The following is a 144179-nucleotide window of genomic DNA, read 5'->3' as shown; positions in this document are numbered from 1 at the left end:
CTAGGATGACTGCATCTTACTGGAGAGGGATTTGAGAAGAAAAACTGTGTGTTATAGCCTCTGATTTTGTGCGCTCCTTCTCTCTGCTTCTCTCTCTCTCTCTCTCTCTCTCTCTCTCTCCAAATGGACCCCCATGTGTGTGATCCTGGGTGTTATTTTATGTTTTAAGATTTTAAAGTTATGACCCCACTCTGAACCTCAATTTGTTTATCTCGGTCCACAGCCAATGCTAGTTTGCTGGTCTGGCATGAGTGAGAGCTCTTGGCTCTAGTAAACCAGGGCTTGGCTTAGTTTTTAAGAGACTCCCTCCTTCTTTTCTCATTGTTTGAGGCTTTGAGGAATAAGGATTTGCAGCAAACCTCCCTACTCTAGTGCAATCCTGAAACACTCCCCAGCACTTTCCCACAGTCCACCTGCCAAGTCAAGGCGTGGACGCCCACTCAGGGTGAGGCAGGGTCAGCACCTGTCCTGAACACGCTTCTGCTCAAGCTCAGCTCTTAGCTCCTCTCCTGTTGGAGTCCCCACTCCTCTGCCCTGAGGTGAACAGGTGGAGACACTCACCGTCTGGTCTGGGATCCAGAGGTCTGTGCAATGAAATGTCACCCAGGAATAGCCTGGAGCACCCACGTCTGTAGTTATAGGGACAGGGCTCCTGTACCTGACCCCTACAGGGATCTCATTATCATGTCATCTGTAGCATCAGTGACATTATCATTTGGGACACTGGGGCATCTCCATGAGGAGCTGATCTTATCCCTCAGCCACCTCTGCTGACAGTGGTAACTGTTGGCCATTAGGGAGAAGGTCCTATTGAGCCACTGAACAGAAGGCAGAGAAAGTTTTCTATGTTCCCTGTGGAGAAACTAAAAGTTTATAACCAATGTTGTTATCAGGGTGGAGCAGACACTCCTAGGTGGTCAAGGGCTCCTTTCCTGTATCCCCAGCTGGGCTGTTTCCAACCCAGTGCTGTTTCACTCCCCCAAATCCTGCACCCCCAAGGTCCTTCCACACTGAGCATCAGCCTTCCCAGGACACCCAGGGAGCCCTGCCTCTCGTGGCTCTCAGCGATGTCCAGCTGTCCCTGTTTTCTGGAGGATTGGCCCCGGCAATCCTGGACAAATGTGACTAGGAAAAAGCAGTGATTGAGGCATGTAGAGATATAACACTGCACTTCTCTCACGTTGCTAGGCAGGAGTGACGTCCTCCCCAGAGGGAACTCCAAGGCTCCACCCCTCCAGCGAAGCACTGACTACAGCACTGCACTAGGGACAAGTGTGTGCCAACAGACTAGACAGCCCCGGGGAGATGGACAAGTTCCCAGCACACAGAACTTACCAAAACTGACTCAGGAAAGGTAAAAATTTACTAGATGTGTAACAACGGGGAGATTGAAAAATGAAAACCTCCCAAGTATAAAGGCCCAGGACCAGATGGCTTCACTGGTAAATTTTACGAAACATTTAATAATTAACGTCAACCCTTTTCAAACTCTTCTCATTTATAGAAGAGCAGAAACAACTTTCTCACTCATTCTATGAGGCATCACTACCCTTTATTAAAGCAAACACATCACGATAAAGGAAACTATATACCAATATTCCACATGAATACAGATACAAAAATCAGCAAAATAGCAGCAAATTTCATTCAGCTGCATATTAAGAGGTTACATTAATACCCCATGATAAGTGGGATTTATGCCATGAAAACAGAAGTGTTTGGACACTCGGAAATGTGCCAGAACTGCCAGAACCGTTCTTTGGGCGTCTCTAACCAGTGAGGCAACACCTGTGTCTGGGCGGATCCTCATGACCCTCCACAGGTGTGTGTTTGGGGAAAGTGGGCGGCAGAATCGGTGCCTTCTTGGGTCAGTCTCTTGCTTATGCTGCGGTAAGGGTCCCCGGCCCCTGTGCAACAGAAAAGAAAGAAAACAGAAATAAATTCTATGGGAACTGTACACCAGGAACTAAGGTTATAAAACTGCTAACTTGCTTTATGGCGTCTGTAACTTACTTTCTTAGAAAGCACAGGGCTGCACGGGAAAGGTAATGCAAGGCCCACACGCATGCCTGCCCACTGCCTGTTCAGCACCTGTCCCGCTAGGAGTAGAGACAACAACATTGCAACTGTGCCCCTCACCCTTCCTAAAAATGTATAAGGGACTGTTTCACTCTTTGTTCGGGGCTCAGAATTTGGACCCTGTCCTCTGAGCCTCACTGGTGAATAAAGGCTCGTCTTGTCCCCGCCGGGTCTCTGGGTCAGTGCTTAGGAGAAGGGGACCCTGCGCCTCCTGCCACATCCTGGCCCCCTTGCCAGGAGGGCGTTTGGTTGTCGGGACCCAAGGCGCCTTACGCTGCACCGCGGGGTCCTCAGTTTCCCTGCTGACAAGTGCCACTGAGAGCGCTCCCGAGGCCACTGTCGCCCCGAGTGGGAGTCTCACCTGGACGACAGGAGCCCCCGCCCAGAGCCCAGCCTGGGCGCAGACCAGGGGAGGAGCGAGGCTCTGGCAGACGTCTGAACCGCGGTAGGAGCCCGGGCCTCACCCCGTCCCGCTGACGGAAGCCCCGACAGCCCGGGGACTCCAGTGTCCCCTACAGCAGACACCGGCCGCGCTGGCCGGGCGGGACGTGCGGGTGCGGGGCGTGGACGGAGGGCGACGAGACGGGTGCGGGCGGTCCCCAAGCTCCACAGGCCGGAGCGGGAGTTGACTCTGACCAGCGGGTCCAGGGCCACCGCACAGGGCTCAGGGCCCAGGACGTGACAGCCGGGTCGCCGCCTGCAGGTGCTGACAGGGCCTGGGACATCCCTTAGGGAGGACAGGACCAAGGCACAGGGTGTCTGTCTCTCCGCGTTGAGAGGCCTCGGTGGACCCGGACCTCAGGAACGGATGGCGGGGGTCAGGGGAAACCCACAGCCTTAGAGATCGCGGTTAAGAACGTTAGGAAAGCGTTTATGGGGATTATGGGGTCAAGAGGAGGGCCCCAAGCTGAGGGCACCGCGTGAATCCCATGGCCTGCTGGTGGGCGCAGTGGGCACTAGAGGGCGCGCTAGACAAGGCTCTCACTCGGGCAGTGAGGACGGTAGAGACAGGGGCCCAGGTCACCCGACCTTCCCCTCTATGGATACTTGGCTGCAACTAGAACTGAACCCCACCCCCCTTGGCTTAGGGGTCCCGTTTCCCGTGTACTAGAAGCAAAGAAGGGAGACAGAGGGAGGATAACTAGGGTCTCTCGAGGGCCAATGAAAGGGGCCTCAGGTGCACCCGTGCTGGCAGGAGACCCGGAGCGCCTCGGCCCGGATTCGCCTCCACCGTTTGCTCCGGGGCACCAACCTCAGCCCCCCAAGCAGCCGACGTCTCCCGCCTCTCCTCGGGTCACCTCACTGGAGACAGGTTTGGACCCTGATCCTCTCACTCAAGATCCCTGAGGGGTCTGGGGAACAGTCTTGTTTAAGTCCAGAGCTCTGCCCTTCTGTCTGGGCAATGCCGGAGACCCCTGATGCTGACCCCTCCTCCAGGGGGAACCCCTCGTCCACCAGTACTCTCGGCCTACACCCCAGGATTCTATCCACGAGATCAATAGCAATTGAGGGAGGTCAGAGGTCCTGGCCTTGGGGGAGATGACAGTCAGATTCAACTGGGCCACCCCACCTTGTTCTGTCAACCCTTCACAACTGCTGACCTGTTGAATCGGAAACATCACGCCCGTCCCATGCTGAGAGCCCCCAGGGGATGATAGATTTGGTGCAGTCAACCTTCCAGACCCCTAACGGGAGGAGGGCAGTCAGCTCCTTTATAACACAGGAGAACCGCAGCGTGTCTTACAGGCTGCCGCTGAGCGGGTAGAAGAAAATGCCCCTGCGGAGACCATAAACCCTGAGCCTTATGCTCAGAGACGACTCGAACCAGAAAAGCCGAGTTGGGACCCATGGAATCCCGATGACATGAGCCAGCTCACCGCCTATAGGGAGGCCCTCTTACGAGGCATCCACAAAGTGGTCCCCAAGTGTAGCCAAGGTCACTGAGATACCGCAGAGGCCAGATGAGAGTCTGGGAGCCTCCCACGAGAGACCGTGTGGGGCCTCTCAAGCATATACTCCCTTTGACCCTGAAGCCCTTGAAAATCAGCGAATTATCCACACTGCTTTCGTGACTCACAGTGTGAGGGACACAGGCCACAAGCTCCAGAAGCCTGAATGGTTTGCTGGATTCAAGGCCACTCAGCTCTTGGAGGTTGTGAACTATATCTTTGTGAGCAGGATGTTGAGGCTGAGAGAAAAATGAAAAACAAAGGCTGACCTGATTGTGGGTGCCTTACAGGGAACCTTGAGCCCGCCAAAGGCAAATGAGAAAAGGAACCTTTCATTTAGAAAAAAAACCCCACCAGAATGCTTTCCCTAGTCTCAAAAGGAACTTCCAAGAAGCACCCGCTAGGGCTACCTCATTTAGAAAAATGATCTACCTTTACATATCAGAGACACAGGAGACAGCGGTGGGAGTATTAGCACAGAGACTTGTGTCCTGGGAGAGACCGGCAGCATACCTGTCAAAACAACTCGACGGAGTAGCTGGCGGGCAGCTTCCATGTTTGCCGGCAGGAGCTGCCACCACCCTGCTTGCCCAAGAGGCTGACAAGCTTTCTCTCGGTCAACAACTGATTACTCGATTACTCGAGTGTCCTGACCCTGATGAATTCCAAAGGCCATCATTCATTCACCAACTCCTGCCTCGCTAATATCAAGGACTACTATGTGGAATCCCAGAATTATAATTGACACTGTATAATGCTTGAACCTGGCTACTCTCCTCCCAGCAGTGATATGGTAAATGTCCAGCACCCGGGTGTGGCTGCTTCTGGCCTCCCCGTTGCTCTGCGTCTCCGGGAGCCAGCACTGTGTGTGGCCAGTTGGAGGGCATGCTGGGGCTGGGCCTGTGACAGAGAGCTGCCTGGGGCCCTGCATGCCGGCATGCGTTTCCAGCCACGCTGCTTGCGTGATCCTGATTGGGTTAAGTTTTGAATCCCACTGTTTTTGATCGGATGCTAAAGCTTGATGTTGATTGGATGTTAAAGCTTGTAGTTGATTGGACACTTTTTGAGCCCTACCAAGGGTATAAAAGCAGGAGGAGAACAAGGAAGAAGGGGCAGAAGGTCGGAAGATGGGAACAGAGCTGTAACACTAGGTGTGCTGAGCCTGCTGTGGAAGAATAAAGGCTCTTCTCCAGCTCTTCGTGTGCCACTCGGTTCTTTCCCCGGTCAAGAGCTGTAACACCAGCTGTACACATTGTCGCAACAGTAGGACTGGGACCACCCCTCCGCTACTGTGAAGAAACCATTGCTCAGGTGTACTCATGGCGACCCAACCAAAGGACAGACCCTGCTCAGACCCAGACCTATCATGTTTATAGATGGGGGCAGTTCTGTGAGTTCCGAGGGAACCCGGTGGGCTGGGTACACAGTGGTAACTCGGGATGAGGTGCTAGAAGCCCAAGCCCTGCCAGTCGGCACCTCTGTGCAGACAGCCAAACTCATTGTCCTCACAAGGGCTCTTGAAATTTCAAAAGAGAAGGTGGTAAACATCCATACAGACTCTAAATATGCCTTTTGACATTACCTATACACGGGCATTACATCGAGAGAGGGAACTCTGAAATGCAGGAGGAAAGGAGTTAAAACATGCAAAAGAAAAAATAGGGCTGTTAGAGGCCATCTGGGAACGTAAGTGACAGTTGTACATTGCAGGGGACATCAGAAAGGATCTAGCTGGAGGCTTTGGGAAATGCACATATAATAGTAACATTCATCGGGTTTCAGGCAGGTGGGACGGGTAGGAGGGGTAGGAGGGGATGGGTATGTGCATACCTAATGGGTGTGCACAGTCTGGGGGATGGACACGCTTGATGCTCTTGACTTGGGTGGGGCAAGGGAAGTATACGTAACCTAAACATTTGTAGCCCTATAATGTGCTGAAATAAAAAAAGAATACAAAAATAAAACAAGAAACAATACCATCACCATATGTGACTACAGGCTTAACACCTTCATTTTTGGCTGACTATTGCTGTACGTGGCTGATCTTGCCACCCAGCAGCTCCGCCTGCTCTCTCCCTGCTCATCAAAGCTCCTGCCACACATTGATGATGCTATTTAAAAATAGAACTTTGAATTGTGTTCATTTTTACCCAAAATTTGATAGCGAGTCAAAATAATTGAGTTTCCTAAATTTCTTTTTTGAACGTCTGCAAAGTTCCAGAGCAATGCTTGTGGTCCATGCTTACTCATGCTGTGGTGATCTGTGAGAAGAAATTTATTTTCTATACAAGCTAAATCTAGACATTCTGTATCATTAATATTAACTTGTGCATATATTTGTGAAGTATTCTGATTAACCTTAAATCAACTCAACGGGCACATAAGAAATTTCCAATTTTATGTAACTGTGATTGATTCATTAGTATTTAAATTTTACAGTACTATTAATATTCATTCTTTCTTAATTCATGATATAAAATCTTATTTGCTTTGGTTACAGTATTTAGAATATATTGCTCTCTAGTGATGAATAAACAATATATTTGCTAAGTAATCATGTTCCATGGTCTGAAGATTGGGCAGATAGAATTTGGCCTTATTGTCCCACCTTTGAGACAGATTCCAACCCCTGGTTCTATCCATCAATGAATCTAAAAACAATCTCTTATTGTCATCATGTTGTAACCGGCTCCATAAGCAAAATAATATTTTCTTAATAGTATTTTCAGTTCCCTTATTATGTTTCAAATGAGTTTTCAGTGTTCACACTGTGGCGAGAGCTGGCTGTTCTAAGTGGCCTTGAACTGGTGCTACCATAATAGTGAGTTTTTTCTCAGCACTGGCAGCTTAGCAACTGCACTTTCAAAGTATGCAGAAAATAGATAGAGAGCCCTCAGTAAGATTTGATGACCAAAACTTTGTAACCTTGTGACATTGATGCATTCTTTGAGTTTCTTTCCCCCGTATGGGGAAACCTCCTTGCAGCCAGGCCATAACAAGAGTCTTACCACACTTGTTAGTCCAAAGAAGATAAGATAAGTAATACCCAACAAAAGATTGTGCCCAAGGACCCACTGAGCCTGCACTCAAGGCTGAAAATATGACTAATACTAACCTCTAGAACATTATAATACTAAAATTGTAACTGGTCCTATAAGCAAGAAAATGTTTTCTCAATAATGTTAACTTATCTGTATCTTTAATGTGAATTCTCATAGACAGCAGAGAATTTAATCCTGCATTTTAAACCATGTCACAATCTCTGTTTTTCAATTATTATGTTTGCACCTTTCACATTTAAATTTATTACAGATGTAGTTGAATTACAATATATCATTTGCTGTTTTTCATTTGCTCCCTTTTATCCTTTTTTGCCCTGATTAAGGTGGATCTTCCATTTTTTCTTTATTTCTCTTTTTTTGTCCTCTTTAATACTAAATGAGCATTTTAACTAACTGTATTATACCTCATCTAGTAACTTATTATTTATACCTCTTTAAAAATATTTAGTGGTCACTTTTAATTAATTAACGACTATACTCCCAAATAATATTATGCTGTTTTTCATGTACATGAGTCATTTAAATAACACATCCCCAATCCCTTTTTCTCTCTCATTCTTTGTACTACTGTTGTCATAATCTTGACTTTTATATATGTTATAAGCTTAAAATCTTTTGCTTTTTTGCTTTAGGCAGTTAATGATCTTTTAGAGTGATCTAAAGTGAGTAAAAACAATGAATTTATTCCATTTCCAATGTTCTTTGTTTCTTTATAAAATCCAGGTTTCATCCTATCATATTCTTCCTGCTTGAAAAACTTGCTATAGAACATCTTGTGGTATATCTGACAGCCATAAATTTCTTAAGTTTTTGTTTGAGTGATGAATGTTCACAAATGCCTGAGTCCAGTAGTATTGCCCTTCCTCACACAGATTACAGTGTTTTATCTTTTGGGGTGGAGGTAGAGGAGAAGAATTTGATTCTTCTGTGGAAAAACAGAGTTTCTGGTCTGAGTAGCAAATCCAAAAAAATAAAAAAAAGAAAGAAAATAAATGTCCCACCAGTCCAGTCCTGTGTTTCTCTCCTGAGCACAGGTACAGTTGCTAGTTCCTGCACAGGTGCAAAGCTGGGACAACTGTCCCTGGGAAGATAATGTTCCCTTAAAAGATGCTGCGAGCAGCCACTGTCCCCTGGTCCAACCCCTTTAGCTTGGCCAAGCCCATTGTGGAGAAACCTGAGGCTGATGTGGTACACTCTGAATGAGGAGCAGTGCTGAGTCCTCCACCTGTGACTGTACACCTAGATCTTCCAAGATTAGATTCCCATCCAACCATGTCTGCACACCTGAGTCTTCCAAGAGTAGCTCCCCACCCAACTTTTCCTGAATATCTGGATCTCCCAGATCAGATCTCCATCCAAATGGGTCTATACACCTAGGCCTTCCAAGAGTACATCTTCATCCAGGGTCTCCTACATGGCAGTTATTTCTGTTCCCTCGGATGCACCACAAGGAACACTTTTTAGGGCTCTTTTAAACATTTTATATGGATGTCTGATGGGATTCGTGAAGGAGGAGCCTGAAATAGGGTGAACACTTCACCAATGTCTGTAGTCCGCAGATTTTACACTGTCCTAGCAGCCTGTGATATGTCTTCACTGGTTTTGAAGCTATTGTAAATGAAGTCTTCTAACAATTATCTTATTGTGTTGACCCAGGTGAGTGGATATTCACATCCCCTTTCCTTGTAGACAATGTCTGTCCTTGGATTTAGGTTAATTGTTTTCACTGCAACTCCAGTTCTCTGACAGTTCCAAGAAAGATCAGAAATCGAAGTTGTTTCACCTATTTTCTTGTAAATATAGCAGCAAAGCTCGTTCTGGTTCTGTACATTCCCAGAGAAAAGCCAGAAGTCCCAGGACACCTTTTAGGTGAGAAAAGCATTAGCCACTTCAAAGTGACTCTCCTCCTATTGTACCAGAGTGTCCTCCCATGGGGGATTTGCTAAAGCAAGACTGTAAGGATACTGAAGCCTGAGAGACAGGAAATCAGTGAGGCTCCTACAGAACCACTGGCCTGAAGAAGGACCCTAGGAAGCCCCTCTGCCCGTGAACACTCATTTTCTTTCAATGAAAAACACCTACTAACTTTCTTCCACAAGCTGCTGTTTCCTGTTCTTGGTCTCATTCTCTACCCTCCTGTTTACTAGTCTGGATGTCACATTCTATTTTTGATTTTTCAAGGTTTATCCAGGTCTAAGTCCAAGTTTTCTTTTTAATTTCAGAATATAATGGCAGTACCCATGTTCTGGTTACATGGACTGATTTGGAATGCTTGAATTAAAGTTATAAGCATGCCCATCACCCAGATCATGGACATTGTACCCATCAGGTGTGATTTTACCCATCTCTTCCTCCCTGTCCCACCTGCATGATTTCTTTTCTGTTTTACTTCCATCTGTGCTGGTGAGTGCTGATCGGTTAGTTCCAATGTGACAGTGAAAAAATGTGGTATTTGATTTTCTGATCTTTTGATGTTTCACTTATCTAACAAGTCCAAATTTTGTCTCTCTGTCAAGGTCCACTGTCTTTTATCCCAACTATTGAGTAAGATCTGCTGTCCTAGACCTTCAGAGAACTGTGGTCTGTTCCACATGAGTAACTGCATTAGTAAGGCAGTTTGGCATTATCTGCCTGATTTAAGGGGCTGTTACATCCAGTATCAGACCGTGGATCTGTCAGCCCTGGCTGCTTCACTGCAAAACTGTTTCAAGATGACCAGTAAATTCCTGTTTGAGGGGATACGGATGGATTCACATTTTACACCTCTAGAGAATGTGTGCTTTGCCCGGAATGAATTTTTGGTGAAAGACGATGATGTCATCCTAGTGAGTTATCCTAGATCAGGTAAGAAAACTGTATGTGTCTGTGAAGGGTGTGTGCCTGTATGTGCATGCCTTTGTGTGTCTGTATGTGTATGAAGTATGTAATTTGTTTTTTATTTTACAGGCTCATATCTGTAAGGAGCTTGCCTTATATCTCAGATGAGACTTTGGAATTTGAACTTTTGAAGATTCTGGAGGGAGTTAGGACTCCTGGGAACTATTGGGAAGGGATAGTTGTATTTTTCATGAGAAGGAAATGAGATTTGGGGGGCCACGAGTGGAATGCTACCATTGGTTTGGGTGTCTGTCCCCTCCAAGTCTCATGTTCAAATTTGATCTCCAATGTTGGAGGTAGGGCCTGGTGGGAGGTGGGTGGGTCATGGGGGCAGATCCCTGGTGAATGCTTTAGTGCCATCCTCAGTGTAACAAGCGTGTTCTTGCTCTTTTATTTCTGGTGAGATCTGATTGTTTAAAAGAGACCAACACAGGAATGGTGGGTACCCTGCACCATTCTTGCCACACAAGAAAATGCAGTCATGCCTTCCCAACTGTCCCCTTTCTTTATGAAAAGGATTTGTTCTGTAACATTTGGATTCAGTCAAAAGGCCACACTCCAGGATCCCAGGCCCCAAGGCCGCAGGGTCCCCACCCAAAAGACCTCACTCCACCATTGGGTGGAGAATGGACCCGGGCTGTGGGAATGCCTTCTGGAAGTGCCTGGGGCTGATGCCTCTCCTCGGTGCTGGTCTGCAGTCGAAGGGGGACTGATACAGAAGACCCAGCCTCTCCCCTCAAGTTGGAGCAGCTCTGTAGTGCCACCAATGCGCCAGAGGACCCAGGACACCAGACTGAGATGACTTTCTTCCAATGCCCTTTCCTGATTTCTTCAGTCTTCATGTTAATAGGTTCTTCCTGAGAGCATTCTCTCAATGAATCACTTCTAGGAGATTTCCTGTCTCACACTCTGCTTTTAGGAAACCTGATTAACACAGCCACTCTTTGCCCATCTCCTAATTCCTCATGCCATGTCTCATCCAGAATTTCACAAGAAATGGCCTGTGTGTGGCAAATTGGCTAACATTGGGGCCTGAGGGATTTGTCTTTTAACCGTGTGTGTACGTAGCCAGAAACCTGATTTTACATACAATGTAACTTTATTTATGGTGAAATTGGGAGAGATGGTTGTTGAGCCTAGAGCCAAATCAAGAAAACAATCACATTTATAATGACTACACAAAAATCTATAGGAATATATTTTACCAAGCAGGTGAAGGATCTCTGCATGATGAACTATTAATACAAAAATACTGAGGAAAGAGATTGTAGATGATAAGAACCAATGGACAGACATCCATGCTCATTGATTGGAAGAATATTATTAAAATGACCATACTGCCCAAATCGCTGTACAGATTCAATGCGACTGCTATCAAATTACTAACATCATGTTATTGGGACTCCCAGTGAAAACATTCTGAGAGGCTAAGGAGCCAGCTGGGCTCATAAAACTGAAGCACATGGTGCATCTGGCCTGGGGATATAAATTGGTGATTATTCTGGTTTCAGGCATCATTTTCATGTGACTATCTCCTTGGGAAGAGTGTACAAAGTGACAAGGGAGTGGGAACAGAGACTGTAGAATTGATAGTCAAGATTATAGGGCCCACAAATGATTGAAGAACTCTGGGCACTCAATGTGTGAAACATCTTCATAATGTTAATGCATCATATTAATATTATGATTCTCTCTTTTATTTTACTACCAGGAACACACTGGATGATTGAGATTCTCAGTCTGATCTACTACAATGGGGACCCTAGCTGGATCCAAACTGTCCCCAATTATGTCAGGTCCCCATGGATAGAGAGTAAAGATTTTCAGGAAAACAAAAAGAAACAGGATGGATCACGCCTCTTGACGTCACATCTCCCTGTACAATTATTCCCCAAGTCCTACTTTACCTCCAATGCCAAGGTGAGTGGATGTGGGTCCTTTTGAAGCGATCTCAGGGGAATGTTCTCTCCTTTGATGAGATGGTGCATCTAAGGAAGTAATCCAAGTCCATGGCTCATACGCCAGTGTCCCTTGCCCCCACATCCATGGCAGTCATAATTAACTGATCATAGTGCTTCGCTCTGTGAACTCAGAGTTCAGTTCTAGATTTTTCTTAATGTAGTGGGACAGGACAGCTATTAACAATTACTTAAACTTTGACAAGGTTAAGATCAATTTAACATTCTTTATCTAAGGGTAAAGGGGATAATGGAAAGGGAAAGCAGCTTATATTAAAAGAGTAATGGTTTGAGAGTGAAGATTTCTGTTGAATAATACCAGCTGTGTTTGAACAGATGAGCAGTTTGGGTTGGGGGTATGAGGAAATGTGGATCACTCAGAAGACAGACAGAGATAAACATCCATACTGCATTTTCATAAACTTCTTTTAACTTTTAGATCATTTATATCATAAGGAATCCAAGAGATGTTGTTACCTCCTTGTATCATTTATTTAAAGGCGGATTCAGACAGAAGCAACCTGAAGAATTTGATCAATTCTTGAACGACTTTATGCAAGGCGATTGTAAGTAAAACCTAGAGATCTCATTATAAATGTGTGTAATCATAATAATCTGGGTAGTTTCAGAGATATGATCTATTTTGCATTTATTGTTTCAAAGAGTAAATCTGTGGTCCATAAATGTTTAAAATTTATCCGATGTCATGACAAATACTTAGTGGGAGATCAAAGTTAGTATGATTTTATTTAATTCCTTTTTGATTCAGACAATCAGTCCAAATATGGAAATACTTTGTATAGGTGCCTGAATGAGTATATATTCTTTATTTCTATATATTCGATCCCTTCTGCTATCTCATCATCTTATATTCCTCTCGTGGATTCTTTCTTATTGATGATGTATAGATGCTCCTTGACTTATGATGGGGATATGTCCTAAGAAACTCATTGTAACCAATATCATAAGTCAACGATGCGTGTAGTACACCTAACCTTCCTACCAAACACCATAGCTTAGCCTACCCTGCCTTAGAGATGTTCAGAACACTAACATGGATATCATTAGCCTGGGAAATGATCAAAATTGAAAATTCAAAGTATGGTTTTTACTAAGTGTGTATCGATTTTATATCATTCTAAAGGTGAAACATGGTAAGTTGAACCATTTCCAGTTGGGGATCATCTGTAACAGATTCATTACATAGTTTTTAAATTCAGAATTAACTGAATTTCCCCTTTCTTCTTGGCAACATATGTTTCTGCTGAGAAGTTGTTAGAGGCCATTTAGTATGTTGTAGCACTCTGGTTTTCTTTTTATGTTAGATAATTGTACAGTTTCTGTGATGATCTGTTCTTTACTAATTTGGATGATGAGAGGCTTTTCACATTGAGCTATCATCAGATTTTCATAAGTGACTGGAAGATGTGTTTTGCAAGATGAATTCTCGTGTCCTGGGATTTCTGTGAAAGTTGCCACACTTTAATTATCAATAGCCAAAAGAAATTATTAGTTGAAAATTCAAAATGACTCTTTTCTTCCCCATACTACTCCATACACTGAGTGCTTATTACAAATATGGTTAGTTTGTATGTTTATTTGTACAACTGTGATTCTTATTTTTTGAATCAAATACTTTTATGGGGGCTTTCACCACCATGTAATATGTTTTTTATATTCCTGCCAAGTTGTTTGGCTTTGCTTTTCTTGGTGTGGATTTTACCTTGGATAGATGTCATTGGCAAGTGTTTAAAAAATGTATCTTTTACTTTTTGAAATATTTTCAGATCTTTAAAATATGTAATTGTACAAGGAACTCCCATGTACATAGATTTGGTAAATGATAACGTATTTCATAAGAGTGATACAATGATCAAAGTCAGGAAATCACCATTTAAACATTTGATACCTAATGGAAAGGCTATTCACAATTCACCAATTACCATTAACATTAAATTTCCAATCCTGGATCCAATCTTAGATCATATGTTGCCTTTTTTAATTTTTAAAAATTTGTATAAATTTATGAGGTGCAAGCATAACTGTGTTACACAGATAGATTGTTGCCTAGTGGTGCAGTCAGGGCTTTTAGTGCATCTGCCACTGGAATAATGACATTGTACCCCTGAAGTAGTTTCTCACCATCGATGCTTTCTCTGCACTCCACCCTCTGAGTCTCTATTGTTTCTCATTCGAAACTCTATGTTCATGTTCACACAATTTAACTTATAAGTGAGGACATGAAGTATTTGTCTTTCTGTTTCTGGGTTGTTTCACTGATGATAAATATCCATGTTGCTGCAAAATACATAATTTATTCTTTTTTATGGCTTTTCTATTGTGTTTATATACCACATTTTCTTTATCCAATCATGCTTTGATAATTAGATTGATTCCATATGTTTGCAGTTGTGAATAGTGCTGTAATAAACGTACGTGTGTAGATATCTTTTTGATATGATTGCCTTTCCTTTGGGTAAATACCCAGTGGTGGGATTACTGTATTAAATGGTAGCTCTATTTTTAGTTATTTGAGAAATCTCCGTTGTGTTTTCCATAAAGGTGGTGCTAATTTACATTCCCACCAACAATGTATAAGCATTATTTGTTTCTCCTTATCCTCCTGACCTGTTATTCTTTTTTTTTTTTTTTTTTGTCTTTTTGATAATAGCCATTCTGACTGGTATAAGATGCTATCTCATTGTGTTTTACTTTTATTTCAGCATATAATGGGGTTACAAATTTTAATTTGCTTTTTTCTGATGATTAGTGATGTTGAGCATTTTTTCATATGCTTGTTGGCTATTTGTATGTCTTCTTTTGAAAAATGTCTATTTATGGTCTTTGCCCACTTTTTAATGGGATTGTCTTTGTTGTTGTTGAGTTGTTTGAGTTCCCTGTAAATTGTGCATATTAGTCCCCCATTGGACGTATACTTTGCAAATATTTTCTCCCATGCTTTGGGTTGCCTGTTCACTCTGTTGATTAGTTCTTTTGCTGTGCAGAAGCTTTTTTGTTTACTTAATTCTCATTTGTCTATTTTTGTGTCTGTTGCTTGTGCTTTTCAAGTCTTTGTCATACATTCTTTGCTTAGACCAATGCCTGGAAGAGTTCCCCTAGGTTTTCTTCTAGGATCTTTATAATTATGGATGTTACATTTAAGTTAATAATCCATCTTGAATTATTACTAATTTTTATATATGGTGAGAGATAGGGGTCCAGTTTTATTCTTCTTTACATAGCAAGCCAATTTTCCCAGCATCATTTATTAAAATGTTCTCCTTTCTTCATTGTAAGATCTTGTTGATTTTGTCAAATATCAGTTGGCTATAGATATGACACTAATTTCTGGGTTTTCTATTCTATTTTATTTATCTATTTGTCTATTTTTATACCATTATTCTTTTGTGGTTACTGTAGCCTTGTAGTGTAATTAGTGTAATGTGAATTCAGGCAATATGATGCCTCCACTATTTTCTTTTTGCTTAGGATTGCTTTGGTTATTTGGTCTCTTTTCTGGTTGCATAAGAATTTTAGCATTGCCTTCTCTAATTCTGTGAAAAATGATATTGGTATTTTGACAGATTGCATTGAATCTGTAGATTCATTGCTTTGGGCAGTATTGTCATTTAAAAAAAATAATTCTTTTGATCCACGAGTATGGGATGATTTCCCATTTGGCCATCTATAATCTCTTTCAACAATGTTTTGTAATTTTTCTTATTGAGATCCTTCAAATTCTTTGTTAAATATATTCCTAGGTATTTTGTGTAGCTATTATAAATGTGATTGTCTTCTTGATTTGGTTTTCAGCTAGATTGGGTTTTGGTATATAGAAATGCTACTAATTTTTGTACATCGATTTTGTATTTTGGACCTTTACTGAATTTATTCACCAGTGATTCAAGGATGGTTCAATACATACAAATCAATAGATGTAATAATACATCACATAAGCAGAATTAAGGAACAAAGCCATATGATCATCTCAACAGATGCAGAAAGCATTTGATAAAATTCCACATCCCTTCACGATAAAAGCCCTCAATAAACCAGGCATAGAAGGAACACACCTCAAAATAATAAAAGCCATATATGACAAACCCACAGCAAACTTCATTATGAGAGGGAAAAGTTGAAAATACTCCTTCTAAGAACTGAAACAAGACAAGGATGCCCACTCTCAACATTCTTGTTCAACACAGTAGTGGAAGTCCTAGCTAGGGAAATCAGGCAAGAGAAAGGAATAAAAGGCATTCAAATTTGAATAGAGGAATCTCTGTTATCTGATGATATAAACTTATAACTAGAAAACCCTAAAGACATCACTTAAAAACCTCTAAGATTTCAGACATTGCATTTAGTTATCTAGTCTCCTCTAATCTGAAATACTTTCTTTTTATCACCTTGACACTTTTGAAAACTGTCTAGTAAGTTTGTAAAATGTTCTTCAATTTGGCTTTCCCTGATATTTCATTTCACCTCATAATGAAATGCCAGATATATTCATTTGGCAAGTGTACTTCAGATATGATGTTGAGTGTTTGGAGAATCAATTCAGGAGGCACATGGTATCTACTTTACTCATTAGAAGTCATCTTAACTCTGTTCATTTGGTTAATGTGGTGTCTGTGAGGTTTCCCCCTTGTTAATATTAATATTTTCCTTTTATAATTAATATATGTCTTGTGGGGCAGTATTTCAGAATATACCATTTTTAGAATTCATTGATGACTATTTTCTCTGCCAATTATGACCATGGTGTTTGCCTAATGCTTCTAGTTCCATCTTTCTACCACATTTCTTAATTGGAATTCTATTGTATGAATACTTATAATTCTATTGTAAGATTTTGCATTTTTTCTTACTTATCTATTCATATCAGCATGTATTCATGGATTCCTATTTTATGTTATGGATTTATAGTCTATTCTTACCATTATTTATTTTGTTTATAAATTAGTCTCAGATTTGTTGTTTCCACCAGCTATGTGTAAGAGTTGCTATCTTGTCTACCATTCTGCTAACAGAATGTGTTGTTTAGTTATTAATTTTTTTCAATCAAATATGTCAGTAATGGTATCTCAGGTTAGTTTTTATTTGCATTTCTTTAATTATGAGTAAGGCTGAACATCTTTTGATATCTTTAAGAGCCATTTCATAGATTTCTTTGGTGATGTCTGTTTATGTCATTTCCCCATTTTTCTATTTAGATTTAATCTTTTTTCCCATTAATGTTTAAGAGCTTAATAAATTAGCACTATTAGTTCACTGTCTGTAATATCTTTTCCAAATATTTCTTCCAGCTTGTCAGTTGTCTTTTTAACTCTTTTTTTTTTTTTTTTGGTCATGCAATGTTTAAAAATGTATGTTAATGTTTTAATCTCTTATCATATTAGGAATTTTTTTTTAAAGAGACAGGGTCTCACCATCGCCAGGCTGGAGCCCAGAGGTGTGATCCTAGCTCACTGCAGCCTCAAACTCCTGGGCTTAAGAAATCCTCTCACCTCAGCCTCTTAAGTATCTAGGACTAGAGGCATTCACCACCATACTCAGCTAATTTTTTTTAAAAAAATTGTATAGACACAGGACCTTGCTATGTTGTCCATGATGGTCTCAATCTCCTGGCCTCAATCGATCCTCCCTCCTTTTTCTCCCAAAGTGTTGGGATTACAGGTGTGAGCCACTGTGATTAGCCACATCAGGATTTTGAATCATAGTTAGGAACCTTTTTATCTACAGGGAAGCTAAATATGTATTTATTAATATTATCTTTTGATGCATGTTACATTTTTTACATTTAAATTGCTGATTCATTATTCTTAGGTATGATGTGGGGAATAGATCTAATTTAATCTTCTTTCCCAAAGTGATACTGAGATGTCCTATTATCATTTATTAATAAGTCTATCATTGTTCTTTGAAAAGCTCCATGATACACCAGTTGCTGGTACAGAAACCAATATCATCTGGAAAGATGGATGTCAAAGTCCCTATTTAGAAATTCCTTCAAAACTGATTGAATGTGTAGCATTTAAGAACACCTAAACACATATAGTTCACTTCTATTACACTTAAAAAATCTAGGCTAGGTACTGTGGATCACGCCATAATCCCAGCACTTTGGGAGGCCAAGGAAAAAGTATCTCTTGAGGTTAGGAGTTCAAGACAAGCCTGGGTGATATAGCAAGGCCCTGTCTCTACAAACAAATTATAATTTAGCTGGGTGTAGAAGCCCATGGCTGTAGTCCCATCTATCTGGGAGGCTGAGGTGAGAGGTTACCTTGAGTCCAGGAGTTCAAACTTGCAGTCAGTTATGATTACCACTGCACTCCAGCCTGGGCGACAGAGTGAGACCCTATATCTTAAAAAAAAATCTAGTGGTAAGAATGAGTATAGTTGTTTCTCAGTACATAGAAAAATGCATCTCAGATTTGCTGATTTATTTGATTATTTTACTGTAAGCTTCTAGAGGGAGAGGTTTGGCCTTATTCCTTTTACATATTCCACAAAATAAACATGAACTTTCACTTAGGAATGGCAATAAATATTCAAGGAATATGAGTTTGAGAGGAATAATTAGCTTTTGTGTTTTGTGCCTATTGCTGCAGTTGCTTACGGATCTTGGTTCGATCATGTTCTTGGATGGATAAAGAGGAGAGAAATGGGGTCCTTCCTACTGATTTTCTATGAGGAGCTGCAAAAGGTAATTCTCCTTTCCTTTCCCTCCTAGAGTTAGCCATACTGTCCTCTCTTTCCTAGATCCCTTTCTATTCCTCTGGGTAGAGACATTCCTGAGAGGCAGTGCAGTGCGGTGGGCAAGACCTTGACCCTCTGAGCCAGGCTTCCTGCCACTGACTGGGCAACCTCAGCAAGTTCTTACCCACTCCGCGCCTCAGCATCCCCAGCCCTAAACCTGGATAACAGCGGTACCTTTCTGAACCGTGAGAATACAATGGACAGTATCTAGAATAGTGTCTGCCATCATGTGTGTGTGTTAGCTATGACATCATTACAGACCTATGTTCCTTTCAAACATGTCTCTGTTTTCAGGATAAGACACTCTAAAGGCGTTTGGTCAGAATGGCAGCCTGGCACATCTTATCCTTGTCTCTTTGGTTTATGCACATTCTCCAAGAAGCACACATGTGCTATTACATGGAAATTGTGATTTACATACAAAGATATTCCCACCTGATAACTCCTACATCTCACCAACATGCCCCAACCACCTATGTTTGTCTCCAACCTGGGAGCCATATGGCAGTTGGATGGGCTGTGGGACTAGCAGCCTAGGCACGAGTCATGTCACTTCGACTCTCAGACATTGTTCCGTGTTAAAGCCCTCTAGTCAGAGTTCCCATGAGAGGAGGCCTTGAAGAGGGAAATCGCGAACAGGAATCTAACCACTGTAGACTTTGTGTTACAGGCAACAATTCTGGTGCCAATAACAATAGCCAATTTTCATCAAAGCCTTTCTCTATTCCAAATGTACTTCTGTTAACTCATTTAATCCAGGGACTGCTGAGGTTTCAAGTTCCCTTTTATAATGAAAAGCTGTTTCTGGAAAGTGACTATCCATGTAGGAACCACATGTTTCAGGCCCCTTTGCTTCCAGATGGGGAACGTGGCTTGGTTTTGCCAAGGAAAAGCCGGTGTTGGTCCAGGGTGGAATTGATGCAATTGATCCCTCCCTCCCTTCCTTCCTTCCTTCCTTCCTTCCTTCCTTCCTTCCTTCCTTCCTTCCTTCCTTCCTTCCTTCCTTCCTTCCCTCCCTCCCTCCCTCCCTCCCTCCCTCCCTCCCTCCCTCCCTCCCTCCCTCCCTCCCTTCCTTCCTTCCTTCCTTCCTTCCTTCCTTCCTTCCTTCCCTCCTTCCTTCCTTCCTTCCTTCTTTCCTTCCTTTTTAGATTCAAGATATTTTATTGATTTTACTCTAATTCGTATTTATTTATTTCATTTCAGTATATTACAGGGGTACAAATGTTTAGGTTCCATATATTGCCTTTGTCCCACCGGAGTCAGAGCTTCAAGGGTGTCCACCCCCTAGACGGTGCACACTGCACCCATTAGGTGTGAATATACCCATCCCCTCCTCCCCTTTCCCATCTTCCCGACGCCCGATGAATGTTGCCACTATATGTTCACTTAAGTGTTGGTCAGTTAAGAAGGGGTGCTTCTTTTCTGTGATATTTTTCTTCATCCACCTATGGAAGAAAGAGGTGTGTGAACACATGAGGAATGATAGAGCCACAAAGCGGGTGGAAGTTAGGACCATGAAGAGTCATTTTAAAATTCATGCAACTAGCAGAATCCATCTAGACTTTTTTTGAGCAGGGAACAAACTTAGTGCTGAATGTTAGAATTTCCAGGAAATTTATTATGTAGGCTTAACCAACTTGTGTGGTAGGTACCTTTACAACCTACAATTTATAGATCTGAAAACTGAGGCATATAAGACATCAGAAATTGCAGAGGAGCCCACAGATATTAACAATTCAAGCACCTGTTTCATAGCCTGTGCTGACAATCTTTCCTTTCTATAGGACTTCAGGGGCAGTGTGGAGAAGATTTGTCAATTTCTTGGTAAAAAATTGAAGCCACATGAAATCGATTCAGTCTTGCAAAACAGTTCCTTATCGGCCATGAAGGAGAACAAGATGTCCAACTATTCCACACCAGACAACCATATAACACGTGTCTTCACTGAACCGATGTTGAGAAAGGGTGAGAGCCAGTGTTTTGGGGGAGCAAAGGTGTATCCCACAGATGGGCTGTTTCTCAGCAGTCACATGAAGTGGACGACATGGAAACAGATGTGTTTGAAACCCAACTACCCCATATTCCCTTATGAGGGGACTGGTCATTTTCAGAATAAAGAGTAAAATGGGCCTGGCAGGACTGTAGTAAGAAAGGGTCATAAGATACATCGCTCATCTTCTCCTCCTGCTTCTATAGAGATAAGAGAAAGCCCAGAGCACCAGGACCCTCAGCAGATGTTTGCGTGTCAGATTCTCTAGGCGGCCTTTACTGATTTAACTTTTCACTTAGAAGTAATCATAGATTCCGAGGAAGCTTCCAAAGTAGTGCCGAGAGTTCCTATGTGCCTTTCCCCTTCTCTGCATCCTCACAAACGTAGGACAGTATCAAATCCAGGATATTGGCATCACAGAAATCCATATGCCTTATTAAGATCTAACCAGTTTTACATGCACTTGTTTTTGTGTCTGTTTGTATATTTCTACAAAATTTTATCACATACATGGGGTCATACATGATCACCACCATAAAAATGCAGATCTGGTCCATCACACCATCCACAATCCCTGGCAATCACCGATCTGTTCTCTGGCTCTATACATGTGTCACTATGAGAGTGTTACCTAAGTGGAGTTATATAGTATGTGATCTCTTGGCATTGAGTTTTTTCACAGCACAATACCCTTGAGCTCCATTCGATCTGTTCCCTGTGTATCCTTTTTATTCCTGAGTGGTCCATATGGCCATAAGTTCTGCCACGTGGAGAACACAGTGGATATTAGCTATCATAATTTCCATGAGTTATCTCTTTTCATTAATCCCACAAAACCTTCTGAGGTGGGAACTCTTATTACTGTGACCATTTTACCCACAGTTTCTTATGAACTTGGACAAGGTTACACAGATGGGAAAAGGCAGAGCCAGGGTAAGAACACAGATGTCCCTCATTCCTTCTCTGCTGAGCTTAATACATGCTGTGGCTTCTCCACAACACGGGAACTTGTGTGGGGCCATAGGAAAGGACAGGGTCTTTAAGGCACAAGCCCAGTAGACACCACCTTCAGTATCCAGGACAAACTATTTCTGCTTTAAAATATCTACTGCAGTAGACTTCACCATCCACAAAGGCAGGAGGTCCACTCTGAAATTAGATAGGTTTTGTTATAAAAAATTTTCTTCTGTTTATGAAAAATATCTTGTTCTTACTATATATTCAACTTCCTAGTCTTGATTTTTATATCCAGGCAATTGTTTTATGAGATACATCCCCTTCGCCATTTGTGCTCAGTGGGCTTTGATAGAGCACAAAAAACACAAAATCTGTAGGATGCCCTGCTTTACTCTTCCCAGAAAAGATTGACTAGACTGATATGACTATTGAGATACATGGGGTGACAGTCTGGGTTGCATGTCTGGGGCTTTACCTCAATGTCCTAATGCTTTTCCTTTGATCTCTGCTTGGTAGGAATTTCTGGGGACTGGAAAAACCACTTCACTGTGGCCCAGAGTGAAGCCTTTGACAAGTTATTTCAGGAGAAGATGTCAGGCTTGGATGCAGCACTCTTCCCCTGGTCCTGAGACTAAAACGTCTGATGGTTTTCAAGTGTTATCTATGTCTGTTATTTTTTCTCTCTGCACTTCTGCCTGATGGTTCATTCACATCGAGATCAAAATGTCACCTGCTTTCAGTGGTCACATCTCACCTAAAGTAGAGTCCAAGATAGCCCTGTCTGTACCTATTCACTAAACCTAAATGGCAAGCAATGTATATCTGATCAATAAATGAAAATATTACTTGGAGTTCCTGTTTCCTTTAAGCAACTACAACAGTAATAATATAATCTCTTAGGATTTAAGGCAATCAATACAAGAGAGCCCTTTGCTGAATTGTGCTGCTATAAACATTCGAGTGCAGGTGTCTTTTTCATAAAGTGACTTTTGATTTTTTGGGTAGATGCCCAGTAGTGGAATTGCTGGATCAAATGGTAGTTCTACTTGTATTGCTTTAAAGTATCTCCATATTGCTTTCCACAGAGATCAGGTTATTTGGTTTTGTTTGGGATCCTTACATATTACGAATATTAATCCCTCATCAGATATATGCTTTGCAAACATTTTCTCCCATTGTGTAGGTGGCCTTTTGGTTTGGTTGTTTGCCTCCTTGGCGGTGCAGAGGAAAGAAGCAAACAACAAAATCAAAAGGCCACCTACACAATGGGAGAAAATGTTTGCAAACCATATATCTGATGAGGGATTAATATCCGTAATATGTAAGGAATCCAAACAAAACCATATAACCTGATTTAAAATGGGCAAAGAACTTGAAGAAAAACTTTCCCAAAAAAGATATACGATTAGCCAATGGGTATATAAAAATGCTTAAAATCACTAATCATCCAGAAAAGGTAAATCAAAACTACAATGAGATTTCACCTCACACCTGTTAGGATGACTATGATCAAAAAGACAAGAGAAAACAGGTTGTGCTGTCAGGACTTGGAGAAAAGATAACCTTTGTACACTCTTGGTGGGAATGCAAACTGGTACAGTCATTATGAAAAACAGTACGGAGGTTTCTCAAAAAATTTAAAAATACAGCCACCATAAGACCCAGCAATCTCACTTCTAGGTATAAATCCACAGGAAATAAAATCATTATCTTAAAGAGATATCTGCACTCCCATGTTTATTGCAGCACTATTCACAGTAGCCAAGTTATGGAATCAACCTAAGTGTCCATGAACAGGTGTGGATAAGGAAAACAACACACATACACACACACACACACACCACACACACACACACACTGGTAACTATGAGTGGTGATGGATGGGTGCATTAATTTGTGATAATCACTACACAATATATACATATATCAAATATTCATGTTGTACATTGTAGTATATACAATTTTTATTTGTCAATTAAATATTTTAAAACAAAAAAGAGAAGAGCCAAGTGTAAGACATCTGGTGCAGCTTTATTAATATCAGATCATGATGACTGATGATAAAACAAAAAGACCCATGCCTGTGTCATTCTCCGGACCTAAACGAGCCACCTGGCAGAGCCGGTCACCAGTACAGATGTGGTTTCCACCAAGCACTGTTATTTGGAGGAGTTGCCATTCCACCAGTGTCTCTCTCCAGCCTTCCTCACCTCCGCTGGACTCTAAATTGCTACCATGGCCTGATGTTCTCCCTCCAGTGTCCACGCTGGAAGGACATCCTTTTAGACAGAGAAAGGAGTCTCTTTGTCTGTTGTCCATTTACTGACAATATACCTGACATGATCTTGTCATTTTCCTTAGACTGGTGGGGGGAGATAATCGGTAATACGTGGTGGCTGATTGGCTGATTTGGGCAGTGCAGTGTTCTGTGTGGGCTCAGCAAGCAGGTGCAGAGAAAGCGCTGAGAGATCCGGCTTTGATGTCCGTGTCCTGCGCCCCTCAGTCTACCTCTGGACATCACTGCTGAGACATGGACTTGGGAGCCAGCAAAGAGTCACATCTTGGAGGCTGCAAAGAATTCCACTGATGAGGAAAGGTCAAACTGTTTTTAGAACCTGTATTCTGGCCTACACTGGGCATGTCCTCTGCATGGACTCAAACTTCACTTAGTGAGGCATTTCCGGGATATGGACATTGGAAATCATTCCTGTTTTCTACATTAGCAATGGATCTCATAACTTCACATTCACCAAAATTTCTGCTCTGAGGCACTGTGTCGATAACCATGTAATGGTGAGGAACCCTCCTTCAGTATAAATATGCTGATGAATGCACACACTGCTTTGCCTTCAGAAAATCCTGGGCAGAAAGGGTAAATCTTTGTCCTCAGAAAATGAACATATGAGAAAAATAACATGTCCTTGTAGTTCATCAGATTTCTCTTGTGTTCACAAATTATAAAATGTTAGAAAAAGGAAAAACATATTCTCCTACAGACCATAAATCACAATTCTAGTAATCTAAAACTAAAAGACATGAACAGAAACTTTTCAAAAGAAGATAGACTAATGGCAAGAAACATAAGAAAAAATCCTCAATATCTCTACTTATCAGGGAAATGCAAATCAAAACCGCAATGAGATATCACTTATCTCCAGTGAGAATGGCCTTTATCAAAAAGTCTCAAGACAATATATGTCAGTATTGATGCGGGGAGATAGGAACACTCAAACCCTGCTGGTGGGACCTCCGTGGAAAGCAATATGGAGATACCTCAAAGAACTACAAGTAGATCTATTATTTGATCCAGCAATCCCATTACTAGGCATCTACCCAGAGGAACAAAAGACATCTATAAAAATACATCTGCACTCAAATGTTTATAGCAGCACAATTCACAATTTCAAAGATGTGGAAACAACCCAAGTGCCCATCAATAGAGGAGTGGATTAATAAAATGTGGTATATGTATACCATGGAGTTCAACTCAGCCACAAAAAACAATGGTGATCTACCACCTCTTTTCTTAACTTTTTTTTTTATTTCGGGAAATTATGGAGGTAGAACATTTTGGTTCTTTAGGATATGCAGATCAAAACCACAATTAGATATCACCTAACTCCAGTAAGATTGGCCTTTATCAAAAAATCCAAAAGCAACAAATGCTGGTGAGGATCTAGCACCTCCTGCATTATCCTAGATAGAGCTGGAGCACATTCTACTAAGTGAAGTATCCCAAGAATGGAAAAACAAGCACCACATGTACTCACCATTGAACTGGTGTTAACTAATCAACACTAAAGTGTACATATAGTAATAACATTCATTGGGTGTTGGGCTGGTGGGAGGGGGGAGAGAAGGGGATGGTTGGATTCACACCTAATGAGTGCAGTGTGCATCCTCTGGGGGATAGATAGGCTTGAAATTCTGACTCACGTAGGGCAAAGGCAATATATGTAACCTAAACATTTGTACCTCCAAAATATGCTAAAATAAAAATATTAAGAAAAAAGAAAAAAATTTAAATATTGGAATGGACATCTTCCTTGAGACATTGATTAATCTTGGTTTCCTAGATCTTCCTGAATCCTTGCCTTATCTTCCAGTATGTCTTTGTGTCTTTATTTTGCTCCTAAAATTTATCTCATACATTCTAGATTTTGTAAATGAAATAAATATTTTGTTTGGATCCCACCGATGGGGTGTCTGAATAAGTTTGAGGAGCATAGGGCTCAGGTAAAACAGAAAATAAATTTGTAACCATTAAAAATGCATAAACACATGGATAATTTCCAGAAATGCAAAGACAATGTGCTGTGATCACTACTATGAGGTGATTTCCCTACTGTTTCGCTGGACCTGTGACTATCTAGGTCAGCACCTTTGCTTTAGGTTCTGTAGATATTGCAATTTTGCCTACAATAAAACTTGACATGGTCAGGCCTTTTTTGCTCCTTAATTTTTTCCTCTAGCCTTCCACAGTTCTGTGCTCATCTCATATTCCTACCACACATCAGCTTTTAGCAGCACTACTTTGTGACAGTCACAGATTCTCTTTCCCCAGGACCTTTCCTGTTGGGACAGATAGAATGAACTTGATGTAAGCTTTCCTGTAGAGTTTTCATTACAGTTTAAAGCCAGGAGAAACTCTCAGGGCAACAGTGGTAAAAATCAGATGTTAACTAAGAAGACTTTGAAGACTTTTGGCTCCAGAAAAATTATGGATGAACCTAGAAAGAACCTGGATGGTACAGTCACATGAAAGTGTTCAGCCCTAAGACTCACCACTGGATGTTTCCAAATGGCATGTTGGCTAGAGGAGAAGATGTTGCAGGGAGCGAGTGAGCATCAGAGCTGATGCTGGCATGGCCTTGGGTGGCTGGAAGTCAGGACAGAAATGCGCTCCAATGACCAGAGCTCAGGGAATACCACAAGTAGGTCAGGGCGAGAAGTGCAGAATCTGGCACTGGTCAAGAGGGAGGTTCGACCAGGGCATGCACCACTGGCAAGATATTCTGGTTAGTTATAATAGTTGTTATTGGTACACAATAGCTGTACATGTTCTCATGGTACAGTCATAAAATCAAATCAGGGTAATTGGGATATCCATCACTTTAAATATTTAAGTTTTTCTTTAAGAAAATTCTAATTATTCTCTTATAGCTATTTTGAATGTACAATTGATTAATGTTAAATGTAGTCACCCTACTGAGGTACTGGACACCAGGTCTTATCACTCTGATATATTAATAAGTGTCTATTTGTGTCCATTACTCAACCTCTCTTATCCCCTCTTAACCCTGTCCTGGCCTTTGATAACCAGCAATCTACTCTCTGTCTTCATGAGGTCCACTCTTTTAGCTACCACATATGAGTGAGAACATATTCACCTTTATGTGCCTGGCTTATTTCACTTAACATAATAACCTCCAGTTCTATTCATGTGGCTATAAATGACATGGTTTCATTTTTTATGGCTGAATAATATTCCATTGTGTATATACACCATATTTTCTTTATCCAGTAATCCACTGATGGACACTTAGGTTGATTCCATGTTTTAGCTATCATGCCTCATGCTGCAATAAACTTGGGGGTTCAAATATCTTTTTGATATGTTGATTTCTTCTCCTTTGGTTATATACCCAGTAGTGGAATTCCTAGATCATACGGTAGTTCTATTTTTAGCTTCTCTAGTAACTTCCATACTGTTTTCCATTGTGGCTGTCCTAATTTACATTCCCACCAACAGTGTATCAGTGTTCCCCTTTCTCCCACATCCTTGCCAGCACCTGTTATTTCCTGTCTTTTGGATACAAGGCAGTCCAACTGGGGTAATATGATATCCCATTGTGGTTTATTTATTTATTTGCTTTAAAATCAATTTTATTTTTATGTTTAACTTTCCAACCCAAAAGGGAGGTTCTGCTTCCACTTTGTGTGGCTCTTGGAGGACTCCAAGCGCAGGGGTGGACAGCTTCCCCTGTCCATGGTATCTTTCCCTCTCCCTTCCTGTCTTCAGCCCAGGAAAGCCACTGGGCTCCCACCAGCACCTGCTCTACACTGGCCTCTAGCGTTACATAAATCAATGAATAAATAAAAAATGGTCCTCACCTCCATCTGCCTCTCATTGTGGTTTTGATTTGCATTTCTCTGATGATTAGTGGTGCTGAGCATTGTTTCAAATACCTGTTGGCCATAGGTGTGGCATCTTTTGCAAAATGTCCATTCAGTTCTTTTAACCATTTTAAAATCAGATTATTATTAATTTTATTATTATTATTTTCTTGCTGTTGAATTGGTTGAATTCCTTATATGTTCTGGTTATTAATTTCTTTGTCAGATGGATAGTTTGCAAATGTTTTCTCCCATTCTGTGGGTGTTTCCTTTGGAGTGCAGAAAATGTTTAGTTTGATGTAATCTCATTTGTCTGTTTTTCCTTTTGTTGCCTGAGCTTTTGAGGTCTTACACAAAACATCTTTGCCCAGACCTATGTCCTGGAGTTTCCCATGAGTATTCTTCTAGTAGTTTCATAAATTTAGGACTTCGATTTAAGTCTTTAACCCATAGGGGTCTAATTTCATTCTTCTGCACTTATTAATAGTTATTCAGTTTTCCCAGCACCATTTAATAAGGATCCTGTCCTTTCTCCATTATATGTTCTTGGCGTCTTTGTCAAAAATGATTTGGATTAAATGGGTGGATTTATTTATGGATTCTCTATTCTGTTCTACTGGTATATATATATATATTTTTATGCCAGTGGGATGCTGTTTGGGTAACTATAGCTTAATATTATATTTTGAAATCAAGTAGTGTGATATCTCCAGATTTGTTCTTTTCACTTGAGATTGGTTTGGCTATTCTGGGTCTTTTGTGATTCTACATAAATTTTATAATTGTTTTTTTCATTTTTGTAATTAATGTCATTGATATTTTGATAGATATTGCATTGAATCTGCAAATTGTTTTGAGTAGCAATGTTATTTTAATAGTAAAACTAAAAGTAAAAGAGTAATAAAAGTAATAAATACTTCTTTCAAGTATTAAGCATGGGATATCTTTTTTTTTTTTTGAGACAGAATATCAATTCATCATCACAGGTAGAGTGCAGTGGTACCACCATAGCTCACTGCAACCTCAAACTTCTGGGCTCAGGAATCCTTCTGTCTCAGCCTCCCAAGTAACTGGGACTACAGGTGTGCACCACCAGACCCTTCTAATTTTTTCTGTTTTTAATAGGGACTCTTGTTCAGGCTGGTCTTGAACTTTTGACCTCTAGTGATCTTCTAGCCTTGGCCTCCCAGAGTGGTAGGATTACAGGTGTGAGCCACCATGCTTTTTTTTTTTTTTTTGTATCCTCTTCAATTTGTTTCATTAGTATTTTATAGTGTTCCTCATATACATCTTTTACATCTTTGGTTAAATTGATTCTTAGGTGTTTTATATTCTTTGCACCTGTTATAAAGGGAATTGATTTCTTGATTGTTTTATATTGTTTGCTGTTGACATATATAAATGCTACTGATTTTTGTATGTTGATTTTGTATCCTGCAACTTTACTAAATTCGTTTATTAGTTCTAACAGCTTTTTGGTGGAGTCCTTACGTTTTTCTAAATATAAGATCATGTTGTCTGCATTCAAGGTTAATTTGGCTTCTTCCTTCCCAGTTAGGATTCCTTTATTCCTTTTTCTTACCTAATTGCTTGGTCAAGGACTTCCAGTATTATGCTGAAACACTGGGGACCCTGGCAAGACCTTCTTCATTTCTATTCCAGTGGAAGGCGTGAAGCTTATCGGACCCCCAAGTTCCATTTGGGAAATATTTCAGAAATTGAAAACCAATGTCTTCCTCCTGTGTTGGTTGTGAAACCTCTCTCCTTTTTAACTTCATGGGGGAATTCTTAAGCCATGACATTGACATTAACTCTAATCTTGGGTAAGGGAGATTTTAGAGGTCTTCCTTGAGGCAAAATTGAACCTTTAGACTTTTTCACATCTCACTGCATTGGGTGGTCCCCCAAACCATGTAACCCTGACATGATCAGCTCACAGTAAACAAATACTAGAAACCATAAGGAAACACAAACACATTAAGAAACATAAACCAGAGATTTCTATGAACAAGTATAAATGGAATTAAAACAAGAATTAGTATTATGCCTAATAGAATATTCTACAAGGAGACATGTGATGATTTTCTTATTATTACAGTAGTAAGGAAATAATATACATATATATGTAAGTATACGAGCATATGCCTTATATATTTATGTATGTAAGTATTTGAAAGACATTATGTGGATACAAATCAAGAACAAATTTGATTCCAGTACCGGAAACAAAGAATACATTTGGTAAACTCCAACTGACAAAGTGTTTTATATTTTTGACACTGACACAAATGAAACTTAATACTACTTCTAGGTGTTATGTTAAAGCAATACCTTTCACTTTATGCACTAGAAATTTATCATGAAAAGTGGATAACCTGTGGTAATAGTTTTAATAACCTGTTATGGCAAATCACTTGGAAAATTTGCCTATGATTGCCTATGATGTTCCATTGGTATGTATGTCTATTTTTATGCCAGTGCCATGCTGTTTTGTCCAGGTGCCATCAAAGCCTGGAGAGGGTGTCTGGCACTGTTATCCCCATGACTGAGAAGTGGGCTCTGTGATGGCTGCGCAGGTGACCCTGGCTGACCACTCTGAGCTTCTGGCCCTGGGGGACTCCCTGCCTCACGACTGGCTCCTACAACAACATGACTTGACCTCCCTCAGAGGCAGTGTTTGTGTTAAATTTTTAGCCAAACATATTCCTCAATTTATGAAAAAAGAAAATTAAGGCTCCCAGACAGCTTGAGGTGCTGGCTGAAGCTTTTGGTTTCCAAGAGGTGTTTTTCCTATGTCAACTTCGGTCAGAATTCTGACTGTGGAATTGCTGGCTGTATTTCTGGAACAGAAATAATCATTTTCCTGCAGATAACTAGAGCAAATATCAACTCCCAAATGTTTATTTCTTAGGAATGACTTCTGATGCAACACTGCTCTACAGGTGCCAAATTCTTCATTTCCAGTGCCTGCGTCACAGCGAGGCTACCCAGGGAAGAGACGACTTTCAGAATTAGTGCCTTGGCACCCGGTTCACTCCTCATATCTGTGTCCTGGGTTTTCCCTCTCTCTAGAGAAGATGCACCTTACATTATTTTCTATTTCACAATTGTGTTTATGTGCCTGTCAGGCCGGATCTTTCTTAACTCAGATAGAATGGTGAACTAGACTCTTCGAACTCTTCTTCAATGATGCTCAGGCGTTTTATATATAAATATGCTTACAGTTTTAAATGGCAAAGAAGCTCTTAAAAAGCCAGCATGTGGACCACTCTGTGGCATGAAGAAACAATTTGTGATAAGATCATCACTAGCTGACACGTAGCATTTGGTGACCACGTCTGTTTCAGGAGGAGGTGAGCCCAGCACCAGGGATTCCACAGGGGAGAAGTTACAGAATAAGGGGCGACCAACATGTCACATGTTATGAGGACAGAACAGTCGGATTTCTGCAGTAAGAGGGTGGTTGTCCTATATGAGTGTAGGTCCAACCAAATATCAGATCATCTATGGAGTGATGGTGAAAAGTTGTCTTTTCAATTCTGGGTAACACACTGGCATTGATTCACTTTTCCAAGTTCAGAAATACATATTGTTTACTGTGAATAAGAAATATCAATTCTCTATCATTTAGAACATCACACAATCCAACTGGTCAATCTTAATGTTTATGGGATTCATAAGCCACATCACAGAAAGAAAAGACATTTTTGAAACTGATATGAGAATTTTATATGCATAGGAACACAAATATAAACATAAAACACAAGTAGTTTGGTAGTCACAGTATTTAATATTCAAAATGCCCATTACATTTTAATTAATGTAAATCTAATTCTAATTAATGTTTTTGTACATGATGCATAAAATGTTCCCTGCTTCTCGATTACTTGGTGCAATGTGCATACCAAGTATAAAGCCATAGGTACGAGCACAAAGGAACTTCCAGCAGCTGTTGGTCTTTGGCTTCCTGGCCTAGGGGTCTTCACCTACACTGGCATTGGGACAGCAGGGCAGATGCTCAGGGCGCCCTGGTCACCAGAGCTTGTGCTTGGGGAGAAGAACGGACGCAGCGGCTCAGAAGCAGAGATTCTGGTGAATGTGAAGATATGGGATCCATCTCTAATGTCCCAAAAAGTGATGTTTCCCAAATCCACATCCAGGAAAATCCCCACCCGGTGTAACCTGGGGCTCACCCAGAGGGCGGTCCGAGGCACAGTGTTGGCTGAGAAGTATGTTCTTGCCCTCAGGCTCAGTGTCCAGAATCCATGTGCTGAAGACATTAAGATCTTCCCACTGCGGGGCACAGATTCTCTGCAAACACCCACGTCCCACTCCTCGCTCGCCCCCACCTCCACCTCCCAGTAGTGGCGGCCAGAGGTGAACCGGGGGGAACCCAGGACACAAAGGGCGTGGCTGAAACTCTCCGCACACTCCCTCCGGTCCTGTCTGATAGGCCCGTAACGGACACTCCTCAGGTCTTCGGAAATAAGGAGGTGGTTGTTGGCTGTGTCAACATCCAAGGTGATATCCACTGTGGAGAGAAAAATGCACAGGTCAGCACATCAGCAGCCTGCAGAACCGCGCTCTACCTTGAATGCAAAGACCCAAATATCTTACTCACATTTGTTTCTTAAAGCTGTTGTCCCTTACATCAAAAATTTCAAATTATCCTATATATGTTTTACAGCAACAGAGGACTTTTAGTAGGAATTGCATTTATAGTAATGCCATTGTTTAATTCAAGATTTTTTCTTCTCTTAAACGTGTGAGATCCACATAGCAGTCTGGGCATGGTGGCTCATGCCTGTAATCCTAGCACTCTAGGAGACCCAGGCGGGAGGATAGCTCAATGTCAGGAGTTTGAGACCAGCCTGAACAAGGGCAAGACTCCATCTCTACTAAAAATAGAAAGAAATTAGCTGGACAACTAAAAATATATAGAAAAACTTAGCAGGGCATGGTGGCGTATGCCTGTAGTCCCAGCTACTCAGAAGGCTGAGGCAGGAGGATTGCTTGAGCTCAGGAGTTTGAGGTTGCTGTGAGCTGGGCTGATGCCACTGCACTCTAGCCAGGGCAACAGAGTGAGACTCTGTCTCAAAAAAAAAAAAAAAAAAGAAAAAGAAAAGAAAAAAAAGAAAAAGAAAGAAACCAGATTCTCATGAAAGCCCAGTGCCTTAGCATCAGGATACGCATTTTAACAAGACCCTCAGATAATCTGAGGGACATTCCAGCTCTAGACCAGCACTGCCCAAAGAAATATCACATGAATGAGCCACAGATGTCATTGTAAATTTTCTAGTAGCTTCATTCAAAAACATAAAAAGAAACGTGTGACATTAACTATAGTGATATGTGTTTTTTATAAAACATCATATGTAGTCGGAACTAGTGACATTTCCAGTGCTCAAGAGCCATCCGTGGCCACACAGTGCCCAGCGCGGGGCTAGGGCGTGGTCTAAACACTACAAGTCCCAAAACATCTCCAGGTGCTTCTAATGTATATGCAGTGGCAAGAACCACTGCAGCTCAATGGTACACTGAGCATACAATGTACCTGTAGCATACAAATTGTAGGTGCCAGAACTGTTCTAAAATTTAGTGGAGGGGCTTTTGCCCAGTTGTTTTTTCCTAGGCCCTTGTGGGAGGGTTTGGGTGGGGCAGACACTGTACCTTGGAACTTCAGCACCCTCGGGTTCATCTGCAGGGTGGATCTCAGGTGGGGCTCCAGTTCCTTGATGCTGGAAACCAGTCTGCCCAGCTGCCACTTGCTCTTGATCTCATTCTTCTGGGTGACTCCAGTGCAGAAGCGGCACTTTAAGCCCTCCCCTTGGGGCTCCGTCTCCAGTGAATTGATGCAGTTGGTGCAACAGACGAATCCACATTGCAAGACCACAGGTTTTTCGAGGTAGTCCAGACATACGGGGCATCTGCATGCTTCGCGGAAGTGCTCAGCCATGGCTGCTGCCTGGGGAAGAAATGTGCATCTTCGTGAAGATTCCATGAGACGAATGAACTGGGGCTCTTTCCTCTGTATACATGTGGAAATACTGTCTTCCTACTATGTGATCTCCGTGGTACTAGGCAACAAGGGTACATTGGAGTGGAGATGGTAAAAGGGTCTGTAGCTGAGCTGTCCAGGATGACAGCCGCCAACTGCTCGTGGCTGTCACTCCCCTGCAATGGGACATATCTGAATTGCAGTGTGCCATGAGTATTAAAAACACACTGGATTGTCAAGATGTAATAAGAAAACAGTCTCATTGATATTTAATATCGTTTACATGTTAAAATAATACTCTTTTGGTTATTCAGATCAATTCAGCGTGTTTCTTTTCACCTTCTTTGCTGTGGCTACTAGGAAAACTATCATTACATATGTGGGTCACGTTCCGTTTCTGATGGACAGTTCTGGTCTGGACTCAGAGGCCCTCCAACTCCCCCAGATGCTCTAACATGACTGTGGGGAAAACCAGTAGGACCTGAGAGTTTGAGAAAGTCAGAGGAGACAACGTCAGTGCAGCACCGTATTGGAAGCTCTGATTTGATTAAGAAAAATGAAGACCTGTCAACAACCTGGGTGCTGACATTCAAGCCCTGCCTATTGCACCAGGGCAGGAGGCCCAGTGTCCCCAAGTGCACACGCCGTGTCTCCCGTGGCGCTGGCCTCAGGTGACCCTCGCTGAATTAATCAATTACCTCATACCCCCAAACATGAGCTCTCAGTTGCCCTTTGTAGGAATCCGACAAGTAAAAAACAAATTACATGAGATTGGACTCACCTTTCCTCTACCGGCCTCTGCTTTGACTTCCAGCTGCTTCTACGGCCACTCGGATCTGCAGTGAGACCCGCCGACAAGAGGCTTTTATTGGAAGCGAGCCCTCCCACCTTAATCCCGCACGGTCACACCCCCAATCCAATCACAATTTGATTTAATTATGGCAGAAATAAGAACTTAGCTAGTGATCCAGAGAGGTTATCACTACATTTTTTCAAATATAGAAACCCAAATTTATCATGAATTACATTTCTAGAAATGTCTGTTTTGAGTGTTTATAAATCTCAACATCTTGGCTCGTCAACATGATTTTCTTTCCTTCACTTCTAGACAAAATTTCAACTATATTTTTAACTTCAAAAATAGTTTCATATATATTATATATCATGTTTAATCTGCAAACAACACAATGGTAGGTAGGTAAAACTTCCATTTTGATTTGGAAACCTCCTTTTTCTTTTCTTTTCTTTCTTTTATTTTTTTTTTGAAACAGAGTCTCACTCTGTTGCCTGGGCGTCAGCCTAGCTCACAGCAACCTCAAACTCCTGGGCTCAAGCCATCCTCCTGCCTCAGCCTCCCGAGTAGCTGGGACTACAGGCATGCGCCACCATGCCCGGCTAATTTTTTCTATATATATTTTTAGCTGGCCGATTAATTTCTTTCTATTTATAGTAGAGACGGGGGTCTCGCTCTTGCTCAGGGTGGTCTTGAACTCCTGACCTTGAGCGATCCTCCTTCCTTGGCCTCCCAGAGTGCTAGGATTACAGGCGTGAGCCACCGCGCCCGGCCCGGAAACCTTCTTAAAATGAAAAACTTCCACATTTACTGATAGTCATCCTTCTCCAAGACCTGCTATAAACGCGCACTCGCTGGAGCTGAGGCGTTTAGGTGATGGAGGAAGAACGTGCGCGCTGGCCGTTCTGTCCTGTGTCCACGGAGAGCTGAGACGGGATGTGGCTGCAGTTTGTGTCCTTCTACCAGGCAGGGTCCTCCGGGGGTTACCGCCAGTCAGTGGCCAGAAAGGAGAAGTCCCCTGTTGTCAGCCTGCTCGACTGCATTTAAATTGTGTAATGCGTGTCTAAAAGGAATTTAAAATATTTCTGGGATTCATAAAGTTGAAAGTGTTGAAAGAATAGTTCGTGAAATGTTGTTTCCAGGTCGTTTGGTTCTAACGTCGATGAGATGAAAATCGACGGCCCGCAGGCCCCTGCCTGAGCGGGGCTGCAGGTTCTCCTGTCCGCCTGGGTTTCTCAGGTCTCCAGTTTCCTCCCTCATCCTGGAGCCTCGCCTTCCCGGAGCCCCGCCTCGGGTGCGCGCGCATGTACAGGGCGGGTCTGAGCCGGTGCGCGCGCGTCTACAGGGCGGGTCTGAGCCGGTGCGCGCGCGTCTACAGGGCGGGTCTGAGCCTGTGCGCCCTTGTCTACAGGGCGGGTTTGAGCCGGTGCGCGCGCGTCTACAGGGCGGGTCTGAGCCTGTGCGCCCTTGTCTACAGGGCGGGTCTGAGCCAGTGCGCGCGCGTCTACAGGGCGGGTCTGAGCCGGTGCGCGCGCGTCTACAGGGCGGGTCTGAGCCGGTGCGCGCGCGTCTACAGGGCGGGTCTGAGCCTGTGCGCCCTTGTCTACAGGGCGGGTTTGAGCCGGTGCGCGCGCGTCTACAGGGCGGGTCTGAGCCTGTGCGCCCTTGTCTACAGGGCGGGTCTGAGCCAGTGCGCGCGCGTCTACAGGGCGGGTCTGAGCCGGTGCGCGCGCGTCTACAGGGCGGGTCCGAGCCGGTGCGCGCGCGTCTACAGGGTGGGTCCGAGCCGGTGCGCGCGCGTCCACAGGGCGGGTCCGAGCCGGTGCGCGCGTCCACAGGGCGGGTGTGAGCTGGTGCGCGCGCGTCTACAGGGCGGGTCTGAGCCGGTGCGCGCGCGTCTACAGGGCAGGTCTGAGCCTGTGCGCCCTTGTCTACAGGGCGGGTCTGAGCCGGTGCGCGCGCGTCTACAGGGCGGGTCTGAGCCGGTGCGGGCGGGTCTACAGGGCGGGTCCGAGCCGGTGCGCGCGCGTCTACAGGGCGGGTCTGAGCCGGTGCGCGCGCGTCTACAGGGCGGGTCTGAGCCGGTGCGGGCAGGTCTACAGGGCGGGTCTGAGCCGGTGCGCGCGCGTCTACAGGGCGGGTCCGAGCCGGTGCGCGCGCGTCCACAGGGCGGGTCCGAGCCGGTGCGCGCCGGCCTGGGACTGTCCGGAGCCGCCGCGCCCCGACCTGCAGGGGCGCTCCTGCCCCGTCCTGACGGCGCCGGGCGGGTCGGAGAATGGATGAAGGACACAGATGACTGTCGGATGGAAATCCACAGCGCGTGCGACAACCTTGCCAACGCGGACGGCGACCGCGCGGCGCCACGGCCTCCCGGAGCTGCGCGACCGCGGCGGCTCTGAACCGGAGTCAGGGCTCCCCACAGGGTCATCCAAAGACGACCTAAATAAGCAGAGGGGCGTTCTGTGTAGAAAAACCCAAACCACAACGTGGGCACATAACCGTCCTTCTTGTTTTTATTCTCTTAAATCTTTGTGTAGCTCACATTTATTTCAATGTTTAATATTAGAAGTGGTTTGGGTCTTTATTTAGACCCTTGGTGATGTTTTGGTGACCAGAAATGTGCTGTAGGAACTTAAAAGCCGTTTGTATCAGCCAGCCTATGGCGAATTTGGTTTCCTGATAGGTCGTTTTGCCCAAAGTCTTAGTTTATGAGAACCTATTAACGATGCTAAGTGAGGACTACCGTACTATTAATGTGTAAATACTACTACATAAAATTAAGGGATTTTGTTTTTGCTTTGTTTTTATTATATATGTCCACTTATGTTGGCCTTTATTCTCGAAATATAAAAAGCTCAGACAGGATTCACATTGGGACTTACAACTGTAGACACTTCTAACGACATTTAATAGATGACATAATAAATAAGCCTGACTCAGGTCAGCTCACAGCAGCTCCCCCAGTGGAAACCTCACTTCCCGGTTCTGATCCGGCTTTCTGCTTCCATTCTGCTTCCGGAGACACTGGCCAGAGGCCCAGCATTCATCTGATTCCGTCACTGCTCACTTCTCTAAACGTTTATGTCTCGTGACACCCAAGGACATCTTGACTACTTGCTGTTCACAAGATTATTTAAATACTCGGCAGTTTAAATTCATAGATAAATGAATAATAAATGAACACTTCCCTTTGCCTGGAAGTGTTTACCTTGGCGAAACTCCACTAAGCTTACCACCACTCGGTTGTTTCTTCCTACAGGAAACTTGGTTCAGTACCAAGACAAATCACTCCTCTGTCTTGTGCTCCCAGGACAATTTGTGAACACTGTTATTAGAACCAGTCACTATGTAAAGAGTTGTGTGTTCTTCAATTTTTCTTACTGAGATGACTACACCTAAAAGTTTTTCATGGTCTTGATTTTTGACGTTAAATAATAAAGGATATCTGGCACATCACTGCATTGGAATGAAGTGCAACTGAATTTAATGATTTGAACAATAATTTAATCAACCACCCTTAATCACGTGAACTTCAAATAACTAGGTTTAAATTTTAATGTCAATCTGGTCTGTTTTGTGTTTTCTCTTGGCTTTTCATCCACTCAACAAAAATCTGTGATCAGTCAAAGGTCATCTAAAACCAAAGCGATGTCATCATAGACTGTAGAAAACATCGTTTTTAAAACAATTTGCTCTGGTCCCAGCAAATACGGAATTGCTCAGTGATGGGGACAGGTCACAGAAGCAGCTTGAAGTGGGTCCCCTGGCCAAACAGGGAATAATTTGAAAATCAAACTAAACCATGGTAGTAACCGATTGTAACCTCGAGAATTAAATAAGACTCAATGAGCTGAATGCTGGCCAAATAAGAGTATAAAGTTCTTCCTTCTATTATAATATCCACTAATAAATGTAGAAAAAGCAATTAAATTACAAAATCATCATTATTTTGATTTACTGATATTACTCAACCACGAAAAGAAGAAAGTTCTGGCATTTGTGACCACATGGATGAATCTGGAGTACGTTATGCTACATGAAATAGGCCAGACCCCAAAAGGGAAATACTGTATGTTTTCACTTATATGTAGAACCTAGAAAAGCAGGTGAACTCGCAGGAGCAGAGGGCAGCATGGTGGGCGCCAGGGTCTGGAGATGGCAGGAGTGGGGGGCGCCAGTCAGTGGGTACAAACTCTCAGTAGTGAGATGAGCAAATTCCAGGGATCTCATGTACAGGGCGGTGACTACAGTTACCATTGCTGTATTGTTTCCTAGAAATATTTTATGAAAGTAGATTTTAAGAGTCCTCATCTGCCTCCCCACACACTCAAAGGTAACTGTGGTTGTGTTCAATTTGATGGTGGCAATCATTTCACAATGTGTATGCATATCAAATTATCATGCTGTACACCTTGAATATATAATATTTTTATTTTTCAATTATATCTAAATAAAGCCAGGGAAAATTTTTTTAATTAGAAAAAGTAACTGAAATATCTTTTATTTTGATTACTACTTGCAGCAAATAAAAAATACCAAATACCAAAGTGAAAATACTCTTCACTCGCTGTTGCCTCAAAATGACTACACGACATGCTTGGAAATGATCTCTCATGAGCAAGAGTCAGTGACACAACATGAGAATGCCCAGCCCCAAGAAATGAGATAGCCAAACACTCCAAAAGGAGCTAAGCAACAACTTTATTTAGAATCATTAAAATATAGTATGCATGAGAACAAACACTATGAAAATAATATGGATATCTATTAATATTGACCCACATCAATGGAGAAATAGCCAATATTTTAAAAGTAATATGATGGTGTAGCAGTAGCAAAAAATAGACTAATATAGGACAATGAAAGATGCAGAGAGAGAGCAAGGCACCATGTGCTGTTTCACAGAAGTGGAGGGGACTAAGAAATTAACATGGGAAGTCTGGCTGTGCAACGTATATGTGGAAGTAACTGGTATTAAGAGATACATGAAATAAAATTGAACCACTGCATCACATCACGCAGGTTTCTCATGTATAAGTGAATTGAAAATCTAAATGTGGAGAAAGAAAATATTAATTTGTGCAAGAAAATATAACTTCAGGGTAGGAAGTATTTACATCTCCCATAAATGATAAGAATAATGAAATTGGCTATATTAAATTTTACAACAATTCCACCCCCGAAATACCAAAAACAATGTATAGAGAAGCCCACATCTTGGAAAGATTTGTGATTCCGAGTACCTGGCATGTAATTTGTGTAAATACACACACACAAAATACATATGAAGTAAAATCTTTAAGGAAAAGATTAGGGAATTCACAGAGGAGAAAACAAATGACAACATGTCCCCATTATTATCATCATCGTCTTGTCTTCATCATCACCACTGTCATCATCATTATTGCCATTGTCATCATCACCAACTTTTCCATCACCATCAGCACTATCATCATCACCATCATCAATATCACCATAATCATTATCATCCTCTTCATTTCGTGGAGGAGGAAAGTAAAATGAGGGAAGAGACTTGCCCATCACCATACACTATGGTCTAGATTAGAGCCTGGAGTTCCAGCTCAAGTGCTGAACCTCTTTTAACCTTCTATGCCAAGTCTTTAGCTTTTCAGAAAAGGTAAAAAAAAAAAAGAAGAAGAAGAAGAAGAAAATAAAAGGAAATGAGGCGCAGCCCTCTAAAGTGTGAGCCGTGTCCTGCCTAAGGGTGGGGTAGACAGTCAGGAAGAGAAGATGAGGTCAGAATTGGGATGGTCTGAGTTAGACAAAGATCAAGATCTTGGAGAGAAAAGATTCCTTGAGTCTCTTAGCTTAGTCCCACTAGGAAAAACTAACTGACCTATGACCCTTGACCCAACACTAACTCCTTTGGGGACCCAAGCTGCCTGGGAGGCAGGACAGTGGACGTGCTAACACTTTGAGCTCATAGGATATTCTCAACTCCACCCTCCACCCTGATGGCCTCAAGTATCTTTGAAATGGGAACAGTAACACCACCTACTTCAGAGGGCTGTTAAGAAGAGGGGGGCAAGGGCCATATACAAACCCTAAACATTTGCACTTCCATAATATGCTGAAATAAAAAGAAAAAAGTAAAACAAATCAGATCTTGCATGAAATGCCCTTAGCAATAAGGCTCTTGCTTCATAAGCACTCAATTAGCGTGAAGGATGGTGGAGATCATGACCACACTTGATGGTGGGTGATGGTGATTAGATGGAGGAGGGGCAGAGTTCACACAGGATTCAATGATGAGAGTAATATGCGGTGTGAATAGATAGACACCTGCAGATTCTAAAGTCTGCTCTTTATATGCAAAGCTAGTTGTCCAAGAATATTCAACGCTCCTTTTTAAGTGCTGCTATGAAAGCTGAGAAGATGCACAAAATAGCCTGCCTCCGGAAGCTCAGAGCGAAAGTCAGATATTCCGATTATGGGCAGAGGGGTTCCCCTTAGCAGTCTCCCTGGGGGAGAAGATTGTTCACAGAAGCCCTGAGGTGATCTTGTATCCTGTAGGGAGACGGTATTAGTACCATCCTGGGGACGTCCAGCAGTTGGCAGTTCCCAGCACTACCGGGATGAAGATCATTGGCACCTGAGGAGCCAGGAATGAGCCTAACAGTTTCACTTCACCCTCCGTGTCTAGCCTTGAAGAGCTGTGCAGCCAATGGGGAGGGAGAGATTCTCTGGCCAATCAATGGCATGCACAGCCTTTTTACTCCCAGTTTCCACAGCCGTTCTTTGATGAGTCTCAGGCGGGAGGATGGTCCAGATGGGGTGAGAGTCTTTTCCTTTCTTTCTCCTTCCTTTCCAAACTCTCCGAGTTTACTAAAGCCCTGGAGTGCATAAAGGACAAGGAAGAGGGCACCAGAGGTGGTCCAGCCCTGCCCCTTTGCTTTGGCAAGGTTGTGCTGCAGGGAAAACCATTTAAGTTTGCAGAGAGATTGTGCACCCAGCACTTCCACTCCTAAAACCTCTGTGTTTCCCAACTCTAAGTTGGGTGACAGAAGGAGACCCTTTCAGGAGGAAAGGGGGCTCCTTATTTTTCTCTAAAACCGAATTGGAGACATAGAGAATGGGAAGCTTTGGTGTTGGAGAACGAAGGAGAATGATGAAAATACTGAAAGCCAAAGGTCCTTTTTTCAGAGTTGGTGGGTCTGTTGGTTCTGCTAATGAGATTCATGTAACCTGGAGATACAATAAAAATAAATCTCTGGTGTAGAGGAATTACAAAGGAAGAGGAAGGCAAGTGGAGAGAATTAAGTTTAAGATCTGTTGCTGTGGTGATTAGGCTGCCTGGCTTTGGAGTAATCTGCTACCACCCAGACGTGCTGGGATGTCCGGGTTTATGCTAAATTCTGTGTGAATTACTTCATCACTGACTCTGTTTTGTCCACAAGTGTTGTGGGTGTGGGCCAGGTGGTACAATCGTGAGGAAGGAGGCAGGTGTGCGGGCGACCTTGAATGGCTGCAACACAAATGGCAGTGGTGGTGGAGCCTCACGTCTGCCTGGTGCCAACGTGGGAGGTGTTAGGGATCCCCGGTGAGGACACGCACTCCACATCTGGACCCCACAGCGTGAGGGGTGGGGTTGATGAAACAGTCCGAAGAGAGCACAGCAGACTCAGTACCTTCAGAGAAGGCTTAGCCAAAGAAGGAAGGAGATGTGAACATGAGTTTTTTTGTGTTTTTTTTTTAATTGTGGTAAAAATTTCTACCTATATATTTTTTTTGAGACAGAGCCTCACTCTGTTGCCTGGGCTAGAGTGCCGTGGCGTCAGCCTAGCTCACAGCAACCTCAGTCTTCTGGGCTCAAGAGATCCTCCTGCCTCAGCCTTCCGAGTAGCTGGGACTACAGGCATGCGCCACCATTCCCGGCTAATTTTTTCTATATATTTTTAGTTGTCTGGCTAATTTCTTTCTAGTTTTAGTAGAGACAGACTCTCGCTCTTGCTCAGGCTGGTCTTGAACTCCTGACCTTGAGCGACCCTCCCTCCCTCAGCCCCAGAGTGTTAGGATTACAGGCATGAGTCACTGTGCCTGGCTGTTCTACCTATTTTTAGAACTACAATTCAGTGGCATTAAGCCCATCCACAGTGCTGGGAAATCATCACCACTATACATCTCCAGAACTTGTTCATCATACTAAACTCTGCACCCATTAAACACTCCGCTCAACCCCCTCACTTCTCTGCTCTACCTTTTAGGTAACTGATATACATGGAATCAAACAGTATTTGTCCTTTTGTGTCTAGCTTGCTTCACTTAGCATACTGTTTTCAGGTTCATCTGTATGTAGCCTGTGTCAAAATTTCCTTTCTTGCTATGGCTGAGTAATATTCTGTTGTTTGGATATACCACCTTTTATATACCCATTCATACATTAATAGACATTTGGGTTGCCTCCACATTTTGGCTATTGCCAGTAATGCTTCTATGAATATTGGGATACAATAAAAGCAGGTTTTTGACACATGGTTTTAATGACGATAGTGAATGTTGTTTTCAAGAGGGTGTAATGGAAAGGCCTTCGCTGTTGGGGGAAAGGGAGAAATGGAAACTCAATGGGAATGTGAAATGCAGGTGTGGGCTGGAGTGTGCACGCGGAAGAGAGGCTCAGGTCTAGACTGTGATATCTGAGTCACAGACACGGATGAAGTGCTCACAGGCCCAAAGCGCTGTGAGATTGACCCCAGTTAATCAAATGTGCACAGTGAGGCCTGCATGTAAGTGGGGAGGGCCATCTCCATTCCCCTCATGGAGGCTTTGAGGCCCTGTGTATCCAGGGCTTCCTCTTGGTCTGTACCTGAGGAGGGGTGGTCTGTCTCCCAACAGGGAGGCTTCCCTGGACCACATTCAATACTATTCTGTCATCCACATGGTGCTCTGAATAAGTCCATATAATGGTTTGTACCGTATAATTGTACCATTACTTACCTGTTCTTCTATTTATAAATATTTAGTTTTTAAAAAATATATCTAAAACATTGCAATGCATCTTTGTGTGCACAAAACTCTGTGCACATCTGAAAATGCTACTTTGGAATGGACACCAGGAAGTGAAATTGCAGGGTTGAACAAACTATTCATCTTCAATTTAATAGAGGTTGCCAGATTTCTATACAAAACTGCATGCAGTTACATTTCTACCACCTGGATTTAATACGTTTTACCTTATACATCATAATGGAAATTATATATCTTCTCTATATTCAAGTCAAGATGGAAAAATGAGCTTCTAAGAAAATTTTCCTATATTTAACCACCATTTAAACTTATTTTGTGGAGTCTGCCCATTCATTTCTAGATCGTTAAATTAGTTCATTTGTTTGAATTATGTTAAAATGTATATTTAAAAATTAACTATGGATTCCTATGCTCTTGCCTTTGTTTTCTAATTTTATTTTGTTGCGATTGTTGAATGAAACAATGATTTCTGATTTAGAATGCCTGCTTCACTTTTAGTTTTTCTTTGTGCCCAAATAAGGTCGAGTTTAGTAGATGTCCTCTGTGTGTTTCAGTGGAAAGCACATACTTGGAATTGCAGCCCCTTCTCTTTACAAAGTACATGCATTTCATATACACATACCATCAACTCTTGCCTGTGAGTCATCCAAATTGCATGTCTTTTGTTTTCAATTTCTTGTGGTAAAGCACACATAAATATAAACTTTACCATCTTAACCATTTTTAAGTGTGAACGTCAGTGGTATTAAATGCATTCATAATGTTGTGCAACCATCACCACCCTCCATCTCCAGATCTCTTGCATCTTGTGAAACTAAAACTCTGCACCCGTTATACCACTCCCCATTTCTTCCTTTCTCAGACCCTGGCGACCACCATCCTACCTTGTGTCTTTATGATTTGGACTACTTTAAGTACCGCATATAGGTGGAATCACATAGTATTTGTCATTTCCGACTGGTTTATTTCCCTTAGCATGATGTCCTCAAGGTTCATCCATGTTGTAACATATGTCAGAACTCCCTTCCTAATTTTCTTTCTTTTTAGAGACAGGGTCTTGCTGTGTTGCACAGGCTGGCCTGCAACTCCGGGGCTCAGGCAATCCTCCTGCCTCAGCCTCCTGAGTAGTTGGGAATAAAGGCTAATGCCACCACACCCAAATCTCCCTTCCTTTTTAAGGCTGAAAAATGTTTCATTGTATTTATGGACCACATTTTGCTTATCCATTCATCTCTTGATGGGCACTTAAGTTGCCTCTATGTTTTAGCTATTGTGAGTAATGCTCCTGCTAACATGAGTGTCCAAAGGCCTCTGTGAGACCCAGCCTTTGCTTCTTTTGGCTAAACACCAAAATGTGAAAGTGCTGGATCTTATGGCAATTCTGTCTTTATACAGAGGAATTGCCATATTCTCTTCCGCAGTAACTTTACTATTTTACATTCACAAAGAACAGTGTTCAAGAGTTCCAATTTCTCCACATCCTCACAAACACTAGTTATTTTCTTATTTTTTGATGGTTACTATCTATATGGATGTGAGTGGTATCTGACTGTAGTTTTGACTTATATTTCCTTAGTGATTAGTGATTTGGGGCATCTTCTGTGTGATTATTGGCCATTTGTATATTTTTGGAGAAGTGTCTATTCAAGTTCTTTGTCTGTTTTGAATCAGAATGTTTTTTGTTGAATTTTAGGAGTTCACTCTATGCTAAATATCAGTCCCTTATAAGATATAGAATTTGCAAACATTTTCTCCCATTCTATGGGTTATTGTTTTACTCTTTTGATGTTGTCTTTCTATGCACAAAATTAAAAAATTTTCATAAAGTCCAATTTGTGTATTTTGTCTTTTGTTGCTTATGCCTTTGGGCATAGACAAGAGTTCACTGCCAGATCCAATGTCCTGAAGATTTTCCCTCTGTTTTCTTCTAAGAGTTTTATAATTTTAGGTTTTGCATTTAGGTCTTTGATCTATTTTGAGTTAATTTTTGTATAGGTTGTTAAGTGAGGATCCTGCTTCATTCTTTGCATGTGGCTATAGATGAGGATAATCTTCTGCTAATGGTTTGCAAATGTCTGAGAGGTGTGTTAGTCTATGATTGTGAGTTTGTCATTACCTGCTGTGTATGAAGCAATCCTTCCAGGCACATATATGTTCTTAAATTCTACAATTTGGAGGACTAAACGTTGGTTTGCAAAATAGTCCATTTAGTGATTTCTAGTTTGAGTGCTTTTCAATGTTGACATTGTATACTTTTTTAGGGAGTTATAATTCACCAGACTTATTATTCCTCCATTGTACTTTCCTGTGTAGTATCAACAAATTCTCTTACAAACAATATATGGCAGGATTTTGGTTTACCCAACATGAGTCTGTATTTTAATTAGTAATTTTATTTCCTTCATAGGTGTTGAGACTATATTTGGCATTATTTTTGCAGCCTGTGTTGTCTAGCTTATATTTCTGCTTCATTTCCTCCCTTTTGTTGAATTGAAATGATTATCTGATGGTGATAAAGTCAAATACTCTATTTCTCTTCTTCTAATTGCTATTCTGAAGATATTACCCTATCGTAAATATAACCTTTTTCTTATATGCTATTTCGGGAAGGCATATCCCTCCTAAACAAGACAAAGAATCTAAACATGCTTTGATGACCTCTGTTGTCTTTATTTCCATCTCTCAGAATGACATCACCTACAACTTCAGTGTCAGTTCATGCTCTTCATTGTCAAAGTTGGATTAGAGCATGCTCAATATGGGCAAGTTTATAGGGCAAGGAAACTTTCATAGGATGCGGGGGGGAATGTAAATTTGTATAGCCACTGGGGAAACTGTTGAGCCTTATGCAGTGAACACAGTGACCTACAATTATAAACCTAGAGGAATATGTGCTGATAGGCACCAAGCTTGTTCTTCAGAGCATCATTTATCTAGTTGAAAATGAGAAAAATACACAAATGCCAGTCAACTGTAGCATTAATAAATGGTCAAATATTAACAGTGGGATACTATATACCAATACAATGGAACCACTTATAGCCACATGCAACAACGTGAACTAATCTTGCAAATAAAATGCCAACCAAAGGAAGCCAGACAGAAATGACTTTCTCATTTTATTTTCAAAAAGTTGTTGTATGACATCAATTTGTATTATTTAGAATAAATATCTAAGTCATAGGATTATATAGCAAAACTCACCCAGTGTTGGGGCAGTGGTAATCTCTTGAGAGCAGGGTGTAGCTATGAAGCATGGAGTACGTGGATTGCGATTTCCCTCTTGGTCTGGCTGCAGTTGCATGGGTTTGCTTTAATTCCATAAGCTATGCATTCATTTGATGTGCTTTTTATTCTTACATTGTTTTATACCTCCATGTTCAACAGAAGCTACTTTGTTTCTTTTCCTTTGTTCCCCATGATTTGTCGTCTTCCACAAAAAAACTTTGTGATTAATTATTTTCTTTGTTTGGTTGTATCCTCCAGTGATTCTGAGACTTGAAGAAGATAAACAGTGAGTATTTTCATGTCCGAAATGGCTTATTTTTCCCTTGTGCTTGAATGAAAGACACCACTTGGTAGAAGCCTGGATCAGTGATTATTTACTCTAAATACTTTGCAGAGTGCTTCTTTGCACTGTCAACTTACGTTAAGTGTCACCAGTAAGGATTCTCACAAATTGACTCTAATCCTCTCATAGACAAAAATGGTACTCAGTCCACTACGATGGCCTGAGTGCTGTGGCCCTTACGAAATATCACGGTGCTTGTCAGTAACTGCTTAGACCTGCTCTAACGTAATGGCTGCTGGCCACACGTGATCATCGGGAGCTTAGAGTGTGGCCAGTGAGACTGAGGAACTGCATTTTTAATTTTAGTTAATGCAAATTTTTAATTTTAAAAACCAATGCTTGATTTAGTTATTAGGAAGCTTATGTATGTATGAAATGACAAGGGTATGAGAATTTATTTTTCCCAACTGCTTATTTAATGCTATACAAAATTATCAAGTATTTCCAATGAAAAGATTTGTCATCTAAATTCAATAGTCTGTAATTATAAAATACACAGTGGATTTTGAAGACATAATGTATAAAACCATGTAAATATATTTCATTGATTTTTTTTAAATTGCTTACATGTTGAATTAATATTTTAGATATCAGGTTAAATAATATACTATTAAAATATATTTCTCCTATTCATTTAAACTCTTTTTAATGTGACTACTCAAACATTTAAATTTGCAAATAGGGCTCCCATTATGTTGCAGCAACTAGACGAAACTCACATAGACTCTAGATTTTTCTCATTTTTGAAATTATGAAAGTTAAATATGATGTAATTGTTTACCTTTCTTATTCCCTAACACTTGACAAACACTTTTATCCTGAAAATGCAAATCATTTTTCCAGATCTGGAAAACTTTTTCCATGGTTTATGTCATTCTTTCTTTCTGGAACTTTGGTTGGACGTCCCTCCTGTCCTTGCTCTTTATTCCGGGTGCCGCCCTGCAGAGCTGTCTGAAATGCACCTCCTTGACCATGTCATGCAGAGCTCCCTTCTCTGCCCGCGGCTGCCGGCTGCCGTGTCAAAGCCAGAGCAGCGCCCTTGGATTAAGCCTTTCCTGCTTTCCTTTAGAAATTAGGAATTTTTTTCCCAGCCACAGCTCTCTGCCTTTTTTTTAATTATTATTTTAGGAAATTATGGAGTTACAAACATTTTGGTTGCATGTTATGACTTTGCCACATCCCAACCATGATTTGAGATGTGCCCTTTACCCCCCTTAAACACTCACCTCATTCATCAATTGTCAGTTTACTCACCTCCAAACCCCCTACTCCCAAAGAATATTACTACTGTGTGAGTACCTTAGTGTTGATCAGTCAGTGCCCATTTGATGGCGAGTACTTGTGGTGCCTATTCTTCCATTCTTGTGATACCTCACTTTGGAGGATGGGCTCAAGCTCTATCCAGGAAAATATAAGAGGTGCTAGATCACTGTTGTTTTTTATAATTGAGTAGTATTCCATTGTACACATATACCATATTTTATTAATCTACTCATGGATTGATAGGAACTTGGGTTGTTTCCACATCCTTGCTATAGTGAATTGTGCTACCATAAACATTCGAGTGCAGATGTCTTTATTATAGAAGGACTTTTGTTCCTTTGGGTAGATGCCTAATAGTGCTATTGCTGCATCAAATGGTAGTTTTACTTGTAGCTCTTTGAGGTATCTCCAAATTCTTTTCCACAGAGGTTGCACTAACTGGCAGTCCCACCAGCAGTGTAAGAGTGTTCCTGTCTCTCCACATCCTTGCCAGCATTTGTTGCTTTGGGATTTTTTGATAAACTCCAATTTTACTGGAGTTAGGTGATATCTCATTGTGGTTTTGATTTGCATTTCCCTAATGATTAGAGATTTTGAGGAGGATTTTTTTTATATGTTTGCTGGCCATTATTCTGTCTTCTTTTGAAAAGTTTGTGTTCATGTCCTTTACCCATTTATTGATGGGGTTGTTTGATTTTTTGTTGATTTTTGTGAGTTCTAGATAGATTCTTATTATCATCCCTTTATTGATGTGTAGAGAACAAATATATTCTCCCATTCTGTAGGTTGTCTATTTGCTCTAATCATAGTTTCCTTGGCTGTACAAAAGCTTTTTAATTTGATCAAGTCCCATTTATTTATTTTTGTAGCTGCTGTGATTGTTTTAGGGGTCTTCTTCATAAATTCTTTACCTAGGCTGATGTCTGAGTCTCCCCTACATTTTCTTCTAGGACTCTTAAAGTTTCATGCCTTAGGTTTAAGTCTGTTATCTATCTTGAATTGATTTTTGTAAGAGGTGAGAGGTGGGGATCCAGTTTCAATCCTCTGCATGTAGCCATCTTCCGGGGAATCATCACATTTTCATGCACTGAAGACACACCTTTAGGTTTCTGATTTTTAAAAAGTACTCATTACTTGTTAAGTTAGAACTGAAATGGTTCTACTCCAAGGAATAGTCAGTATCACAGGGCCTTTTGGACTTTAGATGGAAATTCCTGCAGTCACACAGTCAGCATCCAGCTCTTCTCAGAAGTGTCCCTGCAGACACACGGCGGAGGGCACAGGGACAGAAACATCCTGACTTCCCCTTCCTTGACTCCACTGAGGAACCTCAGAGCTTTATTATGGCTTTAGCTAGTTACGATCACTCCTGACATCTGACTAAGCATAAACTACGTTTTAAGTTGCTAGCACTGAATTCACATGCGTTCGTGCAGAAAGTTGAAGGAGGATGACGCTTCTTCCCCAGAAGGCTGAGCGTGCTCGATATGAGCAATGCCCGGCATCGGTGCTGCCCAGGCACTCAGGCTGCTGAGACATAGCTCTGTAATCATGTCATCCTTTTCTAGGTATTTCTTCTTTCTCTTTTGAAGATTCATTTTCCTCTGGGAAAGTCTGAGCTCATAGTCCCCGGACATGATGGCTGAATCTTTCTTTTCTGACTTTGGCCTGCTGTGGTACCTGGCAGAGCTCAGAAAGGAAGAATTTTGGAAATTCAAGGAGCTCCTCAAGCAAGAACCTCTGAAATTTGAACTCAAGCCAATCCCCTGGCCTGACATAAAGAAGGCTTCCAAAGAAGATCTAGCAAAGCTGTTGGAAAAGCATTACCCAGGAAAGCAGGCATGGGAGTTGACACTGAGCCTGTTTCTACAGATCAACCGGAAAGACCTCTGGACAAAGGCTCAGGAAGAGATGAGAAGTAAGTGCAGGGTGGAGGGGCAGGGGCCCCGGGGGCATGGCTAGTTCACTGAAGCTTCTCAACAGGAAGGTGATATCACTGCTGAAGGGCTGGCCACCCCCATCAGGTGAGAATGTTCTGTGGGTCAATGTGAGCCTCAGAGGCAGTAGAAGAGTCACGAGCCAATGCTGGTCATTCATGTGCCCTCAATGAGCTGGGCATGGACAGGGTCCTGACTTGTACTGTTCATCTAAGTATCTCCCCGTGTTTATGCCCCAGGCTGTGTCACTTCTATTGCAGGAGATGACCTAGGAGCTAGTGCCTTCATTGCCAGGTCTGCTGAGATGGAGTTCTAGGATGGGAGTGGCCTGTCCCTTTGACTAGACAAGTGCTAGGGACTAGGCAGTATCCTGATATTAGGAAATAATGGTAGAGAGCTTATGTCCTGGGTACTATAGGAAGCATCCTTTGTGCATAATGTCCTTTCATTCACATCACTGCTCAACAGAGGTTTACACATGAGAAAATGGCAGCCTGATCAGTGCTCCCTATGTTAGAGGACCTTTCCAAAAGTGACATATGACTCCAAACCAGTTCTGATTGACTCATGGATGGGATTTATAGCCTTCCCTTCTCCTCCCACATTTCTAGTGCTTTCTTCCTGCTTTGTCAGAACATATAAGGTGGATACAGCATTCTTCACCCCAAGACCCCACCCATGGTTTGGTCTTAGGTCTGCCACTGATGAAATGCTCACCCAAATGTCCTTCGGTTGGAGGAGTTTTTGTGACATTCACCCAAATGTCTTTTTGTTGGAGGAGCTTCATCCTCATAGATCCTCTAAGAAGGGCATGTGCACAGTATTTCCTGAGTTCTGGAACATTGAAATGTGTTTTCTATGGACTTGGAACTTGATGGATGGCTTGGCTGAATACAGTATTCTTGGTTAACATTTCCCCTTTTTGGGTTTTCTGAAAATTCTTCTCTAGTGCTGCTTGCTCCTAACTACTTATCTGTTGTTGAAATGTGTGATGCCCATCCACTTATTTGCTGATATGTCCTCCCTCTTTTTCTCCCTCCCTTCCTTCATTTTCTCTTCAAACTCCTGATTTTTTTTTTTTAAATTTTAAATCTAATAGTTTTACTAGATATCTAAAAGTTGATGGTTATGGGCCAGTTTTCCCTGGTACATAGTGGGCCATTTTAATAAGTAGATTTGAGTCTGTCTTTATTTCTGGAGAATGTCTTAAATAAAGGTTTGACCTACTAGCTGTGTTCTATTGTTTTGATTTTCTCTTTAGGGATGTCAGTAATATGGATGTTGGCTCTCTTCTATCTGAATTCCATGTAATCTACTTTGTTTCTGATCCTTTTTACATATTTTTAAATATCATTTGCATTTTCTTGCTTGATTTCCTACTTTCCTTCAGTGTCTCTCATTAATTTTTCCTTCGAGCCTTGTAATTCCACATGGCATCTTGTAATTTAGTCTCCATTACTGATGTGATTGTTGTCTTTTCCCACTATCTCTCTGATTCTATCAATTCCCACCTTACCTTTTGTGTGTGTGTGTTTTTTTTTTTTTATCCATTTCTCATCTTGGCGTTAGTATTTCTAGTTCAAGATATTGTTCCTATACCCAAATGCATGTTTGAGGATATTTTATTCAGTTTAGAGTGTTGTGGTGTGGTTTTCTTTAGCATCGTGGTTCCTGTTTTGGGAGACTTTTCATCCACAGAAAAGCCATTATTAGCAGATGATAAAAAAATGACCAAGTCATTGTCTGAACTGAGAGTTTTGCACTTGAGACCCCAAATCTTAGTTGCTGCACTTTAAAATATTATGTGAATATTTTTATTGTAATATGACCTCAGTCATTCCTTGTGAAAGAATGAAAGGAAAAATACATTGTCCTAAGTCACTAAGCAGTGCAAACTGAGTTGCATTCTAACAATAGGAATCCAAGGCTTCATTTTTCTTGTCTTTAATACAAAAACTTTAATGCATGGATTTTTCTTTGATTGATTATTATATCTCAGGTGCCTGTATTTTGGTACATAGTAAGTGTACCATGAATAATTAATTATAAATTATTAATTTTAAATAACCTCATTTATCAATTTTGTCTCAAAAAATCTTGACTGTCATCAAAGGTTCATTATGGACAAATATAGAAAATAGATAAGATAATGATAAATCCATTCAATTAAATAACAGAGGGTTTTACGAAGAAAACGTGCATGAATTTAGAAAGATGCCCATACTATGTTGTTCAGTCAAAAGCCAAATTCCAAAATAGTACATTCAGTGTGATTCGGCTGTAGGGAGAAACAGCAGGCAGAAGGATACAGACACAAACCGAACTTTGAACCAGGATCCTGGATGTGCAATAAAATTTTAGAATGCCTTTATTTCCTTTCTCTTTATGTTTTAAATTCAAAACACTTTTGTAATATTAACTTTGTAAAAAGTCAAAATCACTGTTCAGAGGCAAGAGTGACTCCTGTGTGGTAGGTTTTAGGGATACAGTTGGGGACAGAAGTGGGCGCCGCCCCCTCTGTGGTGCTCAGACACAGGTGGTCAGTGAGATGGGACTTGCCTCCCTGTGTGTGAGTCTAGGGCCCCTTCGTGGTCTGCTTCTGGATTTGCGTATTGTCTGAAATTTGAAAATGAAAAGGATTTTAACTTTTCTCCCTTTTCCATTTCTCATCACTAATTAGATAAACTTTGCATGCAATTGTATTTTGCTAATGGGTGACTTGCTTGCATCAGTTTAATTAAAGAGAATGCATAAAGAAGGGGGAGGTTATAGAAACAAGGCCAGTTTTTAGAAGCAATCAATACAGTTAAACTCTTCCAAGTTTCTAACTTTGGGCCTGATATAACATCACCGCAAATATCGGATTAAAAATGCAATCCTGGTTCTTAAAAATCACCATCCTAAGAGACAGACTGTTATCAAGAGGCACCAAAGCCATTGCTATGTAAGCAGTATACGTGAACTGTCATGAGAGGATAAGTAAAGGAGTGAGGTCTTCATTTCTGTTACTGTTGCAGGAGGATGGCAAAGTTGGCTGAGAATTAAAGGTAGAGTTGGATTTGTTTCTAGTAGTCAGAATAACACTGGGTATTTTAACAGAAACACTCAAATCTCAGTTATTATAATATTACTGGTTGCAATGAAGTATGTGAACAAGAAAGAAATGTATTTTAGGGGACAGGAAATCTACAACAGTTGTTCTTCCTTGGTGTGGGTCACTCACCCCCAAGAGGTGACCCAAAGACTCTTGCCCCATCCATACTTTTTGCTCTTCCATTTTGAGTACACGGCCTAGTTGTTGGGCTGCCTGCGTTATGCTAGTGTCAGGGAAAACAGCACGGGGATGGTGCTCAGGAAATTTTTCTGGGCAAGGCCTGAAAATTCACATTTTGTTTCTGCTCACAATCCATAGGCTGGAATACAGTCATGTGGTCACACCTGACAGCCAGGGGGTTGGGTTTGAAAATGTAATTTCCCATCTTAAGGCTAAAACATGCTTGGGTAGAAGGAAAGGGCATGAGAATACTCAAGGAGGCTTGAAGCAGTGTGGCATGTCACAGGTGACAGGTGTCCCTGCAGAGAGGGAGCGGGAGTATTCTGAGGACCTATCAATTCTGTGTGAGAAGGAAAGGAAGTCCTTCATGGCAGCTAAGCTGGTCTTGGCATCACCAAATCTACCTTTCAGAAAGAACTCCAATAATCTCCATGTGGGTAAACTGGAAATGGGCTCTTAAAGGAATGAAGAAATTGAGTCTCAGCTCCTTTAGTTTCCACTTTGTGACCTGAAGCTTCCCAAATCTCAACTTGTGTAAAGGCCACATAAAATTTCCTTTTACACAGGGAGTCCTTGCTAAATAATTACTGGAGTAACAGGCCATTTGCTCTGGGAGATGTCTTTGGGTTCCTGTTACAGTATTCCCTGCATTATCTTTACCTGCAAATGTGCCTTAGGTCACCTGTTGCAGTGCATATTCTTTAATGCAAGGTATGGTCTTTGACTACATTTGTATTATTATTTTACCTCCCACAATTTGTTGCTTTGAGCATGAAAGGTATGCAGTAAGGGCAGGTTGAAAGGATGATGGTTCAGGGGTGCTTTTCTGAAATTAAGTACAGTCAGCATGGTGTCATACAAATAACTCAGAGCATATGGTTTCAAGTCAGACAGAGATGGGGTAGACAGACACTGTCCCCTAATATTCATTCTTCTGTCTAAGTTAGTCAACTCACATGAACTCTCCCAACACTTTCCTGAAAGTGGGAATAGAATGGATCGTGATGGATTGTTGGGGAGATGAAATATACAGAATGCGTAGTGGCATTCTCAGCCCTGACGCCTGGCAGACTCCCAGGCAATGGTGGTGCTGATGGGTTCTGTACTGGGGAGATACGGTCCCTTCTCCCAGTTTGAAATATAATTTCCACACATTCACACTTTGCCACAGCCTGGAACTCTAAGGTGGGTTTTCAGTTTTGGTCACATGCTTCTGCGGACATGATTTCAGATAGATCATGGTCCTAACAAAACTAAGTTAACCAGCCTGGGTATCCAGACGTGTATACCAGTCTGTACATGTGTGTCCCAGTAAGTCTGTAGGATTAGTTCTGAAGAGTAGAGAAGAAGGAGTGTGTTTTTAACTGTTTCATATTCTGTTCTCATTAACTCAGATAAACTAAGCCCATACAGAAAGCATATGAAGGAAAAATTCCATCTCATATGGGAAAAGGAAACCTGTCTTCAAGTCCCTGAGGATTTCTATAAACAAACCAGGAGGAACGAATATGTGGATATGTATTCTGCCCAGAAGACTGGACCATCCACTATAGTTTTGCGAGGTCCTCAAGGAATAGGAAAAACGACCCTTTTAAGAAAAGTGATGTTGGAATGGGCAGAAGGAAAATTCTGGAAGGACAGATTCACATTTGTTTTCTTTCTCAATGTCCACGAAATGAACTGTATTGCAGAGACAAGCTTAGTGGAGCTCCTCTCCAGGGACTGGCCTGAGTCTTCAGAGACAATCGAAGATGTTTTTTCCCAGCCAGAGAGAGTCCTGTTCATCATGGATGGCTTTGAGGAACTGAAGTTTGACCTGGAACTGAAGACTGACTTGTGCGATGACTGGAGGCAGCGGCAGCCAACGCAGATTATCCTGAGCAGTTTGTTGCAGAAAAAATTGCTTCCGGCCTCCTCTCTGCTTCTTGCATTTGGAACAGTGGCTATGCAGAGAAACTATTTCTTGTTGCATCATCCAACACTCATAACTGTCTCAGAATTCTCTGAGCATGAAAGGAAACTGTATTTCCACCACTTCTTCTGCGACAAGAATAGAGCCTCCAAAGCCTTAAGGTTTTTGAGAGGTATTAAACGACCGTTTACCTCGTACCAAAATCCCCTCCTGTGCTGGTTGGTCTGTACTTGTATGAAAAGGCAGCTAGAGAGGGGAGAAGACCTTGCAATTGACTCTCAAACCACTACCTCTTTGTATGTGTCCTTCATAACAAGTATATTCAAAGCAGGAAGTGGGGACAGCCCCCGTAAGCTGAGCAGAGTCGGGCTAAAAAGCCTGTGTGCTTTGGCTGCAGAGGGGATATGGACTCACACGTTTGTGTTTTGCCCTGAGGACCTCAGGAGGAATGGGGTGTCTGAATCTGATGTCCCAATGTGGGTGGACATGACACTTCTCAGAAGGAACGGTGACTGCTTCACCTTCAAGCACGTGTCCATCCAAGAGTTTTGTGCTGCTATGTTTTATTTGTTCCAACTTCCCAGAGACAATCCTAACCCGGCCATTGGAAGCGTAACCCAGCTTATAACAGCAAGTGTCGCTCGAGGTCAAGTCCACTTGACCCAGCTGGGGGTATTCGTGTTTGGAATTTCAACAGAAAAAATTATCCGCATGCTGGAGACATCCTTTGGTTTTCCACTGTCAAAAGACATAAAGCAGGAAATAACCCAGTGCCTTAAATATTTAAGTCAGTGTGATCCCGATCAGGAACTGGGTTTTCAGGAATTGTTCAATGGTTTATTTGAAACCCATGAAAAAGATTTTGTAACAGAAGTGATGAATTTCTTTGAAGACGTCATAGTTTATATCGGTAATATGAAACACTTGGTAGTAGCTTCATTCTGCATAAAGCGTTGTCAAAATTTGAAGAAATTCCGCCTGTGTATGGAGAATATCTTTCCAGACGAATCCAGATTCATCTCAAAGTGAGTCTATTAATCTCCCCACCTCCACACACACACTCCATACTTGTGGTTTGCTGCAGCGTGCAATGGGTGTTTCTCGAATCCTTGCACTTCTGGGCTTAACAACATGGACGCTGTAGTCGGAAAGACTTCCTCTGGGGCCCTAGCACTGCCGTTCCTCAGCTGCCCGACTATGAGCACAACTTCTTGAAATTGTTCCTTCTGTAAAAGGAAGAATAAAAGTTGTGTCTACTTTCTAGGGCCAATGTGGGGTTAAAAGGCAGGCAGGTTTTATTGTTTTCAAGACTGTACTTTTCCCCTCCATAGCATGTGTATTGTGTCCTGGTGGCCCCACTGGGAGGGGACTCTTGGAAGCTTGTGCCCGGTGTCCTCTGAATTTTTTTCCATGTGACTTTCCCTCTTGTTATTTCACTTTGGTTCTTTCATTAGGTTCAAATCACCAGCTCATACCTTAGCTGTCAAATGCATACCATCTATCACAACGTTTTTGGATATAGGTCCCTGCTCAGTGAAAAGATCACCAAATATCAATACTTGTTCCCATAACAATCAAATATTCTTGCCTAAAAGGGGAAGAAATAGAGGAAGAATGAGGTTGAGTCACTTGCCCAGGGTCATGTAGCTAATAAGTGGTTCAACCAAGGTTCAACCCCAATTCCTCTTGCCTCAGAGTCTACTTTCTTAACCACAAAGCTATGTTGACTCTGTTTACTTGACTGACCTTCCTGTTCAGCTTTGAAGGGCTTTGGTAATGGTGTTCTGCCAGTTTAGAGAATGTTTTTAATTGAATTTAGCCACTGGAGAATCACAGTCTTTGTTCTCTCATAGTGACGTTAAGAAGCTCACCTATTGGCATAATCTTTGCTCAGTGATGAGAACCAGCAAGGACTTGCGGATATTAGACATAGAAAACTCTAGCCTCGACAGTAGCTCCCAGGCGATTCTTTGTGAAGCACTGGCTCAGCCCACTTGCAAACTCCAGAAATTGGGGTAAGTTGGATATAAGCATGTGCTTTAAGAAAACAGCAAAGGTTTGTTCTCTCTACTCTGGGCTTTTTGGAAAAGATACTAACACATAAACACAGAGCTGTAATCCAGTGTGTTAAGTGTAGTGATGTGTAAAATAAAGTCCTGTTGGAGATCTGAAAAGAGAGCAGTCCTGGTAGGATGTGTGGATGTTGATGGATCAAGAATACATGTTTCCCAGGTAAAGGAGGAGGAAGGGTGCTGAGAACAGATCAGAAAATAGCCTCAAATTTGTAAAAGAGCAACATAATAAAAATAAGCATACAGAATATGTAGCAGTTACAAAACATTTCTTTTGCAGACAGCTGGTTGCTTTTTGTGCAATATTTCCTTTAGCTTCTTTTAATACTGGTAACAATCCTATTATTGTAACCTTTATACAAATAACGTACCAGAAGGATAGAGGAGCACAGTAATTCCCTGATGTTTTGATTATCTTGATTTGCCTGGGCCATGGTATTCTCTTCATCCCCACAAGCTGACTGCTTTCAGGTTAAATTTAAGTGCTCCTTCAGCTTAAAGGTCACCTCTTCATGGAACACTTTCTATGCTTTGGTAACAGTTATTTCATGTCTAATTATGGACTGATATATTTGTACAGAAAAGAGTTAACACCACAGGCTTAACACTCCTGACCCTGCAGAGGCCTGAGTGCTAGGTTGATCAAAGGAGGCTGGTGTCTTGAAACTTGGATTTGGGGGAGAATTCACAGCCCCTTAACTGATAGGAGTGGTTCACTCTTCCTAAACTGCATCAACAACATGGTTTATGATGAATGCTTCACTTCCTTCTGTGAGTTTTGAATTTTGGCGCATGCTGGGCGTAAGATGCCTACGTGACAAGCCCCCAGTAAAAACTCTGCACACTGAGTCTTTAACCACTTCGGTACGGCACTCACCGGCTGCGAAACCTTGCCCATAGCCGGCACTCATAGTCCGCATGATAGTTTGTGCTGTGCATTGACGATGAATCCGTTTTGCTCTTGTGTGATGAGGAAAGCTTTAAAGCACCGAAAGCTTGTTTTACTTTACAGGCAGCTTTACTTGTAATGTAAATCAGAATAGGTAACATATACATATATGTTTTCATTACGTTATTTTTAAATGTTCACAATTTTATTTTGATAAATGAAAAATTAGAAAAGTCATATCATGGCTGTCGGCTAAAGTTGCTGTGCGTGTTCATCTGTGGCTGTCGACTATCGTTGACGTTGGTACTGAAGTGGTTAATAAACTCCCCTGGTAGACAATGCCTCATGTGTGTTGTTAAAATTTGTTGCTGGAGGAATTTATTGTATCCTGGTGACTCTACTGGGAGAGAACTCTTGGAAGCGTATGCCTGATTTCCTCTTCATTTTTCCCAGGTTCTTTTACTCTTTGCTGATTTTGGTTCATGTCTTTTCACTTTAATAAATCACAGCCACAGTATGACTATATTCCAAGTCACATGAGACCTCCCAGCAGGTCACCAAAGCTAGGGGTGATCCTGCAGAGCACAAAGCATGCTTGTTGACTAAACCTCCACAATGGGAGAAATGACATCTCTGCTGTTTAGCCTGGTGTCTCCAGCATCTAGCAAAATCCAGAGCTTTGTAGGGGCTCAGTAAATGTGTGCTGAATGAATGCACCCTGAAAATGGTTTCTTAATTTTGTGTAAGGAGACTAACTCAGAAATGAATTTATAAAGATCCCACATGGATAGTAAACAGTAGACCTCATTGAACTCTTTTTTTTTTTTTTTTCTAAGCAGCTTGAACCCCTGTACTTTTCTGGTGCCTGAAGATCCCAGCAAGAAATCATTTATAGGCAGGAATAACCAGAATTCCAAAAGCAGTGGAATGAGACTAAGCATTTAAAGCAGAAAGAATCATATGACAGGTGTCTTGTGGGCGCTTGGATCTCATTGCATGACTCTGTTTCCTTATCCTTTGCAGGTTTTCTTATATATCTAACTTTGGAAATACTTCAGACTTCTTTAATGCAATTCATACCCCTCATCTGAAATACCTGAACCTGTATGGCACCAGGCTGTCCTACACTGATGTCGGGCACCTGTGTGAGATGTTGAGGGACCCAATGTGCAATGTGGAAGAGTTGATGTAAGTCTCTGAATCGTCCATGCCTAATGGTATGTTTTCCTCATGTCAACTTTGCGGTTTGAATACACCCATTTTCTTTGCTGGAGATCATTGCATCAGCCTTCATCTTTCGTGTTTTTGTCTTTTCAACCTCCATCTCCCAGATGTTCTAGCAAGGTGAGAATGGATTTTAGTGGGCAAGGCTTCCTCTCAGAAGATTTGCTCCACCTTTCCCATCTCAGGGACGCCTTACCTGAGGCTTATTGTTTCTGCCCTTAACCAACCATGCTAAAACTGGAACTTTGTTTACCCTCTTAAAGATATTCATAGGAACTCTAAAAAGCATGTAAATGATCACAAGTGTGATCATTTGTGGCAGATGACAACATTGAGCTGGAGGGAAAGGGACTTGCCCAAAGTAATTTCTTCCTTTTTAAAATTATTTGGGCTTCCCCTATCCCAATTGGGTGATTTATAGGCAGGGCCAATCCATTCCTCCACAGAGAGAACAAAGAGAAGTCACTGAGGCAGCAATAAACAAAATCAAGTCATTAACCCACCAGGAGAAATGCTCGTCTCTCTCAGTTCATTGTCTCTTTCCCGTAACCACAGCAAACACAATTGACGGGTTCACGTACACTCGGTTAATTTCATGTGTCACAACTGATCAGGAGAAAGAGGCAGGTTCTACGTATGAGTTGTTTGAGCATATAGAATTGCTGTCAATCTCAGTCATCATTCAAGCTGTCTCCATATCATGGCAATTTTTTTTTCCGTTCTACTCTTTCTCAGGGTAACTTACAAAACCCCTTAGTATTTTGCCCCATTTCATAGTTATGCCATTTGCACAGGGTTTTATATATTAATATAAGAACTGAATAATCTATGGAAAGCAGGAGTGAATCACAGACATTTTACAGCTGGAAATGTTGCCTTTTGGAGCAAACCAGCTGTTTTCTTGATTTACTTCAGTTTGGTACTGGAGGTGGGTGGTCTTCAAACCCAAGTTCTTTCTCACTCAGTTGTTCTCAACAAGGGCAATGTTGTCCCTTAGGGGATGTCCATGTCTGGAGACAGTTTTGGTTGTCACAAGTGAACGGGGAGGGTGCTACTGACATCTGGTGGGTGGAGGTGAGCAATACTTCTCAATACCCTGCAATGCACAGGACAGCTTCCCCACCAACACTACGAAGAATTACCTAGTTCAAAACATTGGTAGTGCAAGCCCAGGAAGTGCTCTAGGATGCATTAAAGTGACGCATCTCTTCTGGTGGTGGGAGGGGTCAGCTTGGCTAACAGAGTGGGCTGGTTATTTGCTTAAATCAACCCAGGGGCCCTTGTACTGGGCAAAAGCCATCCAGTAGTATACAGTGGCCCTGGACAACTGTTTTTGTGGATACCACTGCCTTACTTTATGTGTGTCTTGATACCTTTCTGGCGAATACCTGGTTTTCTACACTAGCCATTCTACTTTGCCATTGTTGTTTACATTTTACTAAAAGATTTTTATAGACTCACAAGAAGTTACAAAAATAGTACAGGGAAGTCTCATGTACCAATCACCCAGCTTTCACCAAGGGTAACATCTTACCAAACAATAGTATGTTATTAAACTGGGAAATTTTACTAATCTAATACATATAGCTGTTTTTAAAAAATGTTTTTATGAAAATTCCAGTAAAACTAGACTTAGCATTTTTTAAAACTTTAGTAAAGTACAACTTAATACTAAATATTACATTTCCTTCTTTCTTAAGAATTTTATTGAATAAGGATGTCTAATTTCCTATGATTAGATTCCTGTATTTATTGTGAAATCTCCCCACACCTTCCAACAACTCAGTTTTTTTCACCCTGGTAAAAGAATCTTCTTTCTTTCTTTCTTTCTTCTTTTTCTTTCTTTTTTTTTTTTTCTGAGATAGAGTCTCATTCTGTTTCCTAGGTTAGAGTGCTGTGGCATCAGCCTAGCTTATAGCAATCTCAAACTCCTGGGCTCAAGCAATTCTTCTGCCTCAGCCTCCTGAACAGCTAGGACTACAGGCAAGGGCCACCATGCCCGGCTAATTTTTTCTATATATTTTTAGTTGTCCAGCTAAATTCTTTCTATCTTTAGTAGAGACAGGATCTCATTCTTGCTCAGGTTTGTGTTGAACTCCTGACCTCGAGCTATCCTCCTGCTTCGGCCTCCCAGGGTGCTAGGATTACAGGTGTGAAGCCACTACACCGGCCTTTCTTTCATATTTTCTCCCAGAGACTGGTGTCCAGAGCCCTCCAGGAGAATATGGTGTCTGTACCTGCTCCGTGGCTGTCTTCCTTGTACATTGTCAACAAGGGCCTCTTCCTTGTAGGATCTTGTTTCCTAGGTTTTCACGCTTCCCTTGCTCTAGATTTAATTATGTTTCCTGTTCTTGAGATTTACAGAAATGGAATCATATAGGATTTATGCTTTTTATCAATATCATTTGCTTAACATTTCTGGCATTCATAATGTTTTGTGTAGTAGTAGATTTGGGTATTTTTCTCGTGTCTTTAGTTTCCTTTTTTCATCTTTTGTTTTTGCTGAATGTTATCCCTGTGTATGAATATACCACAATCTGCTTAATTATCCTGCTGTTGAATATTTTGGCTATTGCCAATGGTTGGCCATCATGAATAAAGCCGCTATAAACATTCTGGTACATACTTTTCGGGACATAAACATAAGCACACATTTCTTTTGAGCATGCACCCAGAAGTGGGTCATGGGGAATGTGTATTTTGGCTTTAGTAGATTTCACAAAAGAGTTTACCAACATCTTTACTAGATTATACTGCTATGAAACATACTAGTGTTCTACTAGTACCACCACCTCACCTATACTCAACGGTGTTGATCTTTTAAATTCTAATCATTGTAGTTGTGATGCAATATCTGGGTGGATTTAATTTGAATTTCCCTAACAACCAATAATTTAAACACCTTTTGGTAAGTTTGACTGTTTGGTCTTCCTGTTGTGATGTGCTGGTTTGATGTGCTGGTTAAGCTCATTGTTTTACTGGGTTGTCTTTTTTTTAACTGATTGATGGATGCTTTCTCTATTAAATATATTCTGAAAGGAATTCTATGTCAAATATATACATTGTCAATTTCTTCTCTCTGCGTGGCCTGATTTCTCACATTTTTAACATTGTCTTTGGATGAAGGAGAGGCTCTTTATCAAAATTAATTTATCAATTTTTTATGTTTGAATGCCTTTATGTTTGTTTAAGAAATTTTTTAAGGCCAAAGTAATAAAGATAACTTTTTATGTATTTTCAGAAAGTCTTATTTTACCATGCAGAATTGAGGCTATGATCTACTTTGAATGAATGCTTTTGTGTGATATGAAGTTTTTTCTCCATATGAACACAGAGCACTGTTGAATGCCCACTTTTTCTCACCTGAATGACAGTAGCTGTCTTTGGAAACCAGACGACCACTGGTGCATGTGTGGGACTGAAAATGCTTTTCTTTTGATTTTATTTCTGAAGATTTTTTTCACACATCACAATTGTATGTTAATGCTCTTTTTTTCTCTTACACTTTAAAGATGCAGTTCTAGTATATTTTAGCTTCCAAACTTTTTCTAAATTTAGTCATCAGTATTTTGTCCAATTGAAGGCAATGTTGTTTAATGTGTCTTTTCTCTTGCTAATTTTAAGATTTCCCCCCCCCCAATCATGTGTGGGTTTTTTGTATTTCTTTGTATTTATCCTGCTTTAAAAAATTCACCGAGCTTCCTATATTTGTGGATGAATGTTTGCACAGGTTTCTGAGAACATTTTCCCATTATATCTTTAAATATTGCTTCTGCTCCATTTTTTCTCTAATTTCCTCCTGGTCTGAGAGGACAGATCCCCATTATACTTTTAATCAAAAGAGGCTTGAAGAATCAGGAGCTTTTTAAAAAAATATATCAGAATGGAGAAACAAAGAATCCATGCATCCGACTTCCACGTGCATTGATCTTTAAGTACGATGGAGAAGAGAAATTGGAAGGCAGCCATGTAACTCGGCTACAGTTGACCCTTGAACAATGTGGGGGTCAGGGGTGCTGACCCCATGTGCAGTAGTAAATCTGCACATAACCATTGACTTCCCCAAAACTTAATTACTAATAATAGCCTACTGCTGACTGGAAGCCTTACCAACAACGTGGACACATATTTACACTTATTTTGTATGTTGTATGTATTATACACTGTATTCTTACAACAAAGTGAGCTAGGTAAAAGAAAATGTTATTAAGAAAATCATAAGGAAGAGAAAACATATTATTCATTAAGTGGAAGGGGGACATCATAAGTCTTCATCCTCCTCATCTTCACATTGAGTAGTCTGCTGAGGGGGCAGAAGGGGAGGGGTTGGTCTTGCTGTCTCCAGGGTGGCAGAGGTGGAAGGACATCCATGTATAAGTGGACCCGGGCAGTTCAAACCCATGGTGTTCAAAGGTCAACTGCAGTTGGACGTGGGGTGAGACTGACTTTAAGAAATTGGCAGGGCCCTGATTGCCGGTCAGTTTTAAGCTGCATGAAATCTCAGAACCCTGTTTAACAATCTTGGCACTTGTGATATTATGATGTATAATAAGCAATATGTATATTGGTCTTCATCCCTGGTTCCTGCCACAGAGCTCCTAAGTCCCTTGGAATTTCTCTGGCGAGCAGAATGTCTTTGGTTCTAACGAGGCCACTCTTGGTGGGGTCCTGGGTGGAGCTGTCACCAGAAAGACCAGGCAATGATGAAAAGCTTGGAACTTTCAGCCTCAGGCCCAACCCTAGGGAAGGGAGAGGGGCTAGAAATGGAGTTAATAATTGATGATGCCTATGTGAGGATGCCTCCATAAAAACCCTAAAAGCATGGAGATCAGAGAGATTCTGGGGTGGCAAACACGTCCACTCATCACACCCCAACTCCACTAGGATAGAAGCTCCTGTACTTGGGGGATACCCAGACCTGATCCTATAAATCCCCTCATCTGGCGGTTCATCTGTATCCTTTACTGTTTCTTTATTAAATGTTTACATGTTTTCCTGAGGTCTGCGATCCACTCTAGCAAATTAGCCGAAGCCTAGGAGGAGTTCAGGTCAGTTGGTGGGAAGCATGGGCAACCCAGCCTGGGGCTGATGGCTGCCTCTGGGGTACAGGGCAGTCTTATAGGACTGAGCGCTCGCCCTGGGGGTCTAACTCTGACTTTACGTGGACAGTGTCAGGATTGACTTACATTTTACGACACTCACTTGCTGTCCACTGACGAAATGTTTCTTGTGGTGGAGGGGGAACTTGCCGTACATCCGGTCACAGACATGTGTAATGCTGAGTGTGTGGGTATAGGACAAGCAGTGTGGTCTTTTCTGTCTCTTACAGCACTATCAACAAATAATCAGATAATCAGATTTATCGAGTTCCAGATGACCCTTTGCCATGGGTTTCTGTCCTATGCAGGGATCTTGAGCAGCATCCCTCGTGTCCTCTGTTGTGACAACCAAGAATATCTCTCCCAGAAGCAAAATCATTCCCAGTCAATAACTACTGGCTTAGACTTTTTGCTAACTTCAGAGCAAAGCCATCAGTCATTAATGGGGAAAGCCACGTAATTATGTCTGTGCTTTCAAAAAGCCAGGAATACAGACAAGGGATTTGCAGGGGCAAGATTAGAATTGGAGGCATCATTTGGTTTATGACTAATCTTGCATAAGCCACCAAAAACTTTGGTGGCATCTCACAGCATGTCTCACTTGTAGACTGGGGAAGTGCAACATCACAAGTGACGCTTGTGAAGATATTTCCCGCATCCTCATCTGCAACAGCAAGCTGAAACGCCTCTCCTTGGTAGAAAACCCCGTGAAGAACAAAGGCATCATGGCGCTGTGTAAAGCCCTGAGATACCCAAACTGTGTCCTGGAGACGCTGATGTAAGTGGGTCAGGGGAGGCACGCTGAGGGAGGTTTCAGAAGTGCACATGCTCACGTGGATCCTCCCGGCAATCAAATGCTCACTGGGGGACACAGCAGAACTCGGAACCTGTAGATAGACCTGAGTTCCTCCTTCATGCCTCAGTTGCCTCCTGTGTAAATGGATACAAACATAGAGGCACCATGACACTGAATCTAGGAGGTGCAAGACCAGCCCTTAAATGCCTCACATCTAATTTGGAGCTCAGTCGATCCTGGTTATCATGAAGAGGGATGATGTCCCTGTAGGAATACTGGGTGCTGGGGTAGGAGACCATATAAATAATCAAGAAAAAGGAACTTATTTGACTCCTTTCAGTTCAGGGCTTCATGCATTCTGGGTTATTGCTGAATTATCCTAGTGTCTCCTCTTCTTATTGCTAACATGCAGAGTGAACTGCCTCCTCTGCTGGGGGGTTGGCCGGGGCAGCAGTATGTTCCATTAAAGCCATCAGTATGTTCTATTGCAAAGAATGGGTGATTTTGTCCAAGGTCATTCAGCAGGTGGTGACCTGACTTGGAACTGGAACCCGAAACTGTTTGTTAGGACACTGTGTCCCACATTCATTCTTCTATATTTCTGTAGCTGCTATAAGTTTCAATCTCCTTATTTTCTCAAGTGATGGCAGAGTACAAGGAACAACTTGAAAGTCTTTTCATGTGGAGACATAAGAATATTACCATGTAAAGCCCACGTGGGTTGGCAGATTGTGTGTGTGTTTCTTTGCAGGTTAAAGAAGTGCTGTCTCACCCATGTCTCCTGTGACTACATCTCCCAAGCCCTTTTATGCAACAGATCCCTGTCCTTCCTCGATCTGGCGTCCAATCTTGTGAAAGATGATGGAGTAGCATCTCTGTGTGAAGCACTGAAGCACCCGAACTGCAACATACAGCACTTGTGGTAGGACTGGATATGATGTGCTTCAATGTTGGGGTTTCTCTTTTGGATATTGGTATTATGGGAAGGAAATAGAGAGGTGAAAGTGCCATTGTCTGAATGTTTGTGTCTCCCTAGAGTTCATGCATTGATTCCTCACCCCCAAGGTGACGGTATTAGGAGGTGGGGCCTTTGGGAGGTGAGTAGGTGATGAGGGTGGATGGGGTCTTCCACCTTTATAAAGAGGCCCAAGAGATGCCCTTGCCCCTTCCACTACACATAGACACAGTAAGTAGATGCCGTCTATGAGCCAGGAAGCCGCCCTCACCAGACACTGAATTGTTGGCACCTTGTCTTGGACTTCCAGCCTCCAGAGAGCTGAGGAATAAATTTCTGTTGTTTATAAGCCACATATTTCAGCATGTGGTATTTTGTTATAGCAGCCTGAATGGACTAAGACAGGAGAGAACTGTGTCTGCTAAATATGTAATCATGTGAGATGATGGATGTGATTCCTCCAGGAATGTGCAGTGGCATGCTCACCTGGGTCCTGACCAAAGGTGCTATGAGGATACAGGAAGTACAGCATGTCCCCCTGGAATTGGGTCTCTGGCCCCAGAAAGGCCTAAACTGGACTCCAGGGTGCCCTTGACGGGCTATGTGAACTTGTGCAGGCAATGCACCTCTCCCCGGGTGTAACGTGAAGATAACTGTAGTCCCACCTCAAAGAAATGAGATGGCCAGTTGGAATCATGCATATGAAAAACTATCAATGACTGTTAATATGCACTCAGTAAATGACAACAGGAGCTATAGCATGAGAATCATTCATTCCTTCTGGGAACTGCAGATTCTTCTGGGTGGATAATGTAGATTGGTGAACGAAACACTCCACCACCCCTGTTCTCATGGACTTCTATTTATGGAGTGTCATATACACATGTGCACATGTGTGCATGTGAGGTTGCACACGCGTGCATGTGTGTTTACATTGTTGTTTCTTAATCTTGGCACTCTTGACATTTTGGCCCAGTTCATTGTCTGTTGTGGGGGGCCTCCTCCTCCTTCCCCTACCCCTCTTCCTCCTGCCAGTAGCACTGGTGTGGCAAACCAGAAAGTCTCCAGACACTGCCAAATGTCCCTCAGAGGGCAAAAGTCATGCCTGCCTGAGAGCCACTGACATATACACACACTAACATATGAGACATATGCATATCTGTGTGGATTTGTGTGCATGTATATACATGCACATGTGTCATCTATTTGTCACTCATCTACCATCTGTCCATCTGCCCTCTACCTAGCCTCTGTTCTGCACCTACCATGTTTCTGTCACCTGTGTGCTGGCAGGTGACAGTACAGTGGAGAATCATGAGCATGGTGGGTGGAGAGGGATCGGGGACCCGATCCTCACTGAGAAGGTGGAATTGGTGCTTAGATTTTAAGGCAGTGAGGAGGGACCTTTGCGGACAACTGGGGCCAGGGGCATTTTGGCTGAGAGGGCAGCACAGCAAGGCCCAGGAGGGGAAGAGCCGGGTGGGGTGGAGCAGGGCAAGTAAGGGGGAGAACTGAGAAGTCGCTGCTGCTTCATTGTCATCTGAGAAGCACTTGGGTATTTCTTGCTTCATGTGAATAAATTAGAACAACCTGGGCTGTTAAAGACTGGACTTCCTGAGTGCACACGTGTTTGTGTGTGTGTATTTCTCCTGCAGGTTGATGGCTTGTGACCTGACTTCTGTCTCCTGTAAGGACATCTCCGCTGTTCTCAGTTGCAATGAAAGGCTAAAGACCCTGAAACTTGCAAACAATAACATCCGAGATGCTGGTGTCAAACAGCTATGTGAGGCTCTGAAGCATTCGAGCTGTAAATTACAGTGTCTTGGGTGAGTGTTTGCCTTTATCCTCGTGGGAGAGCTTCCCTATTTCAAGAGTAGCAAGAGCTGGAGGTTTAATAGGATTATAGGGAAGCAGGTTTATAAAAATAGGTCTATCTGGAACAACCAGATATGTGAAATGCTGTCCCAGGGTTTGTTCAATCTTGGTTCTGTTGACATTTGTGACTGGGTGGCTCTTGGCTGTGGGGCTGTCCTGTGTCTCAGAGGATGTTTAGCAGCATCCTGGCCACTGGCCACCAGCTGCCAGTAGCATCCCCCTGTTGGGACAATGTCACCAGACACTGCCATCTGTCCACCAGGGCACAGTCACCCTGGTTGAGGATGGCTGGTCTGAATGGTGAAGTCTCCGCTCAGAGGCATGGAGCTGATGTGGAACAATGTGGTGCTGTCCAGCCTGCCCAAAGCCGTGGCTGTTTCTCTGCTGTGCCTCCTTTCTGCAGGCTGCAGACGTGTCAGCTCACCTCTGCCTGTTGTGAAGCCCTCGCCTCAGCCCTGACCATCTGCAAAACACTGAGGACCCTGAACCTCGACTCCGTTACCTTGGACCATGATGGGGTGGTGATGCTGTGTGAGTCCCTGAGCCACCCACACTGCGCCCTTCAGATGCTTGGGTGAGTGGACGCTGTTTCCCCAGGTGACACGTGACCTCAGAGCGAGGTCAATCCCTTGTGAACCTCAGCAAATGGCTGACATTGGGCTGGAGCATTCTTAGTTGTGGGGGCCTATCCTGTCCATCGTAGGATGTTGAGCAACGTCTTCGTCCTCTATTACCTCTTTAGTTGCCAGCAACACCTCCCTCCCATTGTGAAATCAATCAAAATATCTCCAGACATTGCCAAATGTCCCCTGGGAGACACACGTGCACCAGTAGAACCAAAGCTCTACTGTACACACTGTCTCCTACCTACACTGCCCGTGAGTGTGCAACACCAGCTCGGAGCTGGAAGAGGTCCCATAAAGCTCTGTTCCACAATCCCAGGGCGGTACCAGTCTGTGGCCTGTTAGGAAATGGGCTTCACATCATCACCTGAGCTCCAGGCCCCCCCCCCACACACACACCTCCTCGCCTCCTTAATCCATGGAAAAGTTGTCTTCCATGAAACCGGTCCCTGATGCCCAAATGGTTGGGGACCATTGCTATAAAGGGCTGATCAGAGTCTTGACTCAGAAATACATTCAATAAAGAGCAGCAGTTAATATTCTGAAAATTATATTTGCATTTAGAGTGTACCTATTTGACATCTGTGGATGGGTATTTAAATGTTCGCTGGCATGAGGAGCTGAGGATGTGGCCATGGACAAAATGGCTCACTTGTCTGCCCTCATGCCCTTTATTCTATACTGGGATGGAGGAGTGATGTGTCAGAGTAACAGGTGAGACACTGAGCAGAGCTAGAGTTATGGGCACAGAGTGGGTGGGAGGCTGTGGTCAGAGCAGGACCTGCTGAGGATGAGGCAGGAGGGTCCTGGAGCTGATGTGGACAGAGATCCCACAGAGCCAGGCACAGGTTTAAGCACCAGAGTATATTAACTCACTTTATCCTCATAGCAGCCCACAAGGGGCACTAGTATTGCCCTTCCTCGTGGAATAAGATACCCATGCCCAGAGAGGGGTTTACCCAGACCTTGAAAATAGCCGTGCAGGCTCCAGGCACTCGGTTCCAGACAATATGCTTGACCACAGCTGCTTACAAGGTAGACTTAGGAATATCTGAAGTTAGAACTCTGGGAGGCTGAGGCGGGAGGATAGCTCGAGATCAGGAGTTCAAGACCAGCCTGAACAAGAGTGAGATCCCTGTCTCTACTAAAAATAGAAAGAATTTAGCTGGACAACTAAAAATATATAGAAAAAATTAGCTGGGCATGGTGGCACTACTCTGGAGGCTGAGGCAGAAGGATCGCTTGAGCCCAGGAGTTTGAGGTTGCTGTGAGCTAGGCTGACGCCACGGCACTCTAGCCTGGGCAATAGAGTGAGACTCTGTCTCAAAACAAAAACATCAGTATGATTTTATTCTAACGATAACTCCTATCTATCTGTATTTTTCTGAAACAAAATGTCTTGATTAAAAATGGTATTAGTCTTGCCCTGGAATTTTTTTTTTTTTAACAAAAAGAATGTCTGAAGTATTGAAGGGTGTCGCATGTACTTTAAATTACCTCTCAAAAGTGGGTGGGGTGTAAATAGAAAAGTGTAAATGTTGATAATTATTGAAACTGGTGATGGTACATGAATTCATCATACTAGTCTCTGTATGTTTAAGAAAAGTCCATAATATATTAAGTTAAAAAAAACACATTATGCATAATGTACAACAAAAGTGCCTAGGCATATAAACATCCAATGAATGGAAGTTTTCATTGCCACCTAACCTCAAATTTTTTGTTTGTTTGTTTTACTCAAATCTTAACTTCTTGATACATGCCTTAGATGGACTTTCAGTGCAAATCAGATTCAATAGGAAAGATTCCTGCTCTCTCTTCAAATTCCACACATTCTCCCGGCCTTTCCAGGGAGGAATGACAAGGAGAAGGAGGCATCGGGATGCAGACAGGCAAGTGATCATGTGCAAAGGAAACTTTTATTTCTGTCTTCCCAGGCTGGACAAGTCTGTGTTTGGTGCGGAAACTCAGATGCTGCTGACAGCCCTGGAGGAAAACGTTCCGCACCTGACCATTTCCCATCCACTGTGGGTGGATGAGGAGTACAAGGCCAGGGGTGTGTTATTCTGACGGGGGCAACCTGAAGTGGCCTTCTCACGCGGGCTTTTCCTGCTTCGCGTGTGCGTGTCTCCTGCTGGCACCCCCGGTCCTGTGATTGCATGTCCTGGCACTGGGGACTGTGACCTCAGGGTTACTCCTTGACAGTCCGGGCAATGCAATTATGGAGTGTGGTTCAGTGCGTCTGTGGTTGTCTTTGTCTCAGTCCTACACTCCCTTATCTTTGGAATTTTCATCCTACTCTGCAATATTTAGAAGAACAAACATGTTAAATGAATGCTAAACACTTTGGAAAGCATGGCTTTATTTTCTCAATGGATGTCTTGGTGTGTGGGAGCTTGCATTTGAAGGAACCACAATCCTCTGATACTTCTTACTTGGAAGTGATGCTAGGATGTGATTATATTGGTGTCACTAGAGCCAATATCTACCCAGACTTTCTAGTTTGTCCAGATTTATATTTGATCATTTTTCTGGTCTAATAAAATAAGCATTTCCAAATCTCTGCTTATCCTGTAGTATATGGCACTCTAATAGAATTTTTAAAAATTCAGTATTATCTTTTTCCAATATATCTGCAGAGTTCAGCATTATTTTTTTTTCAAATATAAACACTCCCCTGTCATAACTAAACATTGCCTGGTTCTCCATTGCCTCTACAGTAAATCATTCATGCCTTATTGGCCTGGTATAGAATTTTTATTATATTGTTGCTACAAAACATAAAAGCAAGGTGACACAGAAGCTGCATTATATAAAATCAATTCTAATTAGATGGGAATATAATTTCACATTCCTCTGAAAATGAGGGATTCTTCAGATACTTGGGAAGCTTTGACCAACATTACACGGAATGGTAAAAAGTAAGAAATGAGTACAGTGGCTCAGATGAAGAAGTCTGGGGATTGTAAAGATAGGGGGCATATGAGTCATGTTGAAAAAGAAAATGTTCCCGATGTCCATATCCAGGAAAACCCCCAGTTGGTGTAGCTCAGGTCACACAGGAGGCCATCCCAGGCACAATGCTGGAGGAGGCATCCTTTCCATGTCTCAAACTCAGTGTTCAGAACCCAGATTCTGGAGACAATAGGATCCTCTGTTGCCAATTAACAGATTCTTTGTAAACGCCATACTTTGTATTGTCTCATGTTTGTCTCCCAGTGATGGAAGCCAGAGGTGAACCAAAAAGGCCAGGCCCAATGGTGCATAACTGGATCTCTTGGCATACTCTGGACAGTGTTGTTTGAAATTCCCACATGGGACATTCCACAGGTTGTCAGAAATGACGGAGAATCATCTGGCTGTGCCAACGCTGATGCTCATATCTGCTGAAGAGGCACAATGGCTGAGCCAGTGAGCAGACTACATGGCTCAGTCTTCACTTTGGATATTGTCATAAGTGATGTCTGCACTTACGTGCAAAGCAGACGTTTTGACCACAGGACACATTCTATCTGAACCCTAAGAAAAGAGAATGAGATGAGGATATTGCAATGAGTCTGAGTTCTGCAATCAGATCTTTCAAGGCTCAGGTCTCAGCTGTAGTGGTGTTATGCTCACTCTGGGGTTCAGACAAGGTTGTCTATTACTTTCCAAATTACACTAAAATGACTAAAGAGATTGGTAGTGAAACAGGCATCTGTGATGCATACGACATAGACCAAGGGTGGTCAGACTTAAGTGGCAACCCCTTCCCTGGGGACCCCAGCCTGCTGGGGACACAACAGTGTGAGCACACCACACTGTCACTTTCACCCTCAGCAGCAGGTATGCTGGGGACACAGCCAGGAGACCACATGGGAATAACAATTGTGAGAACTGTGGTTGTCATGCTGGAGGTGGCTTTCTATATTAGCTGTGAGATGTCACAAGAATCGAGCAGATGATGAAATCAAGAAGTATGAGGTGGTCTGGGATGGAAGGGCAGAAGTGGAGACAGAGACGAGTTAACAGGGAGGGAAAGGACTGTGGAGGGGATGGCAATGCAGATTCCTTTCCTGGCACTGCAGCACCCTTGGGTTCACAAGTACATTGGTTCTCAGCCAGGGGGCCAGGTCCTTGACCTTGGAAACCAGTTTCGCCTACAGCCAGACGGGCCTGACCTCCACCGTCAGAAATACTGACACATTTGGGACGTAACAGACTCCCCACTGAATTACTCCTGCAGTGCGTTAGTGCAGAGGAGGCACCAGGTATGTCTGCATTTCAATCACATAGGTTTCTCCAGAGAGGTCAGGCAGTTCAGACACTAGCTGGTTGAAACATCGCAGCCACAGCCACACAGCCGGGGGATAAAGAAAGCCGATGACAAGAGGGTTTCATGAGTTTAGTGCATAGTAGCATCTGAGAGTCCTTCGTGCTTGACGTGACAAGTGTCACTTGCACCCACTTCTCGCTAGCCCCAGCGCTCACTAGTGAGGTTGTAATGTAAAGAAAGGATGTGAGGGACACGGCCCACCATTGTCCTCTGGGTGAAGTTGGGGAAGCATCCAGACTCACAAGGACACTCCCTGATGCCGGCAGGTCCAACCGGCTGTAGCACGAATCCATAGCAGGAGCTGAGACATCCCTAAGAGTAACCCAGGGTATCACGGCTATAATTTGGGTGCAGAATTCAAATTAATCTCCAACGATCCCATAGTGCAGAAATGAAGCAGACTGAAGTGAGCATGTTCTAGCATGGATGTACTTGACACTCAGCCAATGTTGGCAAAAATAACGAATTAGTAACTTACCCTTATTTTCTGTCATTTAACTGCAGTTTAAGAAATCTTAGAATTAAAAAAAAAATAAAAATTGTATGACATTAAACTCACTTCTCTCCCCACCAATTCTTCTCTGCGTGAGGAGGATTCCACAAGCAGGGTAGTTCTTAGGAGAAATTGTTCCCTGGCACCTTCTCTCGGGGCCTCAGGTAACTCCCTGTGCCAAAGCGGACACGTGCCAGCTCGGCAGAGTTCATCCCCCACGGTGGGCAGCCGCGCCTGTCCCCAGTGTCGCCGGCTCCGATCGCAGGAGGACGGTCCCCGTGTTGGCCTCGCCCTGCGGCCCGCCCTCCGCCCGCCCGGAGCTGGGAAGCCGCCCAGAGCCCTGCTCAAACGTCCCGGTGCGGGTTCCGGTCCCGCACAGGCTCCCTCCGCCCTGCCGGACAGCGCAGCCGGTGCGGTCTCGCCCGCCCTCCGCGCCGACGCCTGAGCGCGCCGCCCCGAAAGCCCCGCCGCGCGGCTAAGCCTCCACAGCCGGAGCTGCCGCGCACGGCCGATCTCGCCCCTGCGCATGCGCCCCGCGCTGCCACAGTGAGCGCGGCCGTGGCCTGGAGGCGCGTCCCTAGAGCGGGAGCGCTCTGGGGCCAGGCGCGTCCCTGTCAGACTCTGCCCTCTCCAGGACCCCGGCCAGGGCACCGTCCGTAGTTCCTAGGAGCCGGAGAGGAGCGGGCAGAGAGGCTGAAGAAGCCTCTGTCTCAGCGGCCGGGAAGCACCTCGGGATACAGGAGGGATCCTGGATGGCCGCCTCACGCCCGCCTGCTGGCTGTTTTCGTGTGCCCGGAAGTCCAAAGTCGTCGCGCCTGTGGCCCGGAAGGCGGGACTGCCCGGGTGCCCGTGTGCCCCTCTGTGCCGGGGTCCTTCCTCGCCCGCGGCCGAGCCCCGCGGTGTGAGGACCTGCCTGGGTGCCTGTGCCGTGTGTGTGGGTGCGTGTGTGGGCGCGGCTTTGTCTGTGCGTGTGTGTGCGTGTGTGTGGGCGCGGCTTTGTGTATGTGTGTGTGCGCGTGTGTGGGCGCGGCTTTGTATGTGCGTGTGTGCGCGCGGCTGTGTGCGTGTGCGCGCGCGCGGCTTTGTATGTGTGCGGGTGGGAGCGACTCGCTGTCTCGTGGGCCTCGGCGCTCCTTGCAGTCCCCTTTCCTGGCGGCGTGGCCCTCGGCGCGCGTCCGGCCGGGCAGCGGCGCGGGGTGGCGTTCGTTGGCCGCGGGGTCCCTGCCCGGGGTGGCTTGGCCTCGTTCCGCCCTGCGGGGGCGCCACCTGCGACCGGGAGGAGTAGAACGGCCTCGCCGCCAGGAGGTGAGCCACCGTCCCCATCCGAAGACGCCGAGGACACCCAACCCCAGCACAGCCACCTCGCCAGGAAGTCTGGCTGCGAGGGAGGGGCGAGCGGACGGCCAGGACGGCGACCCTGCCACCTGCGGCCTCCCGCACCGAGGCCACGCCCGCCTGCCCCGACTGAGCCGGCGGCGGAGAAGCAGAGACCAGGGTGGGGAACTTCTTTCCCTCCACAGCGGCCTTTCTGGCTAGCTCGCCCGGCAAGGTGGCATCCCCGTGGCGGCTGGCAGCGATTTCTCCTGCCGGGGTGCCAGCCTGGAGACAGGCACTAGGCAGCCCCATCTTCTCCTGTCCTCCGCGGATTCCCTGCGCCTGGACCTCTCTTCCTCTGGATGGACCCTACGTGCCAGAGACCCTCCCGCTCCATCAAGGGCAGCGCTGCGGGGGGCCACCGCGTGAGGCTTTCCTTCCCCACAGTGCCTTCTAGGCGACCGGGTGGGCGTCATGTCCGTGCCCATCCGCCTGGCCGTGTCTTCTGCCGGCAAGGCAACCAGGCCTTGGTGTCAGTGCCCGATCGCTCGGCCCCATCATTCCCATGGGATGCGCGGGGGCGCACCTTGCCTGGCCTTTGCCTTCTAAGGAAGACGCTGTTTGGCTTGGCGTCCACTTTGCTGTCGTTCCTTTCATCCGGGGGACATGTATAGGCTTGGCGTGCTCCTAGGGAAGTGTGGGACAGGGCCGGGCCCAGCAGGAGCCACTCCCTGCCACTGTTTGCAGTGAGGATGGCGGGGGAGGTGGAGGGCCTGGGGTTTGGGTGGGTGCAGGCGCCCTGGGTGGCAGTGTTCCGTCTGGCTGAGGTTGGGGGTGAGTGCCCTTGCCAGGTAACCATTCTGTCTTCTGGCAGGATTGCCCAATCTTGCCCAGGCCTCCAGCAGGGGGCCCCTGCATGTGGTCCTAGGTAGGCTCTGCTTTCTGCTGGCTCATTGAAACACACTGGGACATAATCCACATACACACACACTCAAACACACCCTTATAAGACATATGATGGTTGGTTCTGTTGGAGTTGATTTGTAATTTAATTCCACTGTGGTCTGAGAAGATGCATGGTATAATTTCTATTTTTAAAAAAATTTTTGAGATTTGCTTTGTTGCCTAGGATATGGTGAATCTTAGAGACTGTCTTATGAGGTGGTTAGAAAAATGTATATTCAGTGGATTTTTTGTGGAATGTTTTTAAATGTCAGTCAGGCCATTTGTTCTAGATTTCTTTTTAAGTCCGTCGTTTCTTTGTTAATTTTCCATGTGGAGGATCTGTCCTGTTCTGTCAGAGGGGTGTTGAATTCTCTGGCTATTATGATGTTGCCGTTTATCATTTTGTTTAGATAAAATAATATTTGCTTTATCAATCTGGGTGCACCTCAGTTGAGTGCATAAATAGCATTGCTATGTAATCTTGTTGAACTGTACCATTCACCATTATATAGCGACCCTCTTTGTCTTTCATTACTTTTGTTGATTTGAAGACTAAGTTATGTGAAATCAGAACTGCCACACCAGCTTTCTTTTGGCTTCTGTTTGCTCGAAATACTGTTTTGCATCCCTTCACCTTGAGTGTCAATCCATTCTTGTGGGTTAGATGTGTTTCCTGAAGACAGCAGATACTTGGCTTGTGTATTTTATCCATTTGGCCAGCCTATGTGTCTTTAGTGGGCAGTTCAAGCCATTCACATTTATTGAGAGCATTGATAAGTGAGGCAGATTTCTGTTCATCCTGTTGAATTGAACCGTGTTGCTTTGTCTTCTCTCTTGAGCCATTGAGGTATCTGACCTTTGACCTTTAGCTTTTGGTTTATTTTACATTTATGAGTGTTTATTGTGCCAATCCCTGTGCAACACTGTTTTGAATATTTCCTGGAGGGCAGGTCTTGTCTTGGTGAATTCCCTAAGTCTTTGCTTATCTGAGAAGGTCTTTATTTCTCCTTCATATACAAAACTTAGTTTTTCAGGGTATAGTATTCTAGGCTGGGCATTATTCTGTTTGAGAAGAGTGAGAATGGGGCCCCAGTTTCTTGCTTGTAAGGTTTCAGTTGAGAATTCTGCTGTTTTTCTGATGGGTTTTCCTAGCCAAAGCAATCTTGAGCATGAAGGACAAAGTGGGAGACATCACACCACCTGATTGTAAAGTATACTACAAATAGCAGTATAAAATAGAAGGCCATTATATAATGATAATGGGGTCAACACAAGAGGATGTAAAATCATAAATACATATACACCCCAAACTAGAGCAACCTACCATGTTATTAAACACTAGAGCTTATTTCTCCTAACTCTATATCTGTGCCCATTAATCAAACTCTTTACCCCCCACGCTCACCGTCCCCAGCCACTGGTAACCAGCACTCCACTCTGTCTCCACAAGATCAACATTTCAGCTCCCACATGTGAGTGAGAACATGCGATATGTGTCTTCCTGTGTCTAGCTTCTGACCTCCAGATCCACCCAGCTTGCTGCAAATAACAGGGTTTCATTCTTTTTTTAGGACTGAGAGTTTTTACCATGGAAGTATTATATGTTATATCAAATGCTCTTTCTGTATCAGTTGAGATGATCATGGATGATCTTGATTTTTCCTTTATTAATGTGGTGAATTACATTGATTTATTATCACATGTTGAACCACTTTTGTTTTCATGGCATAAATCTCACTTATCGTGAAGTATTAATGTAACCTCTTAATATGTAGCTGAATGTGGTTTGCTCCTATTTTGCTGATTTTTGTATCTGTATTCACATGGAATATTGGTGTATAGTTTCCTTTATCGTGATGTGTTTGGTTTAATAACAGGTTTATCGATACCCTCATAGAATGAGTGAGAAAGTGGTTTCTACTCTTCTATTAATGAGAAGTGTTTGAAAAGTGTCGATGTTAATTCTTTAAATGTTTGGTAAAATTTACCAGTGAAGCCATCTGGTCCTGGGCCTTTAAACTTGGTAGGTTTTGATTATTTAATCTTCCCATTGTTACATATCTAGTAAATTTTTACCTTTCTTGAGTCAGTTTTGGTAATTTCTGTGTGCTGGGAACTTGTCCATCTCCCCTGGGCTGTCTAGTCTGTTGGCACACACTTGTCCCTAGTGCAGTGCTGTAGTCATTGCTTCGGTGGAGGGGTGGAGGCTTAGAGTTCACTCTGAGGAGGATGTTGCTCCTGCTTAGCAATGTGAAAGAATTGCAGTGTTATATCTCTAGATTCCTTAATCACTGGTTTTTCCTAGTTACATTTGTCCACGATTTCCAGGGCCAATCCACCAGAAAACAGGGACAGCCTGGACATTGCTGAGAGCCACGAAGAAGCAGGGCTCCTTGGGTATCGTGGGAAGCAAACTGCAACCTCCCTGCAGAGCCACGTGGACACCGGGTGGCCCAAGGGTTATGAGGAGGGAAACACTGGCTCCAGCTCATGCATTTTCCACACTGAAGAGACGTGGGGACATTTGTGACAAGAGTTGTCAGAGGTCAAGTCACGTGAAGATCCAGACTCCGGAGCATAGGCTGATGCTCAGTGTGGAAGGACATTGGGGGTTGCATGAATTTGCAGAGTGAAACAGCACTGGGTAAAATGGGATATTTTCCAGACTAGGCAGATGGTGGGCAGCAAATAGAATTGTAGGGGTAACAGTTGTGGGATATCTGGCTTCAGATATATGTTGAATCTCTGAATGGACAGACTTTGATTGTCAGTATAGTTTTAGAAAAGTGAAACTATGTTAAGGAGTTTGTCCAAATGGAAATACAGAACAAAGAGCCCTAGACCCATGACTGAGTGTCCCTTTGACCTGATTACAACATTGATTCTGAACTTAGTTTCTCCCACAGGGAACACAGAAAACTTTCTGTGCTTCTTGTTCAGCAGCTCATTAGGACATTCTTACTAATTGGCAGAAGTTGTCCTTTGTCACCAGACATGGCTGAGGGTGATCTGCACTGGGAATAAATTTAGTTCTTCAGGAAAGTTTCTCCAAAGTCTCCCAGCAGACACTGTCACTGATGCTACAGATAATATGATAATGAGATCTCTTTGGAGACATCAGATCCAGGATCCCTGTCCCTATAACTATGGACTCAAGGACCCCAGGATAATACTGAATGACACTTCTCTGCACAGATTGCCGGAGTTAAGACCAGCCAGGTGAGTGCTTCTCTGTGTTCCGTAAAGGAAAACAGGACAAAGTGTTATCCGAAAAGAGAGATGCCCAGAGCTGTGTTTGTGTAGCGATGCTGTTCAGAGCAGGTGCTAATCCTTATCTCTCTGAGCATCCCTACCCTTGCTGTGGCTGGTCAGATGGATGGTGGTCATTTGTAGTGGAGTGTCTCAGGGCAACTACATGGTGAGGGTCATTGCAAATCCCTGTGTCCTGCAGAGTCTGACAATAAGAGAAAGAAGAACAGGACCTCTTTGGAGTCTGAACCAAGGTGGATGTCAAGAGCCACTGAGCTCTTCAACCACCTATACACAAGTCTGCTCATTTTCTCAGACCTAATAAATTTAGGCTTTGGTATGAAGACAACTGAAAATTTAAATTGTGGGGTTGTTGTTAAAACATAAGTATCCTAACATATAAAATTAGAGCCATTTACAAACACATACAAACTGAAATAAGCAGAGAGAAATAGTCTACGGTACATTATGGTGTGATGACAATATTTTCCTGTCTCAAATCTCAGTGTAGTAGGATGCAATTGTCTCAGTATTTCTCCAAAGAATTCTGGGATGCTTTTCTCTGTGAGATCTCTTGTGTGTCTGTGTGCATGCTCATTCTTTTATCTAAGTGAACAGAAAAGAGCACATACATGGCTGTATCCTTTCTTAATCTACTGTAGCAAAATAGAGATAAAAAATTAATGAGGAAAACTCTAGTTAATATTCAGATTTCATGAAAATGTGACTTTTGGAAGAATGTTGATATATTCTTCTTACTTTACATTTAATTAGGCTTTCCCTATATCCTTGGCAATGATAGGTAATGAAAACAATTTTAAAATATCTTCCATTATGAAATTTCTGCCACTGCTAAATGAGCAATACCATTGTACCTGCCATTGTGATGAACAATCAACATAAATTCTACATTGTGTGTTCACATCTGCCTTAGGATCTATATTAATTATTGTATAGTATTTTTATTATTACATTAGTACATACGTTACTTTTGCAATGAAACAAGAGAGGCACAGAGTGGTAATAAATATAACCCAGATTAGCCTCAACTAACAAGTGGATGATATTCATACATAGTAAGATTTTTCTTGTTCTGGAGGCTGGGATCTCACTCAATAACTTGTGCAAGGTTTTCCAGCCCAAAGAGCAACAAGATTGTGAGAGCTGCAGGGTGTGTTCTTAAGACTCAGTACCAGGGACTTGGGAGGCAGGAACAAGATGCAGATCCCGAGAAGCCAGTGCTGGTGGTAATAAGCTACCCACTGTGCCTCTTCCTTTGTTGTCTACACGGTAGTTTCATAAGATGTTCCCACTTCTCCTGAAGAGCAAGGAGTTTGGGTAACTTTGGATTTTGTTTCAAATTCATATCTTCCCCCTGTACTGGACAATGGGTCTGAATCCTACAGGAGTAATTAAGATTATTGCCTCAGGAAGACATTACTCCTTGAACCAGAATATGTCAGTCTTTGTGTTAGATCTCACAGAATCTTGTTGAGTCACGAGGGCTATGATAAAGCTTTTATGTGAGACTCCTATGGGCTATGGATTGTTTGATTTTAGGTAAATAGTCTGATTTTCATTTGTAAAATCTAATTAAAGACTAAGACAAAACACAGTGACTCAAAAACTATCTGTTAGCACAATGGGTCTAATGATCAATGTGGATTTGTGGTGAGTTGAAGAAGACACCACTCAGAGACAGCTTCCCAGGACCTCCTGATCTCTCAGCAAGTTAAGATCTCTGGAATTATTATTAATTACAATTATTTGGTCAGTGGAGACATTTTCCATAGTGAATTTAACATCTCAGGACATTTTAGGGTTATCTTGTGTGTCCAGAGAGCTACTGATTTATAAACATATTTAGCATACAGTTGCTCCAATAAATAATGTTGAATTCTCAAAAGTTGACTATTAATTCTCTTGCAATGAGTTAGAAAATGTTATAATTCACGTATTTTTTTTTACTTTTCTATTTCAGTATCTTAATTTAATGTATTAATGTAAAAGGATAATTATGAATTTTAAATTTGGAGCATTGCATGATTATTGCAGTCCTTCTCCCTTATACATTTATATATTACTTCTTTTTTGTAATACTTATTATGTCATCTTGTTGTTAAATATGACACCATTGGCTCCTAAATTCATGGACTATAAGTTTTGGTAGGAAATTAGAATAGAAGTAAATGCACAACTAATGGTAAAATGTGGAATTGGTGCCAGTGATTGTTGTCCAGGTGGAGTCTCTCCTGTGTTATATGACAGTTTCTCCATTTTCAGGGAGAAAAAGGTGAGAACAATGTTCTGAGATGAGAAACTAAGAGTGCTGATGTCACTAGTAGCATAGTTGACTCTTTACACCAAGCCGCTCTGCAGTCCTTGCCATGTATTTTCAGTATAATATGCAAAAAACCATAGGGGAAGTGGCTCTGAAAACCATCTTTTCTTTGCAAGTTGTGATTGGCACTCTGGCCAATGTCATTCTGTTCTTCCAAAATGTCTCTCCAATCTTGACTGGCCTTAGGATGAGGCCCATACACACGATCTTTGCTCACATGGCCGTGGCCAACTCCCTGGTTCTCCTCTTCACTGGGATTCACCACATGGTGACTTTTGTTCTACATAAACCCTTATCCACCCTTTGGTGCAAACTGGTGTATTATATCCGCGTAGTAGCTCGCAGCACCACCCTGTGCTCCACCTGTGTCCTGAGCACCTATCGGTTCCTCACTCTCGTCCTTGGGAGCCCAGGGACAGCGGTGCTCAGAGGAAGAGTCCCCAAGGCCATTGGTCCTGTGTGCGGCACCTGCTGGGTGTTCAGTGCCATGTTGAATATCTATGTTCCTGTGATAGTCACTGGTCCACAGGACACAAATAATGATAGTAACATACAGGCCAATTGGTTCTGCTCATACTTACGTCATGCTACAGGCATAGTCTTCTTGTGGTCAGCCCCCGATGCTGTGTTTATTGGCCTCATGGGCTGGGCCAGTGGCTCCATGATGCTTCTCCTGCAGAGACACCGCCAGAGAGTACGGCATGTTCACACCACCAACCACAACCACAGATGCTCCCCTGAGACCAGAGCCACCCACACGGTCCTGATGCTGGTGATCACCTTTGTCACATTTTACATGCTGAGTTTCCTTCTTACTCTTTATATAGCTCTATTTTTGGATTTTCGTCTATGGTTGATGCATGCCTCGGGTGTTTTGAGTTCATGTTTTCCCACTGTTTGCCCCTTACTGTTGATCTTTAGGGATCCTAAAAAGCTTGGTTCTGCTCATAAACTGTAGAATATCGTGACTAAAATGTTAAATGAAGAAGACAGCATCCAGAATAGCCACAATTAGTCTATTCAGTAACTGTTGTCTTAGTGTCACCTTTTTACATGAAACCCAGAATGATCTTGGAAAGTCAGTGTGGTGTTGCTGCTGTGTTGGGGGATCTGAAGTTATAGATGAATTTATGAGCTCACAACTGTTCATGACATTTTGAGGGAAAAAGTTTCTCCCCTTCTGCCATTGGAATTGTCTATAAGCAATCTCCTTTATTCCATAATATATAAAAAGAATCCACAAATTTTATCTCAATGTGGGTACTGACATAAATGTTGTGCTAATAAAATTTAATAAGTTTATTAAATAGAGTTTAATAGTGTGCCAATTTCTGAAACACTCTAGCACATAATTTAGTATGAGTCCAAGTAAATATTTTTCCATTTTATTTCTAGATAAAGACAAGAAACCTCAGTGATGGAGTATGTGTTTTCCTACATGACTTTGTGTCTTCAACTCATTCATATTCCTTCTAAAATGCTTTATTTAACAGAAGAAACAATGATTTCCAATGAATTTATTACCCCCTAAAACCTCACAGAGTTTTTTTACATACTTGACCCTCAGTAAATTTTACTGAATGCATTGATTATGCATATTAAGACAGCTGTAGAAGCTACTGTCTATAGATATGTTACCTGGATTATTGTTGTCATCATTGAAAATCAAAGCTGGGGACTTGTCTTATATTATTCTATCAGCCTTTTTTCCCCCTTTGTTTTTCCTTTTGCATTCTATAGGGCTAGTCTGGCATATTTACTTGACCATTCTTTTTTTCTTTTTTACTTAGTGGTATTAAGGTATAATTATTCCTAGTGGTAGTTGTAGCCATCAAATTTTGGATTCTTCAAGTATTATATCTAATTAGAATGACTATGTCCCACTTTTCAGAGTATGTAAGAACCTATAGAAATCCATATATGCTACCACATACTTTGACATATTTTTTCTATATTGTAATTCTGTATATGTCATAACCCACAATAAATTCTCTTTTTGCCTTCACAAGCCAGTTGTCTCTTGTGGAAAATGAAAACAAAAGTCTCGATTACACTACCATTTGATCCAGCAATCCCATTGCTGGGCATCTACCCAAATGATCCAGTGACACTCTACAAAAAAGACACCTGCACTCGAATGTTTATAGCAGCACAATTCATAATTGCAAGGCTGTGGAAACAGCCCAAGTGCCCATCAATCAAAGAATGGATTAATAAAATGTGGTATATGTACACCATGGAGTACTATTCAGCTCTAAGAAACAATGGTGATATAGCACACCTTATATTTTCCTGGTTAGAGCTGGAACCCATACTACTAAGTGAAGTATCCCAAGAATGGAAAAACAAGCACCAGATATATTCTCCAGCAAACTGGCATTAACTGAGTAGCACCTAAGTGGACACATAGGTGCTACAGTAATAGGGTATTGGGCAGGTGGGAGGGGGGAGGGGGGCGGGTATATACATACATAGTGAGTGAGATGTGCACCATCTGGGGGATGGTCATGATGGAGACTCAGACTTTTGGGGGGAGGGGGGGAAATGGGCATTTATTGAAACCTTAAAATCTGTACCCCCATAATATGCCAAAATAAAAAAAAATAATTAAAAAAAAAAAAAAAAAAAAAAAAAAAAAAGTCTCGATTACATACAAATGTACATGGTGGCCATTTCTTCTGCTCATAATTCTTTGTTATAAATAAGTTTCTCTGGTGTAATTTGCAATCAGTATAAATAAAGTACTTCCATGAGCTTTTTCAGAGTGCACATTTGCTAGAGGTAAATTGCTCAGTTTTTAATCTTAAAATGTCTTTATTTTCATTTTTCTCCAGTGAATTCGTACAGAATGTATTTATTTTGAAAAAGTTAATAAAGTATGAAAATGATAAATGTATATTAATAATATTCAATCTCATTTGAAACATTAAGATAGTAAATAATTTCTGATATTCAAAATAATTCACTTGGTATAATTTGAAATATATCTAACTTTCCCTCACTAAGATTCCCCACCAGAATATTTTACCATATTTTTCCTGTCAACATTATTCTCTGTGCATTATTCCAAAATCAACATCATTTTACTAAACCAAGCAAGAACTAGATGCTTGACAGAGCAAAAACCACCCCTAATATCCCCAATGTGATTTTTTTCTAAAATGAACAGACCCTTCTACATAAAAAGCTCAGGCACTCCTTGGCTTGTTGCTGCTCTTCCCCCACATGGCTCCCCTTCCTCATCACCTGCACCCTTGGGTGACTCACACACACCTGCTCTTCCCTCTGCTCTCTCCCTGACCTCAGTTCAGGGAGGCTCCAGTCTCACTACCAGTGTGCCACTGCAGAAGCACCAACTCCTCTGTGGCAACAGAAGAGAGAAGGAAATGAGGAGACAGGGAGGAAGAGAGGACAAGGAGGAAGGCAAGGGATCACCCCGATCCCTGAAGTTCTTAGTGGATACAAATTCAGAGGTGGCCTTTTGTTTCTCTACCATGACTTGTTCAAGGTTGCACAGCTAGAGCAAGAGAGTTTTTTGTTTGTTTGTTTGTTTTAAATGGATGGGTCTGGTAGCCAACTAGTAAATGTAGAAGGAATGATGGAATTCGAATGTCATTGTTTGGCAACGACCATAAAAAATAAAATTGTTTTATAGCATTTTAAAAAAAATTTATGGCATTTTCAATGAGTTAGATGCAGAAAGATCCACTTTACTTCAGCTCCCAAATTTGTGTTTGAGGGGAGTTCATGTCAGTCCTGACATCTGGCCGCCCAAAGGACACAGCGCATGGGTTGGTGGAGAAAACACTCTGACCTTCCTTCACTCCCTTCTGTGTCCTCCACTTCCCGTCTCCACTGAACCAGATAAGGGCAGGTCACAGGTCTGCTGCATTTTCACATGATTGTAACAGCAGGATATCCTTTTGTTCAGTTCACAATTTTGCTAGAATCAAGATTCACATCTAATGCCTGATTCTTGCAGTTTCTGCACTTGAGAGTTCCTAGGAATTTAAACTCCTGTGAGAACTTTACAGGACATTTTACATTGTGTGGCACAAGGATGTGACTTGGATACCGAGCATCTGTGACAGACAGTGAATAGTATCTCCAAGAGTAACCAGCCTTGTAGCAGGAAATGCATCCAGTGCACCATGTGGAAGGCAAGAGAAGAGGAGGAGGGGAGCTGAGCTGGAGCTCATGGAGGTGGATACCTACCCTCCAGGCGCTGTAGATGGTGAACATAGTGGTCCTGAGGCAACTTGATCTCCAGTTCGATGTTATCATGATTCTTTCTCCCTCATATGTAAAAAATGGATAATCTAAAACAATGAGTAAAATTTCTAGACACTTATAACCTAAAAAGACTGTCTCATGAAGAAATAGAAGATCTAAACAAACAAAAAGCAAGTAAGGGCATTGATGAATTGGCATTGGTCTCTCATCAAAAAAAAAAAAAAATCTCAGACTGGACAACTTCACTGCTAAAATCTATGAAACATTTAAAGAAGAATCAATACCAATTCTTTTCAAACTCTTCCCAAAAATTTCAAGCGAAGAAAGTACTTCCAAACTCATTTTAGGATGGCAGCGTTACCCTGATACCAAAGTCAGATAAAGACAGTGAGAGAAAAGAAAAATATAAGCCCAATATCTGTGATGAACGTATATGCAAAGTTCCTCAATTCAAATTAGCAAACTGATTTCAGTATCAGATTAAAAGAGTCATTCACTATGGTTAAGTGGGATTTATCCTGGGATGCAAGGATGCTTGAACATACTAAATTCAATAAATGTGACACACCACATTAACAAAATGCAAGATAAAAATCATATAATTATATAAATAGATGAAGAAAAATTTTGAATAAATTCAAAATCCTCGTAATAAAAAAAATCTCAACAGATTGCATAGAAATGGAAAGTACCTCAACAAAGTAAACTCATATATGACAAACCCATAGCTGATATCATATTCAATGGTGAAAATTTGAAAACTTTTCTCTATGGTCAGGGAAAAGACAATATAGCCACTCTCACCATTACATTTCAGCATGAAACTGGAAGTCTTAGCCAGACCAGTTAGGCAAAGGAAAGAGATAAGAGGCATTGTAATAGGAAAGAAAGGAGTGAAATTGTCTTTTTGTTGATGACATGATCTTCTGTATAGAAAACCATAAAGGCTGCACCAAAAAACTGTTAGAATTGATAAAAGAAATTCAGTGAAGTCTCAGAGTACGAAAGCAACACACACAAATATCCTTAGCATTTCTATATACTAGTAATGATCTATCCAAAAACAAATGTGAAAAATAATGCCAAGGACAATAGCAAGAAATAAAATATTTCAGGGTAAATTTAATCAAGCAGGAGACATATATCAAAACTTATACATCAAAGCTTATATATCAAAAACTATATGAATCTTATTATAGATAATGTGAAAAAGTGAAAAATAAAAAAAAAACAAAAAAAACCTATAAAACACTAACAAAAGATTTTGAAGAAACGCAAGTAGATGAAAAGATAGCCCATGTTCCTAGATGGGAAGAGTGATCTGAGAGGCTAAAGTAGATGCCCCATATCAACTTGAGGGACCCCAAGGTTAAGGAAACAAAATGACCTCTGTGTTGAGGGGTCAGGGCCCAGTCAGCAGGGAATGTTTCTAAATTCCTATGGCTGTAAGAAGAACCACACTTGGTAAACTCCCAAAGGATAGGAGCTTTCAACTCTGATGTACAACTCAGACCACTACAACTCCGGTTGGACAAAAGATCAGTCTTTTAAACAAAGAATTACAGACATTAAGACAGTTTCAAACAACTTATAAAAGCTACACACAAGCTTTGTGTCCTATAGTTCATCTTTTAATGTTAAAATCCAAATTCCACCTAATTTTAATGCTAAAACTTCACCCTGAAATAAACAAAATATATATTACATGTTTATTTACCCATTACACATATACTTGGCTCCCCTCATAAATATATTTTATATACCTTGTGACCCAAACCTACCAAATATGTACAACACAGAACCTATGAGACATAAAACTCAAACTGTCCTCCTCTTCAAAAAAACATACCTTCAATCTATGCCAGAGACTCTCTCTCTCTAGTTTACAAACGAATATCACCAATAAAACTCTGCTTTCTACTATTTAGCCATACTAATAAGTATTGTAGATGACAAAAGAATTAATATTGTTAAGGTGTCTATATTACCCAAAGTGATCTACAGATTAAATATAATCCCTATCAAAATTCCAAGACAACTTTTGACAGAAAAGGGAAAACTATGCTAAAATTCAGAGAGAACCATAAAAGTCCCCAAACAGCTAAAAATAATTCTGTGCAAAATGGACACAGTCATAGGTATCATACTTCCAGATCTCAAAATATATTATAGAGTTACTGGAATCAATACCCCATGGTATAGAGACAGCATAGCATAGAAACAGACACATACAAAAATGGAATGAGTTAGAAAGCACAGAAATAAACTCACTCACTCACTTATAGTCAATTGAGTTTGACAAAGGGACAAGAAACAAAAATGGGGAAAAGAAAACCTTATCTGTAAATGCTGCTGGAAAAACTGGATCTCTAAGTATGAAAGAGTGAAATTGGATCCTTACCTCACACCATACAAAAATCTACTCTAAAAGAATTAAAGAATTAAATGAAATACCTGAAGCTATACAACTACTAGAAGAAAACATAAGGGAAAAGTTCCATCACGTTGGTCTGGGTGTGATTTTTTTCAATATGGCCCTAAAAGCACAGGCAAAAAGCAAATACAGACAGATGGATTGTATCAAACTAAAAACCTGCACAGCTAAAGAAACAATCAATAAAGTGGACAGACAACTCACAGAGTAGGACAAAATATTTCCAAACCACACATCTAGTAAGGAGTTATATATTCAGAATATATAAGGAAGTCAACTCAATAGCAAAAAAACCAATAACTGGATTTTAAACATGGACAAAGAGCCTCGATAGACATTTACCAAAATAAGACATACAAATGCCCAAGGGTTACATGAAAAAAATGCTCAATATCACTAATTATAAAAAAATGAAAATTAAAACCACCATGAAATATCACCTCATACCTGTTAGAACAGCTTTATTCAAAAAGATGAAAGACAACAAGTGCTGGTGAAAATGCCATGGCCATTGCAGCATTGTTCACAATAGCCAAGATATGGAATCAACCCTAAGTGTCCACCAATGAATAGTGGATAAAGAAACTGTAGCATATACACACAATTGAATACTATTCAGCTGTTTAGAAAATGGAAATTCTGTCATTTGCAACAGCGTGGATGAATGTGGAGGACATTCTGTTAAATGACACAAGCCAGCAACAGAGAAACAAATTCTGCATGATCTCATTTTTGTTCAAGTATAACGTAAAAAAAACAAAAAACCAAAAAACCAAAAAAACTGCATTAACATAGCTAAATTTCCAATACTTCAGTTTTTAGGAATGGAATAAATATCTTGTATCATTGCTGACAAAGGTATCTTGACCTTGATGGAGGATATGTTGAGATAAAAAGTTTGTATTCTTTATTTTTATCTTTACTTCCAATTCTCCATGAATTTTTCTAATACTTCTTTCTCCTCATGAGTATATGGAATATCTTTTGAATAAACCATATGTTGACCAAAAAAGTAATCTCAAAAATTTTTAACATTAAAATCATATTGAATGTTTTCTGACCACAATGGGGAAAAAATAAAAATCTGTAATAAGAAAAACATTGAAAACTGTAAACATACAGGGAAATTGAATAACATGCTCCAAAAGAAACACTGAGCCAATGAAGAAATTAAGAGACAATTTAAAAATTTAATGAAACAAATGAAAATGAATGCATAGCATACCAAAAACCATGGGATACATGGAAATGGGTGCTAATTTATAGCAATAAACAGCTACATCAAAAAAGTAGAAATATTTCAAATGAAAGAAAATTTTATTTATAATCACATAAAAATATGGGAGATATGGCAGTAAAATCAAACCAATATGTGCAAGCACTCTACAATGAACACTATAGAATATTCCTGAGAAAATGAAAGGTGACAACAATATCCGTAGAGATATACCATAGTCATGGATAGAAGTACTCAATGCTCTTATGATATAAAGTCTTCCTGCTTGATTGATAGAGTTGAGAAAATCTCAAACATTACCCAGCAGTATTGCATTGTTGTTGCTGTTTTTGTTAAAAATAGCAATCATATTCAACAAAGAGTAAAGAAGAGAACATAGGATTCATAAGGCAATTTTAAAAAGAACTCAGCGGATGACAAATGTGAACGCCTTCTTATCAACCGCTGGAGAAGTCAGGACCTCCTACCCTAAAAATTATGAGATGTCCAAATAGGCCACACATAACACCTGACAGATGAGTGAGATTCAGAATAGAGTATTAGTCAAACATACTCACAACCCAGAGAAGGAGGACACACGCATGGCACACCAAGGAAGCCCAGAGGGAGTTGCACTAGGAAACACAGTGAACAAGCAGGGACAGTAGGAGGATGCTCAGTAGTAACAAAAGGATGAGGTGCCCGCTGGTTCCTGGGGGAGAATGTCATTGCCTTCTTTGAATAGAATTTCTTGCTGGCAAAGAAGAGAATCCCATGATGCTGAAAACCAGGTAGAGTACAGCTGACCCAGCTGAGAAGGGCACTGGTTGAGTAGGAGCCTGTACAATGGGAGGGACATATCCCATGAGAGCAGGGAAGATTAGTGGTAGGATTAGGGGGAACTGTAGGGCTCAAACTTATCAAGAAAGTCTTGGAAGATTTTGGAATTTACCATTAGAGGACACAACCTAACTGACATTCATATGTCTCAGGGCCATATTGTGACCCACTATGTAAGTATTTTCTTTATAATTTCCCCATATTTTCTATTTATTATTTGGATTTTCCTGAAATTTTAAAGAATATTGGTATTATCTGTCTTTAGATGTACACAGTGCTTTCACCTAGCACTTGCCCATGTGACCAAGAATGCATTTTGCACTCAGGAATAAAGGGGGACAGCCTGGAGGTCCAAAGAGAGACAGGAGAGTGGGGCTGTGTAGTGGGTAACAAAACAGCAAGTTACGATCTCCCAGTACAGTCATGTACACATTAGAGAGACATGAGGTCTATGGTGACAGAGAGGCATCAAATGTAATATTTTCCGGGCTAATCAGATGGTGGACACTGAATAACAAAATGTATAGAGTTTAAAGTCATGGGAAATATCTGACTCCAGATATATGTTGTGTGTCTTTATGAACAGACTTTGAGCATCAGCATAGTTTTAGAAAGATGAAAGAATATTAAGGAATTTGCCCAACTGGAAATATAGAACAGGGAGCCCTAGACACACTGTTGAGTGTCTATTCCACCATGATTACAACATTGATTCTGAACTTAGTTTCTCCCACAGGGAAGACAAAAAACTTTCTGTGCCTCTTATTCAGCAGCTCATTAGGACATTCTCACTAATTGCCAGAAGTTGTCCTTTGTCACCAGAAGTGGCTGAGGGTGATTTGCAATGGGAATAAATTTAGCTCCTCAAGGAAGTTTCTCTAAAGTCTCCCAGCAGACAATGTCACTGACGCTACAGATGACATGATAATGGGGTCTCTGTGGGGTCATCAGGTCCAGGATCCCTGTCCCTATAACTGTGGACTCAAGGACCCCAGGATACTCCTGAATGACACTTCTCTGCACACAGCGCTGCAGCCAAGACCAGCCAGGTGAGTGCTTCCCTGTATTCAGTCTCAGGGAAACAGACAGGACATGGTGTTCTCCAACAAGAGAGGAGCACAGAGCTCTGCTTGTGTAGTGGTGTTGTTCATAGCAGGTGCTAATCCTTTCTTTTCTGAGCATCCCTGCCCATGCTGTGTCTGGTCAGGTGGAGGGAGGGTGATCATTTGTGAAGTGTCTAAGGAGAAATACATGGTGAGGGTCACTGCAAATCCCTGTGTCCTGCAGACCCTGACAATGAGAGATAGAAGGACAGGACCTCTTTAGAGTATGAAATAAGGTGGATGAGAAGAATCACTGAGCTCCTCAACCACCTACACAACTGTCTGCTCATTTTGTCAGACCTAAAAATTGAGGTTTAGGTGTTAATGCAAGTGAAAAGTTAAAGTGCAGGCTTCTTATTAGAACTTAAGTATCGTAACATATAAAATTAAGTTCCCTGAAAAATACATACATTTACAAAGAGATACACAGAAAGAAATAGTCAATGGTACATTATGGTGTGATGACAATTTTGCTTTCTCAAATCCCACTGGAGTAGGATGCAATTGTCTCAGTATTTCTCAAAAAAATTCTAGATGCTTATCTGTGTGAACTCTCTGTTGTGTGTTTGCGTAGTGTGTGTGTGTGTGCGTGCGCGCATACTTTTATCTAAGTGAATGTGAATGGAAAAGAGCTCATAGCAGTATCCTTCACTACTCTGATGTAGCAGAGGAAGAAATAAAAAAAATTAGTGAGGAGAACTCTAGCTAATAGTCAGGTTTTATGAAAATGTGACTTTTGGAAGACTGTTGATGTATTCTTCTTACTTTACATTTAATTAGGCTTTCCCTATATCCCTGTCAATGGCAGGTAATCAAAACAATTCAAAAATATCTTCCATTACGATATTTCTGGCATGACTAAATGAACAAAACCATTGTTGCTGCCATTGTGATAAGCAATTATTAATAACATGAAATCTACATTGTGTATTCATACCTGTCTTAGGATCTGCATTAATTATTGTATAGCACTTTGTATTATACATTAGTGATTATTTTACTTTTTCAATGACATAAGAGGGCTCAAAGTGGTAAGAAATATGACCCAGGTTGGACTAAACTAATAAGTGGATGATTTCTGCACAGTAAGATTTTTCTGGTTCTGGATGCTGAAATCTCAACAACCTGCCCGAGGGCTTCCAACCAAGAGAGCAACAAGGTCTTGAGAGCTACAGGGTGTGTTCTTAAGACTCAGCACCATGGACTTGGGAGTCAGGAACAAAACCCAGATCTTGGGAACCCAGGCTGGTGGTAGTTAGCTACCCACTGTGCCTCTTCCTTTGTTGTCTACACAGTAGTTTCATAAGAGGTTCCCAATTCTCCTGAAGAGCAAGGAGTTTGGGTAACTTTGGGGTTTTGTTTCAAATTCATGTCTTCCCTCTGTACCTGACACGGGTCTGAATCCTACAGGGATAATTAAGATTATTGTCTCAGGAAGACTTTACTCCTTGAACCAGAATATGTCAGTCTTTGTGTTGAATCTCACAGAACCTTGTTCAGTCACAAGGGCTACAATCAAACATTTATGTGACACTGTTATGAATTTTGAGTTATTCAAGCTCAGTTAAATAGCCTCTCATATGTAAAATGTAATTAACGACTCAGACAAAACACAAAATTCATGAACGTTAATTTTGTGGGGAGTCAGAATAGAAGTAAATACACAAATAATGGTAAAATGTGGAATTGCTGCCAGTGATTGTTGTCCAGGTGGAGCCTCTCCTGTGTTATATGACAGTTTCTCCATTTTCAGGGAGAAAAAGGCCAGAATAATGTTCTGAGATGAGAAACTAAGAGTGCTGATGTCACCACTAGCTTAACTGACTCTTTATACCAAGCCACTCTGCAGTCCTTGCCATGTATGTTCAGTACAGTATCCTAACAACCATATGGGAAGCGGCTCTAAAAGCCATCTTCCCTCTGCAGATTGGGGTCGGGACTCTGGCCAATGTCATTCTGTTCTTCCAAAATGTCTCTCCAATCTTGACTGGCCTTAGGATGAGGCCCACACACACGATCCTTGCCCACATGGCTGTGGCCAACTCTCTGGTTCTCCTCTTCACTGGGATTCTCCACGCGATGGTGGTTTTTGTTCTGAAAAAACCCTTATCCAATCTTGGGTGCAAACTGGTGTATTATATCCGCGTAGTAGCTCGCAGCACCACCCTGTGCTCCACCTGTGTCCTGAGCACCTATCGGTTCCTCACTCTCGTCCTCGGGAGCCCAGGGACAGTGATGCTCAGAGGAAGAGTCCCCAAGGCCATTGGTCCTGTGTGCAGCACCTGCTGGGTGTTCAGTGCCTTGTTGAATATCTATGTTCCTGTGATGGTCACTGGTCCACAGGACACAAACAATGATAGCAACACACAAGGTAATTGGTTCTGCTCATACTCACGTCGTGCTACAGGCATAGTCTTCTTGTGGTCAGCCTCTGATGCCGTGTGTATTTGCCTCATGGGCTGGGCCAGTGGTTCCATGCTGCTTCTCCTGCAGAGACACCGCCAGAGAGTACAGCACGTTCACACCACCGACCACAACCACAGATGCTCCCCTGAGACCAGAGCCACCCACACAGTCCTGATGCTTCTGGTCATCTTTGTCACATTTTACATGCTGAGTTCAATGTTTACTTTTTATTCAATTGTGTTTTCGTATTCTCATCTATGGTTGATGCATGCCTCAGGTGTTTTGAGTTCATGTTTTCCCACTGTTTGCCCCTTACTTTTGATCTTCAGGGATCCTAAAAAGCCTCGCTTCTGCTCTTAAACTGTAGAACATCATGACTAAAATGTTAAATGTAGAAGACAGCATCCAGAACAGCCACAATTATTCTATCCAGCAGCCATTGTTTGTTTGTTTGTTTATGAGACAGAGTCTCACTTTGTTGCCCAGGCTAGAGTGAGTGCCATGGCGTCAGCCTAGCTCACAGCAACCTCAAACTCCTGGGCTCAAGCAATCCTGCTGCCTCAGCCTCCCAAGTAGCTGGGAATATAGGCATGCGCCACCATGCCCGGCTAATTTTTTCTATATATTTTTAGTTGGCCAATTAATTTCTTTCTATTTATAGTAGAGATGGGGTCTTTCCCTTGCTCAGGCTGGTTTTGAACTCTTGAACTGGAGCAATCCACCTGCCTCGGCCTCCCAGAGTGCTGGGATTACAGGCAGCAGCCATTGTTTATCACTTTCCTACATGAAACCCACAATGATCTAGGTAAGCCAATGTGATGTTGCTGCTCCATTGGGGAATCTGTTATAGATGAATTTATAAGCTCAAAAAAGTTCATGTCATTTTGAGGAAATAAGTTTCCCCTTCTGCCAGTGGAATTGTTCAAGATATCTCCTTTCTTCAGGAATATGTAAAAAGAGTCCACACAGTTTATTCCAATATAGACTGTCACATAAACATTGTATTAGGAAAGTTAAATAAGTTTATTAAATAAAGTTTAATAGTTTTGCTGTTGCCTGACACAAACTGGTACATAGTTTAATATGGGTCCAACTAAATATTCCTCCAAGGCGAGTAGATATTTTATTTCTAGATGAAAACAAGAAACTGCAATAATGGAGTATGTGTTTGCCTACATTACTTTGTATATTTAATTCACTCATATTGCTTCCAAAATTCTTTATCATACAAAAGAAACAATGACATCCAGTGACTCACCACCCCTTAAATCCCTGCAGATTTTCTTTACACGGCTGACCTTAGTAAATATTGCCGATTGAATGGATGAAGCATATTACGATGGCTGTAGGCGCTACCATCTATACATTTTTACAAGGATTTTTAGTTGTCAACATTGAAAATCAAGCCTGGGGATGTTTTTTCTATTTTTCTGTCAGCTCTTTCTCCCTCTTCATTGCCTTTTGCATTTTGTGGGGGTAGTCTGGAGCATTTACTAGAGCAATTTTTATTATTATTATTATTATTTCTTTTACTTAGCCGTATTCAGGTGAAATTATTTCTAGTGGTATTATAGTTGTAGACATCAAATTTTGGATTCTTCAAGTATTACGTCTAATTAAAATTACTATCTCCCACTTATCAGAATGTAGAAACCTATAGAATGTAGAAACCTATAGAAATCCACATACGCTACCACATGCTTTAAGCTATTGTTTTCTATACTTTAATTCTGTATATGTTATAACAGACAATAAATTCTGGTTTTGACAGTAAGAGCCAGTTGTCTCCCATGGAAAATGAAAAAAGCAAGTGTAAATTACACACAGGTGCACATTGTGGCCATTTCTGCTGCTCATAATTCTTAACTGTAAATGTGTGTCCCTGGTGTGATTTGCAATCAGTATAAAGTACTTCCATGAGCTTTCTTAGAGTGCATGCTTGCTAGAGGTAAATTGCTCAGTTTTTCTTACCCGAAATGACCTTTATTTTTGTTTTCTCCAATGAATTTGAACAAAAATATGTTTATTTTGAAAAAGTTAATAAAGTATTAAAATAAAAGTATATTAACAATATTCAAACTCATTTTAAAAATTAAGACATCAAATCATTTTCTTCTTTTTTCTTTAAACAGATTTATGAAGACATAATTCAGATACAGTATACTCATTGAAAGTGTACAATACACTGTTCTTTGGTATATTAATTTTTAAAAATTGTGGTAAAAATATATAACATAAAGTTCCCATTTAACCATCTTTAGGTGTACAATTCAGTAGCTTTAATTACGTTCACAATGTGCAAACATCCTCACTATATTATTCCCTAATTTTTATGACCTCAAACAGAAGCTCTATGCTATTAAGCAATAGCAATAACTCCCCATTCTACCTCTTCCTATCCCCAAGTAATCTCCGATCTACTTTCTGCTTCCGTAAATTCACCTATTCTAGGACATCAAATCATTTTCAATATTCAAAATAATTCATTTGGAATAATTTCAAATATATGTAATTTTCCCTTACTAAGATTTCCCAATGCAACATTTTACCACATTTTACCTGTCAACATTATTCTCTGTATATCATCCCCAAATCAATAGCATTTTACTAAACTAACAAAGAACAAGATGTTTGACAGGGCACACACCACTTCTAAATTCTCCAGTATGATTTCTTCTAAAACGAAGAGATTCTTCTGCATGAAAACTATAGAGTCCTTCCATTCAGAAATCCAATGTTGACATGACACTACTACTCAATCCACAGACCCAGGTCGCATGTCCAACTGATCCAAAAATGTCTTTTTTCCTTTCTGTTCCATGATCCCCACACAACAACATGTGCTGCATTTCGTTGTGGTGCCTCTCCCTTCTTTTCCAACCTCAACCTCTTCCTCTGTCATTTCTCACCTCCATGTCCTCAGTATTCTATTGAATGACCCTCCCCTGGTCTGTCATATGATCCTTGAGAGCAGACCCAGTTTGCACTTCCTCAGGAAAAAGACCCTGAAACAGTGCTGTGGTCCTCTCAGTGCCCGACACCAGGGTCCACACTGTGTCTACTGACCCCCACTTTGGGGATGCTCCCCTTGATGAGCCAGTAAGGTTGGCACCTGCCAAGTATCTCTACTATAAATCCTTGGACTTCGTAACTGATGAGTATTTCATGGTTGGATGTATCTTGAGAATTTCCTAACATACACCTCCTCATCACACCTACATTGACCCACCTCAGCCTCTTCTCACAACCCCCATCTCAGTCAAACAATCATATTTTGGTGTCTAATATCAGTGGTCAACACTTAGTAAGAATCTACTATAAGGAAATGGTTTTCCTTCCTCCACATATATTTCCTTTTCTCTTTTTTCCTTCCTTCCTTCCTTCCTTCCTTCCTTCCTTCCTTCCTTCCTTCCTTCCTTCCTTCCTTCCTTCCTTCCTTCCTTCCTTCCTTCCTTCCTTCCTTCCTTCTGCCCTTCTGCCCTTCCTTCCTTCTCTCCCTATCTTTTATTTCTCTCTTCCTGTAAACCTACATAATTCATTAATTCATTGGGTTGCATTCTGCTACAATCATTTTCTATTTTCATGCTCATATTACCCTAGATTTGACCAGTGCCAGATCTATGAAGTTTCCATAATTTTACACAAATTGATCATTCAGCCTATGATATATTGTTCTAATGCATCCCTGGTGTCAACAATTTCACAGAAAGTATACTGTTTACTTGTAATAGAATCTCTTATCAGTTGTGTTCATTACTACCAGTAATTCTTTTTTGGGGCTCACTTGGAAGACAAAGCCTCTAATTACATGTTGCATACATACACTAACACACAAACACATATACATAGGGACACATACACACACTTACATTCCTGTATATTTATCAGTGTGTTTGTGTGTGTGTAGACCATGAAATAGTCACAGTCACTCCAGTTCAAAATCAATTTCTAGGATTCATTCTACCCTTTCCCTGTTCCCTGTTTGTAAATTTTCCTCTGTAGTGTGAAACCTGGGCTACTTTCCCTTCAATATGTTTACTTATTTGTTATAATCATTTGCTTGCATGCTCAAGGATCTCAGTCTCATAATCACATTCCCACACTGCCTGTCCCCTCTGCCCCCAAATCCTCGTGCCCCAGGAATCCCAGGCACTCAGGAACTCATGGGCTTGTTGCTGCTGTTCCTCCACATGGCTCCGCTTCCTCATACCTGCACCCTCAGGTGACTCACACACCTGCTCTGCCTCCTCTTCTCTCACTGCCCTGGGTCCAGGGGATGTCCCAGACCCACTACCCATGTGCCCCTGCAGCTGTGCCTACTCCTCCATGGCAACCGGAGAGAGAAAGAAATGAGGCGACAGGGAGGAAGAGAGGACAGGGAGGAAGGCAAGGAGTCTCCCTGATCCACATGTGCTCACTATTTAATCGGAACTATTCAATCAACACTTATGTGCATATTTGAAAATAAAATTCTTTAGAAATCAAGCACGTGGAAGGGTAGGGGGATGGGTAAATTCACAACTAACAGGTGCAATGCACAGAATCTTGGTGATGGGCATGCTTATAACTTTGACTCAAAATGTACGAAAGCAGTTTATGTAATCAAAAATTTGTACCCCCATACTATTCTGAAATGTAAAAAAAGATTTGTAACTTTCCTAATCACTTCTATAGCTACCACTGCTATTGTAAAACCTAAGACTGTTCTTTGAGATATTTTCCAGACTCTGCATTTGAGGGGAACAATTGATTGCAACTGGACTGGAGGCCATACCTGGGAACTGACTCAACAGGTCCTGCAACCCTGTATCCAGGGATTATCTCAGTGCAAGCAGACAAGTGCTTCCCAGACCTATGAATCACCCCTAGCCAAATGAACAGACTTTCTAGCCTTTTGTCCACCAAACTACTTTCAAATCCCTGGCTCCCAAATTCTCAGAGATAGGGATTTGTGAAATGCCTCCCAAGTCCCCTCTCAGTGCCCTGTGATAGACTCTTAGTCCACTGCACTCCTGTACTGGCATCTTCCTGCGCAGTGGGCAAAGGATGCAGTTCGGCAGTAGGACTGACATTAAAACAGACCATCAACCAATGGAACAGGATAGAAAGCGCCCAAATAAACTCATGCAAGTAATGTCAATTGATTTTAGACAAAAGAGCCAAGGACACACAATGGGGAAAGGACGGCTTCTTCAATAATTTGTTCTGAAAAAAATTAGATATCCACATGCAAAAGAATGGAATTACATCCTTCACTCATATCGTATACCAAAATCGACTCACAATTAATTAAAAACTTCAGTAAGACCTGAAACTGTAAAACTACTAGAAGAAGACAAATAACAAATGCTTTACAACACTGATCTAGGCAATGAATTTTTTTGATATGACCTCTAAAACACAGAGAAGAAAAGCGGAGAAAAGAAAAGAATTTTTATCAGAGGGATTTGAGTCCTTCTAAATTATGGGGCCCAGATACACTTAAAATGAGAAAGAAATCACCTGCTACTTCTCCCTTTTTATTCTCTATTCATCTCTTGAAACTGCCTGCTGTGGCCACAGGTAGCTATAAATCAACATAATAATGCCCCACCAGACATTGTAACCCACACCCTATAGCTCAACAATGTATATCCCATCACTAATCAATCTTGTTTCTATAAACCAGTGACAAGTCCTGACAAGAATCATATCAGCATTCTTCCTGTCCCTTTACTGTCTTTAAAAAAACCTGCTTATAACAAAGGCAAATGGATCTCATATCCAAGGTTACAGGGCAGCTAACCTCACACTGGCTCAAGTAAACTCTTCAGATTATATTCTGTACCTCAGTTTCTTCCTATTTGTGAACATTTCTGGTACAGTGAGAAGGGTTCAGAGTGACTTTCCCTTGCCTAGCCAGTGTTTCTTCCTGAAAGTGATGTTTGGTACCAGGATAAACCCATCATCTTCTCTAAATCTTCAGAAATACCATCACATGTTTCAGGTGAGTTCTCCTGAATACAGATCTCCCACTCTTTGGTTGAAAGTCTACATTTTATTTGAGCTGTGCAAACATTTTCCTTCCTTTAAAAGTGAGGGCTTTCATCCCTGTCCTTTGGTTAAAGATCTCTGAAGAGAACTGCCTTTTCTCTGCATCTATCTCACAGCAGAAGTCTTGGGGTGAGAGTTTTCCACCTCTGCCTGAGGATGGAAGGTTCCGGTCAAGGGACTGGCAGTCTGGCACTGGTGTTCTCTTTTTACTTAGTGTGCTTGCAAGATTGCAGCTGTTTTCTATACTTTGAGATTTTGAACTTAGCTTTTAATTCGTGACTAGTTCCTGTTAGTTACTACCTAAAAAGTGCATGAAGTTGGGTTCTCTCACCCCAAAGCAAAGAGGTCAATTGCTCCCCCTGGACCATTTGGCTCCTCTGGATGCCTGGTGGAGACTTTGCAGAGGCATCAGGGTCATTCACGATGCTGTGAAAGGCCTTGTAGGATGCTCCCTACCAGAAGAACACTTTTGGGGACCCCTTTCTGCTGTTTTGATGGCTTCCATATGAGAGACTGGTCCCCCATGCCTTGAGCACTCAGCTGCCACTGGGCGGTTAGAGACAGCCCCGGAGACACTTGAGGAGCCAGTCCCGCCTCTTGGGTGACACCTAGAAGAGTGAGGCCCACAGGTAGCTCGCTTGCACCCAAAACACATTCCCAGCCTTGGGCACTTTTGCAAAACTCCTAAACTATGAAAAATCAAGCTTCAAAGCTGGGTGCTCTTTTGAGAAAGAAGCACCTTTAGAAACACTAGTTGGATTTACATATAGCACTTCTGGCTTGCCCTGATGTAAATGTGTAGAGGTGGACCCATGTCAGGTGGGATGGCCACAAGCAACAATGACCAAAGTGGAGATCTTTTGAAAATTCCTAAAACAATTAATTTGCATGCACAATTGGAAAACCCTGGTTTTAGTCTCAGACAAATTGGAGACTTATTTTCATTGGTACCTAGAAACTTCTAAAAGCAATCCTGAAGGGCAAAATTTGCCTGTATTCAGGAGATAAACAAAAACATATTTGAAACTATTCAAATTGACGTCAAGGCTTTCTCTCTTTTGCCTCTAAGTGCTCCTTCTCCTTCTACCCCTGTGATCTCAAACTCACATCTTTCTGCTTGTCCCTTTGGCTCTCATAATTTCTTAGACAGAAGTGTTTTTGGATTTCCACAATGCACACATTTTCTTCTCTTGAAAAGGAGCAAAAGTATTTAAATTTGGAACAGAGTGAACAAACAAATGAAACTACTACAGAACAAGAATAAAACTACAGAGATTACAAAAACCAACAATTTTTTAAACCAGTACTAATGAATGACACTGATTATTTATTGACCCTATATCAGATAATATCCGTTAAATGCCCTGCAGTCCCTTGGAGACGTGAATCTTATCACATATTTGAAATGGCCAGTATCCAGGGCACTAGCTAACTAGCATTCCAGATAAGATCAGATCTGAAACAATTTAAATTCTTTACATATTGAAACTACCTGCCTTGGATACCAATTTACCAAAATTTGCCAGATTTACCAAAAATAAGCATTCCTCACTGTGGTCTAGTGGGTAAGATTTGGTACTTTTGCTGCCAAAGTCCAATTTTAATTCCTAGTCAGGGAATCTGTCTCATTTCTTTTAAATATTTGGATGATTCTTGACCTTTTGTTATGGATTCTTTTCCATTCCGTGGACAGCTTCTGATTTCCTGTTCTTTTCTTATCTGGGTCACACAGGGCCTGTGGGCCTTCATGCGTAGGTGCTCAGCTGGCAAGCTGAGATCCTGCAAATCATGGCCACATAGAAATGTGAGCTATACCCCATTTGCAGCTAGCAGAACTTTCTTTTCTTTGGCCTGCCTTTGGAGTGGTTCTAGATCTCGTGAAGATTGCTTCAACCTCTTCGGGATGCCTCAAGCATCCTTGGCTAAGTCATAACCACGATTAAGGTGTATTGCTTCTGGTGAGTAATTTGCAGACTACCTTTAGGAAAAAAAATTCCAAAGCCTGAAAGATCAGCTGTTTGTCCCAGTAAAAATCTGACAATAAGAGGTTTGAAGATTTTTTTTTAAAGAGCTCTATGATCAGAACTCAGTTTAATTAAAATCTGATATTGAAGCTCTTTCCTCTTTGCTGTGTTTGGCACCATGTGAAAGGATCAGACCTCTTAAGGGACACAGGAAAAGGTGCCCCTCACCCCAATTTTGTAATGTTCTGTCTTCCTGTGGAGTCTGAAGAGTCATGGGGAGGCTCCTTTCGGGTCTGAACCTCTGCTCTCTCCTGTGCTGCATCACCTGTCCTCGTGGGCTTTGGGGAGGCAGAGGCCGCTTCGTCCTGGGAGAGCTCTTGGCCTGTGTGTGTGTGGCTGGTGGGGCACTGGAGAGAGCTGTGGGTTTGGAGGTGGCTAACAGCAGGCATCTACACTGATGCTTGTTACTAAGTGGGGGGCCACTCCAGTCTTTGTGCATTTAGGTAAGAAAGGCACAGTTTAAACATTTAGAAAAATGTCTTTGTAGTGAGGTGCACTGTGGAAGCTTGTGCAGCTCTGTCTCACAGTGTTCTCCCCTTTTGGGGGACCCGGGATTCAATATAAAAGTGGAATCCTTGATATTTAAAGATCTAGGCCGGGCGCGGTGGCTCACACCTGTAATCCTAGCACTCTGGGAGGCTGAGGCGGGCGGATTGCTCGAGGTCAGGAGTTCGAAACCAGCCTGAGCAAGAGCGAGACCCCGTCTCTACTATAAATAGAAAGAAATTAATTGGCCAACTAATATATATAGAAAAAATTAGCCGGGCATGGTGGTGCATGCCTGTAGTCCCAGCTACTCGGGAGGCTGAGGCAGAAGGATTACTTGAGCCCAGGAGTTTGAGGTTGCTGTGAGCTAGGCTGACGCCACGGCACTCACTAAGCCTGGGCAACAAGTGAGACTCTGTCTCAAAAAAATAAAAAAATAAAAAATAAAGATCTAGATGTTCTGCCTTCCAGTTGTGCCTGCTTTTCACATGTTAAATACTGGGCCCTGGAAACGGAAAATATTAATATTTCTTTGCCGTGTTCTCTAAAGGGCTCCACGCTGCAGTCGATAATCTAACCAGAAACAAGCTAAGTTGTAAAGACCACCTTGGGAACTAGATTGGTCTCAAACATGACTTTCTGGGATTTATTTGGAAACTCTTTGTGAAAGAAATGTACATCAACAAAGGAAATCTGTACTTGTCAAGGCATCTCCCTTGCTGCACCCAAGCTATTAGAAACTTTTACAGTAGAAAAGATATTGGCTTAGGCCGGGCGCTGTGGCTCACGCCTGTAATCCTAGCTCTTGGGAGGCCGAGGCGGGCGGATTGCTCAAGGTCAGGAGTTCAAAACCAGCCTGAGCAAGAGCGAGACCCCGTCTCTACTATAAACAGAAAGAAATTAATTGGCCAACTGATATATATATATATAAAAAATAAGCCGGGCATAGTGGCACATGCCTGTAGTCCCAGCTACTCGGGAGGCTGAGGCAGAAGGATCACTCGAGCCCAGGAGTTTGAGGTTGCTGTGAGCTAGGCTGACGCCACGGCACTCACTCTAGCCTGGACAACAAAGTGAGACTCTGTCTCAAAAAAAAAAAAAAAAAAAGAAAAAAAAAAGAAAAGATATTGGCTTAAAGTTGATAAAACAGAACTTACATTTGTTTAAGATGTTTTTCCTTGCAATCTGGTGTTGCCTGAGCCTTTACCTATCCCTTCTTTGTCTCAGCAAATAATGATGCTTAGGTGTAAGTTCTGTGCCTTTGAGGTATAAATTTTCACCTAAGAGTTGTCCCACCAGGAGTGCAAATTAAGAATTCCCCAGCTACTCAGTTAATAAGTTCAAACTTGTGGGGTGGAGAGGGGGCAAGGGCATTATTTGAAACCTTAAAATTTGTACCCCCATAATATGCTGAAATAAAAAAAAAGAATTCCCCATCTAAAAATTCAATTGTTTAGGGTTTGATAGTATAAAGGGGGAGAAAAACTATTAGAAAACTGCCAAATAAGGAAAATTGGAAGAATATTAGAAAGCTATTAAATCTGTTTCTGTGTATCTATTTGTATGTAAGACCTGGTTCCTAGCTGGGGGGCTGGTTTCTGAATCAACACACCAGAGCCCCAGCTGACCGGTGTTCTACAGATGAACCCAAGCATGAATAGGTTCCAAGATAAGAAATCTGTACAACTGGTCCCATAATGGGCCCATAATGGGCCAAGGTGAAACAGCTTTAAAATGGTTTTCCGTTAAACATGAGCCTTACCTGATGTCTGGCACCTAAAATCTTACGCACCCCAAACAACAGCTGTTTTTACCTCTGAGTAGAGAATTTCACAGAATGTGTGATAAACTGTATAATAATTTAAAAAGCCAACTACAGTCTTTTCTTCATGTATCTTATGAGAAAGGTTTCATGTATCTTAAAGAAAGGTTTAATCAAATTATCCAATAATTTAATGTAAAAGAAAATCCTAGCATGAATAAGATGGACATGTTATAATTATAACATGAAATTTGACCTAATCAGGGAACCAGAAAAGTTTCCCCAGGAAAATTCTGATTTAGGGAAGAAAAGTAGAATAAAAGGGTGAAGTTTAGAAATGTTTGGGTTTTCTTTTTTTGCAGTAGAGGGTGTGGGTGAGGCTACAGGGTGTGTTTTTGCTGAACTTCTAGTTTTTCTTTCCACAGTGGACATGATGTTGGATGTGGACATAGCCAACAACCGTATCACTTCTGACAACCTGAGGAATCTTCGCTGTGTGGGTTTCAAGCAGAATAGGAAAGGACGTGCTGAGAGATTCAACTGTGCATTGTGTGTCCTGGGCTCCCCTCGGTTCACTTCCAGCCGGCATTTCTGGGAGGTGGGTGTGGGCACAAGCAAAGAATGGGACATGGGAGTTTGCAAAGAATCAGTTACTAGGCAAAGGGAAACCCTACTGTCTTCGGAATGGGGATTCTGTACTGTGGGCGTCCAGATCTACATTGCCAGCACCACAGCTTACACCAGTCTCTGGGTGAATCACTGGTCACACCGAGTGGGTACTTTTCTGGATGTGGATGTGGGCACCGTGTCCTTTTATAACCTCATTGATGGGTCCTATGTATTTACATTCACTAAGATTTCTACTGTGGAGCCACTGAGTCCATTTTTTGCTCCTGCAGATCAAATCAATGTTGATCAAGGCTTCCTAAGTATCTGTCCTGTGACAAATCCAGGCATTGCCCTGGGCAAGACAAATAAAACTGTGAACACAGGAACATGGAAAAATGGCGGATCAGTGGTGACGTCCTGGCTGTCTGCTCCCGGAGTAGGAGGTGAACAACGTGGACAGCATGAGTGGATCGCTCTCCTCCAAGAACAGCATCATGAATCTGCAGAGAAGCAGCACAGGAAAAAAAAAAAAAAAAAGAGGTAAATTGGAAAATCGACCACAAAGTCTGGAGAGTGTGAGATATACAATAGAAAGTAGAGCGCGGGATGCCCAGGTCAGTGTGATCTGACCCACAGGAGGAGGACCGTTCCTCCACCGACCTCCACACCCACTCAGGGATGTACCTGAAGTCAGTGCAAAGTTGTGGCACGTGATGACAGGCTGTGTGGAGAAAAGACATTAGTGGGAAACATTTTGAACTCCCCAGTGCTCTGCTCTGGGTCTGCACTGGGTGGGTGGGGGGGCTGGTCTGAGTGGACACTTCCTGGGTCTGCAAGAAGGAGTTTGGAGACAGGCACCTTGCCTCTGGTGGCCAGTGGGACCAGAACAAAGGGGAGGAAGGCAGAAAGGGAGGCTCTGCCCCTGGAAGCCACTGAAGATTTGGCTGGCTCAGGGTGGGACAGAGAGTGCAGGACCCTCTACTGGACTGACTTGAGACAGCAGGACAGGGAAGCAGTGGGGGCAGCTGGGAGCTCCTTGAGACAGCCTGCCAAACCTGGGACCTGCCACCCCCAGTGCTGGCTCTCTGTGGGTGGACAGCTGCCATTTTGGGGGTCATCATAATTAAAAAAGAAGTAAAATTGTCTCTGTTTACTGATTGTATTTTTTTTTTTTTTATAGACAAGATCTTGTTCTCTCACCCCAGGCTGGAGTACAATGATGTAGTCATAGCTCACTACCACCTTGAACTCCTGGGTTCAAGCTATTTGTTCTCCCACCTCTGCCCCCCAAGTAGCTAGGACTACAGGCACACACCATAAGGCCTAACTAATTTTGTTTTTTTTTTTGTAGAGACAGGGTCTTGGTATGTTGCCCAGGAAGATCTCAAACTCCTGGCCTCAAGCAATCCTCCTATCTCACCTTCCCAGAGTGCTGGGATTATAGGCGTGAGCCACTGTGCCCAAACACAATGTAATCTTATCTGTACAACCCTTAAGGGCTCCACCAAAAACTGTTAGATCTGATAAACAAATTCAGTAAACTTTCAGGATACAAAATAAACATACAAAATTCAGGAGCATTTCTATGCACAGTTCTGTAATAATCAACTGTCTGAAAAGAAAATTAAAAATAATCCCAATTACAATAGCAGAAAAATTATAAAATACTTTGGGGTAAATTTCATCAAAGAGGAGAAAGACCTGTGTATTGAAAAGTATAAAACAACATTGAAAGAAGTTAGAGAAAACACAAAGAAATGAAAAGATATTTCATGTTCATGGATTAGAAGAATTAATGTTAAAAAGTCTGTACTGCATAAAGTGATCTATGGATTCCATATAATCCCTATCAAAATTCCAATTATGGGGCCGGGCGCTGTGGCTCACGCCTGTAATCCTAGCTCTTGGGAGGCCGAGGCGGGCGGATTGCTCAAGGTCAGGAGTTCAAAACCAGCCTGAGCAAGAGCGAGACCCCGTCTCTACTATAAATAGAAAGAAATTAATTGGCCAACTGATATATATATATAAAATTAGCCGGGCATGGTGGCGCATGCCTGTAGTCCCAGCTACTCGGGAGGCTGAGGCAGGAGGATTGCTTGAGCCCAGGAGTTTGAGGTTGCTGTGAGCTAGGCTGACGGCACGGCACTCACTCTAGCCTGGACAACAAAGTGAGACTCTGTCTCAAAAAAAAAAAAAAAACAAAAAAATTCCAATTATGTTTTTCACAGGAAAAGCAGAAACAATCCCAATATCTATATGAAACTACAAAACACCCCAAATAGGTGAAACAATTTTGTGCAAAAAGAACATAGCTGTTGACATTACACTCACTGATTTCAAAATATATTATAAAGCTATTGTGATCTAAATAGCATGATTCTGCATAAAAATATATCCTTGACCAATATACAGTATAAAAGCCCAGAAATAATACCATACATTTATGTGGCTGTGGACAGCTCAAAAAATTGTGCTGGAAAAACTGGATACCCAAATGCAGAAGAATAAAATTGGATCCTTATCTGGTGCCATATGCAAAACTCAACTCAAAGTGGATTAGAGACTTAAATGTAAAACCTGAAACTGCAAAACTACTAGACAAAAACACAGGGAAGGATGGTGGTACTTTAAGACAGGAGTCTGCCAAACTCCTCATTTGCTGGCAAATTAATAAACTTTTTCCTTCTGATAACCAAAACAAACAAACAAAGACACACACACACAAACACAGGAAAAAGGTCCATGACTTTGGTCTTGGCAATGAGTTTTTAAATATCACCTATAAATCATAGTAAAAAAAAACTAATATGGACAAATGGGATTGCATTAAGCTAAAAAACTTCTGTACTACAAAGGAAATAACAAGGAGATGAGATCACCTATCGTGTAGGAGAAAATATTTGTAAACCATATATTTAATAAGTAGTTAATATTCAGGATATATAGTATATAAAACTTAAATAACTCAGTTGTAAAAAACAATTTAAAAATGGGCAAAACATATGAATAGGCATTTTTCAAAGAAGACAAATAACCAATAGATACTTGAAAAAACGCTCAATGTCACTACTCATGAGAAAAATTCCAATTAAAGCCTCAATGAGAGACACATTTACACTTATCAGAATGACAAAAGTGTTGGAGAGAATGTGGAGAAAAAAGAACCCTTGTAGGTTGCCGGTGGGCATGTAAATTATTACATGGAAAGCAGAATGGAGGATTCTAAAAAAAATTAAAAATAGAACTGCCAAAGGATCCCAGAACTCTACTACTGGTTATATATCCAATGGAAATGAAATCCATATGTTGAAGAGATATCTGCACTTCCATGTTTACTGAAGCATTATTCACAATAGCCAAGATTTGGTATCAATGTAAATGTCCATTAACAGATGAACAGATAAAGAAAATGTGGTGAGTACATACATACAATGAAATATAATTCATCCTTAATCCTATCATTTATTCCAAGGATAAAACCTGGAGGACACCGAGGAACAGGCCCAGTTGGAAATATGGTAGAGGCAGCCCTTGATCCACCCACAAGTTTTCCTTCCACAGACATTTATGACTTTGATTCTGATTTTAGATTTTTGACTAGATAGATAGATAGATAGATAGATAGATAGATAGATAGATAGGATCTTCAGCTCTTCCTGGGATAAGGGTTCCCGATTTTGGTGATGTTTCCAGCAATTGCTCCACCTAGGAAGAAGGATAAGGGTGGGCACTCCATTTTGGTGTTGCACCACCCTTAACCCTATCCCAAGCAACTGCTACACCCGGGGAAGGAGGGAATTCTTTATCAATTGGGAATTCCCCAGCCCGAGCATGATAGGATTTACTGTATATATGCCAGAATCTTTTTATCTATAGCTCTACCAACAGAAACTTAGGTTGTTTCCTTGTTTGGGCTGCTGTGAATAATGCTGCAATAAGTAGCGCGCAGATATCTCTCAGACACGGTGGCTCATGCCTGTAATCCCAGCACTCTGGGAGGCCAAGGTGGGAGGATCACTTGAGCCCAGGAGTTTGAGGTTGCAGTGAGATGCGATGACACCATTGCACTCTACTTAGGGCAACAGAGTCAGACTCTGTCTCAAAAAAATAAAGAAAGAAAAATAAAAAAAAGGAAAAAAAGAAACCAGGACATGAATGGTCATTGAAAGCACAAGAACCCAAAACTACAGTTGAGCAGGAACATTGGCAGGACAGGTTCTGAGTCACCTTAGTCATGCCCTGGCTGGACTGGCTGGGTGGCCATGTGCTGGTGAGTGTCTCAGTGTGGGACCAGAATGTCCAGTCCCTGGAAAACTCTGTGCCCTACAACACTGATGTTGAGAGAAAGAAGGACAGATTCTCCTGAGAAACTGAGCCATGTCTTGGATTTCAGACCCACTGAGCTTATTTTTCTTGTCAAAAGGGAGTGCAGTTGTGACCCTGAACAGAGCCAGGGGATCAGAAGCCATCAGATCCAACTATTGGAGTCTTGGGTTGCATGACACACCTTCACAGACAGAACATGGAAAATTTGTTGTTCTTATTTTATAAAGATTGTACAATTTGTTTCTCTTATTATTATTGTATAGATTTAGGGGGTAAAGTGTAGTTTTGTTACATGGATATATTGTGTATTGGTGAAATCTGGGCTTTTTCTGTGACCATCACCCGGTTAGCAAACATCGTCCCCATTAGGTAGTTTTTCATCCCATACTCCCCTCTCACCCTCTACCCTACCACCCTTGGAATCTCCAGTGTTTGTTATTCCAATCTCTATGTCCACTCTTCAGGACATGCAAAAGTTCTTTCTTTCTAAGTAGGATATTAAAAGACAAGTTCCTTCAAACACAGAAGACTCTTAAAGTACTGAACTGTAAAGAGTGGGCATGGAGAATTTTAACACCACCCCAATGGAAGGCAGCAGGGCTATTTTCTGTTGAAAGATCCAATTGGAAAAAATGGTGAAAGTAACCAACACCCAAGGTCAACCATGAGTGTACTTGGAATCCTAATGTGCTCTTGTCTAATACTTAAGGAGAAAATTCCTAACCCCCCAAATTAACATAAATTAACATAAATCCAGGCTCAAGGATATTGGGGAGAACTTGTTAGAGAAAAACAAATCACTTGGGTTGGTGTTTCCACAACTGAGGCCACTTGGTGTCCCAAAGAGAACATAAGCCCTGCTCTTGATTGCTTCAAAATAAATGAATGGAAAACATTTTAGGGACAAATGCTTTATGAGCAAGAATCAATAAAATTACAAATTGAAGAATTACAAACTCCCAAAATTGTGAGGGCACTTTAAAAGGATTTGTATAAGAAAATAAACTTGTTAAAATAATGACACGAAATAAACATGTTATATATGTATTACTATATATGTGTATGTAGGTAAATATATTTATGCATATGGAAGATTATTGTAGCTCCCAATCAATAAAGAAATGCAACATGAAAGGATTTATAATAAAATGTGGGTCATAACTTATATTTGTGTGTTTTGAAATCTGCGTGCAGTAGACAAAAGGAATTGAGAGCTGGGAACATGCCTTGGCTTCTAATGTAAAATGAGAAGAGCATCCAGCAAACACCAGCCAAGGAGGGACGTGGAAATGATTGCATCCAAGACACTTTTATTCAATCACCTAAATCTGATTGAGCCCCTTCCACCCGACTGCCAGTAATCCAGTTTCCCCTCTTCACTCCTCATATCCTGATCTTCTATGACTCAGCTAATACCCTGAGGAAACTTTGTGCAAATTAAAAAAAAAAAAAAAAACAACACAGAGATGAATCTCATATATATATATATATATATATATATATATATATATATATATATATATATAGTGTTGTATGGGAAATAGTGAAATTATAACAATATCTTTTATTTTGAATAGTTTCACTAACAAAAACCAGAATTTTCCCCGGCTGACTATTAGGCGACAGTTTTGGGGTTTCTTTACCAAATGTCTACATGAGAATCTTCACATTTTGGAGAAAACTCCTTTGTGAAGAAGTGAGTGTGGTCTAATAAGTGTGATTTTAATAAAGAGTTTTGAATAGGTTTGGCTTTCTTTATTCAAAGGTGAGGAGACTATACTTTCACGATCAAAAACAATTTGATCTCCAGTGTGGCACTGTGAAAAAAAAAAAAAAAAAAAAAAAAAACAATTTGAAACTAGCCTGATTGATTTTGGAGGGGTTAATAGTGTAGTTCAATTTTTGAAAGCTTCCAACTCATCCTTACTCCATATCTTATCATCAACAGGCATGACATTCAAGATCTAATCTGGAAAGACAATGTGCAGTATGTTGTCCATTTAATAAATAAAATAACGGTCTCAAAATGCAATCATCGCTGTTCTTTGTAGAAAATACCCTAAGCCAACAATGCAAATTCTCACAGGTGCTATAATCGGATCAAACTCTGATTGGATAACAGAGGAGGGGCAGGATGAGGATAGGTGGGTGGAGAGATGTTCTCCAATAAAAGGCCCTTGTAGGTGACTTTCACTCCAGACCTGTGCTGTCCCTGGAAAGAGCTGGAAGCTAGACGAGAACCTGGTGGAGCAGAGGTGAGTTCACTCTTATAGAATATGTTTTGACTATTCAAATTTCTACAAAGAGCCGATAGGAGAAAGTAATTTGATAACAGAGTAGTATCTTTATTTAGGAGGTGTCATCAGAGGCCAACTGTGTGACAGACACACTGTGCCTACCTGAGGACACTGGGGCCTCTCACCTGGCAGCAGTAGGTGGGACTTAGATTTTCAATACCCAGGCTGGAAAAAATGACAATCTTTAGTTGGGTTTTTTTTTTTTTTTTTTTCTGAGACAGTCTCACTCTGTTCCCTGGGCTAGAGTACTCACAGCAACCTCAAATTCCTGGGCTCAAGGGATCCTCCTGCCTCAGCCTCCCGAGTAGCTGGGACTACAGGCATGCGCCACCATGCCCGGCTAATCTTTTCTCTATATATTTTTAGTTGTCCAGCTAATTTCTTCCTATTTTTTTTTTTTTTTAGTAGAGATGGGGTCTTGCTCTTGCTCAGGCTAGTCTTGAACTCCTGAGCTCAAATGATCTGCCTGCCTCCCGGAGTGCTAGGATTAAGGGCGTGCCTCTTCAGTTTTCTTGAATAGAAATGAGAACTCCCGCCGGGCGCGGTGGCTCACGCCCTTAATCCTAGCACTCTGGGAGGTCAAGGCGGGGGATTGTTCAAGGTCGGGAGTTTGAAACCAGCCTGAGCAAGACCCTGTCTCTACCATAAATAGAAAGAAATTAATTGGCCAACTAATATATATATATAGAAAAAATTAGCCGGGCATGGTGGCGCATGCCTGTAGTCCCAGCTAGTCGGGAGGCTGAGGCAGCAGGATTGCTTGAGCCCAGGAGTTTGAGGTTGCTGTGAGCTAGGCTGACACCACGGCACTCACTCTAGCCAGGGCAACAAAGTGAGACTCTGTCTCAAAAAAAAAAAAAAAAAAAAAAAAAAAAAAAGAAATGAGAACTCCCGTAGACTTTATGAGATGACGAACATCAAACGTCGTTTCAGCCACTGATTTATTCAACCTCTCAGACTCTGCTATAGGTTCTGTTTTGCTTTCCATTTTCCCCACACTCCAGCCCTTGGCAATCACCATTCTAACACAACTCCCTGTTTCTGTGGGTTCAGTCTTTTTAAATTTCACATAAATGAGATCACAGTATTTATTGTTCTCTGATGTTTTTCACTTGCCATAAGGCCCTCAAGGTTAACTCATGATATTGCAAATGGCAGGATTTCTTTCTTTTTTTGAATAATATTTCATTGTATATATACCAGAATATTTTTATCCATAGTTCCACCAACAGAAACTTTGGTTGTTTCCTTTTTGGGGGCTATTGTGAATAATGCTGTATTAAGTAGTTCACTTATCTCTTGGACACTGATTTCATTTCCGTGGTATCACAAGTGGGATTGCTGGATCACAGAGTAGTTCTATTTTTAATTTTTTGAGGAACTTCCCTACTGTTTTCTACAATGATTGCACCAATTTACATGTCCACCTACATTGTACAATGGGTTCCCCTTTCTCCAGACCCTCACCAATACATCTTACCTTGTCTTTTTGATAATAGACACCTTAAAATGTGAGAGGTAATATCTTATTGTGGTTTTAAACTGTTTACCCCTCACGAGTGAAGTTGAGCACTTTTTCTAGTATCTGTTAGCCATTTATATGTGTTCTTTGAATAAATGTCGATTTAGGTCCTTTGCCTATTTTTAAATCAGAATACTAGTGAGGTTTATTTATTATAATTTATTTATTTATTTTTGCTATTGAGTTTTATGAGAACTTTGCATATTTTTCATATTAACCTAATATCAGGGATATGGTTTGCGAATAGTTTCTCCCATTCAGAAGTTTGTCTTTTTGTTTCCAGTTTTCTTTGCTTTCCAGAAGCATTTTAGTTTGACATAGATCAACTAACTGATTTATACATTTTTGGTTCTTGTGTCTTTGGGGTGATTTTGTGCCACATGGAAGTTGGACAGCTGGGGAAGTGGTGGATATCCAGTGCTGTCTAATATTTATATAATTTAAGGACAAATTTATTTTCTAGTAGCCGCAGAAAGCAATAAATATGCCTAATTATTTTTAACTCATAAAATAATCATTTAAACATGTAGTAAATTTTTAAAGATGCTCAGCTGAATAAGTTTACATTCTCTTTTTCTTTTTACGTCTTCAAAATTGAGTGTGTATTTTATATTCACAACAAATCTCCACTGAGATAAGCCCCATTTCATGTGGCTGGTGGGGTTGCCATATTGGACAGCTCAGGTACACACCATTCCACCACTTCAACTCAAAGCCTTACAAGGAATGATGTCCTCACAAGGATTGCTAACTATTAGCAGCATTTAAAATATCAGAGGTTCTGAGCCATGACTCACTTACATTTGTACTTATGCTGTCTCCTCATTTCCTCATTCTAGTGATTACCAATAGTAGACAACACATGCAAAGCTAGAAGTGCTCCAAGGACAATTAGCTATTCAACTCATGCAAATTCTAATATGATGCACATTTTTTCCCAGACAGTGGTCATGGCTGAACACTTTAAAGAAGCAAGTAGATGTCTTACCTGCCTTTCTTACCTCAATGAACCAGTGCACCTGATATGTGGATATATCTGCTGCCTCCAATGCCTCAACTCACTGCAGGAGGAGCCCCACGGGGAGGGTTTGCTGTGTCCCCTCTGCCCTATGGTCTCTCAGAGGAGTGACATCAGGGCCATTCCCCAGCTAGGGGAGCTGATCTCCAAAGTCAAGGAACTAGAGCCCCAGCTGAGAGTTATTCTACAGATGAACCCAAGAATGAAGAAGTTCCAAGGTAAGGAGTCCATACAACCTGCCTGAAGCCCATACAGGACCTTGGCAAAAACTGCTTTTAAATGTCTCTTCATTAAATATGGGCGTTAGCTAATTTTAGGCACCGACAACTTTTATCTGTCCCTGACAACATCTGTCCTCATCTCTCAGTATACATCAGGACCACCTGGGGAATTTTAGGGGCATACAGCTTTGACGTCATGCCCTAGATCTGTGCTGTCAAATAGGGTAACCACTGGTAGCTACTGTGCACTTGAAATGTGGTAGTTCCACATGTGGGAACATTTTGAGTATACTGCATTAAAATGAAATAAATCATTACAAATAATTATACACATACTTTTTATGTGTTTCCAAGAAAACTTATTGTGTTTACCAAAGAAACACAATATTTCCTTGGGCAACATGGGCCTGGAAAATGGCTTCTCACCTTGCATATCTACATGAATTATTTGTTTAAATGCTGGTTCCAGGGCTGCAGCACTGGGCTGGCATGAGAATGTGCATTTCTGAGAAGAGCTCAGGTGGTCGTGATGCTGCAGCTCCTAAACCACACTCTCGGCAGCAAGGACATGCACAACTGGCAGTAAAGCCCAGGAATCTGCAATGTGCAACCTCTCAGGTTCTGATCCATGGTGAGTGTGGGCAGTGAATGTGCCTCAGTGCTCAGGCCCCCAGGCGAGGGTGGCAAAGGTACCTGGTGCTGGTAGTTCCAGTAGACTCCACGCTGAGCACTGAAAAGCACCTGCCTCTCTCGTGGACACAGAACTAAGAGGAATAATGCCCAATTCAGCATCAACTCTGTGTTAAGGTGAAAGGTCACAGAGCAGCTGCATATATAATGTGCTAGTCAGGATGCAAGACCAGACCTGTCAGATTCTTGAACCCAGGGTCCTTGGTGTGTGCCAAGCCCTGGCTCATTCTCTACTCCCTGTGCCTGCTATAATGTGTCTCACAATCAGCACTGGATGTGTGGGTATGAATATGACAAGTGTGCTTAGGCAGCCATTTCAATCTGCGACATCAAGTGTGAACAAAATAGACTACTTTCTTTTCTTCTTGCTGCATTAAAACTTGTATGTGGAGTGGTGAAACCTGTCCCATGATTTTTCCTTGACAAATCCTCCGTGAATGTTGGAAAGTCTGAGCATTTTCCTCTGAGCCAATTCATACTGGAGCTGAATAAAGTTATTAGTCTTTCATACAGAGGCTTATTTCAGAGTCTGCCATTGGCTCCATATACAGACACGTTCGAAAAGGCAGCTCTCTGCACCCATCCTGACAAATTAGGGGGAGTTGGAGATGTTGGCAATACACGTAGTCGTTCTTCTCCAAGTTTACCTCTGAATACCGCCATGTTCAAGTTCCGCAAATAAATTGCTTCCATGATCCCAGCACATCCCACTCATATCCCTGGGAATCATTTCCTCTATCTTGACTTCCCCAGTTAACCTCTTTAATCTTTGCACTCTGAGAATATCTCTTAATTTTTTATATAAATCCAGGAAAGAAAATTGGAATGCAATTATCTAATCAAGAAGCCTCAATGAAATGTTTGCACAGAAAGAAAATTAGTATTTCAGTATTCCGCAGTTAGTGGCATATTTACCATCCTTTAAATTATTTATTACATATCTCTATGCTCATAGTATCTGTGCTACTTAGCATAATCTTGAGAGCAAACTAGCCTTTACCTTTGCATCTCTTATGTACTAAATGGAAAAAAAAATCTTTAAACAAATTATCCAAACTTAATGCCAGAGGAATTTCTATTACAAATTCATGGATTTTATACATAACATTTGATCTAATAAGGAGGGGCAGGTAAGTTACCCCAAAAAATTCTGATTAGGGAAGAAAAGTAGACTAAAAGGAGTGAAATGAAATGAAATGTTTGGGTTTTTGCAGCAGAAGGGATGAGCGAGTCTACAGTGTGTCTTTGCTGAACTCTAGTTTTTCTCTCCACAGTGGACATGACCTTCGACGTGGACACAGCCAACAACCATCTCCTCGTTTCTGACGACTTGAGGAATGTCTGTTGTGGGCATTCAGAGCAGAATAGGGAAGAGCATGCAGAGAGATTCCAACCTTCATTGTGTGTCCTTGGCTCCCCTCGGTTCACTTCCGGCCGGCACTACTGGGAGGTGGACGTGGGCACAACCAGAGAATGGGATGTGGGAGTTTGCAAAGAATCCGTTAATCGAAAAGCAAAAATCCTACTGTCCTCAGAACTGGGCTTCTGGACTGTGGGTTTGGTTGACAACCAGCTCTACACTGCCAGCACCACACCTTTCACAGGTCTCTGGGTGCGTCCCCGGGTACGCCGAATGGGGATTTTCCTGGACATGGATGTGGGCACCGTGTCCTTTTATAACCTCAGTGATGGGTCCCATATCTTCACATTCACTAAAATTCCCACTGCAGAGCCACTGCGCCCATTTTTCTCTCCTGCAGGTGAAACGGATGATGATCAAGGCTTCCTGAGTATCTGTCCTGTGATCAATCCAGGCATTGTCAGTCCTCCAAATTACCCTGGGCAAGGGGAATAAACCCGGGGACACAGAATCATCCGCAGGAAATCGCTCTGTGCTCATGATCAGAGCTAAGGAGTTTTCTGCATAGTACAAAGATACAGTAAATAAAACTGCATCATTTAATAATTATATTGATTAGGGAAAATTACATTTCAAATATGAAGTATTCTCATGTTCTTTTCTTTGGGACTTTTATTTTTTTTCCAATAAAAGATAAATTTGCAAATGCTTTCTTTGTTTAGTTCTTATAAGGTCAATTCAGTATGTTATTGAAGTTTTAAATAAAATAAAAATTTTAATGTGACCCAACAGACTCATTGGTTGGTAAGTGATAAGGAGAATAGACCTATATAAATGGTAGAAATGCATATGTTTATGTATCCAGTTTTACCTAATATCTGAAAAAACATTTTTACTTAGAGCCCACATTGAACATCCACCATAGTAGACGTATGTGGTCATGAGATAAAACTCATTAATGTTAAAATAATATACACTTTGTTCTTTAATCTCAACAGAATTAAATGAGAAATCAAACAGAAAACTATCTGTAAAATCTCCACATGTATGAAAATTTAAAAAAAAAACCTTCTAAATAAAATAGAAATTGATGGCTGACCAGAGACACCAATAGCCAGAGTGTCTCTGTAAGAAGGACAAGTTTTAGATGAACAAGAAAAAAAAAAAAAGACAAAGATAGAGCAGAAGGTCTGAAGGAAGGATACCTGAACCTACAGGAGACTCCATGGGAAGAGGTTGCTGAGCAGAACTGGAAGGAGAAATGCATTGGCAGAGATTAAGCCCCAAAAGGCTTGGAGAGTCATGAGAAGGTAGGTGTAACAGTTAATTTCACCCTCCATCACATCTTGGATTGTTGGGGGGCTCCTGAGCTGTTGGAGAGACTTTCCACCGACATGAACCCAGAAACTGCTGCAACCAGTAAGCTGGGAGTTTCTTGTGGACAGCCCTCTTCAAACACAGAAGGATCTGGTCCCAAATGTCAATAGTATGAAGGCCGAGAAGCCCTCATCTAGATCCCACACTGCTAAAAGCTAAAAGCCACTCTACAAGGAACTTCTAAATTCTTGAACCTCTCCCCCAAGCCTGAATCTATTTCAGGAGTATATAGTCTAACAGCATGTTTTTTTTTCCTTTTTGCCAGTGAGCATGCTAATTCCTGAAAGAATAACAATATCTAGAAGTTAAGGAATGAGTGCATAATGACTGCCTGTGTTAGAACTCTAAAGCACTTAGAACAGGCCTGCTCTAGAACAGGCCTGAGGCCTGCTCTAGAGCCCTCAATAGGGTCAGGGCCTGGAGTCTTTACTGAAGGCAAGGGCAGAACCTTCTCTCCCAACCTGACTTTGGCTTCAGAACATCCACTGGGTTCGATGCCCAACTAATGCCTGGAGTTAGTCCACATCCTCTAGCCAATATCCTTTGTGCAATTATAAGAAAGCACTCATCTTTGAGAAGACCTCCTATATGCAAGCTTTGAATAGAGCAAGGGTTAACAAAGAAACAGATTTTATGAGTTTAGTGTAGCTTAAGTGTACAATGCTTATAAAAGTCTGCAGTAGCATGTAACAACATCCTAGGTCTTCCCATTCAGTCACCTCTCACTGACTCACCCAGAACCACTTCCAGTCCTGCAAGCTGCATGCATGGTAAGTGCCCTAGACAGGTGTACCAATTTTTATCTTTTATACCATATGCTTACTGTACCTTTTCTATATTTAGATATACGTATACTTAACCATTGTGTTACAGTTGCCTACAGTATTTAGTAGAGTAACATGCTGTACAGGTTTGTAGCCTCGGAGCAGTTCACTACACCACATAATATAGATGTGTAGTAGGATATACTACCCAAGTCTGTGTAAATATACTGTATGATGTTTGCACAGTGATGAAATCACCTAACAATACACTTCTCAGAACATATCCCTGTCATGTGATGCATGACTGTGTACATAGAATTATATGCCATATAACCTTTTGAGATTGGCTTTTCCACTCAGCATAACCTGTCCTAGTAACTGTTTGTAGCAATAATTCATTCTTTATTGCCAAGTCATGGTCATGGCTTGAAGGCTTGACTGTACCACTTCTTATTTTTCAACCATTCACTTCTTTGCAGACATTTGAGGTGTTTCCAGTTTGGGCTATTGTAAATAAACCTGTTGTGAACATTTGTGTACAGGGTTTTCTCTGGTCATGTTTTCATTTTTGTGGGATAAATGTCAAGGAGTACAATTGCTGGTTGTAGGAGAAGTTTATGCTCAATCTTGTAAGAAATATTTATTTTATTTTAGCGTATTATGGGGGTACAACTGTTAAGGTTACTTATATTGCCCATGCCCCCTCCCCCATCGAGTAAGAGCTTCAAGCATGTCCATCCCCCAAATGTTGCACATCTTACTCGTTGTGGTTGTATATACCCCTCCCCTTCTCACCCCTCCCACCTTCCCGACACCCGATAAATGTTACTCCTATATGTCCACTTGTTGATCCGTTCGTTAATAGCAATTTGCTGGTGAGTACATGTGGTGCTTGTTTTCCCATTCTTGAGATACTTCACTTAGTAGAATGGGTTCCAGTTGTATCCAGGAATATACAAGAGGTGCTGTACTGTTTTTCAGAGTAGCTCATTGATATTTAACATTCCTCAGAAGTTATTTATGACACAAAAAATATGACCGGTAGCTAGCTGCTATTTTATTCAAGCTTATTGTTGGATATTGTTAGATCACTCAGGATCCTGCATGGGTTGTCAAAGATTGCAGTTGGGACAATAGAAATAGGATTGAGTAACACCTTAGGCTTGCAGCTGAAGATTAGGAAAGTCAAGGTTACAGAAGGGGTTGGTTTCCCTTCCTTTAACAGTCAAGAGTCAGTTTCAGTTATTTGTTTCAAGTATTTGAAAGAACTGGACATGAGTTTGAGTATATAGCTTGAGACAGTGACTGATCAAGGGAGATGTAACTGGAACACTACTGGAGTGGGGAGAATTGAAAAGGAGATGGACATGAGGTTCAGCTGAGGGACTGAGTCTTTAGGGTGGCAGCTGTGGAGGTAAGACAAGTCTTAAGACCTGAGACCTAAATAATCTCCCCAGCTCTTGTTCTTTATAATAAGATTATATATCTTCAGCCCCTAAGAATCCTAACACCTACCCAACAAATGAATAAATGTTCCTCCTCACGTTGGGGACTATCTTAGATACAATAGATACAAATGCTTAAAACTAGGACACCATAAATATGGTGTCAGAGCTGGAAAAGTTATCAAAGTCTGCCATATCTGACTGACTCCCTCTTCTGAAAGACAGGGCTAAAGGGAGAGGTTTAGCATATATGGCTTTTATGATTTTGAGGTATGTTCCTTCTATGCCAAGTTTGTTGAGGGTTTCTATCATGAAAGGGTGCCAGATTATATTGAATGCTTTTTCTTCATCTGTTGGTATGATCATATGGTCTTTGTATTTGCTTGTTTATGTGATTAATCACATTTACTAATTTACATATGTTAAATCATCCTCATATCCCTGGGCTAGCGTGTACTTGGTCCTAGTGGACTTTTTGATGTACTGTTGAATTTGGTTTGCTAGTATTTTATTGAGAATTTTGCATCTGTGTTCATAAGGGATATTGGTCTGTAGTTTTCGTTTTTGACCCTTCTTGGCTGTGGGATAATGGTGATACTGGTTTAGAATTAGGAGGGAATCCTCTCTAACTCAATGTTATGGAATAACTTCTGTAGGATGGGTACCAGTTTTTCCTTTGTAGGTCTGGTTGAATATGTGAATCCACTTGGCCTGGGGATTTTCTTTTTGGGGAGATTTTTTATTATCACTTCAATCTTGCTGCTCATTATCAATCTGTTTAGGATTGTATTCTAATAAAACCATTTGTGGATACTAAAAAAAAAAAAAAGGCTTTTTTCTGAGATCACACAAATCTCACATTTCTCTGAAGCTTAGGGGGAAGTCACCCTTCATCCTATGGGATGGCTACAAATTTGTGAGCAGAGAGGAGAAAGACAAGGGAACAAATACTAGTTGAGGTGTAAGATCAGGAGTGAAAATGTGGTAGAAATACAAAATAAAGGATGTAAGATGAAAGATTCCTAGGGATACTTTTGACAACTCTCTTTACACCAAAATAAAGAAACAAACAAAAAGGACCATGGCTCCTTCAATTCAGTTTGTTACTCCAGGAAGCATACTGATAAAAGAATCATGCATCATACTTTTCCCCAATGCATTTAAAACTTTTATTACTTTACATACTCCTTTTAATACTCTAGTGAGACAGTGTAGGAGTTTTTACAAAGAAAGTGGTTGACGTGATCAAGGTCACAAAACAAAATCAAATGAGAAATCATAACCCTAATTTTCCTGCATCCCGGTCATGACAGCTCACATCAAATACACTTTACATAGAACATGGTTAAAGTGGGTACCCAGAAACTGCAGTTCCTCCTGTTGTGGATGCAAAGCTTCTGGGAACTTTGAAAAAGACTGACTGCCAAGTGTAGTTAGATTTCATTGAACCTGGCTGAGAATGACTCTGAGAACTATGCAAATCACTGAATTGTCTGCCTTCTCTTATAACGCAAGGTTGATACAAAAAGACCAGCCTGGTATTTCTTTGTCTTACAGCCATCAGCAACCTCTGAGTTTCTGCATTCAAAGCACTCATTTCAATCCTGAAGAAATATAGAGGGAGAAATCTGTTAATACTACATGTTATATTTCACCTTTGTCCCATCAATGACTAATTCCCCATATATCATCCTTTGGACATTTTTGGGAGTGTCTATCTTGCCACCTCAGAGGAAAGAGAAAAATTTACTCTTGACTAAATACCCTGAAACAAAGATTTCTCCATTAAGCATTGGAACATAAGGTTAAGAATTCCACTGGGAGAACTGTTTGAAGTTAATATTAGTAGTAATGATTGTTAATATGTACTCCGTACTTTGTAGGCATATCTCATCACATCCTCACAAGAGATGAAGTCATTAATGATTTTATGGATTCAAACACCTGGGGTAAGAGTTTTCAGCTAGAATTTGTTTACATAGCTGGAGAACAGAGGCATACTTACGCCAGAGCCCATGCTTATAACATTTGATATAATTTCTTCAAATTAAAAAGGGAGATTCATAGTCACTTTTATTTATCTTGTGCCCTCTCTATATGTGAGTGTCCTAATTAGCATGTAGGTATAAATACCTTTATAACCTGAAATATGTTTTGTTCAATTTACTTTCATTAAGCACCTACAACATTGAAGGGATTACTATCCCTGCCACTATGGAGTTTATTTTCTAGCAGAAGGAGTTGGACAGAATAAACTTGGTATATGGTACATTAGAAGATAAGAGCCCTGCAGGAAAATAAAGAGAATACGGGATTTAGAAAGCTCAAAATGTTTGAATGAGTTTTCTATGCATCTGAAAGTTTGACTCAATATCCGAATTTATTATAAAGTATCATTTGGAGAACATAAGGGAAAATGAACTCATAGAAGGGTCCCAAGCACATTGAATCTATGTTCTGAATTAATCTATAAGAATTCTGAGATAAATATTCCAATTTAGCATTTGACAAAATTGAAGGCAAGTGGAAAATGAGCTGCCTTGCCTGTACTTGATCAATGGGTAAATCCTAGATATGTATACTTTGTCTCTGAGCATTCAGTAACCTGGATATTGCTTTCCTTTAAGCAAATAAAGCATGTAGAAATGGAATGCTAGATATTGCCAGAATTTTCTAAATATGTGGACAAAAAGTGTGAATAGAAATTGTGGTAGGCAGCTCCTAAGACGGCTTCCAAAGATCCTCACCATGTGTCAGTCATATCCTTGAATAATTCTATCCTTAGGTGTGGGTAGGACCTGTGATTTTCTTCTAGCCTATGGGCAAAAATGAATGTCGCTTCCTTGATGAGTTTATATAAAAGTGTTACTTCTGTCTTGCTAACAAACTCACTCTATTGCCTTGCAAAATTTGATGAAGAAGGGTCCACATGGCTAGGAACTGAGGGTCTCCTCTAGCCAACAGCCATCTAGGCACTAAGATCCTCAGCCCAACAGCCCCACAGGAGCTCAATTCTGTCAACATCCACATGATCACTGAAGCAGATTTCTTCCTTCCAGTTGAACCTTTGGGTACGATCCCAGCCCTAGATGCAGCCTCGTAAGAGATCCTGAAGAAGATGACCAACTAAGCCGTGACTAGACTCCTGAGACTCACAATGAGATAATAAATGTGTGTTAAGTCCTAAGTTTGTGGTGACTTGTTATGTAGTAACATTCAGCTAACACAGAAAGGAAGAGAATCCTTACTTTATGAGAAGGAATTTAATGAGTTTGGAATGATGAGAAGAGAGACTGAGAACTAGCCATTTTCTTCCTCTAATGAGGGACACAACTAAGCAGGGGAAAGTAAGAAAGTGGAAAATATTTATGGAAAAAAATGTTTTTAAAGGTATAACAAGTAATACTTACTAATTGTCACTTTTTACTCAACATTGAGTACATACTTTTGCTTTAAGAACTCAACATATATTCTCAATCTCCGAATAGGAAAGAGTATCCTTTTTGGGTCTTTTTTTGCATATGTGCATATGCATTTATGCATATACCTTAGGTTATTTCTACACAGATTTGTCCCTATCACCAACGAAAACAGCATCCAACTTACCCAAGTGCCTCAAGTACACATGCTGGGTGTCCCAAGCCCTCAGCAAGTTTTCTAGCTCCTTCATTACCCAAATTATTTTCAGACAGATTGAGTGTTTTCAGTGTTTTGCTGCTCATGAGAACAAAGGTGAGAGACTGACAGCAGGCACTGGTTAACTCGCACTTTTCTAGCCTGTAATAAGGAAATGCACAGGTGAAATGGGATCCAACCCTTGGGGAGAAATGACAGGCAGATCAGATGGGCGTGAGCTAGAGGTTTACCTAATACCTCCCTCCACAAGTTCTGGACAAAAGAGTGGCATTTCAAACAACAGACCATTATGTCTGAGTTTTTATTTCCCAATGCAGATTCTTTCCTACGTATCTTTCCTTGCACTTTTCCTAACTCCAAATAGGGAGCTTTCTCCACCAGGTACCTACCCAAGAGCCTCCAGCTTGCAGTTTGGATGTTGCAAAGCATAGCACAGCGGCACCACTCCTGCATCCCCTATGTTGTTATGCCCAAGCTCAAGCCTCCTCAGGTACAGATTATGATAAATAAGAGCTGATGCAATATGTTGGCAGATATCGCTGGTAAGAAAACAGTTAGACAGCCTGGAAAAAACAAACGTAAGCTAGACACACGACCGCCTGTCTGTAAAGTTTTATATCATGAAGTGCTAAGTGTTCTTGGACCCATCTCATGATGTTCATGAAGAAGGGACTCATTACAGAGACAAGAGCAGTGTGAACAGCTATAGAACATTTACGACATACCAGGCATCAAAGATCTTAACGCATGTTAACTCGCACAATGGTCACGAGGCTTGCATCATCCTGATTTTACGAACAAAAAAACTGAAGCCAGAATGTTTTAAGCATTTTTATCCCAGGACGTAAATTACTAGAAGTCATATTCCTGTATCTTTGTGATACTGAACTTGGGTTCTGAAGAATTATTTTGAGCAACCTCTTCTAACATTCATTCTTGTACCTTCCAGTACTCATGTCAAAGACCAATGTTCCCGGGATGGTCATGATGGAGACTCAGACTTGTGGGGGGAGGGGGGGATATGGGCATTTATTGAAACCTTAAAATCTGTACCCCCATAATATGCTGAAATAAAAAAAAAAAAAAGAAGACCAATGTTCCCGCGCCTTCCTCTCCACAGGCGCATCTGTGCCCGCGCCTTCCTCCCCACAGCGGCGAGGGGCCGCGCCTGTGCCCGCGCCTTCCTCCCACAGCGGAGAGGGGCCGCGCCTGTGCCCGCGCCTTCCTCCCCACAGCGGCGAGGGGCCGCGCCCGTGCCCGCGCCTTCCTCCCCCAGCGGCGAGGGGCCGCGCCCGTGCCCGCGCCTTCCTCCCACAGCGGCGAGGGGCCGCGCCCGTGCCCGCGCCTTCCTCCCACAGCGGCGAGGGGCCGCGCCCGTGCCCGCGCCTTCCTCCCCACAGCGGCGAGGGGCCACGCCCGTGCCCGCGCCTTCCTCCCACAGCGGCGAGGGGCCGCGCCCGTGCCCGCGCCTTCCTCCCCACAGCGGCGAGGGGCCGCGCCCGTGCCCGCGCCTTCCTCCCCACAGCGGCGAGGGGCCACGCCCGTGCCCGCGCCTTCCTCCCACAGCGGCGAGGGGCCGCGCCCGTGCCCGCGCCTTCCTCCCACAGCGGCGAGGGGCCGCGTCCGTGCCCGCGCCTTCCTCCCACAGCGGCGAGGGGCCGCGCCCGTGCCCGCGCCTTCCTCCCCACAGCGGCGAGGGGCCGCGCCTGTGCCCGCGCCCTCCTCCTGTGCCCGCGCCCTCCTCCCCACAGCGCCGAGGGGCTGCATCCGTGCCCGCGCCTTCCTCCTGTGCCCGCGCCTTCCTCCTGTGCCCGCGCCCTCCTCCCACAGCAGCGAGGGGCCGCGTCTGTGCCCGCGCCTTCCTGTGCCCGCGCCTTCCTCCTGTGCCCGCGCCTTCCTCCCCACAGCGGCGAGGGGCCGCGTCTGTGCCCGCGCCTTCCTCCTGTGCCCGCGCCCTCCTCCCCACAGCGCCGAGGGGCCGCGTCCGTGCCCGCGCCTTCCTCCTGTGCCCGCGCCTTCCTCCCCACAGTGGCGAGGGGCCGCGTCCGTGCCCGCGCCTTCCTCCTGTGCCCGCGCCCTCCTCCCACAGCGGCGAGGGGCCGCGTCCGTGCCCGCGCCTTCGCGGCGGCTATTTGTTCTCCTTGGAAGCCCCACTCTGGTGATCTGCGTGGCTCAGTTCCTGCCCTCCTCCCTCCAAGTCTTTGCTCAAACGTCCCCTTGTCAATGAGGTTACCTTGACCAACCTTGCTTAGAGAAGGGGAAATCACCATCAGCATCCTGATCTATTTTAAATTGAAAAAAAAAAAAAAATCCATAGCACTTGTTGTTGTGTGATACAGGGGTTGACAAACTTTTTCTGTAATAAGCCAGATAATAAACACTTTAGGCTTTATGGGCCACACATCCTCAGTCACAACTACTCAACTTTGCCATCAGAACACAAAAATGTTCATAGACAAACACCCTATAAATGGCTGTGTTCCAATAAAATTTCATTTATAAAAACAAGCAGGTGGTCAGATTTGGCCCCTAGATGTTAGCTTGCTGACCTCTTTGCTTAATAGAAAATAAGACGTAAATAAGTGATGTAGTATCTCCCCCAGTGCCAATGCAAGATCCTTAAGACATGGATATTTGTTTTGTTCTCTGATGTGTCCCAGCCACTTAGAAGAGTGCCTGACATTTAGTGCACATTTAGTAATAATGTGAATAATTAGATATGGAAGCAGATTCTAGAATAGTCCCAGGTTTATCCTTTATTTAATAGTTATAGGGTACTAACAATGCCAGTCACATCCATGTTTTCAAGCTTGGAGGGAAAAGAAGTAGGACAAACACAGGGTTTTAAATGTCCTATGGGGGCTTATAGAAGAGGTTCCTGCCAGGTTTGGGGAAGGCAACAGACAGAATGGACAGTCGTACTTAAGGAGATTCTCGCGTGATGACAGCAGCAGCATGTTTAGAGTCTACAGCAAGATTCAAACTACAGCCTGAGCACCAAATCCGACAACTCTGTGCTCTGTAAGTGAAGTTTTGTTGGGACACAGCCACACCCATTTGTTGACAGATCTGTTCATGGCTGCTCTTGAGCTATGGCGGAGTTGAAGAGTTGTGACAGGGACCTATGGCCCGTGAAGCCCAAGATATTTACCATCTAGCCCTTTGCAGAGAAAGCCTGCTGACTGCTGTTCTAAAGCATTGTGTCCGTTTTTCTCAGTCTCCTAGGTGCAAACTAAGGGCCAAGAAAACAAAAAGGCTTATTTCATTTTCTCAAAGGCAGCTTCCTACAAACCACCATGAGATCCTAGAAGGAAAGGATATCCCCCAAATTTCCTGTTTCCCCCCTGACCTGCCTATTCCCAAATCAAAGTAAATGGAAACATGGGTTTATGCTATAACTACAAGGCAGAAAGAAATTTCAAATAAAAATTCAGATAAAGTAATGTTTAAATTCTTAGTCTATTAGCACATCAGTTCAGTAGCTCACAAGCTGGAGTGTTGCTACTTTATAAACGAGATAATTTTGTGATCTCAGGTTCTCATATTTCTGAGCCAAAGAAAGACATTTGAGGTAGATAAAAAAAAAAAAAAAAAGACTTCACATTCAACAACTTCAAAGAATAAAAAAAAAAAGTCAGACAATAGCTCATCACCTGAGATAATATTAGCAAGTTGATTATTTGGTATCATTGAGGAGAGACCCTCAGAAGGCTATAGAAGATTATTACTTATCTCTTCCTGAAAGCTTGGTCCAAGGCCACTGGATCACGACTAAGTCAGCTTATCAGAGAAGCACATCTTTGGCCCATAGTCGTTGCCTAGATACAGCAACCTCCCCACCATGTACACCAACACACCCCTTCCCAATAAGGCTATTTCCCAACAATAATGTCCCTATGATTGCCTAACCCAAAAGATGTTCCCTTCCCCACAAATACGTAAGCCAGGTCAGGGCTGAATTTTTAGACCCTGTCCCCTGTAGCCCTTCTACCCGGTAGGGCCAGCTGGACCTGGCCCAGGCACCTGTCTGAGTGGTGAAGGTCTCAGGGATTTCGTGGACCCTGATCCTTCTCAACTAGAGGGTTTTGCCAACAAATCTTACTGTGCTTCTATGCTACCTGTTGTCAGGAACATGTGTTCTCACACCCTTTATCACCCACGATACCATCACTAAAGTCTTGTTTCTGTTGCCAACTTCACCACTCAAACCCTCTCATGGCAGGGGATGCCATCATCAGTAGAACCAGGGAGAGACTTACTCTATCTCCTGTAATTGACATTCTGCAAATGACAGGGCAACAGCCAAACTCTGTACTCCATTGTCATGTAAGTAATTCACACACAGGTCTAGATGTTTTAGAGTTCTGCTGAGGACAAGGAGGTTCGCAATGTGGAAAGCACAATGTTGAGTGAGACAGCAGTGGAATAACCTGTGTGGGACCACAAACACAGAAGGAGCGAGTTAGTGACACAGTGACCCCCTGGAAAAGGCTCAGATGCCATCAGTCACCTGGAATCCGCAAGTGCCTCCATGCCTTCCGCTGCCACAGCCCAACACATTTCTACCTGTGACGTTCTTACTGACAAAAGGAGGTATGAACTACCCAAGATAGTACAGAGAGTAAAATACCAGAATGCATAATATGGAGCAGGGCATGAGAAAAACAAACTCCCATTAATTGGATCATCTTATACAAGTTACTTCTGTAACTTGGTTTTCTCATTGTTAAAATGTGGGTTTTTTTTTATTTGTTTGTTAAATTTAACCCTAAAATTCTTTTAAATTTAAAAATTGTGATTCTAAAAGAGCTACCTTGCTGCTTACAAGGGAATATGGGAACCTTTGAAAATTTTGGAAAAAGTAAAGGCAGGACACACATCTGAAGCCCTTGGGCTCTGGAACTGTAAACCCATGTGGTGGTGTCCAGTTTTTCATGTTCAGGTTTAATTTGCTGCCAATATTTGAAAGTTCACTCAATTCCAATCTGGATTTCCAGCTTATCTATTATAATAAGTTGGAAATGGACACACTAGATTGTGGTTTCCACTTCAGGAGAAGGTAAACTGGACCAGGGGTTGCAATGTCAGCTCCTGTTCTTACACAGTCAGCTGCCGTGGCCCAGGTGCTACATTCGGAATCTCCTTCCCACATATGTAACTCTCTCTCCAAAGCCTTAAGTTTGCTAATGTTGTGATCCCCATTCTCCAGTCTGGGAAATACAGTGTATGGACGGGGAGGGGGGAGGGGGGCGTGGGGACACCTAAAACATTTTTGCCATCATGATGCTGCAAATTAGTTGTTAATCCAGAATATTAGGCCAGGTATGGGGGTGGCTCATGCCTATAATCCTAGCACTCTGGGAGGGAGGTCAGGGGAGGAGGATCACTTGAGGTCAGCAGTTCAAGATCAGCCTGAGCAAGAGTCAGACCCAGTCTCTACTAAAAAATTTAGAAAAAATTATCCAGGTGTGGTAGTGTGTACCTGTAGTCCCAGGTACTAGGGAGGCTGAGGCAGGAGGATTGCTTGAGCCCATGAGTTTGAGGTTATTGCGAGCTAGCTTGATGCCATAGCACTCTAGCCCAGGCAACAGAGTAAGACTCAAAAAAAAAGAAAAAAAAATCCTAGAATATTAACCCAGACCTGGCCAACTCCGAATATTAATGCCATACTTTCAGCTACTGTGCCCTATTGTACTTCCCTTCTCCGTTGTTCTTTGACCACATGCCTAACATTCAAACCCAGGTCTGAACTCCTATACGGTGGGCTTGTCTAAGTCAACTTACGTCAGTGACTCAAGAACACAATCTGGGTGGAGCACAGCATCGCACAGTATTTCCATCCCATCGTCCCTCACGGGATTGTGGGATAAGGTCAACTTTTTCAGCTGCCTGCTGCTGATGAGGATCGAAGAGATTTCTGCACATGCACTGGCTTGCAAATGACAGTTCACAAAGCTGCAAGAGGAACCCAGAGATGAAATAAAGGCCTCCCAGTTTTCTAAGCCATGCCTCTTTTAAATAAAATTGGCCCCAACCAAGTGAGATGACATCTACTAAGAATAGGAAATAAAGGGATCCCTCTGCTTCTACTCTTACCCTACACCAGTTCTCAGAGTTCAAATTTGGGTGTAGGTGCAGATTCAGGACAGGTGGTCAGCAGGCAGTTCTTTATCCTTCTACATCCATCTCTACATGGTCCCCAGTGGCATGTTTCAGAACTGTCAGGTATCAGGCCACCTACCTGACCATATGAGGTGTGTGTACCACCTACATGTACAACCTGGTTAAGACCCTCAATTTTCCATCACATTTGCAATGACCTCTGATGGTTTTCCGCATGGTCTATTATGCTCTGGCTCTCATGATCTGGCTCTCAATGACCCTCTGACTTTATCTCCTAAACATCTACTCATTGCTCACTCTGTCCCATCTACCCTGATTTCCCTGCTCTCCCTCAAGTCTACCAGGCACATTCTTACTATGGTGGCTCTGCTTTGACCCTCATCTCTACCTGGTGATCTTTCCCCAGATAGTTGCATGGTTGGCTGTCTCCCTTCCTTCAGCTTGTCATTCAACATTCACATCTTTAATGAGGTCTTTGCTAACCATCATTCAATCAACTAATAAATATCATCTGCCATATTTTAGCCATTGTGCTAGGCTCCTGGGATACAGTAGAGAACTAGAAAAAAAATGATGGAATTCTGGCAGTGCAAAGAAAGGACCAAATATGTAATGCACCTAGCAGCTGATAAGTTCTATATAAGAAATAAATCAGAGTGAAGTGTAGAGAAAGGAAAGGAGGTATTCTACTTCTGTGGGGAGCAGTCAGTGAGAGATGTTCTAGCTAATAAGGTGGCATTGGAGCAGAAACCTGAGAAATAGAAGGGCAAGCCCCGAGTCTCTATGAGGAGAGAATTTCTGACAGAAGAAAAGGGTCCGTTGCAGGAGTAGGAGCGGTGCTTCAAAGACCTGAGACAAGTGCAGTATGGCCACAGTATGATGTGCAGAAGACAGTCAGAGGGTTGACTAGGGTCACGCATGGTGAAATGATGCATTTTATTTGGGATAAAAGAGGAAGCCATTGAGGATTTGAAGATTAGGGGACAGAAGAGTTGAAAGATCTCACTCGAATTAAGAACTAAATGGAAGTTGCTCTTCTACACTCTTTTCCATGTAACAGGTGACAGTAGGAACAGGGAGAGCAGGTAGGAAGATGCTGCAATAGCTCAGGTTAGGCGGCTTCATCTACCATGCTTAGAAGAAGAGGGAGCAGGAAGTAGTTGGATCCATTCTAATGATAGACCTGACTAATTTGTCTAAGCCAAGCTACTTGAAAATTTGTATTTAAAATGCTTATTAAATATAAAAATAGATATGCTTAGAAGTTCATTGAGTCTGCAACCAGAAGAAATATATGTTCGTAAATATACATCTCAGAGTCTTCAGTGTATAGAGGCTACTTAATGTCACGGATGAGAACTCAGATTTGTTGAGAACCACTTAGAAACATCCCAGAGATTAGCATTCAGGAAGGTAAGAAATACAAAAAGGTGACTGAGAAGGAACAAACTGAAGTTCGGGGAAGACCAAAGGCTAAATTAAAAATATTTCAAAATGGAAGGAGATAGGTGGGGTTAGGTGAGGGTCTGACCACAGAGTGGCAGCAGAGTTGGGATTGTGCCAGGAGAACGTGAAGGAAAGGAAGGATATTGAGTGAGAGGATATAAGGCAATGACTACAAAGGACCACATAATTCAAATTGTGTGAGAAGGAAATGGAAGGATGAGGCAGGAAAAAGACAATGGGAAGTTGCTGGTCGAATGGCTGAAGGACCCAGTAGGATTTAAGGGTGGGGGTGGGGGGGACAGAGTGGCTTGAGAAGACAGGAGGTGCTGATGGAGCACGAGGTGCTTGACATCCCGAGCACCAGTGAAACACAGTGATTGGAGACAAGGTCTGGAGCTGCGCTGCCCAGCACTGGAGTCACTAGCAAACGTAGCTACTGAGCACTTAAAGTATGGTTAGCATGATGGAGGCACTGGATTCTAAATTTTAATTTGTTTAAATTTAAAATACAAGTTAATTCTCAATTTAGTTATTGGAAAACAGTATTTAAGAATGCCTTGGTTATGTGAATCAGTTTTTTTCAATTGTAAATTTTATGAAGTCAAAATGGAGGTCAGATATTTCCAGTGAAAATTTACCATCAGAATGGTGATGTTCTGCGAGTATAAAATACATACTGGACTTTGAAGTCTTCATACAAAAATGAAATATAAAATCTGATCAATCATTTTTAATGTTATGTACTGATATCATTTTATACGTTGGGTTAAGGTTTTGTTTTATTTTTAAGAAGTTTCACCTGCTTCCTTTTACTTTCTAGATGTGGCCCCTAGAAAATATAAAACTACTCTTGTGGCTCACATAGCATTTCCATCTGACCATGTTTCTTTAGAGTTTGACCAGGGTGACTGGTCCCTGAGAATGAGCGGAAGAACTAGATCATTAGAGAAATTAAGTCCTGGGAGTAAGAAGACAAGTTATAGAAAAGATCAACGTAGAAACTGAGATCAATCAAAATGATTCAGGTGGTGGAAAAGCGAATATGTGACCAAAGCATTTGTACCCCCATAGTATTCTGAAATAAAATAAATAAATAGGTATATTTTTGGTATAGAGAAATACATCCTGTGCTAAAAATCTTCAAGACACAAATGGCATTAAGAACAAGTAACAGGTGGTGTTGTCTGAAGAGCACCTCTACACACCAGCACCTGGCCATCCCCTCATGCACACTGGATATCCAGCCAAGCAATGACTCACCTCAGGTGCTGTATGCTGCACGTTGGACCACTCAAAATCTCACGCAGAAGGGAAAACGTGTTTAGGGAAATGGGCATATGATTCATGTTCAGAAAGGTGAGGTTCCTGTTACGAACCATAGACCTGAACAGGTTGTCAAATTTAGTATCAACTGAGAAATGTGACAACCTGCAGAAGATAAAATGGTAGGAAATGTCCGGTGAAGGTTACGTACAGTATGAACATCTCTGCAATTGCTCCTGCCTGCTCTATTTCATTCTAGAACAGATTCTGAGTGTTGATCATTTCCTCACATGCTGTTCTCAGTCGTAGGTGCCTAGTCAGGTTGGGGGATTTCCACTCATCCCGGGGGCAGGCCAGGTTGTTGACTTTCAAATTACTCTCTGGGGTCTTTATGATGCGTTTACCACCTTGACCTTCCTCAAGGCAGGACCTGCGAGTGGGCCATTAAGAAAATGCACATACCGACATGCAAAATTAGCCATGCTTTTCTATATTATAAGAGCAAAGACCATAATATGTTGATGGGCCATACGTCCACAGGCTCTAGCCCACATTAACAATTCACTATTTCATTGGGGAAAAAACAGTGGGCCCAGAGTCCCTGAGTGAACCACTACCACTGCTCTCCCCCAACTCAGAGTTTTTCATGATTCCCTTGAAAGTGGAAACAAAATATCAGGGCAACATAATGGTCATTGTCTCATTATGGGCCATCTGGAGAGAAGAGTTAGGAACCTACAACTCAAAATTAAACAAGAGAAATGTGAAAAGGGCTGGGGAAATTAGCTCTCAGAGAAATGACTCAGGATTGAGAATTCTATGACAAACTCAAATATAGAACAAATGGAAATTCCTTTTAACTGAATTCCCAGCCTATCGGTAAGTTGGCAGGAGGCTGGACGTGTCTTGCTTGCTGCTGTCTGTATTTACAGAGTGCTTTGCCCAATAATCTCTTGGTCCCCATTTTACCCAAACAACTTCCCTCCTTGTTTTGCTCCCTATTGCAATGGAACTACTCAAAAAAGTCTTCATTCTCCTCTCAGCACTGTCTTTTCTAATCAGGCTTTGCTTGTGCTCCCTTCCAAATCCATTCTCGGTTACCAGTGCCCTCCACCTACTGATGTTACTGGTCAGGGCTCAGTCTTTACTCTCCTTGGTTGACTGCCACCCTCCAACACAGTCGTTCTATTTTTTGTGAATAAGGAAACTTCTCTCTGGCCTTAAGGATGCCATGCTCCTCACTTTTCCTCACAGTTTCATGACCAGGCAAACCCCTTTTCTGGTTTCTGCTTTTCTGACCAGACACTTCACCTTGGAGAACTCTGGGAACCAGTCCTTGAATTGTTTTCCTTTCTGAGCAACATTTCTACCCTTAGTGAACCCGTTAGTCCTTGGCTACACACACACACACACACACACACACACACACACACACACACACACACAATAATGACATTCAAATTTTACCTTCAGTTCAGGAACATTCCACACTATTATTTGGATGTTTAACAGACATCTCAACCTTATTTCAAACAACTTTAGACTGACATACCCCAAACTCTTGCTTCAGTTGTATATCCTCCCATCTCAGTGGCAACTCTAACCTGGCAGTTTTTCAAACCAAAGATACTGGGGGCAGTCAACTCTTCCCTTATATTCTACATTCAGTCAAGGAAGCATTCTTTGCTGACATACAGCCCAAAGCTGGTGCCTCGCCAACCCACATTGCTCACACCCACCCTCATCAGATGCACCATTCATTCTCACCTGGAGGACGCTGACAGCCTCCTCTGTCTGAGCTCCCCGAGTCCACCTTGGCTTTCGCATCTGCTAGTCTTAATGGAGTATGTAGAACGGGTCTCTTAAAATGCATATTCTGACATCTCTGCTCAAAAGCCCTCAAAACTGCTCACCTCACTCCAGAAAATCTAGTCCTGATGCTTTTTACGAGGTCTGTGATCTTGACATATGTTCCTATGAGCTGTTTTCCTAACACACCCTGCGCCCCGCTACTCTAACCACGGACGTCTATGAACTTCTCTGAACACTCCGAGTTTTAGGGTTCCATGGACCCCTCTCCCAGGGGATGACCAATAGTTGTTTATTGGCTCATGTCTTTACCTCGCTCAAGTCTGTTCAGATCTCACACTAACCTACACCCCCAATCACCACTCTTCTTTAGGATAACTCTGGTTTTTACCATTTCTCACTGCTTCCAAGAACAGAGACTACTTTCTCAGTTCCCGTTTGCAGTTATATAAAGCTGTGTGTGACAAAATGAGCAGGTCAATGGGATGCAAGCAGAAGTGACACAAGGAAGAGTTCTACAAAGTCTCTGTCAAGAAAGCTCTGTGGCTCGGGGTGTGCCTTTCCCTCCCCTCCTCCCCCTGTGGCTTCCAGCCTTGAGGCAGCCATGATGGCTGGGGATTCATCAGTCACTGTGGCCCAAGGTCATCTTGATCATAGACATGATAGAGACGGCCCAGGGGAAGTGCAGGAAGGGCCTGGGCCCTGACGCACCTGACCCGAAAGTCTGTCTTCCATAGGCTTTCTACCACCAGACCTTTCATGGGAGTAGAAAAATAAGCCTTATGTGTTTAAGCCTCTCAGAGGAGGAGGGCAGGATGTCTGTTATATATGGTTGAACATAATCCAAAGTGATGTAGATTCTTTTCACCTGGACAACTTGTGAGTCATCATCATCTGAATCAATTATTCTTTTTCTGAAAACAATACCAGGGACTTCAGGGGCTCCCCACTCCTACCCCAATCCCCCTCACTGCATTAGGTATATTCCCTAGTATTACTAGTTCTAGCTTGACTATTTGTCACATGGAATAATCATTTTATTTTGTATTGTCTTGCCCCAGAGAAGGAAACAGGGATTACTGTAATTTGGGTGGGAACCGCTAAGGTAGAGATTGATAGAATACCTGAGTGTTTGAAGTTGACAGTTAGGATGTCTCAGGGCGTTAGACAGAAGTCTTTCTGAAATACCACCAAGGACACTGCTACAAATTTCCAGCTCACGGAGGTTCTCCTTAGTGTGAAGTAGACAGCAGATCTCTCTCCAATAGTCGAGGTTTGTCATTTGACTACATAGAGTAAACATGGGGTTCTATAGTAGAATCAATTCAACTCCAGCAATTTGAAAAACAATACACACATGTGTGTATCTGTGTATAGATATAGATATCTTTTGAGAGTACCTATTACCTGACTCAGACTTAACCCTTTGCACTCGGATGTTGAGTGTGGATAATGTCGAGTGGATAATGAGAAAAAAGCCAGCAAGTGCCAAGGGTTAATAACCAGACAGGAAGAAATAAAGTCGAGTCAAGTATCAGAAACAACACCCAGACCCACAAAGTTAACTGGTGAATCCACAGTCAGACAAGATACAACTGAGTGCAGTGCCTTTAAGTGTGGAAATGCTACATATCTAAAAACATCAGTATTGATGATAAATGTTGCATTTTATGTGCTATCATGAGCACCCCCAAAGTAATGTAAGGATTACTTCAGTTAATTCAAACAACGGATCTGAAGAAATGAAGTTAAACCATTAGTTCTTGACTAAGGGCAAGTTTGTCCCTCAGGGGACATCTGGCAATGTCTCAAGACATTTTTATTGTCATAACTGGATGCTACTGGCCAGGGTAGAGGCCAGGGATACTGCTGAACATCTTGTAATATACAAGATACAAGACAGCCCTCCACCACAAAGAATTATCTGGCCCCCAAAATGTCAGTAATGCTGGAATTTAACCTAGAAACCCTGAGTTTAAACTGAAGCAGAGAGATTTTTTAAAGTCACTGATCCCAGGAGAAACTACAATGGAAATCAAATTCTGCATGGCTTTTAGTTTCAGTCTTCTTACGGTCAACAAGCACTAGAATCATGGGCGGGTTTTAGGAACACAGGAAAGAAAGTAATTTTTTTTTAAAGACTCACCTAGGGGTTAGCTTCACAGCTGGATACCTGTTTTCCACGTTGTATTGAACACACAACTTAAGTGTCTTTAGAGGATGGCAGTGCTGCAGACAATATAATGAGACCATCAAATCTGTGTATGTGTGAATATGAACGGTAACTTCTGAGAAAAAGCTCATTATCGCTTTCACAAGCTCTTCCTTCTGATTCTCAAAGAGAGAGTAAAACAAAGGCATGTGGTGTTCCAGTAGGATCGGATTGTTCCCCAAATGTCTCATTAGCATTAGCAAGTTCTGCCCGAAATATGCTACCCTTGGTAGTCGACGGCCAATGGCATTCTCAAGAACTTCTCTCTTCTTCTCGTTAAGAAGACCAAAAATGAAAGTAATTACAGGACTAAAATCATTGTATAATTCCCTTTTCTCTTTACGTTTGTTCTCGGGGGCTGAGGGGATTGAACAATCGGTTGCTGCCATCAGACAGGCGACGGCCGCGCAAAACTCCTGGATGTTCAAGTGTAGGAACTTGTAATGGCTTGTAGGGCGACTGCTTTGCAAAAGAATCTTCGTGGTCTGCAACAGAAAGATGTCCTCCTGGGTTAAGCCCACATTTCTGAGGTCTATACTGCAAAAATTTAGGGTGTTTTGAAACAGCCCTTGAAAAGCCAGCAAACACACACTGTTTAGGAGAAATAGGCGATGGTGATTAGTGGTGATTCGAGCCTCAGACGTCAAGGCTCCGGCAAGAAAATGGGCATATATGTCTGTGGGTGTTTGGCAGGAGAGTCTGATATCTTCCCCCCTGTCCATCTGATGCTTCAGGACAGTGCACACGATCCAGCACAGGACAGGGACTTGGCATAGATCCACAAGAATCTCATTCTCAAGGACATGTGCGAAGGCTGCCTCGGCCTTCTGCTTGTCTTTAAAGAACAAGTCGAAATACTTCTCCTTGTCATCCTCAGAGAGCTCCAGGAACACACAGCGATCTTTCTCACCCATCAATGTTTTTATGGATGGGTCACAGTTGGGCCTTGATGAGATGAGGAGCCAGGAACCTGAGGCCATTTTTCTCCTCAGCAAACTGAGGAAGAGAATGGATATTGGTACAATCTGTCTGCTGTCACTACACAAAAGAGATTCATCCATGTGGAAGTCAAAATGTATGTTATCCAAGTCCTCAAAGATAAAAAGGACCTTCTCGGGATCGGAGAGGATGTCTCCAATGGGAGCCAGCCTATTGGGCCAGTCCTTAGCGATCAGCTGAATCAAGCTGCAGTTGGTCATCTCGTTTGCTTCATGAGAAGAGAGGTGAACCACGTATGAGATTGTGTCCCTCCACATCTCGCCTTCTGTCCACTCTAGTACTGCTGTTGTTATGACCATAGATTTCCCAGATGCTCCATCTCCCAGCAGGAACACATTAAGATTCCCTGTCGAAGAGGCTGTGAAATCAATTGATAATTCAAGTGTGTAGAAAACATCTTCCGTAACTTCGCAGTAGAATCTGTAATTGATTCCTGAAAAAGGGCCCTGTTCCGACAGGTCTTGGAATTTTTTCTTCATGAAATATTTGTTTACTTGTTCAGTATCTGAGAGAGTGAGTACAGGGTAGAAGAAATGGAGGATATGGAAAAAAATTGAGATGTAAAAACAGTTTCACCCCGTTTTCATATTTACAGTAAAAGTACCGTAGAAATAAAGAATTTTTACTTTGTACCCACCACAAAGATATACGTGTAAGGATATTTATCATGCTGCTTTAAAAGAAGAAAGTTGAGTAAACCAACTTATCCATACAGAATATGCCAACCTCTTACCATTACATGCTCATTTTTCCATCTTATTTACCTTAGCATCAAGGACTTTTTACTTTCTCCTTTTGTGGTTCCACAGCATTTTATATAGCCTTCAGTTATAATGCTTCATTTCACATCAAGTTGCCTCTTCGGTAACGGTTCTTGAGTTCAGGGGCTGTTTCCTGATATGTGTTTGGCTCAAAGCAGCTATTACATCTTTGACTATAATCATTAATATCACACCTATCTCTTCTCTTGTTTTTGCATACCACTAGTGAAATCCTAACCATTTAATGAGTTACTTAAGGTAAATGAAATGATATATGGGATAAAATTCTTTATTGTAGAGAGAGTTTCATTTCTCCTGAGGATATATAAGTTTGCATTTCCACTGTAACAATAAAATATCACATATATGTATATATATGTCTATATAGCTATGATGCAAAAATGAATCTAAATAAATGAACTCTCAGAAAGGAATAAGGCCTTCCTTAGTGAGCAGATACCCAAAGATGTTTTCATCCCTGGGGTAAGGGCAGGCAGAAGAAGGAACCCAAGAATGCAGAACTTTGACGGAATAAGTCAAAACCAGCTAGCTGTTAACAGCTGCACCAGGGCTGGGGTAGGGCACTGGGATGTGATAGACCCAGCTTTCCCTAGTGGAGATGGGCATGATTCCCACCTCCAAGACTACGGTGGCTGCTTTGTCCTGATCTAGCACATCTGAACAGCCTAAGAAGTCCAGCAAAGAGAAGGACAAGTCCTTTCAGGGAGGAATAACACTTCTTTCTCACTGTTTTTATATATGATATTTGGCATACAATTAAAAAGTTGAGATTCAAAGCAGTAGAAAATCATGATTGCTAATCAAGAAGAAAAGAAGTCTTTAAGTTCTTTCCCCATTTTTTTATTGGGTTATTTGTTTTCTTGCTATTGAGTTTTTGGGTTCCTCATATGTTTTGGATATTAGCCCCTTATCAGACATATGGTTTGCATGTATTTTCTCCCAATCCATGGGTTCCCTCTTCACTCAATTGTTTCTTTTGCTGTGCAGAAGTTTTTAATTTTAATACATACACACAAAAATGTAAGTATGCAAGGTGATGGATTTGTTAATTAGGTTGATTTAGTCATTCCACAATGTAAACATATCAAAACATCACACTGTACCCCTAAAATATATACAATTGTCAGTTAAAAATAAAAAATTAAAGAAAAAATTCAATGGAAGCATACTCACGTATGACCTAGCTTTTGGAATTAAGAGATAAGAATTTTATAACAAACATTATATATACACACACATATAATAAACATTATATATGTAGAAGAAAATGTCTAAGGAAATTTGAGAAAACAGCTATGAAAGAGACTGCAGTGATGTCAACAAGACAGTGTAATACAAGATTTCTACTATATACCCTGTACAAAAGTATCGATTTTGCCAACTGCCTATGAATGGGAGTACCTTTGTGGGAGTCCAAAAGAGAAGTTCCAGCACACTATTGGAGCAAAAATTTCAAGAATAAATGCATTAGACAGGATAAGAAGGTAATTTTCACATCACCGAAGTCAAACTTTCCTCAAGGCAGCATAACTCAGGGCCAGGGCCCTTAGCCCACAGTTTCCTCCATGGGAGAGCGTGAAAATATAATGAGCGAGTATGTAACTCCCCCAGCCATGTGGGATTCTGCCCCAAATACTCTTTTTCTTGCCCCTCCAAGAGTACTGAGGTGATATGACACTGCTGAATAGTTGGAAGAAGCTGGAACACAGTGAAGAGATGCTACAAACCCTATTAGCTTCTCTTAGAGCTCCATCAGGAAGCCTATGAGCCACTTGTGACTCCTCCTCCCAACTTGTCCACAGGCATCCCAAACACTCAGAATCTCACCCCACCCCACACCTCAGGCCAGCTCCCCAAGGACACCACTGCAGGGTGTGAGCTTCTCACAAAGACAGCTGGTTCAACCCAATAGAATTGCTCAAAGGCACACAAACGTGAACATTTCTAGGGAAAATACGCAGAACATTTTGAGCACTTAGCCAGGCTTTTGCAGGTTGGAGAAAGGGCACATAATCTATCCAAGAAGAAACAAGAAGTGTGAAATGGGAATATCTATAGAAAAGGTCTGAGAGAGCTTTAGCTCTCACCACCCCGAGCATGTAGCTTGACCCTGCAGCCATGTGACACATACACTACCATCCAAGCCCTCACCATCTCCAGCCCTAGTCCCTTACTACTGAGTAGCTGGGAGAGGCTGGACACAGTGAAGAGATGCTACAAACCCTATTAGCTTCTCTTAGGACTCCATCAGGAAGCCTATGAGCCACTTATGACTCCTTCCATCACTACTGAGGACTGCCTACAGCTCCCACTGCCAAGGACTAGGCAGTTGTGGATGTTGTGGACCCCAGCTGCCCAAGCCAATGAGGCACCATATTCCTTAGACCCAGAGACACTGCTTACCTCACACTTGATGCCAGATGTCACAGCACACTCTAGCAAACCTCCCTACTGCCACCCCCTGGACACAGGTTAAAGTCTTTCCCTACCAAAGCCAATCCATGAAGTCTGGTAGAGATGACTACTACTCCAAATGTGTAGACACTTGTGCAAGATTAGAGGGATCATAAAGGATCAGGAAAACACAGGAATACAATAAACTTCTAGTGCCCAACCCCCAAAGAAACAGATCCATGAATTGTCTGACAAAGAATTTAAAACAGTTATTTTAAGGATACTCGGCTGGAAGAAAACATAGGAAGAAAGCTCCAAGACATCAGTGGTGGCAATGAATTTTTAGATGTATTGTAAAACCAAAAGCACAGGCAACAAAAGCAAAGATAGACAAATGGGACTACATCAATCTAGAAAGTTTCTGGATAGCAAAGGAAACAGTCAACAAAATGAAAGGACAATCATGGAGGGGCAGAAAGTGTTTACAAACCATATATCTGAGAAGGAGTTAATATCCAAAATATATAACAAAGTCAATTAGCAAGCACCAAATAACTGGATTAAGATGTGGGCAAAGAAATTGAATAGACATTTTTTTTCAAAGATGACATACAAATGGCTAAAGGAATATGAAAAGGTGATCACTAATTAGGGAAATGCAAAAATAAAACTACAAGGCAATTATTGCCTTATACCTGTTATGATGGATATTATCTAAAAGACAAAAGATAAGTTTTGGTAAGGATATGGAGAAAAAGGAACACCCTCATACACTCTTGGTAGGAATATAAATTGTTACAGTCATTATGGAAAATAGTATGGAGGTTCAGCAAAATTAAAAATAGAACCATCACATCATTCAGTAATTCTACTTCTAGGTATCTGTCCATAGGAAATAAAATCACTATCTTGAAGGGAAATCTGTAGTCACCGTTTATTGCAACGTTATTCACAATAATGAAGATACAGAAACCACCTATGTGTCCATTGACAGGTTAATGAAGAAAATACATGTGAAATGAAAGATTATTTGGCCTTAATAAAGGAATTCATGACACTTGTGACAACATGGATGAACCCAGACAACATTATGCTAAGTGAAACAAGCCAGTTACAGAAATATTGTATGATCTCCTTTCTACATGGATTTTTTTAAATGGAGGTCTTTATTTCAAGATATGCCTACCTTGTGATTGAAAAGGAGATCAACCAATCGAAAAAAGTTGAATGCATAGAAACAGAATATAAAGGTGGTTATCAGGGACTGGGGATGGGAAAAAAAGGGGAGATATTAGCCAAAGAGTACACATTTTTAGTTATAAAATAAATAAGTTCTAGAGATCTAATGTACAGCATGGTACTATCCTTAATGTAGTACATATTTGAACTTTAAGAGTAGATTTTAAATCTTCTCATCACAAGAAAAATAAATATGTGAGGTGATGGATATGTTAGCTACATTGCGGCAATCATTTTACAATGTATGTGTATATCAAAAAATCAAGCTGTACACCTTAATTTTTATTTATCAATTACACCTAAATAAGTCTGGAAAAAAGTAGCTGTGGAGGAAAAAGGTGTAAGAATATAAGGAAAATTTATGTCCTCAAAATGGAGAATATAAACAAGAAGAAAATCTGAGAGAAAAAAAAAATCCTTGGATTTTTAAATATGTATAAATAAAATATATAAATATGTAAATATATAAATTTAATCCTAAGGACTAAATATATAAATGTGGGTGATAATTTTTTTGAAAAAAAGAGAATGATCAATATTTTGATCAATGGTCAATGATCAATATTGAGCTCAAGGTTATAGGATTTGGGGTGACTTTTTCTGTTTTTACTTTTTATATTCTTTGAATCTATGCTATATATTTTTCTTCTAAAATAAAAATAAATAAATCTTTATAAATATATCTTATTTATAGGGGAGATGATGTGAAGATATGAAAGTCAAAGCAATTTTCGGCATTTAAATGCGGTGGGTGAATAAGACATGCTAATCAATACTCTCTACTGCTCACTAGATGCTGCCTAGCAGACTTGGTGGTACTCTCTCATTCTGTGCCAGAGGTTTAAAATTGGCACCAAACCTAGGCCTGGTCCACAAGATGGTTTGGCTTCAATTACAAGCCATTTTATTTGTTTGACTTACTTGTCAGCAATTAAATGTCAAAAGATACACCAGACACTCTAGATCTCTGGTTTCTCTCATCACATCAGAAGATCTGGTGGCCCTGGAGTCACATTACTATTATCAATATCTCCAACAGTTGCTAGTTGATGTCCAATAATTTATTTGGGGCTATGACAGGAGACAACCTGAAATTTTCTTTCCTGTGAAACCAGTTGTAAATGTCTGGAAGATAAGAGCTGAGGGGTAGCAGCAAACCCAAACACATGCTCTTTTCTAGAACTGGCAGCAACTTTGCATATTTTCATCACTTGCCTAGCTGGTCCCTGTTAGTCTTTCCAGATGGATGGAGAATATTAAAGGGATGAGAAAGATGAGGGGAAAAGCCTGCCATTTAGAGTCAGTTACATTTTCCTTAAAGTCTTAGCTCCGATACCTAGGAGACCTTGAACTAGATTCATGGTCTTGGTAAAGTTCTCTTAACCATTCAGATATTCAGTTTTTCAGCTGAGATACAGAATTACGTCTCTTTCAGAGGTGTTTGGTAATACTGAGTAAGCCAGTGAACATGATCCACTTAGGAGAGTCTCTACTCTGTTAACTCACCATAATCTTTATACATAGGACTATAAATTTCTTTGGCCAGATCTTATAGTTTCAGGACAAACTCCATGCCAGGGTTCTGCTCTAGCATGAGAACTTGTCCCTGGCCACTTTCATAAAAGCCAGTTAGCATGAAGGCAGGAAACAGGGGTAGAGTCAGAAAGCCCTAAGACAGGACACAACCCACACACAGCACATCACTGGTCCCTTTTATGACGTCCAGGTCTGCAGACCAGCTCTTCGGGGATGGAGAATTCACTTATTAAAACAAAGCTTCCTGCAAACCGCCCCCGACCCCTACCCCTACCCGCCCTTCTGAGAATGGCCCCACTCACATTTTTGTCTCCTGTTGATCTTCGTGCAGAGATCGTGCTTTCCAAGCTTTAGGAATATATTGTATGCCATATTCCAGATGTGCTGTGACTCATAGGAGGTAATTAGTACTTTACTCAGCTCTTTCTGGGTTCTCGCTAGGTTAACTGATGGAATCTGTATCAGTCCAAACTGCTGCATAAATTGCTGTAGATGATTCTTAAAACTCTGAAATTCCTCATCACTAAGTTTCTCTAAATAGTACAGCAGGTCAAAGTCGGTAGGATCCCACTCTGCCATCCCTCTTCTCCAATGAGGTCAAGCTTCAGAGAGAAAGGACTTTGAGGAACAAGGAATGTGAGATCTAAAAAAACAAATGTGGAATCAGAATCAAACTACACAATAGTATGATTCTTTCAAAGTTGACATTGCAGAAAATTCCTGTGGTCTGCAAGCAGCTTTTGTGGATAACCCATTAGCAACAGGTCTGAACTCATTCTGGAACAATGACTTTGTCAATCCATCTTAGTGAACTTCTAGGTTGAGGTAAATGTGGAGCATCAGTTGTGTTAAAAGGCAACGTCTTTATTGTAAAGATTACCCCTGATTGGTGAATAGTATTTT

General features: G+C 41.9%; 5 protein-coding genes and 1 long non-coding RNA gene across 7 annotated transcripts; 4 read left to right on the top strand and 2 right to left on the bottom strand.

Moving 5' to 3' along the window:
* Window positions 1-31734: 31734 nt before the first annotated feature.
* LOC142865743 (ret finger protein-like 4A) lies at window positions 31735-35799 on the bottom strand. The gene is made up of 4 exons (XM_075998976.1): window positions 35698-35799; window positions 33843-33922; window positions 33419-33732; window positions 31735-32279 (listed from the first exon to the last, which is right to left on the bottom strand). Exons 1-4 carry the CDS (start codon window positions 35797-35799, stop codon window positions 31735-31737), a joined length of 1041 nt encoding a protein of 346 aa, XP_075855091.1.
* Window positions 35800-49996: 14197 nt separating this feature from the next.
* On the top strand, window positions 49997-71084 carry NLRP9 (NLR family pyrin domain containing 9). The gene is made up of 9 exons (XM_012749516.1): window positions 49997-50276; window positions 54964-56506; window positions 57335-57496; window positions 59466-59630; window positions 65373-65543; window positions 66313-66483; window positions 68172-68342; window positions 68795-68965; window positions 70952-71084. The coding sequence occupies exons 1-9, from the start codon at window positions 49997-49999 to the stop codon at window positions 71082-71084; spliced, it is 2967 nt and encodes a 988-aa protein (XP_012604970.1).
* A 3926-nt stretch (window positions 71085-75010) lies between these two features.
* LOC142865754 (uncharacterized) lies at window positions 75011-83718 on the top strand. 2 transcript variants are annotated; one of them, XR_012915885.1, is made up of 3 exons: window positions 75011-75127; window positions 79074-79300; window positions 83067-83718. It is a non-coding gene; the product is annotated as an uncharacterized LOC142865754 (long non-coding RNA). The 2 variants fall into 2 exon arrangements; XR_012915886.1 differs by having other exon boundaries at window positions 78410-79300.
* LOC142865753 (vomeronasal type-1 receptor 4-like) lies at window positions 79308-83054 on the top strand. The gene has a single exon (XM_075999016.1). It carries the CDS (start codon window positions 81718-81720, stop codon window positions 82627-82629), a length of 912 nt encoding a protein of 303 aa, XP_075855131.1. The 5' UTR covers window positions 79308-81717; the 3' UTR covers window positions 82630-83054.
* Window positions 83719-91364: 7646 nt separating the features above from the next.
* On the top strand, window positions 91365-105361 carry LOC142865742 (ret finger protein-like 4A). Its single transcript, XM_075998975.1, has 2 exons — window positions 91365-91443; window positions 104634-105361. The coding sequence occupies exons 1-2, from the start codon at window positions 91401-91403 to the stop codon at window positions 105359-105361; spliced, it is 771 nt and encodes a 256-aa protein (XP_075855090.1). The 5' UTR covers window positions 91365-91400.
* Window positions 105362-121182: 15821 nt separating this feature from the next.
* NLRP11 (NLR family pyrin domain containing 11) lies at window positions 121183-143855 on the bottom strand. The gene is made up of 10 exons (XM_075998974.1): window positions 143579-143855; window positions 136261-137830; window positions 135239-135400; window positions 132303-132470; window positions 129258-129428; window positions 127733-127903; window positions 124624-125613; window positions 123863-124036; window positions 123444-123614; window positions 121183-121441 (listed from the first exon to the last, which is right to left on the bottom strand). Exons 1-10 carry the CDS (start codon window positions 143853-143855, stop codon window positions 121183-121185), a joined length of 4113 nt encoding a protein of 1370 aa, XP_075855089.1.
* Window positions 143856-144179: the final 324 nt, after the last annotated feature.

This window comes from Microcebus murinus, chromosome 32, assembly GCF_040939455.1.
Source record: "Microcebus murinus isolate Inina chromosome 32, M.murinus_Inina_mat1.0, whole genome shotgun sequence".
NCBI classification, from domain to species: domain Eukaryota; kingdom Metazoa; phylum Chordata; class Mammalia; order Primates; family Cheirogaleidae; genus Microcebus; species Microcebus murinus.
This window is presented reverse-complemented; position numbering and strand designations above follow the sequence as displayed.

Excerpts from the sequence above, each read along its gene's own strand:
- LOC142865753 (XM_075999016.1), top strand. The coding sequence starts at position 81,718 with ATGTATTTTCAGTATAATATGCAAAAAACCATAGGGGAAGTGGCTCTG.
- LOC142865742 (XM_075998975.1), top strand. The coding sequence starts at position 91,401 with ATGACACTTCTCTGCACACAGCGCTGCAGCCAAGACCAGCCAG. Across the intron at positions 91,444-104,633 it reads CTGCAGCCAAGACCAGCCAG|TGGACATGATGTTGGATGTG; the intron begins GTGAGTGCTTCC and ends TTCTTTCCACAG.
- NLRP9 (XM_012749516.1), top strand. The coding sequence starts at position 49,997 with ATGGCTGAATCTTTCTTTTCTGACTTTGGCCTGCTGTGGTACCTGGCA. Across the intron at positions 65,544-66,312 it reads TGTGTCCTGGAGACGCTGAT|GTTAAAGAAGTGCTGTCTCA; the intron begins GTAAGTGGGTCA and ends GTTTCTTTGCAG. Across the intron at positions 68,966-70,951 it reads TGCGCCCTTCAGATGCTTGG|GCTGGACAAGTCTGTGTTTG; the intron begins GTGAGTGGACGC and ends CTGTCTTCCCAG.
- NLRP11 (XM_075998974.1), bottom strand. The coding sequence starts at position 143,855 with ATGGCAGAGTGGGATCCTACCGACTTTGACCTGCTGTACTATTTAGAG. Across the intron at positions 132,471-135,238 it reads TGTCAACTTCAAACACTCAG|GTTGTCACATTTCTCAGTTG; the intron begins GTATTCTATCAA and ends TATCTTCTGCAG. Across the intron at positions 129,429-132,302 it reads TGCAGCATACAGCACCTGAG|CTTTGTGAACTGTCATTTGC; the intron begins GTGAGTCATTGC and ends TTCCTCTTGCAG.
- LOC142865743 (XM_075998976.1), bottom strand. The coding sequence starts at position 35,799 with ATGAGGGAGGAAACTGGAGACCTGAGAAACCCAGGCGGACAGGAGAAC. Across the intron at positions 33,923-35,697 it reads TCGATTTTCATCTCATCGAC|GGGAGTGACAGCCACGAGCA; the intron begins GTTAGAACCAAA and ends GTCCCATTGCAG. Across the intron at positions 33,733-33,842 it reads TTTACCATCTCCACTCCAAT|ATGCACATTTCTTCCCCAGG; the intron begins GTACCCTTGTTG and ends ATCTTCACGAAG.